Source organism: Tyto alba, unplaced genomic scaffold (genome assembly GCF_018691265.1).
Source record: "Tyto alba isolate M040663 unplaced genomic scaffold, T.alba_DEE_v4.0 Super-Scaffold_6, whole genome shotgun sequence".
NCBI classification, from domain to species: domain Eukaryota; kingdom Metazoa; phylum Chordata; class Aves; order Strigiformes; family Tytonidae; genus Tyto; species Tyto alba.
In genome coordinates, this window is record NW_024881327.1 from 53,677,292 (window position 1) to 53,821,470 (window position 144,179).

Genomic DNA, 144,179 nt, shown 5'->3' on the forward strand with positions numbered 1-144,179 from the left:
GGGAGAAAAAAAAAAAAAATCAACGCAAATGAAGGTCGTGCAGGTTCTCACAGTTTGCGGTTACTTAAATATTAAAGGCCAGTGGTGTGTTGCAATACATGCTTTTTGATGTGTTTTTATAGTAAGTCTGTCAAACGTTTTGCCTTTAAAATCCTCTTCAGGCCTAAGTGATTTAAAATATTCCCAGGTTGTCCTATTAATTGTGTGATCTAGAAACCAAAGGTTTGCTTGAAAGAGTATTGAGGTTCATTATTTTAAATCTCAGAAAGCCAATCATTAAGAATGAGGCTAAGCCGGGTTCTGGGGTATCTTGATGTTAACTGCTGCTGATTTATAATGACATGCTCAATGTCTTGGCTAGGGAAATGCCACAATTTCTCCCTTACAACACAGTAAAATCTTTTAATTAAAATTTTGACATATCAAACAGGTATTGAAGGATATATACGTGCACAGATTAAACATGCAAGGTGCATGCGTTAGGGGAAAGAGTGACATTCTGGTTGCAGAACAATTATTTCTTAAATTTATTCTTAATTTGAGGGGGGGAAATCTTGTAACATGACTTGTGCTACACCAGAAACTGTTGTTGGGAAAAGGATGTTCTCCCTTTAGGCATCTGCTGGTTTGGCGGCAGCTTGGACCTTTGGTTTTATCTGGTTTGGCCACTGTTCTGCTGAGAGTCAACTGGCTTTGGGACAACCCCAAAAGCAAAGTCTTTCCTTGGCCAGTTCAGAAAATGAAGACAATAACGTGGCTGTCAGCATTGCTTTTCCCCACTGCTCATATGATAGCACATCCCTGCCTTCACGGCTCTGCTCAGGGTTTTATTTCTTGAAGCTACTATTGACTTCAATAGGAGTCATGTTGCCAAATTGCACATTTTCTTTAGGAGACTAAACTTCCTTCAAAGAGCTAATAGCTTTTAGTTCGTAAGTCTCTTGGACATCTTCATCAGGACAGCTTGTTCTTTGATTTTATAGCCATTAAACAAAGCGCTTTATGATAGCTGAAGGGGACAATTGCAGGAACAACAACCCAGCAATCTGTTTCACACTTGCTTTAGTCTGCAATCTGCTGGTGTGCTCTAAATATTCGAAAACTCCTCGCGTTCTTTTACCCAAGTGTGAGTTACACACAAGTTTCCTTGCAAATGCTTCGTACAGCCCCATTTGTGTGAATTCATTGGGGTTTTTTTGCTTTGTGACTATCTACAATCTGCTCCAAAATGCCTTTTTTTTTTTTTTTTTTTTTTTTTTATCCTTTCAGAAAGTAAACAAAACTTTGACACTTGCCTTTCATGGCAGCAAAGTTTTATAATATTTTTATTAGACCGGGATGCCTAGAGGTTTATATATCCCCCCCCTCGCCAAGCTTAGTTGCATCGATCCCATCGTGCCTTCCTACCACCTTGCCTGAACCCCAAGCTTATAGAGACAGTCTTCCTAGTTTTCTACACAAAAAAAAAAAAAAAAAATAAATAAAGAATCGACCACAAAAAACAACAGAACTACAGGGTGGCTTGGCAAGGAAGAGACCATAGAAGGTTTATGAGTTTGAGAAAATGCTGTTGTAATTAGTTTTGTCCGAACAAGTTGCATGCTGGATGGCAGCATCTGCCTTTCACCCGTGTGCTGTGCCCTCTGCTGCTGTGCTGGATGTGGGCAGTATACCCTCCCGCGTTATCTGGGGAATGATGCAGTTTGTGCTGTTTTCTTTAGCACTTTGAGTGCTGTAAATGATCTGTTCGGGCTTGGAGTGTCAAATTGCCCAGAATTAATGGAGAAATGCGGGTGGTGATGGTGGGAAGTACAGAGGGCATTTGGTGGTGCCTCAATCTAGCTTAAAAACAGAGTATAACTAGTATTGCTGCAGCTAAGTAGTAATGCTAAATGTGTAAAGCTGCGTAACAACAAGTGGTTTGGAGCAGTTGCTGCACTTAAGGGTAAGATTGCTGGGTTTTTTTTTTACACGCTCTGCAAAGTGTATGCCTCTTTCCTTATTAAATAGTGGCACTGAGTCACATCAGACCCATTGCTTCAGGGAAACAGGGTTATGGCTTCTGCATCCACTTACGGGATGTGTAGCTTGCTGGTAGTGTTAGAGATTAGCCGCTGAAGCCAAAAAGAAGCGTGTCCACAGCTCAGTGAAAATTGAAATGCTGTTTGCAGCCCAGCCGTATAGGAAGTGTCTTTTTTTTTCTGTGTGTGTAGAAAAAGGGAGCTGCATCGTAACGCTTAAAAAGTGCTTAAGAGGACAATAAAAAGATGACTTGTGTCATGAAGGCTTGCAGAGATTTACCCGGGAAAAGGTTTTCTGTTTTAACAAAACATACTGCAACAAGGACATGCTTGCCATTTGATATGTTTGCTGCATTCAGAAAGGAAACAAACACTAAAAAAAGATGATTATTCAATAGGCGCCTGACAGCATTTTGCTGGTGCTGTTATAAAAAATATCAAATTCTTTCTTACAGGAGTTACGTACCGCTGCTAGTTTAATTTTGAAATGGTTCCTGCAAATCCTATGGAGTCAATCCTGTCTTGCCCCAGACAGGAGATGACAAACAACTGGGGTATCACAGTTTAAAAAGTAAATAACTGCTTTATGGAGACTTAAGCAGATGGATTTTCCCTCACAAGCGAGTCAGGCTGAGGCTGTGTGTGTGGCTTTACTTGGAATAACTTGTTAAATTGTAGTAATGTGAATATTTACAATTATCTGTCTGTACCCTTAAGCCCATTAGAACACCAGGAGATAATTTTTTTCCATATTCATTGCTATCCCTCCGTATTGGGTAAAACCTCTCAGATACATGTTTTTTTCATCTTTGTGTTGGAACAATATGATGATAATATTTTTCTGTTTATTAAATTAGCAACTACTCCGTGAGATGCAACAGATGGCAAGTCGCCCCTTCGCCTCCATCAACGTTGCCTTAGAAACAGATGAAGAGCCGCCAGATCTCATTGGGGGAAGCATAAAGGTGAGAGTTGGTGCTTTAGGATGGTCCTTACCACAATTAATCATGGATGCTTGTTTTAAACTGTAGTTAACACAGTAATCCCAAATCTTCTACTGGTTACATGCCTGCAAGAAACCGTAAGGCCGGGAGGATCAACAGATACTGTTTTCCTTTGCTTTTATCCCTTCAGGTATGCATTTACAACTTCTGGGCTGGTTTAGATAAAAGTTATACTGTGTGTAGAGTATGAGATTTTGTGTTTGCCTTGTTAGGTTTTATGCCTTGTAATAGAGAAGAATGCAACTTTACACAGTCGAACGTTTGGGTAGCAGCAGCTATAGGTGCTGCAAATAGAAACCATTTTTCTGTGATACCTCAAAGCAAAGAGGAATATAATCATGTCTGTGTACTGTAGGAATGTTAACATATTTCTGATTATAAATATGTGTTCGAATACATCTTGTGATGCGCAAACAGGAGTATGGAGAAATTATTGTCTTACACCAGGCTGGCATGTTCTTAGACACAACATGTTGTATTTTTAGGAGAAGCATATTTAAAAGGAGACTAATGAATTAAAAGATCTCTTTAATGTGATGCTTTGATTAGCAGACTTGTATACAAAAAAAAAAACCCAACAACTTAAGAACCTGAGAACACTGATTATTTTTTGTTTCCTGATGAAGGTAGCTGTTTTGTTTTATCTAGACTTCAGTTTTTTGGAAGTCTTCCTCATTAGTCCAGGCACAAAGTTTCCTACCTTCTACTGCTGTGACAAGAAAATAAGTTACGCTTTTCTATAACAAATATATTTTAATTACTGTAAAGCACATGAAAACAATCTGACCCCCAAACTTCTGTTTGGTGAGCAATAATATTTTAAGTCTTGACCTTAAGGCATCAGGAGATGCCACAATTCAGGTTGCCTGTATAGCTTTGGCTCTTCCTTATTTATGTGTAAATAAAGTCTTTATTGGCAAGTTTCAACACTTTTTCTACATGATTGGTGTCTTGCAGCATGTCCTGGGTGGACGCTGTGTAGAAGCAGCTTTTCAGTGTATTGTCTTAGTTTCATCATTTGTTCTGGTTATTTATTGTGTTCCATCCAAACCTTTAGCTTGAATGATTCCTGTGATTGCCCCACGTTTGAATGCTTCATGAATTAATCGCTACCTTTTGCTGAAGTCAGGGATTATTGCCCCTGTTTTGCAGAGATGAGCCTTGGAGCATAGTGAAAATGAAGTAAAATTTTCAAAGATAGTAATTTGGGGTAAGGAAGTCATAGGGCAGCAAAGCTGACCCATCTCTGGGCCCTTTCCTTGGAAGCTCCGAGCTCTTTCATTTGACTCCAGATCATTAATTTTTTCTGAATTTTTATAAATTCTCTACTTCTGTTACAAGGATGGTAGGCACTAGAAGTCATTAGCCACTAATAACTCACCAAGACTTTGAAATACATGCTTTTAAAATTGGATTGTCACTCAACAAATTAGAGTGAGCCTTTTTTGTATTGCTTCATCGAAGAAGCCGTGGGATGTGTATGGATGTTCCCATCGGGCTGGAGGTGGATTTGTGTGGCTGTAGCCTGGCTGCTGATGGTTTTGGGTTGCAGTCTGTCTGTCTGGGGGCACTTCCCTTCCCCTCTCTCCATTTTCTGGAAATAAGCTAACTAAAAGCACCTCTCCTGTAGGATCAGGCCAGAACAAAGCTGTCCCAAGCTTTTTGGTGTCTCTGACAAGTTTGTCTGTACTCAGAAACTACAGAGAAGATAGTAAACTTTGGATCTCATATGTTCTGGCTAGCCTGTTATTTCTGCTCTTGTTCAGCTGGCCGTGCTTTTTCCCTTTTCATTTGGGCTTCGTTGTTCGATATCTCCTCCTTCCCTTGCTGCTTTTTGTTTTATTTTCAGTTTCTTCTTTGATTGTTGAACTCTTCTCTTTTGAAGTGCTTCCACAGACAGACAGGATTTCATCTTGCTGTCACTCGCAGCTAAGCTTCCTTGCTTTCCCCTGTCTGCCGTCATCTTCCATATCTCACTTGTCTGACCTCCTTGAGTTACTCCAGAACGGATGGAGAAGCCGGTTTTAAGCATCGTAAGGAAGACCGTGGACAGATGTCCGTTTTTTAGACCCAGAAATCGTTACCAACTGCTAATTGCCCTCTGTGCTGATAACACATACAAATGTTTCTTAATCAACTTCGAGCATAAATGAGACGGTCTGGTTCCAGCAAATGGCACAAACTTTGTACAGTAACCTGAAGCCAAGTAGGGAACGTGGACGCGGACTGTTGTGCCAGCAGGTAACTTCATCTGCTGGAAGATCTGGGTGCAGCACAAGGATGCTCTTCCAAGAAGAGTCGCTGAATTTTGGGGAGGTTTATGTAGTTTTGTATCATCTTGGAGAATTTGCATAGGAGATAAAAGTAATGCGTAGAAGTCTGGAGTGTTACAGCAGAGTTGAAATCACAGGGATTGGAGAGGAGGCTCGGGAAGCTTCTGGGTTGTGAGCAACTTGGGGAATGACCCTTCTGAGATAGTCTGGCCTGTTGGGTGCTGCGAATTTAAATTAATTTAAATCGAAGTCAAAAAGCAGTCTCAATATCTGTGGGGTCAACTTCAGTTTTTCTCCTCATCCCTTTTGCACCTGCATGGGAAAAAAAGCTCTTAGCAGGAGACAGCTGCAGGAAGATGGGCTGGGACGAACTGTAGAACTGCATTTTTCTTTGTGTTTTGTTTGTTCGTTAATTATTAGCAAAGAAAAGAGTGAAATGTTGCTACGTTGTTGGACTGTAAGCCTTTCTCCTGTTACTCTGCCATTCGCTGTGTCAAAATTTGAGAGCCTTCGTTTTAATGCAAGAAATCCAGACTTGTGTTATCATAAACACATTGATGTTTTTCCTTCCCCGTGTGAATCAAAGCCTTTGGTTAATAACGAGTTTATTTGAGGGTTACAAAGGAGAAGTGGAAAATGGGACGTCTTGTCTGCAAGAGATTAATTTCCTTTTCCATTGTGCATAGCCAATTGGCAGCCAGTGTCAAGCTAGTTCCATCCTAAGCTAATGTTTTCCAGCTGGACAGTATTAGAACCGTGTTTTCAATTAGTATTTTTCCTGGGGTACTTAGAAGTAATAGAAAGTGATTTACCTGCAGGGAAACTATTCATATTACAGTCTGCAGCTAGGCAACACGTAACTAGCTGCTTTGGTTTATTTCCCACTCAACAAACACCCACTGGATCGCAAATCTACCACTAAATTTGCTCAGTTATTACAAAATCTATTGGCTTTTCTCTGCAGCTTTTTGTGCATTTGGAGGTGCTGCGTATCACAATTTTTTTTCTAGGAGTATTTAACATCCCTGGGTATCTGGGACTCATCCAAGTGTCTGAACTGGTATTACTGTAACTCAGGCTTTTTTAGGTCTTGTTATTGAATTCACCTAAGTCCAGTAGTCCTCTGCAGCCGTTTTTAGAAGAAGCTTTCCTGAAAGAATTTGGAAAGTTTTATCATTTTGACACGGATTTCCAGGTATCTTGAAGTTGGGAAAGGCATGAAGTTAATGCTTGTAGAGTCCTGGGGGGAAAACCTGTACACAACACAGCAAGCAAATGCTTAGCTTGAGTAAAACACCTACAGGATCAACAAGAAAAATCGTTGCGTTAGAAAAAAATTACCCTCAAGTTGAAAAAAAATTGTCTTGGAAGCTTTTAGAGGATTTCAAACACCACTCCTGTAAAACGGAGCGTTGGCCTAGTAGAGCTGGTCCGTGGAGCAGCCTTTGCTGTGCTGTGTTTGGGGTTCCAACGCGCGAAGCCAGTGCTAAGAGGTGATTATCTCTGCAGCCGTGATCGACAGGCTGTCCACGTCTATAGTTGCCTAAATGGAGCGAGAGAAGTATTTGGTGAGCAGAATCCTTGTAAAGTTTAATTAGCATGTTCTGTACCTTCATGCCGACGTGCATTTAATTCTGCTGCGTTAGGCTTCTGAGGGCAAAATAGCTTCACTGCAAATCCTTAATCAGACATCAGCTCACCAAGCTGGCTGATTCCTTAAAAATAGCAGAAAAAATGATGGAAAATAACATCTTACTCTAGTAATTAGTTTGCTTTGTTATGGAAGAAAGTGCTGTTGAGTGGTTTAAAGACTGCCAGAAGGTCCCATCTGTTCAAGAAGTACAGAGATGAAGTGGTGGGCTGATTCAGGAGTGGGCAAGGGATACCACAGATTTGTATTTTCAGACTATTTGTATTTTGCCTCTGAGTGTTGCCCTTGTGAAATTCCTTTTACATGGCAGTGAAGTTGCAATCACCGGTAACGAGCAGAGAAGTGCCAAGTTAGAAGCCCTGTGCCACGGGGGCGGTGGGTTTGGGCACCACTGCGGTGAGGAATGATGTGAAACGAAGCGTTGTCCAGCCCCAGCACTTCCAGAGGGCAACTTCATCTGGATTTTTACTCTAAGTTGTGCTGCTTCGTGCGGTGAGAGAAGTTCAGCGAACAGCTCAGGGCCAAGGAACTGATCGTTTGGGGGGCTGATACCCTGTGCTCGTCGTCACTCTTGCTTCATTTCCCCTTAGTTATTGATCGGTTATTAGTCCATCAGATTTGCCGATGGACCAGCTTCTGTGACCACTTTCTAACCCACTTCACTGAAAATGAGCCAGGTTAGCGTAAGCTCAGCGAGCACGAAGTCTCCCGTTTCCCCACGCCACCGAGGCTGGGGGTCCTCCTGCAAGCAGGCAGATTTGGAAGGATGGCAAGCTTGAGCAGTGATATATAAAAGTAGTCGTAAATTGAAACGACCAGGCTATCGAGATGCACTGGGAGGGGGACAGAGCAGGGGAGGGTTTTTCAGAGATGATATAAATGCGCCGAAACGGAGAGTCATTCATTATCCTCAAAAGGATAACGGTTGGAGGATGGGGGTGAAGTTGGGGGGGGGGTGAAACAAACCAAATGATCTTAATCTGATGTGGCATTTGCTGGAGGTGGTTCACACGCAGCCTTCGAGGCCAGAAAGGCTGGTTTTATTTCACCTGACCTGTCTAAGGCAGGCTGCTCTGGCTCGTTAGCTTGCCTTTTGAAATGCAATTTAATTTCTAATGTATTGTTTCTGGGGTTTCTAGCATTCGCCGGTTCTAGGAGCTCTTCCTTCCAGGAATGCTAAGGCATTCGAAGCCTCTCAGTGTGTAGCTGTCCCCTCGGTCCGCGGGCGGGCGGCAGGAGATCAGGGTGCCGAGGGACGTACAGCGGGAAGCGACATCCCGGCTTGTACTTTCTCTTTGGTGCTAATTCCCCTTATGCTGGCCCGCTTTCTGCTTCGTGGAGAGGTGTGTGATCCCCTTTTGAAGGAGCGCAGCGTTGGTGGAGTTGCCGGTGGTAGGAAGGGAGCGTTATCTTGGGCAGCCAAGGTGTGTAAAACGGATTAGCCGCACTGGAGTTGCACATAGTCTGGCTGTGATCCGTACTGCGAAAGCAACAACAAAAGCACCTGATAAAACCTTCACCTAATGAATTATTTCCAGTTAACTAGTGCCCGGGTATCTTGTTTCAATTTCTGTTGCAAAACCGGGGACTTGGGGCGAAACTTCTGCCACTTCTGCAACGTACTACGGCAAACAGATATTTGGAAGGGAGCTATCATGAGATCGACAGAGATGTCTGTTAAGCCTGCCTTGTATTTAGGGAATATTTGGCTGATAATTGAGATTTAACTAGTTTTAGATTTGAAGACTGTAAATTTTCCGTCAGGGTGGACCCTGATTTTAGTTGATAAGGAGGAATTTGCTGGAGGGAGAGCAAGGAGCACGAAGCTTCCCACAAGACGTTGTTTTTCTAAGCTCTTTTTTCCCTCTGGTGCAAACAAGTGTCTCTTCTGATTGAAGTACTAGTAACGCCAGCAGGTTCTCAAAAACATTATCTGGGACCTATTTGCATTCCTTTATGTCAAGTAGTTCTTTTGTGTGCCTTGTGTTTGCAGTCATCATCCAACTGTCCCGTTTCGTTAGATTTTTTCCTTATACTTTTTGATGTGCAAAAACCAGCCAAGCGGTCGAAAAGAACCAGAAAACCCCTGCCTCTTCGTCCATACAAAATCAAAATAAATGCCCGCTGTTGGCCACGTATATTGTGCCCAGATTTGATAGCCATGGCCTTGTGTATCCCATCCCCTCCCCAGGGCATCAGCAGGGAATTGAAAAAAGAAGGGCGAGCGTTGGCTTGCGCGAGTGGCGACGCTCAGAGCTGTGACACAGGAGGTTTTGTCGTTTCAGGGTGACTGCTTTTGAAATGCAGACTGGCCTGGCGAAATCCTTTCCTTCACCCAGGGCTTGTGTCTGTGTTTTGCTGAATTGAGTGTTCACTTCAAAATAGAAAGCACTTGTTAAATGCGGTGGGAGAGAACTCGCTGCCCGGTGGGGCTGGTTTGCGTGTATGCTCCCAGTTATTGCTAACTCAGGGTGCTCGGATCTGTATTTTCGATTTCAGACTGTTAGCATTCATCTACAGGCTTAAATACGATTTTTATTTAGTCCCTCACATGCAGGAACCCAGTGTTGGGGCCGAGTTGTGAGCAACTCATTCCCCAGACGCTGTGTCACTTCCAAGGTAGATATCACAGACAAGGTAAATGTACATTTTTAATCCAGAGTCATTTAGTGCAAATTATTGCTGGAAGTTCATTCATCTTTATCTTGGAGGACATACATATTACCCTGAGAATATGATTTTTAAAACTTAATACTCTATTTTTTGTACAAAATTGCTTGTAAGTTATTTTACAAATGTTCACTCAGCTTTTAATGGCACAATTTAAAAACTTGCAAATGGAATTTGACCCTTTTTCTACAGAGTGAAATCATCTGAAGAAGTGGAATCAAATAATAAAGTTGAACAGTTTCAATAATGTTCCTCTTCTCTTCCACCACCGTAAGATTTTTCCTTTATTTTAATTTCCTTACTGGAAATTGAAAACCATGGAAGAGTTATTTGATCAAACCACAGAAATATGTTCTCTTGTTAAGGAAAAAAAATTCTCTACAGTATTTTTTTTAATACATTTTGAAAAGCAATATGTTGGCAATGTATTACAGAACCTAAATAAAATTGATGCTATGTTTTTTAAATTACACAGAATATTTATTGTTCTAGCCATTAGTTTTATGTGACACATTATTAACCTTTCGAATTTATGGAATATAAGCAGTGTAAATAGAAATAATGAGATGAAATAAAAAAGAAACATTTGGGTTGAACATCACGCAATTCAACTTGATTGCGGAAAGCATTTGGCTGTGAAATTGTCTCCCAAGGGAACTGGTGGTGCACTCCACACCTGGGTCACCGAGAAACAACCCAGACAGAGTCCTGGAAAATGCCGTGTTTGTGTAGAAAATCCTGCTGGCGAAGGTGGACTAATTAGATGACCTAATAGGTCTCTTACTCCTTTTAACGTCTCTAATTGTTTAAGCTTTATGCATATTAAGTACGTATCAAAACTCATAAACAACTGGAATGCTTGGCATTTGAGTGCTGGGTTTCGCCAATAAAATCACCTGTGGACACATTTTGCTGCCTCCAGGAACAATGTCACCACTTAGTTAACTACCGTTAACTCTATATTTTCATCCCCCCCCCCCCAAAAAAAAAAAAAAAAAAGGGACATCACTGTTTCCAAGCTCTGCCCAACACCAAATGCACGATAACGCTTCGCGGTTAAAAACCTGCTGCTGCAGCTGGGCGGTCTTTGCTGGTTTGTTGGCTTTTGTTTGGCATTCTCACTACCCTCATTCCTAGTTTGGGGGGGGGGGGGGGGTGGGTGGAGGTTCTTTTTTTCCCCTTCTGCATCCATTCATCGTAGCTTTGCTGGTGGGGAGGAACGGTCGAAATGCATCGCAGGAGAAAGGTTCGGGCTGGAAGCTGTGCGAAATCCAGTCCCGGCGCGCTCACAATATTTCTTTGGGGACAAGAAGCAGCTTTAGTACCCGCTGGGTAAGAGCAGCAGCAGTTCGTAGCACAGGTACATCCCGGGCAGCACGGCATCCCCTGGGCTGACCTCCGTCCTGGTTGCCACCAGAAGGGAGATGATAGCCTTCTGGCTACGCGTTTCTTAGGGCTGCTCTGCCTGTTGGCTCTGTGTTTTGTCAAGGGCACGGCTCCTCTCGGCCGGGCTGTTGGGTGGCACTTGGGCTCGGGTGGGTTGACCCCACCACCAGAAAGGAGATCCTCTCATCCCGTTAACTGTGGCCTTCATCCACGCGCTCCGCCGCTCTCCCCTCCGTGCCCCGCTCCCCGTGCAGGACTCTGCTGTTCAGGCGCTGCTCAAAGCAGTTACCATGTGCCAAGCGTCTGAGGGATGCACCTTATTTGCATAGATTTGAATAATGTCTACTTTATTGTGCCATTAAGCCTTCAATAAAAAGGAATTGCTTCTATAATTCAACAATGGGTTTATCAAAACACTCTAAATGAAAGTCTCTGGCACGGGCTGGTTTTTAACCGTCTGAGGAAAGGTGTTAGGAAGTTTGGAGATCTACGTATTTTATGGTTTTCGTTAAGTGGGCCGTTAAAAGCCACCTGTCAGACTGAAGCACAAGCATTTAGAATGACCTGATCTCTGGTTCCCAAGTCCTCTTGCAGAAAAGCAGCTTGAATCTGCAACGGGAGCTGTTCAGAAGCCCCGCAGGGAGCAGACGCGCAGAGGTGGGGCAGGGAAGGAGACGCGAGCGCTGCTCAGTTCTCCCCACGAAAATTCAACCTGGTGAAGCCAGCCAGCTTCTCCCCAGCTGCTTTGCGCCGTGGTAGCACCTACATGGGTCACATCAAAGCACAAGCAGGCTCACGGCAAGGCCAGCTGTGGATGAGCTCTGAAACTGAGATGGCCATTAAGCTGCTGGTTGAGTTTACCCACGTGTTTTCCTCTCCGTCTGCAGAATAAGGTCCCCGGGCTCCACCGCTGGGTTGCTCTGTCTCTCGTGGAGGGCACAGGATGCCCTTCACTCCCGGCTTGACCTCTTGCTTGCATCAAATTCACCATTCCCAGCACTCGGCGGGTGAGTCATTTCATCAGGCTGAGCTTTGTCTCCTGGCCTGGCGAGCGCGCGCGCGCTCGGAGATGAGATGCGGTATGAGTCACAGTTCAGAAAGCAGGTGCCTGAACTGCTGCTGTCAAAAATAAATGTGCAGGACTTGATTCTTGATGCTGTTTTTTTGCTGTTATTAACTGCAGCTTGTCTCGGGGAAGCAGCTTGTTTCGATGGACAATAGACCCTTTTTCTCCCCTTTTGGATTGAAGATTGAGATTAGCTGTAGCAAGATGATCTTGTGCTTAATTCCTTCCAAATTAGCTTGCAACTGCCTGGCCGATTTTGGATGCATCATTATAGAAAGTACACTTCCTTGCTTTGCATGGTTAACAGAAACAAAGTTCCCCATGCAGTGAAATATTAAGAATTTTTTACTACTGCTCAGCTTCTCTGAGCAGGTTGACAAAAGAAGGAAGGAGGCTCAGGGGTACGTCCTCTGCCCTCAACCGTCCACGGTACATCAGATAGATTAAAAATTCACTGCAGCTTGGGGGTCAGACTCATCCCCCTGAAATAACACTGAATTTTAGGTCTCAGCGTGGCCGAGAGCTGCTGTCCCTCCCTGGGGGACAGCGCTGGCTGCCTGTTTGGGGCTTTTTTCAGCACCAGTGACACCTGCGTCGGAGCTGCTCATGGTTCAGGGTGCGGCCAGGAGAGCAGAGAGGAGGAAGACGTGTGACCTTGAGGAACGAAATGAAAATCCCATGGAAAGGGAAAGATCGTGCCCACAGGGACTCCTAACGAGAGCTTCTGCTGCGTGCTCAGAGTTCGTTAGTTGGAAAGGGCAGAGGAGGAGAAAGGGTCCTGCCTGGGGCTGAGAGATGAGCTAAATTGCCCTCAGAATCCCTTCAGCTCTGTGACTGAGAGCTATATAATGAATTTCTTCTGTTCCTTACCATTTTATGATGCGTAGGAGAATCAGGGTGGTTTTGATACCATTACAGAGGCCCTGTCAAAGCCTGAAATGCCTCTTGGGTCAGCCATGGTCCAGAGCAGCAGAACTTTTGGGAGAGCTGGAGAAGGGAATGTTTGTGTTTGGAGAAGAAATTCAGATGAGCCAGACGAAGGCCGAGGTGTGCAGTAGGGTAAAGCCCAGCGAGAGGGTTAAGGCACAGAAGAACGTCATGAGGATGAATAAATTCAGATGGAAAAGAATTGAGGTTAGAAGAAAGTTTCTGGTGTCAGAATGGTGAGATCCGGGAGCAAGGGAGCTTCTGGAAAGGTCCTGAAGAGGTGATGCCACAGGGTAAAGCGTAACTACTTTTAAAGCAGAGCATTGCACTTTTATGTGCAGCCACCTGCATTATTGAAGGGCTGGATTCCGTGACTGTGAGAAGTATTTTCCAGCCTCCTGTTTCTGCATATTGGCTGGAGGATGAGGAGCGTGCTGCTGAGCATCCCTCTGACGTTACAGAGCACATTGGAGTAGAGCTGCACCAAACAATTGGTGATGGGGAAGGAACGGGGTTGCAGAAGCATTTTGATTAGAATCACAGACTCGTTTGGGTTGGATGGGATCTTAAACATCATCCTGTGCCACTCCCTGCCCCGGGCAGGACCCCCTTTCCCCAGCCCAGGGGGCTCCCAGCCCCGTCCAACCTGGCCTTGAACCCTTCCAGGGAGGGGGCACCCACAGCTGCTCTGGGCACCCTGGGCCAGCGCCTCACCCCCCGCACAGGGAACAATTTCTGCCTTATATATAACCTAAACCTACTGTCTTTCAGCTTAAAACAGTCCCCCCTCGTCCTACCCCCACCCCCTGACCCAGAGTCCCTCCCCACCTCTCCTGCCCCCCCTTTAAGCCCTGGGAGGCCGCTCGAAGGGCTCCCCGGAGCCTTCTCTTCTCCAGGCTGAACCCCCCCAGCTCTCTCAGCCCGGCCTCCCAGGGGAGCTGCTCCAGCCCTCTGATCATTTCTGTGGCCGTTAAGCCGGGAGGAGTCAAAAGAAAACACTTGTGAGAGGTTTCAAAGAAGATAACCTCTTCTTGGCTTGTTCAGCTGCTCCTTCATCCTCCTCTCCCTCCCCCTGCTACTCCTCTGCTTGGTCGTTGCCGCTCGCCCTGCCCAGCGCCGAGGACGAGCGTGAGCGCTCTGGGACACCCAAGCCCCGTGCTCCAACCTCTGGGGTCCAGCAGGGTTGTTTTATTAGTGGTGGGATAAGGAAGGTGCTCGGTGCTCCAAGAGGAAATAAACTCTGTGCTCGGTGCCCGCTCCCACTCATGCACCAGAAGTCTGTGGGCTGCGTTTCTGCAGTTGCCTTCCCTGTGCTCTCTCCATTACCTCTGGTGATTGCGTCGCCTGTGGGGTATAGCACCGGGGTATGCTTGGTTGCTTTGTGGGGAAAAACATTCTTTTGAGCGCGATCCCTTTATTGGGGGTGGGAAGAAGATGAAGAAATCTGCAATCATAAACCCGGCAGACGGCAGCTTACGTCGTTAGAGCCTGTAGAGTATGTATTTATCTACCTTGCACAGACTAACAAATTGTTGTTGCAATCATTACAGTAAATATGAGATATGAAAACAGTTTTAAGTTTCATTTTGCTTGCTGTCATGTCTTTTTTTCTTTTTTATTGAGCAGCAGTAATTTAATAACATTGTTTGACTCCTGTTTGGTTTTTTTCAGTGTCTTGCATTGTACTGAGTTTGTGTTGAATGTTTAAGTACAGTGGTACAATTTTATGCCTAATGGAAAAAGCAATAATTATTTCATTAATACCAGAGTAGAATTTATCCATACTAAAGAAGAAATCAGAAAGCACTGTGAGCGTACCAGGTAAAATAGTGTTTCTCAGCTTTTTTTTGGCTTTTGTGGATCCAAAGAAGGCACTTGCTTGTACCTTTATGCGTAGGCATAGGCTTGCATCCTCATCTTACCGTTGTGCCATCCCACAATAACGTGCAATTGTGTGTAGGATTGAGGCTCAGCTCAGGTCAGAACAGATTTCAGTTTCTGGGCTGTGCTGTCGCATTTTGTCTTTCTGATGGCATATTGAAATTAGCTGTTGGTCAATCAAATAAAATCTTTACAGGAGTGCAGTGGAAGGGTGATGTTCAAAGACAGCGAGGGTCAGCAAGGGATCCGGTCCCCTGCTCCTCTAGGGTGGGGGAAAGCTGGCTGCCCGTTATATCTTCATAGTTATCAATTCACATTTTATCTGAAAATTTTATTTCATTGTCCATGTTTGTGATGTAAGTGTGAAATACTCGTATTCAAAGTAAACAGGCTTTAGTAAAGCATATTAAGAGTAGTCCATCTGAGGATCCGACAGGCCACTGAAACCAGATCCAGAGCCACGATCGCAAACCCGGTTCTCTGCTCTACCAAATCCTCTGCTTTTCAGTTCAAAAAAGGACAGTACAATCCAGTAGACATTCCAGAGCACTTTCAGCTCCCAGAGCAACCAGCTACCTGAGGCCATAGTCCAGCGTGGTCTCGAAGACCACTAGAAAGTGAACAGGGCCCCATGGGGAAGAACAGAATTGAAAGACAAAATTGGGGCAACACAGCCTAAAGCAAACAACGGTGAAATAGGGGCTTGGGGGTCAATGTTCTGTACCGTGTTAGTGCATGCAGAGAAGGTGTCGTGTGGAGTTAAACTCTGGAAGTAGAAGTTGAACCACCAAATCGCCGCGGTCAGACGTGCCGGTATTTGTGATACACTGCCGATGGGTTCAAAGGGAGAAAAAAAAAATCTCAGCCCTGTTGTTTAGCATAAGCTGCTCCTCTGTTACTGAATTTAGGGAGAAATACAAGCCTCGTGCGGTGCTGGACTTATTAATAGCTAGATTTTTATTAAGTAAATGTGGGGGTTTTTTTGCAATGACTAGGGTTTTGATTGTTACTAACGTTGGTTTTAGCTACGTGCTGGAAATTTGCCAAGCACAGAACCGTGGTTCGTGGCCTGAAGCTTGTACGTTCTGCAAAAGATGCTGCTGGGGGAAGAGGGAGGGTGGAACGCACCGTATAACATTTGTTTTCTCCTCCTCTTCCCTCGCTGCAGACTGTACCAAAGCCAATAGCGCTGGAGCCCTGCTTTGGGAACAAAGCAGCCGTTCTCTCTGTATTCGTGAGGTTGCCTCGAGGACTTGGGGGTATACCACCACCAGGACAGTCAGGTGAGGAGTATCGGGGTCTCCGTTGCCTTGGTGTTAACTCTGTGCTCCTTCCTCAGCCTTACAGGGTCACCTTACAGTTTCAGACTCGATCCCATCGTAACTGCTGCACTCGCAGTGCAGCTGAGGATGTGCTCGGGTTATTTTAAGCTAGCTAGCTTGGGCCCTGCTAGCTTCCGACCTGAGGTTTGATTGAATTTCTTGGGTCAGTTGACGGCTGAACCTTTGATATTTGGATCACGCTGTAATTCGTGGCTGGGGAAAGATGGGGATCTGGTACCAGACGGGTTTGCAGTAGTTGCTTGTGAAAGTAACTTGTCTCCCAGCGTTGACTAAAGGGGAATAGGCCCCTTCATTCCCAGCTCCATTTGTAGAGAGACATCAAGTCCTTTCAGAGCATCCATGCCCTGCTCTTACTGGCTCTGGGCGAAGAAGTTTTCTCCATCCAGCTTAAGATTTCCTACATTCTCAGCCCCTTTGCGCTTAAACCCGATGTCAGGGCACTGAGACATCGTCTCCTGGGCAGCTTGGGGTTTAACTGGGGTTTCCCCGATGACCGCTGAGCACGGTGAAGCAGAGGATTAACCAAAGAGCAATTAGCCAGGTTTGAGAGGGGCCGGGGTTTGGTGGTGAGCTGTGTTGAACTAAATCCCAGATGGCCAGCAGTGGTTTGTGTGTGGATTTGCCAGGAGGTGGTTGCAGGGATGATGGATGGCTGGGAAGTGCCGTGAAACGTCCATGCGCATGTGCTTTGAGGATTAATTCTAGCACGTCTGCTGGTGCAGAGAAAGACACCTCCCTTCAATAGTACAGGTTTCACGTCCCTTAATACCCACACTTCTGATTTCCAGCTTTTTCTACCGCAGTTACTTTCAATGAAACATGCAGTATTTAAAAGCTTATTTTAGAATAGCTGCTAAAGTTTAATCTCTTAAGCCAAAATGCTTTTCTAGTTTGCTTTTTTTTAAGAAGAACTCAAAAAAATTCTATCAGTTTTGTGGCTTGGAGGGTTTTTCTCAGCTGCGGAGGAAGGATCTGTTTCTGTGACTGTTTTGTTCCATGACTCTTTTGTTTTGTTGCTTCAGGTCTTGCAGTGGCCAGCGCGCTGGTGGACATTTCACAACAGATGCCAATTGCCTACAAAGAGAAATCGGGTGCAATACGAAATCGGAAACAGCAGCCCCCTGCACAGCCAGGAACCTGTATTTGATGCATGGACATCAGAAACTGTATAGGGTTTTAAACAAAACGGAAAAGTAATGCCTAGGAGGAGGAGGAGAAGGATTTCCGAGTTGTGACACAAAGAGACTAGAAGCACTCAGAAAAACACAACTTCCTTGAACCCAACTTTTTCTCTCATCTACGTGATAGTTGGCTTTATTTGACAACTGCTCCACTTAAGTTTTACTGACACGTGGCTTCAGATTGCTCCTTTGTTTTCTTCAAGTTTAAAGTAAAATAATTTTATTGCAGGTCCAGTAACATCCGATCGCCGCCATTCATGGTCAGTGTAAATAGAACAGTAGTCCAATATGAATGACACTCAGGTTTATACATGGAAAGTGCTTTGTAGTTCATGTATTTATCAAACTGTACAAAAAGAAAAAGATGCAGTGTTTACAGGTGTCAGCTCTCAACACATAAACACTACTATTAATCTTCAAAGCATCTTCATCCCTTGTTTTCATTTAATATTGTACGCTTATTCCCTCATTATTTAAGTGAAACTCGTCCAGATACAGCGTTTTTGTAAGTCATCGTGGTCCAGAACATCAGGAACGCAAAAGCTGGGATGGTTTAAAGGTTGATGGCCCGTGTTGCTCAGACCACATGCAAAACCTGGAGAAGTTGAACGTGGCTTTAGGAGGACTCCGTGTTTACATAGTCTTAACCTGCTCGGAGTACACCACACACAAGTGCCTAGACTTGAACAGATCTAGGGAGTGAGGAGACTGCTACACGCATTTCTTTTTAACATAATTATTTTCCTTTGAAATATATGTACACGCACATACATACAGTCACCCAGGGCAATCTGTGTTCTTTGTAATATATCACGTGCAGTCAGGAGAAAATGGCATTGTCCTGACCAACACGCTACTCGACCAGATGGAAATATCTGGAGGGAAAGCAGAATTTCTCGATCTCATAAGAAAACTCCTGGTTTCACCAGCGCTTTTAATAGAAGCAGTTTGTTCCCAGGTCAGATACATTAGATTTCTGCTGATTTTCTCTGCCTGTTGGGCCTCTTTCCCTCCTCCTTCCCTCCTGCCATTGTTCTGGAGGAGAGCTGAGCCGTGCCAGGGCTCAGAGGTGTCTCTCCTCAGCAGTAAGATTTGCTCCATCTCCTTGCAGGGTTGTAAAAAGCAACGGTCCGGGTGCCAGATCACTTGAGGATGAAGGAAAAATAAAGAATTTTAAATAAAAAGCAAGCAGAGCAGCTTCGTTTAGCCACGGGTTTGAGTTCTACGTGACCAGTTACTGATAGTTCCCATTGGGGTTGAACCCTCTTAGGTGTTGATGGAGGTGGTGTGTTGGTGAAAGGAAAGGAGGGGGCTTGGCTTCTGGTGGATGTATCAAACCATCTGAAGTACTCTTGACTAGCTGGGATGATATTTGGAGGCTCGAGGTTGGATTTAACCCATCAGTCTATGCGTGCTGGTGCCCAGTGTCCCCCTTGATTCGGGAATGTGGCGCAGTGCCGGGGCCACGCGAAGTTGTGATGTTGAAGCTGGTAGGAAGATGTTATGTGAAGGTGCCAAACGAGGCGTGTAATTGTTGCTTAATCATGATAAGTGCAGTTTTATTCAGGTCACTGCGTCGCTGGTTTCTGATGAGGACATCTAGTATTTATAAAACGGAGACGTAACAAATTGAGGGGAGTGAAAGCAAGTGCTCTTGAATCTTTTGGCCAGGTAGCACTCTGATTCCGAAACGAAACCCGAGTAACTGCATCTTTTTATGTGCACATTTTGGTGATTGATCACATTTAGCCACTCATTTTTGTTTGGTGGGGTTTTTTAACCATGTATTTTGAAGAAGCTCGTTGGAGCACGGCGGCATCGCAATAAAGACGTGAATTGCTGTGCGTGTCCAGACAGCAGTGATGGGGGACAGCCTGCTGGCTTAAAGACCATGGTGGATTATAATTCTGATTTAATGTGTCATTTAACGTATACAACAGGACTGCAGAAAAAATACTGCGGAAAAAAATGCATTTTAAATATATATATATGTGTGTGTGTGTGTGTGTGTGCATATATATATATATATATATATATATATATAAAATGCATCTGTTTCTAGACTAGAAGTTTAAATGCCCTCTGGGGAAAAGAAATTATGGGAGGAAAAGGGGTGAGCTTTGTCTTTTAGAATGAAGGAGTCTAGGCAATTTAAGTTTTAACTGATGCACAGATTACCTCAGACAGATTCATCTCCTGAAAATATTTTCTAACTTCCTGTGTGTATAGGGCTAACCTGAACTAGAGAAATAATACTGGACTAAAATCCCTCCCCTGATATTACTTTACATGCTTTCAGTCGTGATGCACATCCTCATCTTCCGAGATGGCTTCTTGCTTTTCCAACACTTTTTTTTTGGGGGGGGGGAGGAGAACCGCCAACCCAAATTGAGAAAGCTCTTGTGCTTAAGTCTCCGTACTCAGGACAGCACTTAAGCAGGTGCTCAAAGTTGATGCTTAGGTTTTTCTGAACAGAAACAGCTTTCAGAACAATAGGCCTGGCGGGGTGATATATTTTCACGTTAGCAAAAAGACATAAATGTGTTTGTTTTGCCCCCCTCCCCGCCGGAGAGCTGGGTTGTGTGGTCTCAAAAAGCTTAGGGTGGAGTACAGCCACAAAGTTAGGTGTCAGACCTTGGGGCGACGAGCGAAAAATGAGCAAACTTTGAGGTTTAGGAGAACCGAAAAATGTAAATAGAGCAACGAGACTTATTTATATAAATAAAAAGAAACAGCTCCTTTAGGATGTAGCTCTGCTCTGCATCTTAGCTCCATACTGATGAGGGAAAAAGAGAACTCTCATACATACCTCTGCTGCAAACAGTTTCATCCCAACTTAAAGGTAAAATAGAGACGAAGGAGGGAATGGATGGGGGGAAGAAGAATTGCCAGTGGTTTATCACCAGGCCAATATGAAAAGTGAAGGATTTGTGGGTTTATTTCTTTTGGAGGTAAGAGGGGGGGGGGGAAAGAGCAACCTTATTTCATGGGAGAATCTGTAAATAAATGAAAAATAACACACAGATTTTGCACTTGTACATAAACTATACAGTAGCGTGCAGAACATTGAAAGATTTAAAGTGTATATAAACCAGAAAAATATTGAATGTATTTTTGATGCATTTTAAATGATGTATGAGTTTTGTCTTAATAACTTCTTCATATGATGAGTATTAGAAAACTTTCCAGAGCTTTAAAGAAACATCAAATTATATTCGTGATATCTTGCAGTATAAAGCAGGGAGGCATAACTTGACTTTTATGTATTCAAATGCATTTCACTTAAATGTATCAGCAAAGTTAAATACGGCTCTTCCATTTGAAAGGGGAAAAAAAAACAGCACTTGAAGACGAGTAATAAATGTTCTTAAAGTAGTCATTACTTGGAGGATTAAGTCAGCAGTTTAAGCCTCTACCATCGAGATCGTGCTAGTGATTTCCATTCAAAATCACTATTTTCAAGCGTTTATAACTGGCTGAAATTCAGCACTCAAGGTCTCAACCCTCAGAACATTTTTATTCTTTGAGAGTAGCCTTTCAAAAAAAATCTCACAAAAAATCAGAAACGTTGTAGCCCTTTTATTCTAGAAAGCAACAGCGCCACTGGATCTCGAATTTTTTTTTTTTTTTTTTTTTTTTTTTGTAATTCACCATTTTCCATTCTTTTTAGCCCAGGATTTTCTCTGGACTGTTGTAGCATGAGTGACAGGAGACCCTGCCGCAGTCTGGGTCAGGGTGTTGGATCCAAGAAGATTTATGGGGCACAACTCTTGAGTTATTGCCACTCTCCCTGGGCTTAAAATGCGCTGTATTGAAACTGCCAAAATAAAGCAACACACAATGGGGTAATGCCTGTGATTAGCATAAAGTCATAGCGTATAATGTACCAAAATTTGATGGTATGGTACCATAAAAGCATGACAGCCCCTGTTGGCAGATACACGCTTCCTTAGGGGTAGTTTGTATACTAAATATTGCTCAGAAACATCATTTTCTCTGCAGTAAACATTTACCAAAATACATAGTCACTGGGTTTATAGGATGGTTTTAAAATGGCAGCTCAGCTTGCTTGGCCTTAAATAAGCTGAAACGAGTTTTTTGATGAAATACCCTCACTCAAGCGACTGAAATAAAACTTCAGGCTTTTCCTGTAACCCTCTCAAAGTCCAGTGCCACAAAGATGAGGCTGATCCTCCGTCCGTAACTGCCCCCCCCCCCCGATGTTAGCAGCTGCTTTTCCTTTTCCGCGAAACCCCCGAGTTGGGGACAGAGCATCAGCTGCATCTCGGAACCGATAAAAAAAAAAAAAAAAAAAAAGCAACAACAACAACAACAAAAAAAAAACCAAACACTTTTCCCTGCAAACCCGGATTTGCCGGCACTGAGCTTGCGAGAAAGCAAAGGCGGGACCTGGCGTGCCAGGAGCGACTTTTAAACTCATCCATCCACCTCACAGTAAGCTGCGGGCATCTCTTCTTTTCCCGTTTCCTTTTTAATCTTCGTTTGGGAATACCGAAGGGGAAGGGGAGGGGAGGGGGTTCGGGTTTGTTGGAGCCTCCCGAGCTGAGCGGGTCGGGCGAGAGGGTCGCGCAGGTGCCCAAAGGGCCGGGGCCGCGGGGGGTGGGGATGGGTTTCTTCTTCTCGGACGTGGTGTTGGCAATTTCAGTCAGATTCACACTCTTTCTGTTGATGGCTGCTTAAATTAGATTAGTTTCCCATGCTAGGAATACTACAGTGCTGTGTATACACTGATTTTTTTTTTTTTTTTTTTTTTTTTTTTCCTGCTTGTGCATCAGGGCGGGTTTGATTCAGTTTATTGATTTGTTCTAACACTACAGATGGACTGGTTTTGTGCGTCTTCCAGGTACTAGAGTTCTTTAGACATTTCTTCTACATTTATCATTGATTCCACAAACCTCACCAGAAGAAAGAAGAAAAAAAAAAAATAAATACAAATGTGGAGGAGTGTAACATATGTCAGTCCATTTTTTTTTTTTTAAGCGAAAAAATAGAGTTTTATACTACTCTGAAATTTGTGCACTATAAATGTTCTTTACACTAAGATCCTTGAATTAATTATATTCTGAACTTTTTTTTCTTTGTTCTGTAATTATTTACGATTCCTATCTGTGTTCAGACTTGAGCTTAGTTTGTTAATATGTATAATTTAGCATTTACTGCATTCATATGTAAATACGAGCAAGTATTGTAAACTATTTCATTGCTGGGGACTGTGGGTGTTATACATACACACATTTAGGACTGCAGTTTTTGGTATAATTTTTTGTATTGTAAAATAACAGCTAATTTAAAGCAGGAACGAGAAAACTATTGGGAGGTCTGTGCATTTTAAATACAAATGTGAAGTACCTGTATATAAATAAAAGTAAATAATGCAAATCTTTCCTCTGAAATAAAAAGTAGATGATCTGGTTAAAAATGTCCCCCCCCCCCATGCTTTTTCTTCTTCTTTTTCCCCCCCCTTTTCTGAAAATGGGGGGGGGAAGAAATAACTCAGGATGTTTTTAAAGACTCCTGGCTGGGGTGAGGGTGAGTTGCTGCCACGGCGGAGGATCTGGAGGTGTCCGTGTGTCCCCGAGCAGGCTCTGCCTGCCCTGTGCCACGGGCTGAATTTGGGAGGAAGGGAAAAGGGGTCGTGTCCTCCACGGCAGGAGGGGGCACAGCCTTGCCACCCCCCCGAACCCATCTCCCTCGCCGACATCCTCCTTAGGGAAGCTCTCGCCCCGGCTCTCGGGGGCGGTGGAAGGGAGGAGCGGCCTAAAGAGGTGTCAGAGCCTTCGTCGGAGAAAAGAAGGGGCTCGTCCTCCGCGCGGCTCACCCGGGTTGGGCCGGGCTGGAGAGGGGGTTTATCTGCTTCGACCTCCTCAGCGCTGGGGTCGCGAGTCCTTGCGCTCGTGGTGCAACTGGTCTTCGTCTGCGGCGGTGACTGTTACTCTCCCAAAGCTCAGGGCTTCTGCATTCGGGGTTCGAATAAGCCCAACAACCAGAAAACCGCAGCCTCTCCCCTTCCTGGCTTTCACTGCTAATTTTTCCGCTAATCGGCTTGAATCAGCCGAGCCAAAATCTGACATCCCTGCGGGCTGTATCATCCAAAGAGTTTCGCTAATAACTTTGCAACCTGATCAAACGTTGGTGCCAGCTGGTGTTTCGCACAAAAGCTAGGAGAGCAAAGCTGGAGGTGACCTCTCCTCTCCCACCCCCTTGGAAAGCCCCGTGCAGCACACCCGGCGTCCAGAAACGCATCCCTGCCGCGACGCAATCCGTTGTTCTCCATTTATTTTTATGTCCCTCTTCAGCTTTGAAATTAAGCACTGCTGAGACTGAAGCAGAGTTGGACCTGCCGTTTATGAGCCATGAAGGTTTCAGTCACCGCCGTCTCCTAAGACGGTTGTGCTGCTGCATCCCGTGGCATTAAACTGGGATGCCGAAGCCCAATTCTCAGAAATTGCTGCCAAGCTGAGCGGAGCGTGCCAGTCTGAAAGCACAGCGTGGTGTGTCCAGACTTGAAATGAAGCGGGCAGGGGGTAGTGGTTTTAAAGCTCATTTTGGACAGCAGGATAAACCAGAGAGGTACGCGGCCATATTTCATCTCTGCTCTGATATTTTCTTCTTCTGTTGCGGCGAAGAGAAGAGGTTTGCAGGGAACGAATGGAAGAGAGAGTGGAGGCTCCACGGGGCTCTGCGTACGTCCACGGCGCCCTTTGCTGTGTCACCTAATTAATGAGTGCAGCTGGGTGAGGAGCCAGAGAGGTATTTGCGATGCAGCTTTTCTTTCCCCAAGACTTACGTATCAATCACCTACAGAAAGAGGGGAAGCAATTTTAAGTCTTTTTACGAAGCAAGCTGAGTGATTAACTCAATCACCCTACAGAAAGCCTGAACTTTGGGTTGGGTTGGGGGTTGTTTCTCCTTACCCAAGTTAAAGGTGGGGTTTGGGGCAATTCTTGGATGGGTTACACGTCACTGGTTGGGAGTAAAATCATCTGTTGGTATTGTGGAAGCACAAGCACTTGCTTTTCCCCCCCCCCCCATTAATTGGAAGTGGGGGAGAGCGGTGTACAAATGAGCCAGAACTCTAAGGCTAGCACAGCTTGCCACGTGGGGAAAAAAAAAAAAAAAAAAAAACAATTTACAGAAGTTTTTACATTTTTCCTTGAGAGTTTTGCTTTCTGAACTAATTGAGCAGCAACAAAGCAGGGGATCGAGTGACAAAATGAGAATTTGGGGACATTTTCAGAGGCATAAGGTAAAGTAGGCAGCGGGATCTTTTTGTAAGATGACTGGCGGGACGTGCTGATGAGGTTATGGGCTGGTGGTGGTGCTTCAGGACCCGGGTGTCACCATCAGTTAGAGGTGGGCTGAGCTCCCAGCCTTCCCCGTTGCAGGGGTGGCCGTGAAGAGCAACACCTCCCCGAACTCTGTCTGCAACACCGGTAGTCCCAACACCCTCGGTCGCATGATTCTGCAACCCTATGGCCAAGAACGAGGACAGGCCCATGATGCCCTTGGAGGGCTGTTTCCTCCTCGGTAGCTCCAGAGACTCGGTGACAAGCTCTGCACTAGGAATGTCTTCGGGGAAGTAAGATCTGCCCCCGAACAAAAGAGCAAGATCCAACATCGAGATGCACGGTCAGACCCCTCCTTCCCCCTCTGCTTCTCGGTGTTCCTGGGTCCCCACTCAGACCTGCTCGTGCATCTCTCAGAAGCCACATCTGCAGGGAATTTAGACAAAAAAAAAAAAAAAAAAACAACACAAAACACTGCCAAAAATGCTTCTGGACACTCTGGCTTTAACAAGGTGTCATGGTTTGGGCCTGGTCAGCAGCCAACCACCATGCAGCGGCTCTCTCTCCCTTCCCCTCCAGCAATGAGAAGGGACAGAGAGCCAGGCTTGGGGTTCGAGATAGGACTGGGATGGGGAAAAAATCCCCCTTTTATGATCACAAGCAAAAGGCAGACTCGTTAGGGGAAGAAAAAAAAGAACATACATTTACTACAGACACTAACAACACATAACAGAGTAAGACAGTGAGAAGCATTGCCACATCTTAAGAACACCTTCCCCCCATCCCTCCCTTCTTCCCGGGCTCAGCTCTGCTCCCGATATCTCTACCTCCTCCCCCAGTGGTGCAGGGGCAGGGAATGGGGGGTGCAGGCAGTGCTGCCACTTCCCTTATCTTCAGTGGGGGGAGATTCTGGAACTTCTTCCCCCTGCTCCATCGTGGTCCCCCTCTCACAGGAGACAGTCCTCCACAAACCCTCTCCAATGTGAGTCCCTCCCACGGGCCGCAGCGTTCCCCACACTGCTCCGTCATGGGTCACTAACTTCCTCCGACTGGATTCCCTCCCATGGCTGCAGCCCTTCCCGAGCTGCTCCGGCGTGGGACTCCCCCGCATGCTGCAATCCTCCCAGCACTGAATTACAGCAGCGGGGCTGCCTTTTCCCATGAGACCCCGGCCTTCTTCAGGCACAGCACCTTGATTATGTCAAGCAGAAGCCACAGGCCATAAATCAGTGTCTGCTCCACCGCAGATCTCCATGGGTGGCAGGGGGGAGCTGCCCTGCCATCTCACCACAGGGTACAGGGGGGTCTCTGCTCCGGCACACCTCCCCCCTCCTTTCTTCCTCCGTTCCTCCACTGACCTTGGTGTTCACGCAGCTGCAGCAACTCCTCCTCATAAGTCCGACTGCCCGTCACGACGTCCCTTCTTAAATACGTTATCGCAGAGGCGCAGCCGATTGGCTCAATTTCCCAAACAGAAGTGGAGCTGACGTGGAGCTGGGGGAGCTTCGAGAAGCTTCTCACAGGGGGCCGCCCCGATAGCCCCCTCCCCTGCCACCAAAAAACTCCACCACTCACTCAACCCCAGGACACAAGGAAGATAACCTGCTCCTCGTTATTGCCCTGCCACCAGTGAGAAGCCCAGGTGCAGGTCTGCATGCACACAGCCTGCACCAGTGAGCTGGTTCAGATCTCACCCCATCAGCGGTGCTCGAGAGGGTGGGATTTAATGTCTGCTGGTCCTCACGCCGACCCCTAAATTCAGTTTGGAAGCAGAGCGGGGAGGTCTGGGTTGCGACGGCTGGTCATGAGGCATCGTCCTGATGGGGAATTAAAGCAGAGCACAAAGATAACTCTGGTGTCCACATTTCTCCAGCCGTCCCACCGGCAGAGCTCTGGCTGTTTTATCAGCTCTGCTTTCCAGTCCGCAGACACAATGTGCCTCCAACAGCGTGCCTGGCAGTGTTTCCATTGACACATTCCCCAGGATCCCTGCTCCTACCAGAAATCGTTTCCACTTCTCCTTAGAGAAAAAAAAAAAAAAAAAACCAAAAAAACAGCAGAAAACAAAAACCACTTTGAACATTTTTCATGTCAGAGCTAATTCTGCAGTGTTTCCCTTTGGCTAACATCCGCCGTTTCCACACTCGGCGCGGAAAGACAACATTTTAATAACCGAAGCGAGATGCATCCACCTCTATCAGCACATTAGCACCGTTTGCATGGAGATAACGGATGGTAAATGGTTGTTTCTGCTTTAAACGTCCCCTCGCAGCGGTTGTATATCAGCTGCAGGATTTTGCTTGTGCTGCGCTTGCAGTCGCGGAGCGTCGGGGGGTTTGTTGGTCCCCATCGGGTCCTGACCTCCAAACCTCCAGAGATGCCCCGGGATCTTCTCTGCCTTGGGGGGGCTACAGAGGTTGTAAGACCTTTTCTTTGGGAATTGGGGAAAAATCATTTCAGCTGCTCTTGCATCAGTGTTTGTCCATGTCTCTGGTTGGAGGAAGGAGTGGGGCTCAGTTTTGTTGTGGGCACAGCCAGTGCCCCCCAAAAAACAGATGCAGACCTGGAGATGTGATAGAAGTGAGGGTCAGGCAAAGCCCCTTCTAGGTATCAGTGGTGCTTCTGCTCCAAAATCTCCTTATTCTAAATTTAGGGTGATTTCCAGGCCTGCTTGAAGCCAGTTGCCAGGACCCAGAGCCAGGTTGTCCTAACCAGCCCCGTGCTTCACCTTGTATCCATCAAACCAGCACGTGGTCCCACCTCGAGTCCTTCAACGCCGGGTCCCCACTGGCACCCAGGGGCTGTCTGGGCTCTGGTGACTGTCCCCCTTCCAGCCCCACCAGCTTTTTGGGTGCTGACCTTGGGCCAGCGGCCGCCTGCCAACGAGCAGGGAAAATACATCAAACCTGCAACGTTTTCACAGCACGTTTGAGGTGCAACCGGCTGGAACTTCCCCAGGAAATTTTCTTTGTGTCGGCAAAATCCCAGCTGCTGAAACAGCCCGCGTACCGCAGGGAAGGAAACGGCTTTGATGAGGGTCCCAAGCCTGGCTCTAACCTTGGCCTTGCTCCCCTCTGCATCTTCAGCTGCTTCATGCATGCATGAAGACAAACATGGTTTCGGGGAGAAAAAAGTGCAATATTTCTGAGTTTGACCTTGAGCTCACTTTGTGTTTAGGAACAGGCTTAAATTTCACTCGCTATTTTTATATAAATTTTATATACATTTGTTTTCTAGATTTTTCTTCCACCCAAAATTGGCAAGAAAACATTCAATTTGCCTCTAATCAATTTTCCTGTGATTTCTTTTTTTCTCTTTTTTTTTTTTTTTTTTTTTTTTTTTTTAAGTTGCCAAAAATAACTCACAGATGTTTGTGGCATGAACAGAAGTCTCCCCGGCTGGCATGAACCGCCCCTCCCTCCTCCTCCTCCTCCTCCTCCTCCTCCTCCTCCTCCTCCTCCTCCTCCTCCTCCTCCTCCTCCTCCTCCTCCTCCTCCTCCTCCTCCTCCTCCTCCTCCCGTGCCCTGCGGGAGGGTGCAGCACCAGCTGCCCCCAGTCATTCCCACCCACCCGGGTTACCCGGTGGCATCTCAGCATTAGTGGCTCCACGTGCCACTAATTGCGGGTGTAATTATTCCCATCCCTGCTACATCTTGCGATGCCTCCCTCCTCCTGCTCTGGCAACAGCTTTGAGCTAAATCTTCCCCAAATGATTCCCAAAGCTTTGCATGTGTCACCCCTGCGTGCAGCACAAGCAACCCCAGGTCTCGCGTGGGCCCGTGTCCCCTTCCCGGGTGACGCTGATGTCTCTCCATCTCAGCAGAGTTGTTTTTTCATCTGCTGCCTCTCCTTGCTGGTAGGTAGCAGATCAGAGCTGGGTTTCCAGCCAAGCACGGGGAGTCTGAGCCCCGCCGCTCTGCCAACACCCCCGAATCATCCCCAAAACATTCCCCCCCCCCATTTCTTCCAGTTGCCCTTAGTGTGGGACCAGTGAGCTTGGCAGACACACCAGCCTGGATGTGAGGTCCCGGGCAGCCTGGTGTCACAGACAGGAGGAAGGGGGATCAGGAAAATGCATGTGTGCTTTATTCATGGATATGTTTGAATATTGACATGTACAGAAGAGATAAGTACAGGTTATACCCCAGTAGTAAAGGCAGACATCAACCCATCTCCCCTACGTATACGCGTGCACACACGCACACTTTAGCATCACCCTGCTACCTATGGGGTTATTGCTCCAGCACCAGCTTCCCACCTCAGTGTCTCCCTCCCTGCTCACCCTCTTGCTTTGACAATGATGTGGTATTTGTACATACACAATATTTCACGAGCTTTCAGGACTTCCAGACCACTGGGAACGGTGCTGAGTAGCCGTAAAAATAGAGTTTGGTGGCTACAGAACGTTTGGCTGGTTCTTTTTTTTTTTTTTTCTTTTTTTTTTTTTTTTTTTTTTTTCTTTTTTCCCATGACTCTTCTTTGTGCTTATGAAAGTCCCCATGTATGGAGTAATTCCTAAAAAAACTGTCTCCCTTTCTCCCTCAGCTCGGTCAGTCTTTTGCCTTTACAAGCAGCTGCCAGGACTTTGGTGGTTAGTCAAGAGACTTAAAAATGAAGATCCGTGGTTCACTTCACAGAGTTCAACAGAGATGAAATTTCATCCAAAAAAATTACTGGCTTTTCACAAGGGAAAAGAAATGTCCTGTGCATACATGTGTTTGTGAGTGAGGAGGAATGTAATTGGGTTTTCTTCCTTCAAAAGGACTGCTCAAAAGCCATCTTTTTTTTACAAAGTTTGATTTGTGAATGGGTTTGGAAGGAGTATTGAGGTTAAATATTGGCAAAAAATGTGAAATGGTCAGGAAAAAGTCATGCAGGTTTGGGGATTATTTTTTGTTTTGTTTTGTTTTAATTCTATGTAATATGACTGCCCATCCCAAGCTCTTGGCTCTTTTTGGCTGGGTGAGAAGCTCATTGCTCTGTGCCTTACTCACTTCATTTTGAAGCATCCCCAGACCACGGGAAACCCCCGGGAGTGCAGGACCTGGCCTGGGACAGTGTTTGAAGGCCGCTGTATCCAAACCCACAGCACAGGACAATTGAAGGTCTCGTTGGCCTGTGATGCTTTGAGACAACTAACACCCTAAGGAGTCTTTAAAGCAAGATATAAATCCATGGGAGATGATGATGTCTCTCGCTGAAATTCTTAAAAATCATTTAAGATAAATCTGCCAGAAAGTGTAAACAGACCATTGGTCCTGCTGTGGGACATGGTAATGGACTAGGTAACCTCTGGATGTCTCCTCCATCCCCTCTAGTCTATGAGTAGGATTCTCCACATCTATTTTTCACAGCATACCAGTCCCAAGGGAGAGTTGAAGTGGGGTTGCCAGTCGTCCCGACCACCTAGAAAAAGTCTATCTCCGTGGGTCATCAATCAGAGAAGGAAATGGCAAAGTGGCATTTTGACATCACCGGCAGTGGGTTACGAGAGCCACAGGAGTGGAGCCAACCAGGGACTGCAGGAGTGGGTACTCCTCGAAGCAGCTGACACGTGAACGCCCATCCCATGCAGAGGCTCAGCCCGTGGAAGGTGAAAGGCTGGTGAAGACAGGTTTGCCGGGGCTGGGTGTGTAGAAGAGCAGGAGGTGACTACAGGACTTGAAAGGAAAGCGGCAGAAGAAGGCAATTCACAGCATGACCTCATGATGGTGAGGTAGTTCCTTGCCTTTGAAGGGCTGAGCATCAGGGTTTACTCCCGTTCTCACCTGTGGCTCAGAGGACACAAGTTTTGCAGAGTTGCAGCTAGTGGTTGTGTCACTGGGTCCGCAGATGGCTCCGTGGTCTCTCAGGGGACGCCGGTGTCCTGGATAAAGGGGAGATGTTCACAGCAACTCAGTGCACAGTCATGGCACTTTGAAGGGAGGTAAGGGACTTTCCTGCCTGTAGTGCTATCCCCCTGTTTGCTTTTCCAATCTGCAGGAGCCTCTTGGCAGTGAGGATCTCACACGCACGTTTCAGTTCAGGATGTGACCTGGATCTCTGCACGCAAGACTTGGATTTTTGCATGTTCCTTTGCACAGCCCTGGCTTAGGACAACCAGGTGCTACAGCCCTGAGGACCTCGAGGAGCAGAACTTTGGATAGGGCGCAGCCAGGAGGATTTCTGTGCATGTCTTACACAGCCACAAGTGTTCAACTGAAAACAAGAGTGGTTTCATATTGGACCAAAACCCAAGAAAGTTGCTACAGTTTCTCAGCAAATTCTGAAGCCATAAAGAGTGGAAGGTTTTCTGCAGGGAATGGGAATAAAAAGCATTGGACTTCTTTGAGTCAGCTGTTGCTAAGTCTTTCTAGGAATCCAAATGCTAAGGAAGTAACGATGTTCCTTGGAGGAGCACAAACCAAGGAATAAATGGGCTGCTGCAAAGCCCAGGCCTAAATACTCAGGAGGAATCTGGAGCTATTCCTGTGCCTCCCGTCGCAGTCAACCTGGGTAGGCATTTATCCCAGGGAACCTTCTCACCCTTCCTTACCATCTTCTTTCTTGGCTTGATCTAGCGAGGGGTTCAGCCCCCCAAGAAGGCACTGGGAGTCCTCAACTCACGTCCTTGAGGCAAGACCCCCAAATGCTCAGGTGGCCCAAGGTCACTCATCTGCCTCCCTGTGCCCCAAGAGACCAGAGAGACATTTGTCCTCACCCTCCAGCTGGGCTCTGGTTGCACCTCGGTCACTTCATCAGCATTTGCTTAAATGATTTCTCAGCTGAGTAAATAGGACTTGGCAGAAGGCAATGCCCTTCACGTGCTAGCTTGGACATAAGCGATTGCCTCTGCCAGCTCTTCGAAGGGAAGAACCATAGCAATCCACTCCCTACCCATGACATGCTTCATAACTTGGCCTTTTCACAAATTGACTGGATATTTTTGTCCCCAGGGTGGTATCTAGCAAACCTTTTCTATCCTACCTCTTCCTAGGAAAATTAATGAAATCCCCTGACTGAAGACCCTCCGCTTCTCTGCGAGACCAGAGGATGCACAGGGAGAGAACGGGTTGCGTTGGGTTCACACTGAGTCCTGCCCATGGTCTCACACATTCATCCCTCATGAAGAAAGGTTAGCTTGGGGTGGGACAACATTGGCCTCTGGTTGTTTGGATGCGACAAAAAAATCCCTACCCCAAACACTTTACGGGACCAGTGAATAGAGATGCTAGGGTTGGGACACAAAGAAAACCAGCTGTAAACAAAATGCAACACACGTGTTTCTTCCTGAACACCATCTACACATGACACATGTTTCTCTAAAAAGGAGGGCCCGAGTGGTAAGTGACAGCTTGGAGATGCATACTCGTTGCACGCTGGCCACGGGTTCAAGCGGGTGGATAATCCCACCAGCCAGTTTGTAGTGTGGTTACTTGGTCCAGCCCGGAGGTGCTTCAAGATCCTCTCTGGTGAACAAAAACCACTACCTTCTCCCTGGTGCTCTGGTTTCTTCCATCCAAACCAGGTGGGCTGCCTTCAGGTTGAGCAACCCTGGAGACAATCTAAGCTCCACATCGCTTGACATGTCCTGTCAAGAGCCCTGTAATGTCAGTCAGGGCTTCGGGAAACCTCCTGACAGCTCATCCATCAAAAGTCTTTCCCCTCTTGGCTGGGGCAGGCAAAAGCATTTCCTTCGCATCTCCTATTTCTTGGCTCAACCCTCTCCATCACCTATTCTGAGGCAATTTTCCGTAGCTCCAAAGCCATCCGCAGAGAACTGGAGAGACAACCACCAAGACGTGGGGCAGAAAGGTGGCCAGGACCAATAATGAGCCAGTTGTTGATGATTCTGATTGTATAAAATCAAATAAATTGGCAGACGGATGAGGAGGAGAAAGGGATGCCCACACACTCACGTCTCCTTCCCATCCCCTCCCTCCTCCCCGCCTCCCCCCCCCCGCCCCCCGAAAAAGTTACTGGTCTGGTTGTTTTGTAAAGAAACCAACACAAAGAGAGTCTCTGCCTGGCGTGTGCTCGCCCTGCTTCACATCACGAAGAGGTTCAGCACAGCAAGAGCGGGAAGAAGCCACATCTGCAGCGGAGAGGGTGCCCAGCGGGAGGGAGCTGCTGGGCTGGAGGTCCCTGATGACAGACGAGTGGAGCCCCGCAGGAGCCTCTCCTCTCCGGCCACCTGCAAGAGAAAAGAGGCAGCACGGGGTGAGGGGTGGGGTTGTTCCCCACCTTGGTCCCTCTGAGGATTTAGGGCCCCGGGGACCGTGCAGCTTTCCTATGCGTGTGCATGTGCAGAGGGAGCCAGAGCTGGTCTCAACAGCCCCGCTCTAGTCAGGAGATCAGCTCAGCTCCGTTGGAGATGGTGGGGAAGGTGGTGGTGGCACCGCGGCGCACAGCAGGGTCACCTCGTGAGCACAGCACGGGGTGTGCAGCCCACAGGTTTGGACGTTGGTTGGAGGTGCCTTTGTGTGACGTGGGTGCCTGGATGCCTGCTCAGGTCAGTGGAGATCCATGCAGCTCATGGAGCCACTGCTGGCCAGGGGCTGGACCTGGTGGCATCTTCAGGTGGAGATGGCCCATGGGGCTGGTAGACATTTCACCAGGCAGCAGCTGGGAGCCAGGTGGCTTGCTCCAAAATACAGTTCGTGTGTTTATGTGACTTATAGGCTGACAGAGTTGGGGGGGTTCAGCCTGGAGAAGAGAAGGCTCCGGGGAGCCCTTCGAGCGGCCTCCCAGGGCTTAAAGGGGGGGCAGGAGAGGTGGGGAGGGACTCTGAGTCAGGGGGTGGGGGTAGGACAAGGGGTGATGGTTTTAAACTGAAAGAGGCGAGATTTAGATGAGATGTAAGGCAGAAATTCTTCCCTGTGTGGGCGGTGAGGCGCTGGCCCAGGGTGCCCAGAGCAGCTGTGGCTGCCCCCTCCCTGGAAGGGTTCAAGGCCAGGTTGGACGGGGCTGGGAGCACCCTGGTCTGGGGGAAGGGGGCCCTGCCTGTGGTGACTGGGTGGGCTTTGAGGTCCCTTCCAACCCAAATATTCTGTGATTCTATGATAAGACTTTCACCCACCCTGGGTGTCTCCTCCTTGCAGACAATCTGCATCCTTCTCCTTTTACAGTGCATCATCTGTGACTGAAAATTTGCTTTACTAGAGACTTCTAATTGCATTGGTTGATATCTGAGATAATTAAGAGCCAAGGCTCTGCACTGCTATGAAGATGCGAAGCAGATGGACTAATTGGTCCACCGTAGCTTTCCTCCTCGGGTCCAGGGGCACTAACCTCATTAAAAATTGAACAGGATCTGGCTCTGAAGTTGAGTCCAAAGTCAAGACCCAACTCCCCAGTTTCTCTCGAAGTGTCAGCATGGACCACACTCCAGTAGTCTCACACCTCAGCAGAGGGATATGCACACCCCAGCTGTCTGGGCTGGACTGCCAGTGATGAGGGAGGTTCACAGCTTCTCCATCCCTTTCAAGATAAAGTTCTCAGGGCAAGGTCTGGACCTCAGGCCACTACTTATGTTGCACTAAGGTCTGGGGAGCACCGGCTAGAAGCAAATCTTCCAAATCTCCTGGGTGCAAAGTTTATGGCCTGATCAAAATATGTCTGTGCATGGCCAGAAATGCCCTGAAAAGCAGTGAGGGAAGTTGAAGCCACATTTATACACCTCCCAACTTGCTGCTCTGTGAAAACAGAGTGGAGGGAGGTGAATCGGGTGTTTTTTTCAGCAAAAGAAACAGAGAAGAGGCTTAAAAAAAAAAAAAGCCTGCGTGTGGAAGTTCTCTGAAGGTATTAGCTAGCCCAGTGCAAAGCCCACGCTCAGTCCTTGGAGCCTAGTTAACTGACAGCTTCTGTTACTTGAACATTCAGCAAATCAGGGTCACTGTTAATTATTCCATAAGAAAATAATTCAGTCTGAAAATTGCTCTGGTGGGTAGCAAATCGAGGTCATCGCTTTTCATTTAAAATTAAAATATTTAATGCCTACTACTGACATCATCAGTAAATGAATCTGTTATTTGTTTTAAAATAATTCAAATTTTTTATTTTGATACTAAGAATTTGCTGATGACTAGAACCTTTCATCTGAAATTTTCTGATGTTTAACAAACCTGAGTCAGTAAAACCTCTACGTCATGACCTCCAGGATCCTCACCTAACAAGCGAGGAACCTGTGTCCCAGGCAGCTGCAGTGCTTGTCTGAAGCCATGAGGCTGCCCTGCAGGAGGGTGAGGTGCCAAACCAGTGGTCCTGGCTCCCCTTCTACACTCCTGCCCATGGATTTCTCAGTACTTCTAAAAAAAAAAACCCGTATCTCTCTGTAGCACCCACGAAATAAAAGAGAAGATGACCAACAGGCAGGAAGGCAGAGTCAGGGATAGGAGCACAGAGCCCTGTGCTTGGTGTTGGGGAATGTCAGGATATGAAGAGGGTGAATCAGAGACTCCAGGAGGTGGAGGGGAGGTTGGATGTCAACACATAGCTGAAATGACACAGATGAAAGAGGGAGCTGAGGTGAGGAGGGCTGGAGGGCATGGAGGAGGTATAGACACGGCCAAGCATCTCTTAGGGCCAGATCAGCCCTCTCCTACCTTGGTGGGCTGGAGGTGCTCAAAGATGTTCTCTCTGAGGGTCACTGCGGCTCTGTTGGCATTTCGCTCCTGCTTGTACATCTGTGTGGTGGGGGGGATGGATGGGGCCGCAGCTGCATTCATGTAGGTCCCATTGCCGAAGGCCAGAATGGCGTTTTCTTTGTGCGGGAAAGAGATGGAGAAAAATGTTGTTAGGGCAATATTTCCAAGGAAAAACACACGCTTCCGTTCTCCAGCCTCCTTCGACTTCATCACCCAAATGCATGCCCAAGGTCTACAGACCTCCTTTGTTGAAAGCTCAAGGAGCTGGACATCTATAGACTCTCAAGGACCGGGGCATCTTTGCACCCTCATTCACAGGAGCCCCCCCCCCAACTTGCGGGTGATGCTGCTGGAGCAGCAATGTGCCGGGTGATACTTACGGAGACAGATATTGTCGGTGAAGAGATGCAGAAAGCTCTCACACTCTTCCTGCCGGTTGCCGCTGGCATTGCACGTGCACCAAGGAGCTATGCTGGAAGTTGAGTTGTCGATGTAGTTGGGTGTGATGGGGCTGCCTGCCGGGAAGGATGGAGAAGTGTTACCGCAAGGCTGGTACTTCAAGAAGGGATGATTTCCCACCTTGCTGCTCTCTTGGGTTGCTCTGATTACAGCCTCAGCTGAGATCCGTGATGGCAGCACAAGAAAACCCTTAAAGTGCTGGTGTTAGTCACAGGTCTGTTTTACTCCCAGGAAGGAGAAGAGGGGCAGTTGCAACCCTTTTGTTCTCCCCCCCACCACCAAAGCCTTCAGACAATTCAGATATGTTACCAGTCCAAGGAATGGGCAGCTCCTGGGAACTCAGGTTCCCTAATAACATTCGAAAACTTTCTGTGAATGGGCATAGAGGTTTCCACACTGTCATCTAAACCCCCAAATTCAGTCTCTGGAATGGTCAGAGACAACAAGGGAAGGATTAAACTAGAATGAAATCTTGACCTTGTCAAGCTGTCAATCTATCCCATCCATCAGGATGGACCAAGCCCGATGGCGCTTCTCTTTGGACTCTGTATGTGCTTGTGGTACCTGCTGCCAGCTGCATTTCTGCAACATCTGAAAACCCAATTCGACATCCTCTGAAGTCACCGAGATGGCGGTGGATGGTGTTTTCCAGTGGCATCGCTGGTGATGGCACCAGGGAACCCCTGACAGAGCAGATGCCCTGGGAACACCCATCTATTTCCACATGAGAGAGAAGTTGGGATCTTGCAGCAAACCCGTGGAGCACCGGCTTTCCTCCTTTGGGTGCAGCTATCCTAAAATTACCCCATGCTCATGGCTTAGGCTCCTTCTCTAGCCCCTGCAGAAAACCCAACATCTCCCCAAGATCCCGGTCTCAGCTCTCCACCTTACTGTCCTCACACCTTTTCGCTGGCCAGCGCAAGAGGAGATGTTTCCCACCCCGAGGAGATATTTCTCACCCAGAGGGTGGGAGAGAGACGGGCTGAAGGATGCAGCCTCTCACCTATGATCCCCGTGTAGGCCAGCAGACAGGCAGCATAGCTGTCCCGCCGGCAGCCGCTCGCAGCCTGCGGGGACGGCTGGCAATTAAACTGGAACTCCGCGTAGCGTGACCTGGTGGAGCGAGGAGAGCACAAAATGGGAAGTATTAACACAGATATTCGGGACAAAAAGGGACGTAATAGCATACTGGTGGTGCTTACAGAAAGGAACGCGTTTGCAAAAGCCTTTGTTGCTGCAGGTGTTGCCAAAGCAGTTTGAATGAGTGTCATTTTATACTCTCCTGTCCTCTCCACCCCAACAAACGCCGAAGAGGGGTTTATTCCTTTGAGATGAGACATTAGTAGGTACTGAAGTTAATGTTTTACAGGTTTCCTCTGGGACTTCAAGACAGGTCCAGTCTTGGAAGAAATGTTTGTTTTCTGATGTGTGAAGCTGGTTTTCAAAGTAAGAGCTGTTGTAGACAGCTAGGGAATTCATTCTGTATTGCCATTATCTGACTCTTGGGTAATGACTTCCCCTAGAGACCTACGCCTTCATTTTGGGGCTGATTTGCTGGACGAGTGAATCATTCTGGTCCAGTTTTTCTCTCTTAAAATATTGTGCTTTAAATGTCAACAAGCTCGACTTCAGATTAAAGGAAATGCCCAAATACTCAGATATGAAATGCTCTAACCAGGGCTGCTGCCATGTCCTCTGATGCAGGGACCCATTCTTAGGAGATGGTTGGACTCTCTGTAGCCTGTGAAGCAAGAGGTGTATGACATAGAGCTCTGACCACAGACCTCTGTGCCTCAGTTCTCACATTGCCTAGGTCAACACACAAAAGCACATAGCACAAAGCAGCTTTGAGTCACACACTGAGTTTGTTGGGACTGTCTGGGCCATGCAGGGAAGTAGGTGCATCATTCAGACAGATTGCCAGATTGCTCTTTGCATGTGGCTTCCCTGCTAGCTTGGTTGGATAAACTCTGTAAATCATGCTGCCAACCAGATATTTGCCAACTAGCTCCGTAGAGATGAGTCAGTTGTTGGCACATAGGCATCTAGTGGTGTTTGGACATTGTAGGATATCTAAGACATCCACATGATGCTTGCAGGTAGGACCTAGGACCTACTGGAGATTCAGCTCCATCTAAACAGGCATCCTGTGGCCAGGTAAAAAGGCAACTCACGTGGCATTTGTGCTGCTTAGGAAACTCAAGCAAGCATTAGCCCTGCTGACATTTGAAGGCAGGGCCCTTTAGATGACAACCCGCGGTGTCTGATCTGTGAGCTGGGTACTTCAAATCTTTGCTCTGCTTGGGCAATCTCAGAAAAATTGAACATGTTGCTCTTCCGAGACAGCTTCTCTCTTCCAGACATTTTGTTGGCGCTCCTGGTCAGTGTCAGCACTCCAGCTTGTGCTTTTCTGCCCAATTTTCTCCTCTCCAGTCCTATTTTTTTCTCTTCTTTTTTCCCATGTTTGCCTCGTACCAACCCCATTCTCCTGTGCCATGGCCAGGCGAACTCTTCTTGCCCAAATTTTTGCTGCATTATTTAGGGGAGGGGAGGTACTGACTGCAGGTGTTCTGTTATTCCTGTTAGTAGAGCCCACTCCTCCAAGTTGGGAAATTCAAGGGGTTACAGCTGTAGAGAAACTGCAGGAGGACTAAGCAGTGCAGGCAGGGTTAGGCCTGGAGTATTTTACTCTATTTCTTTAAAATGCCATGATTTGTTACTGGCTGTCCTTGTGGTTTCTGCACTGCTAGCTTTGACCGGGTCACACATCAACCCTTTGCTCCCGCTTTGTCTCTAGAGGATGTATTATATTATATATTCAGAGACCAAGGAATCAGATAATTAACAGCTGTGCTGCTTTTAGGAAACGGTTTCCAGCCTCCTGGGAAGCAACGCTCTCCCCTTTGAACCTCTTCTTCCCTGCTGGGACCACTTGTCTTGCTAGGGAGAGGGCAGTACCTCTCTATTTTGGATTCCCTGGGCAGCTGAGGGAAATCTGAGCAAAAGCTGGTGTGGCTCAGGGCTTTTCATCTTTCAGAGCCAGCTTCAGATGTATAGCTCAGTTGTTCTCCTTCATCCCCATTTCTGGGGTGCAGAGGAGTAAAGGGTCTTAGTCCCAGTCCATCCGTCCAAGAGGATGCTGCTGCTCTCACCTCCCTTTGTGTAAAGACATAATCTTTTAATTGTAATTTAAAAATGGCATGCTGGTAGGGGATGGCTGCTGGAAGTTCAGCTCAAGAAGTCCCGAAGCCCACGATAATTAGAGACTGGGACAATACTGGGAGATGTGTCCCACAGTTGCTCTTGTGCTCTTCTCCAGGTGTCTGCTCATGGCCACAGCTGCACACAGGACGCTGGGCTGGGACTCCCACATTTGGTGCTGTAGGGCTGCTGTTATGGTTTTGAATCTCTTGTTGGCATGTGGGAACTGCTCCTGAGAGCTCTATGTGGATTAACCTCCTGGAGTATCAAAGACTTTCTGAGAAACAGAGGGGTGAAAATAGTACAGCTGAGGGAAAAAGCACTGAAGGGGTATGGCTGTGAGTGTGCACATTGGGATGTGTCTGTGCATGTGTACATGCTTGAGGTTTAAATGGAACCAAAGGAGCAAACCACCCTGGCCACGTACTACGTGATGGATCTGGAGTGAGAACTGCGACTCTGCGACTTCTATTTCAGTCACAACAACATCCAGGCTTGTGGCAGAAGGGTATATTTTTCATAGATGTGATTAATTTTTTCTAATTAAAAAAAAAAAAAAAAAAAAAAGGAAGCCATAGATTTCAGGTATCTACAAGTGCCTGTGACTGTTAGGATAGCTTGGGTGTTCCTGTGGGATGCTCTGACCTGGGGGAGATAGACAGTGAGGAGACAGATTAGTCAAAGTAGTTGCAAGCACCCAATCACATCCCTGCTTGGCTTGCACCTTCCTGGAACTATTTCCATAGCAGGTCTTTAGGACCGGAGCAAAAAACTTGTAGCAAAGGTCTAAAAAAACTCCAGTACAAGCATCTCAAACCTTCTCCTGTCTGTTAACACCTTCTGTATGGAGTGTGAGACAAGGACAGGGGCCATGGGAAGGAGCCACTCTGGCAATGGCCTATGTCGGTGGGTTGTGGTGGGATGGGTGCCTCCAGACGGGACCCCTCCACTGAGTGAGTTGACTCTGGTCGTGGGGTTGTCACTGGTGGATGAACCCTAGGCTTGTCCAAAGGACAACTCTCCATGTTGGCCACCCCGGTAGGCGAACGTTACCTGCAGACGTAGTTTTCCCGGCAGGAATCCAGAGGCGCCAGGCAGTTGGGCTTCTCCTTGGACTCGTAGGAGCAGGCAGGGACGATGGTCTGCCGCCGGCGTTCGGCACAGGCGGTGTCATCACAGGGGCAGAAGAGCAGCTCGTGGGTGTACTCGGGCGGCACGCGGTCGAAGAACTTGCGCAGAGCCTTGTGGCACTTGGAGCGGTTGCAGGTGTCGGCCCGGGCCAGGCGCCGGATGCAGAAGGAGACGTACTCCGTCCGCAGCCGCTGGCACATCTCGTCCACGTTGCAGGCTTTGGCGGCGTCCAGGCACCGGTTCACCTGGGTCACCTCGTTCTCAGACCCTGTGGGGTGGTGGGAGATGGTGATGGGGTTTTGCGCTGACCTCCCCGCCAGCAGCACTACCCTGTGCCAAGACCTTCATCCCCATCCTGCTCCCATCCGTGGCCACCTCAGTGAGACCTGCTCTGGGAAGGCATTGCCCAGGGTGAATTCCACATTTGCTCTGTGTCCCCTTTCCCTACTCACTTTTCCTAAGAGGTGCTACAGCCACACAACGAACCTCACACCCCAGAGTCAGTTCCACCAAGTTCCTACGTTTAATAAAATGAAGCTTTGCTCTACCTTGGGCATTTCACAACACTTTACCAATGTGACTTAACCAACTTGAGGCCTGGGAAGGCAGCAGTCATTAGAAAGTGCATCTACTTATGGCCGTGACTGGATCCACCAGTGTGATGACACCTCTTCTAACGGACTTTCTTTTCTCAAAACGTTGCTCAAGATCAAACACTGAGTCGGTGGCAAAGATGGGTCTCCTGATACATGGGTGGACTGCACTAACTTGTGCACCCCAGGCTCTCTACTCTGTGCAGTGAGTTTCCTCAGACCTCCAGAAGGTCAAGTCTGGCTTTGGCAGCAGCTGTGCAATGTTCAGCCCAGGACCCGTCCATCTATGTTAGAGCTGTCTGGGTCTCAAAGAACCACAGCTGTGCTCTGACTTCCCCCATCCAGACCAGTCCTGTCCGGTATTCCCACATCCGAAGCAGTGACAGTGTCTTCGTAGGATGGGGATCAGAGCTACGATCCAACCTGATGCCCCTGGGACCTTGATGCTGCCTACATGTGAGTGCATGTGGGTCTCTCCCCACACCTTTTGCAAGGTCACCCCTTAGCTGGCTTCAGTGAAATCACTCTGCATTTCCAGCCTCTCAAATAATAAGAAAAAGATAGTTCCAGATTAGCAGCCTGGGTGGGAGAGCAGGGTTGTGTTCTGGGTATGCAGGGAAGGTGGAGGAAAACTTGCAGCAGGGGGAACAATCAGGAAAATAAAGCAAAAGCTTTGATGGTTGGTGAGAAACACGCTGTCTTCAGTAGGCACATAGGGGTCTCACATGTTTATATGCCAATGACCTCCTCTGAAAATGTGGGGAATAGGTAAGAGGGAAAGGTATTTGTATAACACTGGTTTTGGGGCTCCTTCAAAGATGGATGGGGCAGTGTTTTATAGAAGGGAGAAATGCTGCAGAGTCCCTGATAGGAGCTGGACGAGACATGAGGCTCTGTCTGATCAGACAGATAAGATGAGGGTCCTCCAAGCATGAGAGGGAAAATGAATATGAAGCCGTTTTTCACCTCTCTGAATTAAGCTCATGACCTGAATCACACTTGAAGGACCTCCTCCCCAGCAGAGAAGGATTTTTTCCACAGAGGAATAATCCCCAGAATGATACATTTCCAATGCAGAGTCAAGCCCTATATTTGGCCAGGAGTTAAAACCAGCCAGTCACTGTTGACAAGTGTTAAAACATTGACAGTCTCCCTGAGCACTTCAAAACTGCCCTCCTTCATTTTCACTGACGTTATCAGATGGTCCTTCTCTGAGCATTTATTTTTCCTTTCCTGTTGTCCCCATTGCTTACAGTGAGCTGGAAGTCAAATTCCAAGTTTTGCAGTTATGTTATGATGGGTAAAGCTTTTGTTTGGTGTGTTCCCACCATATAGGTACTTCCCCTTAAAAATGCCCAGAGATTAATATTGTTAGAGTATGAATTTACACTGGGGAGCTGTGAGAAAACATGTAGGAAACAGTTACTTGGAGGGGTTTCATTACCCATTCAACTAATGAATCATATGGAACATGCTAGCTCTTTTCCTCTTCCCATGCAATGACAGAGCTTTGCTTTTTTAAAATCGACACTACAATTAGAGTGGAGGGATATAATTCCATCTGTGCAGTTTTAATAGTGGCCATATATCGTTTATGTAAAATTGGGTTAAAAATATCTGTTGCTCTGAGTTGACATATGGTCATGGGGTTGTCTCATGTTTCAACAAGTTCTTGGGAATTATTTCTTTTTGGTAGATTTGAAGGAGGGTCTTTTGGCAATGTTGATCGTATGATCCTGGGCACTGGACAGGCATGGGTTGGCAGGTCATAAGTTATGTTATAGAAGGTGTTGATCGGTATAAATAGTGAAAAAACGGTTAAACCAAGAAACTTCATGTCCCTAGATGGATTCTGAGTGCTTTGGTACACATCCCTGCTGCTCTGGGCCCATTCGCTTTGCTGCCAAACTGATTTTGGTCTGCTTTGAAAACCTGACCATGCATTAACCATGCATAAAAATCCCCATCCCTAGATTTTGCTGTGCTCTGAAAGAGCCCTGTAGGACTTCCAGTGAAAGGGCAAAAACTCTAGTAAAGAAGGCCATGACCCAGCAAACAGTTTTGTGCATGCTTCACTTTCCACGCTCAAATCAGTCAAGTGGAGTCAACAAGAAGATGTGAGATCACAGAGCAACCCCCTTTCCCCTTGCTGCTTAAACTGTTGAGGGTTGATGGTTTAATTTGCTCCTGGACATTTTCACCTAACAAGTGGCTCGCTATTGCGGGGACTGCAGACATACGTTGGCTGCAGGGACCTGCTGCTCCTTCCAGCTGTGGATGGATGGCACCCCAGAGTCTGGTGCACGTTTGGAAAGAGCTGCAATAAGATTGGAGGTTTGACACATCGGCCAGGGACACACGGGGAGCCCATAACCTGCTCCCAGATGGGTAGTTTGGTAACAAAAATCACCGGCGGTAAACCTTCCCCGTGGCCGTGGTGCTTAAGCAGAGTCAAACGCTGGTTGTGGTGGCAGCTGGGGTGTTGGTGATGGATGGCTTAATAGCTATTGCACTGACCTTTTAACTGCTGAGGCAGGGGTTCATGCCCTTGGGGGAGGAGGTTAAAAGGTGTTGGGCAGCTCTGCTCACATTATTAAACGGATTACATGATACAGAGCAGAACACGGGTCTGAGTCCTGAGGGTGCCCTCGGGGCATGGGGTTAAAGGCTGTGGCTGGGATCAGCCAGTAGGTTGGGTTATTGATGTTTCCGCCTGCAGAGTTTGACCTTGTGACTGACGTGGAAGCACATTCTCATACCTGACGGTACGCAAGCAGGCCCTGCTCGGCAGGGTGTCTGCATGGCACAGGTCATCCACCTGCTACGGAGAATCAGACCACCTGCAATGGCTCATCAGAAGAGACCTTCCTACCGTGTCCCTCAGTCCCAGCCCTTCACATTATGAACATGAAAAGCCAACGAATGAAATCTCAAGCGCTTCCTCCTATGACATGTTTTTCCACCAACAGTTTAGCACCGGAATCATAAGCATCTCCTTGGAAAAATGATTGCGAGATCTCAGCATTGCTTTCTGAAGACACCACAAAAGAACACAAAGGACTGCCTTGTCCATAGCGCTTAATCCCACAGCCAGTTCCCCCCTGTTTGAACCAGTCAGTGTAAGAGCATCTTCCCACTCACCTACCTGCAGTGATGGATGCCAGCCGGACGTAATCAAAGCCTCTGATGAATGGCTCGTAAGGGGAACTCTCCAGTACGTTCATGCCTGGGTTGAAAAGAGAAGTTAGTGAGAAGGCAGCTGAGGCTCCTGAGGGATGTTCAAGATGTACAAGGTTCAATAGACGTAATGCAGATTTGTTGGTAGGACTAAAGGCCATAAGTAAATGGTTACTCAGAGTCACAGGAACAGATGTGTGGGCATATCCTTAGAGAAGTGAATAGGATGTAACTGGCTTTTAAAAATATATCACAGATTTGGAGTAGGACAGCCTCTCAGGGAACTTTTGCGTTGCAATGCTCTTTGCTCAAGTCTTGGGCTCCTTTACAGGGATTGCCACTGAGGACACCAGACTGTATCACAGGCTCTTGCTCATGGGCAGAGTTCAAACCACCAGCTCCCGACATACATGGGGTTTTCATCACCATCCTTGCTCTTTTCTACATGTCCTTCCATGAGTCAATGGTCTTCACCTGTTTCTAGGACACAACCAGGGCTGAACACAGGGCTGTGTGAGTGGCAACACACTCACACCTTCATATTTATTAACAACTCTCCCCTTCTCCTTGCCAACAGCCCTTTCTTACTTGGCTTAGAGCTAATGACCCACAGCTCCCACAGAAACTTCCCCTCTTCATTTTTAAGTTGCTAGGAAGCTAATTTTATTCAATCGGTGCTTCCCTTTCATCCGCTCAATGGTCTGTAATGCCCCGTCATCCTGATGGATACCACAGAATATTATCGAAGCAAACAGCTCAGTATAATTATTTTTTTTTTATTAGACATTTAGATGGATATGGACAGCAGCAGCAGATGTACTGGCTGGGATAAAAGGACTATCAAACCTCATGCTCCGGGCATATGCTGATCACCAGCTGAGGTCAGGAAGAAATGGCTCCCAGGGTACACAGCCCTGTGCAATTACCACAGGTGCATTACAAGGCAGCTTTACACCTTCATTGAAATATCTTGCATCGTTACTGACTGGAGAGGGGCCCATTTGTATGTTCCAGCATAGCAGTTTTATGTCCTGATGATATAGCACCTTATCAGAGAATTGTTATCGGGTTGTCATCATGTTATTGTGTCTCCAAATGGGAAGGTGGCTAAACACAGGCGCGCTCAAGAGAAGCTGAGTAAATAGTATGCTTTGTAAATTCCCTGAGCACACACTTTCACAATTGATTTTATAAGAGGGCTTCTAGGAAGCTTTTTACAGCCTCCTGGGTATGTATGACTGAGAGACAAAGCTCTACACAGAGCATGTGGATTGGCTTCCTTTCGCAGTCAATTAAACATGTGTAAGGACTCTGAAACATGACTATTATGAAATATATTTCCTGGGGGAAATTAAGGTAAGGAAATCAAAGGTTTGGGAGGGTGAATCTGCATTGCAAGTGAACTCAGTGATTGAAAAAATGTGGGGCTCGGGACATGACAGCAGAGAAGTAGGGCAGAGTTTTGGCATTCTCTGATAACATCCCTCTCGCGGTCATCCCCAAGATGGAGATCCCAAGCTGATGGGAAGGAAGCTCATCCAACCTGGCCATCCAGCACCTATCTCCTGCTCCGCATCTGGAGACCCACGCCCGGACCCTGCCTGCTCCCAGCACCTCCTGCCATCCTCTCACTGCTCTTTCAGCAGTGGTCCCAGAGCTGGAAGACCTCCTGACACCGCTGTCCTGCACAGCCACGTTGCAGATGAACTGCATCCAAAGCTTCAGGCCGTGCAGTTCAGCCGGGAAGGAGTTGCAACACAGCTTGTTAAGGTGAGTGGAGAGGCTGGTTTGCCACCTCTTTGCCAGGCTTCACTTCAATGCAAACAAGTAATTATAGGAAAGATTGGATCCTGGAGGGTACTGAGGTCCATTATTTCCCCAGTCAGTTCATAGCATCATGCTCTGCACCCTGCAAGCTGTGGCACCTGAAAGCTTTCAGGGAACTCGATCAAGCAGTTCCCACTCTGGCAAGCCTGTGCATTATAGTCTCCATTCTCTTTGTTTTGCTTGACCTTTTGGCCTGTGTTATCACCCCTGCACTTCTCCTTTCAGCTTTCAGCCAGCAGTGTTTTATTAATCTATTTCACAGCCCATGCCTGGAAGGTTCTGTTTTATTCTCCGTTTTAATTTTCATGGTGCATAAAATACTCACCGGCCTGACAAGGAAGAGTTACAGCCACTGAGGTGCGCTTTTATGATGACTCTTAAAAAACGTCAAAATCCAAACTTACTAAATACTGGCTCTGGGAACACTTTAAATTCCAACTTGTTGTCACCAGCCCCAAATCTTCACTAACCCAAAGGCACTGGTGCATTTGAGAGCCTCCGAGAGAGTGATTTTTTTTTTTTTTTTTTTAAGTTCATGCTATATTTTCCCTCAGTGCTCATGCTTTGCATAGTGTTTCCATGAAATCCATGGCTTTCATGGTCTTGGCTAGCATACTTAGATGCAAAACATACCATGTATTTCCCCAGCAGAAGATCTCAAGGCATACTGGGAACATCATGAAAAAGAAGCCAGGTTAAAAAAATAAGGAAGGAGGTCTCTCAGGTTTTCAGGGTGGCTTTCCCTAAAATGCCATTGCCATGGGGATCAGTAGGTCCTAAGAGGGAATGGAATGCTACAGGAGTAACCTTTTTTGCAGCCACTCTCATTCTGGGAAGCTCTGCAGAAAACCCCGGCAGTAATTCCTTTTTAGGAAGATTATCAGGAAAGAGTACGCTGCTCGACTGACCTTCCATCAACGTGTGGTGGATGCTCCAGTAGACACTCAAGCAGTGCTTCTCCTTTTTCATGCCTCTCTTGCACTTGCAGCCATACAGCTGGCTGGAGAGCAGGGCCGTCACAGTGCTCCGGCACTGGTTTTTGGCATCGGGGCCCAGCTTGTTGGCTCCGTTGCCTGCGATGCATTGCCGGAGGGTCCTGAATTTGGCGCTGCAGACGGGGTCGTTGGTACAGGACTCGCCTGCTTGAAGGCAGTCCCTGCTTGAGCTGACAGCTTCCGCCATACCTTCTGCAAGAAAACCAAAGTGCTATGAGGGCGATGGAATGACCCCAGGTGGGAAATAAATTGCGTCTCCCATGAGCTGGACCAGGCTGGGACATCTATCTTCACTTAAAGAGATGGAAATCCCTCCCATCACCATCCACTCTACAAGCAACAACCCTCCTTCTGAAATAGTTAAGCGGCCAGATCCCTCCCCAGCAGGTCAACTGGAGGATTAAAATGCCCAGGTTTGCCACTGCTGCTCATGGATTGCCCACATGGTAGGGAGCACTGACTGCTCAAGTGTGCTGTAGCACTGCCCAGCAGCGTCGCAGAGGAACAGAATTGGGTGAAAGGAAGTTGGAGGGATGTTACGGAGACAAGACACAACTTGAGATTCAGCACCTCAACCCAACCCTCTCTCTCATATTGCTGGGCCACGAGCAGCAGTGAGATGCATGTGTTGTCTAGCTGAGGAGCCAGAAAGAGAGGTCACCCCTGTCCTGGAGACCAGGTTCTTCCTGATTTGAGAGAGTGACCCTGGACAGGGTCAGCCTGGAAGTAAGATTATATGTGGCAGAAACTCGATCAGTTCCTGGTGTTTTCTCTTTCCTGCTTGGAGTACAAAAATCTTTCCAAACCCTTTGCTCCCCCAGATCTCTATCTCATTTCTTCCCTCTGAAGTTAATAGCAGCCCAAAGCTATGGAGACCCCAGCCTCTCCTCCTTGCATAGGATTTAACTCTGTGTACGCCTCCTTGAAGCTATGAACAGCTTTATGTAGGGTGTTTTGACATGGAGTCAGCCCACATGTGTCCCAGGGGTTGGCCCTTGTTCACTGTCACCACCTCCCCAGGTCTCCTACTGTTTTGTCTTGTTTTTTTCCAAGCTTCTGTAAATTGTCCTCATAGTTACTTGTAAAAATACAAGGTGCTCTGTTCCTACTGCTGAAAGGATAGACAAAAGCACGGGAGGAAGACATTATTGCTCCATGAACACCGATAAATTAATTCAGCAGGACTCAGTGGTGCTGCTGTGCCTCCATAGCCTGGAGCAGACTATTTCCATGCTATTAAATGCATTTCCTCTCTGAAGCAGGTTGGCCACATCCAGACTGACTCCTGGGGATGTGCTCACCCCAAGGCTCATGGCTGCATCGCTGCACCCCAGCGATGGCAGTGCCAGAGGCTCAGCAGTGCTCAGCAGGACCTGGTGGCACCCAGGTGAAGGATAGGAGACAAGGGTCAGGACAAGGCAAATCACTCTCCTTCCAGTTGGTGTGATGCTCCGGAGCATGTTGACATAGGTCAGGCACAGCTGCACCATGGCTTGGGGGAATGATGAAGAGAGAAACCTGGTTTATGGAAGGAGAGAATCAGTCCCTGTGCCTATAACGTAATTTCAGATCCTGCTGTACTATAAAACCAGAAACTGCTGTCATGATCTTGAAGGAGGGCTTCTCAAATACTTCCCAAAGGAACTCCTTGTCCCTAAAATAACTTTTCTTCCCTTCAGATGGGAACCAAAGGGTAAGGACACCCTACCATTCATGGGGTAGATAAGGTGGGAGCACCTTCTGGTTTTTGAGCCCCTCCAGGGTCTGTTCCTGGTGAGACCCAACTCAGACAAAATTAGAAAATCCTCTCTCCTGAGAAAAATGTTTCCATCTCTGTTTCGTGAGATCTCCCCTCTCTCCAAGAGTCTATTAGTCTCTCCATAAAGTCTCTGATTCCTCCTTTCATTTGCGACCTCTCTTGCCCTGAATTTCTACACCAGCCTCTGCTGCCCTCCCAGTTCAGCACTTGAGCCCAGTATATCCATTTCTTTTCCCTCAGCAGTTGCAGGGTGCTCGCTAAGAAGGAGCTGCTTCTGTTGTTCTTGATTAGAGTAGAAGGTAGCAGCTGGAGTTCAGATATTTCAATTATGTTTATTACAAACTTTGGGTGAACCCACCAGGAGGTTTCCTCCTGAAACGTCCCAATGGTATCTCAAATGCAAAACCTTTCATCAAACTCCAGACAATTTCAAAGTGCCTCGTGGCCAACGTCAACCTTTCAGTTATTTCAAATTTCACAACACCTCAAATTTGAGTTCTCCTACCCCTGATTTATTCATAGAGCTGGTTTATTTAGCACTCAAGGCTTGTTTGGATCTGCCAAATGCGGAGAGAGAAATTATTTCCAACACATAGGAAACTCTGCCTTGGGCTGTCATATCTTGAAGAACTCAAAACACAAGGAACCGGTTTCCTTGAAATATCATTTGGTCTGCAATTTCACTGAGATCCATAAAATGAGCCGGAGCTGCTCATAGTCTCTGTTTTCAGACACCACTGAATTTTCCATGCACACATCTAAGCAGAATCCACAGGGGGGGAAAAAAAATAATAAAAAAAAGTGCCTGACTTATTTTGCCCTGGTTTTCTCCAAAGGATCGCCTCTGGATGAGGATAAAGTATGGCCAGTTTTATTCTAGAAGAGATGACTTTGTCAGTGTCATGTCATCTGCTAGAAAAATAGGTTAAAATAGAAATTATGACCCTCCTTCCCCCTCTCCGCTACATGAATTGCAGAAGATACTCCCCAGGATGGTTATAAACACAGCCAACCTGTAAAAGCTGTAAAACACTTTGGGATCCGGCTTTAAATAAATCAAGCAGATTGACCATTTGAGAAATTTTCCTGCAAAATTTTAAGTAAATATATCCTCAAGCTGAGACTTGCTTCATAGAACAAAGGCCAGGGGTGAATATTTACAGCCCAAGCCCAAAGCATAAAACACCCCCATTCAGACTTTATGACAAGGTGCTTCAAGTGAAGCGTCACGAATGACCCATTCCATAATCATGTCACTTAAAAACCAAATCATTCAGGGGTTTTTATTGTTAGCGATGTCTTTGCAACTGAGACAACATAACACCACGTTTTCCTCCACACACTACCCCTGAGAGAGTAATTTTATGCAACATTAAGAGAGCGTCTCTTAGGGAAAAAAAAAAAAAAAAAAAATCTGTGACTTATAAAATAGAGGGTGTTTCCTAGCAGGCAGGGACAAAAGCAAAATCAGGTCTTCTCTACCAAAGGTGGAGTGGCCTTTCTGGTTTTGCCTTACAAAACCAGCATCTTGTGGTCTCTCCACTATGGGATTTTCCTCCACCTCTGCCCCTGACTGATCAGGGAGCTCACGATGCTCACCCGGTTGTGCGTGGCTTGGGCTTTCCGTGCCTCTGCTTTTCTAATAGCAGACCTTCCAACTCCCTCTGCTCTCTTTAAAAGGCCATTTGTCTGGATTTTTATTCCTTGCTTGCTGCTAATTTCACGCTGTTTACGGTGGGCAGATGGAGTAATGAGTTTATTTTCACATCCTGTTTGTAGCTATGCTCCACATCTGTTTTTGCTCTTGCTTACCTCAGTGACACTTACATAAAGCTACTCCTAATGTGCAGGAGTAAGAGGAAAATCTGGCTCTTCCCATTGCTTTAACAGACCCTCGGTTCTTCTTATACAGGTGTCTCAATGTGCATTTTGTTGAACAAGGAGGTCTGACTCTCCTCCAAGGAGACCACTGGCTTCACTGAGGAAATGCAGCCGTGCCCAGGGTACAGAAGTGTGAAGGTGACCCCACGTGGTCTGGAAACGGTGAACAAAATTCCTGGGGAACACCAACATGGGGTCTTGCCACTCTGCCTTTCTGGTCCAACCAACGCTTGGGCTTCAGCTGTTTTAGGAAGAACCACCCTGTTTCTCAAGGTGCTGTTCCATGTTGGGCTTTGGGATATGCCCTCCTCCCCTCTAGTTTTCATATGTATTAGGGGTGAATCCTTTTACACCCCTGATTCACACACAGTCCTAGGGATTGATGAACACTGTTGTTATTTCCATGGCAAGCTGTTGACTCTAGAACATCTGGTGTTTGCTTTTACAATAGTTGCTGCTAAGAGGAAGATAACCACCCAAAATCTCCAACAAAGCAAGAGAAGTGGTTTATTGCCCCTTTAGATTAGTTGGACATCTTTTACATAATTCTAAATGAGTACTACTAGAGTGCAGAAGTCTCCTGCCTCTCACCCTCCTTGTGCTCAGGCTGGCTCTCCTTTGCTCATGCATCCTCCATGCTGTGGGATCCCTTTTGCTCTGCCAACTCATGTTCCTGCTGCTCTTCAGAGGTCTTCTGCTGACCAGACATATCACACGCAACGTGTCATGGTGTGTGAGAGGCTGTCCCTCTACAAGCCTGCAAAGGTGGATGGGTCTCTTCATGCCAGAGTCGGTGTTCCAGCCAGCACATACGCCATATAAAGAGCCGGGAGAGAACATTACAAAGTGTGCTTGCATCCTGTGTTAACAAGACAGACACCTGCAAAACCAGGTTCTAAATCTGAGGTGGGCACCAGACCATCTCTCTGTGTTCAGCTGGGAGAGATGGCCATCGCTGGGCAATCCAAAGAAGTTGGGTCAAATTAAATCTGCAGGACAGATATTGGTGATTGCTAATAGGCAACTACCTGATATCCAGAAACTTTCAACTTACCCAGAGCTGTCAGAAATAAGTTACTACACACAGTTGTCCTGGAGTGAAAAAAAAAAAGATGGAAACGGGAGTCTGGAAGAAATATTCCTATTATTTCCCAAATATTCATAAACTGATAATGATGCATGAATGGGGCCAGGTGGCTAATACAGGTGGTCACTGCTAAACCTTGTTTAGACTATATTTTCACATTATGGTTTTACAACCAAGTGTTCAGGATCACCTAAGGAACAAAGCCTTGTATACCGCTCAAACTTGATTTCCCTTTTACTGTTGAAATAACTGCAGAGCTGCCCCTTTAAACACCTCTGCCATTCCAACGGTCCTTCCCCAAAATTTGCTTGAGAACAGCCCTCCCATGAGATCCTACACACCTTGTTCAGAACTTATAGCTGTCACCTGGATTTTGTAGTGCCCAGCAATCCCCTTGGGGACCCTGTTCTACAGGCAAGGGAAAGTTTCCTTCCCTTCCGCCTGTCTTGCCCTGAGCTTAGTGCATGCTCAGTGCTCCAACACCATGAACTCTTTGAGGGCTGGCTCACTGTTTTGCTGGATTAGGTCAGAGCAGCTCATGCAAGGAGGATGACACCATTCATTGCTGTCAGCCCTCTGTGGTCTTAGATGGTTTTGCAAACATAACACACACATAATGAAATCCCACAGTGCAAACTGATCTCCTTTTGCTATCGATTCTTCCCAGTCAGCGCTGGGGTGGTGGAATTTGCTGAGAACACCTCAGGAATGTAATGTCTGAGAGTGTCAAAGCAATACTGGAAAGTTCAAGCCAACAACATGCTGCATGTGTCAAGCAGGCATTAAGTATGTGCTGCCTAACTCTTTGTACCTACAGCTCTGACCTTTTTCCCCTTACTTTCAGGTTATAAGCAATCTTTTGTCTGTATTTGCTCAGTGCCTTCTAGTAGGACTTTATAGGCACTGGGGAAATAATACAAATAAATGCAATAGCACTCACAAGTGTTTCCTTTTCCTCTAATATCTGATCCATGCAGAAGATAATTTACTCACTGTATGGAATAAAAACCAGAAGAAAACACATTCTTCTGATTTGTCTTCCTGCTTATCATGGACTAATACATGACACCTAGATACCTCAGAGAAGCCTGAAAACTTGAGATGTCCTGTAGGTCATGAGCACTGCTGTGGCAGGAATTTTGTTAAGCAAGACATCCCACCTGTCCTTTGGCATGGTGGATCTGTGCCATCAGATGGTACACAAAGGTTTTTAGTGGGCTATCCTCTGCCCTGTGAGGACTTACAGTGCAAAGTGGTAGTAAAATATGATGGACACAAGTGTTAAGTGAAAGCCAAAGAGGGCTCAGTGGGTCGGGTTTTAGACATGTGCTGAGACGAACTCAATAATCTCCAGTTCATCTTTGACAGCCCTTCTCATCATCAGATCTCTTGGCCATTTGCCAAGGAGTCAAGAGTCACTCTTTGATGAAGCCTGAAAAGATGAAACAATTTATTTGTCCCCCACCAAGTCAATGACTAGAACCTGGCTGAAAAAAAAAAAAATAATAAAAAAAAATCATTAACTGGGGCATTATTTGTTGGGTTGTGTTTGCAAACTTCAAGTTGGAAGAAAATCCAGAGCCCTCTGGGTGTCTGTGGTCTGGTGAAGTTACATCATGACTCCATTACTCTTAAGGAGAAAAGATTTCTTCATGAAAATTCTCATGATAACTTGGGGTGAAGTCTCCCTAGATATCGTTCCTCTCCTATACTAACTCATCCTTTTGGAGAAGGCTTCAGGCTTTGTGTTCTAAAGGTGCCACTGGAATGCCCCATCCTGCTGGACTGACTCAGCCAGACTAACCACTAAATCAGCTATAATCAATATTCTTATGAAAGGAAGATACAAATCAAACCATCACGTGCAGTGTATGACCTGGTTGCAAATAGTTGTGTACTTATTCCGAATAAGATGAATCCATCTGACAAGAAAGAAGGCTTAAGACTTTTGAGCATCCATGAAGCCTCAAACTGGGTTCACACTAATCTGAAATATGTGCTCTGAAACACATACCATACAACAAGATACAAGTTTTGGCAGTGAACGTGATCCATGTCACATTCATTGCTTGACAAAATTTGGGGACACCGTGATATTGATATATCAGGGGGCTTCGGTTCCTGCTTTCTGGTGTAATAGAGGTGCTTCCTCCATCCCAAAGATAACCAGTCATACCACCAACAGGAGACGGTGGTTAGTGGGGCTTGTGATCACTAGGATCTTAACACAGTTGCCTAAAAATAAGCATCCCATCTTTAGGGATAACTAAGGATCTCTGGATATCAGCTCCTGGTCTGTGAAGATAAGAGCACATCTAGCAGAGAGCTGTAAGGACAACCGCATTAAAGACTGTGAGGTCTCGAGAGCTAGAGGTGATCTCTAAGTACTGAAAGTCGATACATGTAAGATAACACAAGTTCCACCTAAGTTTGAATTTAAAACATCCTGGCCACATGGTAGAGACATAAAGATTCTCTGTTGAGGCATAGTAAAGTAAATTTAGACCCAAGACAACTCTTTTTTTAGGTCTAGCTCTGGCTGGGTCTGCTCAATCGTACCACCTTGTCTTCTTTCACCTTTCTGACCTCTCATATTCCTTGTCCAGAGATCTCCCTATGTGCTGGACAGGACTCAGACATACCCCTGTTCACCCAAATGATGGTGAACAAGGGCTTTGATTACATGACTTCCTGTGGCTTCAAGTCTGGTAGTTGTGCTTCATTTACTGTAGAAAGCATGTCTGAAAGAAGGCGATTAAATATCGAGGAGTCTTCATATTCACAATGTTCTTTTCTCTTCCTATTAGGTTGATCCCAAGAAGATACTGTGAGCATCCTGTCCCTAACAGAGGAATCCATTATGCATTTTCTTGGAGAGACATGGCACAGTAAGGCAGTGTTAACCAGCCATGGCTGCAAAGTGGGAAGCATACAGGTTGCCTGTATCTCTTGGAAAAACCTCAATTTGATCTCTCCAGAAAACAGGGAAGAGAGAACATGTGCATACACGTGCATGTGTGTGTGCAGAGGGAGGGTTGTGGAAAACGCAGTGAGTATTGTTCATGCCTAGCATTTACTCAGTCAAAAATACAGCTGATGGGAACATATATGGTCTTTACAGCCGAGGCACTAAGTGTATGTGTATTTACTGCTGGCATTTTAAAGCAATTCTTACCAGCATATCAAAATACTTTGAATGAAAGCCGCCACTGAAAGAGGAGTCATTATCACTTCAATTGGCGCTGCATTCGGATGAACTGAGAGCAATCTAAAAAGGATTGTAATCATCAGTAATGCTCCACACACGGGTGACTTCCATTTGCCCTGTCCGGTGCTGTGACATTTTCTCTTCCTCTTCGATGTCCTTGAGAAGAGTATGTGGCACGTCAGAGCTCTCCACTGCAACAGTGAAAGCAGCAGTCCTGATGAGGTCTTTTTCTAAGCAAGATGTGGCTATAGCAGCCCCAAGGATAGAAGTCCATCCCCCCCTGGAGGGTGGAAGGATGTCTTTAAACACGTGCCACCTTGAGCTGTGACAAAAAGGGCCAAGCTTAGATGAGAAGCTGGAGACTTCCAAAAAATCATAGAATTACAGAATGGTTTGGGTTGGAAGAAACTTTTAAAGGTCATCTCGTTCAACCACCCTGCCATGAGCAGACATCTTCAACTAGATCAGGTTGCTCCGAGCCCTGTCCAACCTGACCTTGAATATTTCCAGGCACGGGGCATCTACAGCCTCTCTGGGAAACCAATTGCAGTTGTAATGTTGATGACTTGCTTTGTGCCACCGTCAAGAAGCCAGTGACCTTGACACACAGAAAGAAAATAAAGTCCCTGTCCCAGACACAAGTCTAAGGTAAGGAAAAAGCGGAGCATTCTGCAAGTAGATGCAGGAAGCATGGGGCAAAGGTGGCACGATCTTATGTAGAGGCGTGCCAAGACAAATGGAGGTCTATATATGGGGGAATTGGGAGAACTAAAGAATAACTTAATCAAAGCAGGTATTCGTGACATCAGCAACGTGCTAGATATTTTCAGCAGTCTCCCCTACTTGGATTACATGCTCAAGTTCATTATCAGTAACTGCCACGGGGCTGATTTTCCAGTCTTCAGAGGAGAGATAGTGCTACATGCTTCAAGTATTAGTACAGGCGTTTCTCTGGTGCTTCTAACGTCTACATTTACTCTACTCAAGGCAGAGCAGTGCTAAGTGTATACTCCTTACCCACAGTCACTGAGCTTTAAGATCCTCAAACTGCTCAGGATATGGTGTTTGGGGTTCCTCAACAGTCCACAGCTGTAGCAAGATTTATATTTAAATTAAATATTTCACAGGCCTATATGGAGACTGGAGATTGGAGAACATACTGTTAACATGTTCTCTTGGTCTCTATTTTCTAAACTAAGCATAAGTCCTTTACATCTCCCCCGTTTGCAAACAGAAATTCTTCTCACATTGCTGCTTATTCTCAACTGCCACTAAAGCACCATTCTGGGGTCAGCCACAGAGCCTGTAGTAATTGAGCTCCTCTGATATTATTTGATTTTGTACATGTATTTCTATCTATCGATCTATCTATCTATCTATGCCTCAAGATCAGCTCAACTTCCCAGCCCAGACTTGAATAAGCAAGACAGTCTAATTCTCAGCTTTCTGAGAAGAATTTCAGATAGCAACAATCAGTGCCTTAAAGGCAGTCTTCTTAAGTCCAGCAGAGTGAGATTCAGATCTTTTTCAGAGCCTGTAATGGTTTTATACACACACACACACACGCACATATATATATATATGTAATTTTTTAACTCCCTTAACTCTGCTTTGCTTCAAATCATTTGACTGAAGAATTCTGGCATTCATCGACTCTTCAAAATCTTGAAAAGTTCTGTCAATTAAGTATGGACTGATGTAAAACTTGACCATTTCTGGAAGCCCATATCTGTCAAATATAGGTTTATTCTTTCTCCTACAAAATAGCTTAATAGAAGAGTCTCTAAAAATGTAGTCTTAGAGTACCCTGGATAATCCAACAGGTCCACCATATCTGACTCATCATCATTGTTTTTTCTTTCTAAGGTAGAAGTTATTGACACATTTCATACATATCCACTTATCAATTTTCTTCATCTCTGTGTTAGTTCGTGACCACTGTAATACATTTTTCAAGATCTCACAAATTCTATAGAATACCTCAGGGCTGCAGTCTCTTTGGCACTATTATTTTTTGCATCTGTACACTATACTATCAATTACAGAAAGTTCTGATCTGGATTGATATGCAATTCCCAAGCCTCCTTTCAGTGTCACTGTTCATAGCTTTCTGCAATGTCTTGTCTTTTGCTGAGGCCTCCAGAAGTTTATTCCCTACTGTGTTTGAGATGAAAGAAATCTCTTCCAACAGATTTGCATGCGTTATGCTGGTCTCCACATAGTCTTCAAGAACAGTCTCCTCAAACATTCTCAGGACCATGTCTTCTCTCAGCTCTTGTTTTCCTGGTTTGCACACTACGCAAACTTCACGGATGCGGCTGGAAAATGAAAGCTGAACACCCTCCTGCTTTCTGGCAGGTGAATGAGCTTTTTGCTTTGGGAACAAAGAATTTGGGGGTCCATCTGTTGCTGGGATACATCTTCCCTACCTGAATATTTTTCTTCGTCTTCAACGAAAGGCATCCCTCTGCACATTAAGATTCTGTTTCCAGAGTATTTCTGAAAACCAACGCCACCAGTCTGCAAAGCGCACAAAACTTCTGTCACACCATTCTGAGACATTTACAGAGGGATTTACTAGCCAGGTGGTTCATTTCTGGGTGATGCAGCTTGGAAAAACTAAGGTGCTTCCTTTCTTCTCTCTTCAGCTTTCAAAATGTCCTGTCCGGGTTGGCAGTCCGGTTTAATTTTGAGACCTTCTGCACAACATTCCAGAAAGAAGAATTGTCATCTCATTTTATTCCAGGAACCAAACTCTGCAAATCTTTTTCATCTGTCAAAGCAGCATTTCTGTAATCATCTGGCTTTGGCTAGAGTCTGTGTATATGTCGATTCACTTACACTTTCTCCCAAATATCTCATCTTTCTGATTTTAAATTAGGTATTTCATGTTATACCCCATTTCCTGACCCATTTCTGCAGCCCTTTGTTGTCTTCTCCTTTTGCTGTCCCCTCCCAGTCTTTCAGGATATCATCTCTGTGTATTGCAATGCCCTCATTTCCTTCAAATTATTCTTGCACTTTCCTGTCAAAAGTCTCGGGAGCAAGTTAAAACCCAGAGGGAAATTTGTACAAGCAATATCTCCCATCAGGGGCATTGAAAATGCACACTTTCAAAGTCTTCTCAGTCAGGGCAATTTACAAGGACCCAAGAGGGGCAGCAAACAGCATAAAAGAAAACACATCTCCTGCCATTGTCTTGAAAACATCTCCCTTGGCGGGCAAAGGAAAATATTTTCTCTGAATATTCTTATTGATTTCTTTGGGATCTAATCTCAGTCTGAGGGACTTGTCCTTCTTTCCTGCTGTTCCCGGGGGCAGGCACATTGCAGTGCCTTCTATTTTTAAAACTATATTCAGTGTTAGTAGATAGTCCAAATCCTTTCCTTAATTTCTGTCTCATGAACAGAGGAGCATTGTTGGAGGCTGAAGAACCGAGTGCTTAGGATCTGACAGCACAGATTTCTATGCCTTGTTCACCAATGTCATTAAAGACATCTTAATAAGATTTTATTTTTCCTTTTTTCTTTTTCTTTTTTTTTTTTTAACCATATTCCTTTCTTAATGACCTTACTTTTAAGTCAGAACCTCACCTCTCTTGACTGTGATCCACCTGCACTGATGACGAATTTTATTTTTCAGTGTACTAAAGTTTTAGCTTAACTTAACCCCAGCACTCCTCTTTCCTGATATATATCTCATCACAGTCTATCACTTTCCTGCTCCTGATTCAATCCGGTGTTTCAGAGTCTTTAAGGATGTAAACTTGAAAAAGGATTTACACAGGGGAAAAAAAAAAAAAAAAAAAACAAAACATTAAAAAACTTTCCATCTCTCTTGGTCTCTGATTACCACCAATTCTTGTGGAGGAGTTGTTAACCAAGAAGCAGCTGATGGAGAGAGGCTGAAGGTGCAGAGAGGGATGTTTGCACCGGTGATCCAGTGTTGGACAGGTACATACTCCTAAATTGGAAACAGAAACTTATCTGGCACGCATGACATGGACTTCTCCTTCTCTGAGAAAATGAAGTGCAAGACCCCGAACTTCTGCTGTTGCCCAAGCCAGGACATATAGTGAGTGATGAGATGGGCAGCATTTCCAAGGAGATAAACCACTTTGAGGACCTTTTTGGACAAGACCTTCAGAATGATATCCAGGCTGCTTCTTGTCATGTTCCACCACACTTTCCACAGAATAAGAAATTTTCTCTTCAAATATTGTTTTAAAATCACACACACACACACACACCCGCCCATGCCACACAACTGATTTTACATAAATAAACTCTCCCAGGGATTGCTTGTGCCTATCAGACAGTCTGTGTATATCAACAACTACAAGAAATGGTATCTCCCCAATCCTCATCAAGAATGAGATCCCAAAAGAGAAGACAAAGAAAAAGAAATGCCCTTTTTGAAGAAGCAAAAGAAGGAACCAGATGAATTATAGACCAATCTTGGATAAGACTGGCCAGGAGAATAAAGGGCGACATGATATGATTTTACTTTTGTAAGCTATTTGGCACAGGTCCGTATGGTGCATCCATAAGAATGGCCTCTGAGCAGTCATGGTAAAGTGGGTGCTCATGAATACTGTGCTCCAAGAAAAGTAGCAAAGGCACATTTTCAGACTAAGAAGGAAGGTCTTCAAGGGTGTGTCTGGTGTCTGGTACTGTTCAATATTCTCATAATGACTCGGATGATGGAACAGAGAATAGATTTATGTAATTCATGGCTGACAGAAGATGAGGAGGGGGGTCAAAAGTAATGTGCAGGACAAGACTAGAATTCAAAATTATCTTGATCTATTAAAGGCAGTGTCTGAAATCAGGAGGATGACACTTAACCAGAAACAAAAGCGTCACTGGATGACGTAAGTGCAAAAGGACCAGAGAGAAAAGCACACCTAGAAAATAGGTGGCTTGCCAGCAGTATGGGAGACATGATCATGGGATGAGAGGTGGTCACAGCCTGAACAAGAACAAACAACATGATGCAAACCAGAAAACATGGGGGCTGAAACATGAGTGGTACATATTTATCACAGGAAGCAATTATCCTGAACTTCTCAGCTCCAGTGAGGCTTTAGTTGGAGTTTGGGTCCACCTTTTTGATGGGACAACATGTGCTAAGGACGATGACAAGAACCTAGAGGAATCTCGTTAAAATCATAAGTGGTTTTGCATAAGAGGAAAGGCTGAAAGAACAAGGCTGGTGTAGTTTAGGATAAAGGCTGTGAAGAAACAAAATCAGAGCACTCGAATATGTAAACAAGACAACTCAGAAGTGGACAGTGATAGATAACCTTCCACTGTTGTGGGATGTACGATGAGAAGTAATTTTCAGTAAATGTGCAACAAGGGAGATTTAGTTAGATATTAAGAAAAATGTTATATGGAAAGTTAAAAAGTGGAACAGATTACAGAGGGTCTGTTTAATCCCCAGCAGTGGAATCATTTACAGAAGCATCTGTCAGAAATGGCTCTTGCATCCTCTCTTCTCTGCTGGAGCAGCTTGCCTTGTACGTGCAGTCCCTTCCCGGTCTCTGTTCCTACGACACTGTCGATTTCCAAAGATCTTGTGGCTGGTGTGGACTTGTAAAGTGAAAACAACCCCCTCAAAATCAAAGAAACCATGCTGGGGGTCAGACACAAATGAAGGGTGAATAAACTCTGTGTGAAGTCTGGCTCTTCCAGACAAGGCATCCCCCTCTTAGTTAAGATGGTGTTAATCAACAGTGACTTCACTGAAGTATTTAACATGAAGGTGTGTAAAACCATAGCTGAGAAGAAGGAAGCCTGGTATGACTGTTGTGAAAAAGAGAAGCAGCGTTTCCTCCTCTGAGGATTATTATACAGGCTGGTGGTTTGGGACTGTCTTGGGAAGTAAAGGAAACGGGTTTGAAAGCCCTCCCATCAGAGAAGATCTGCAATCACCACAGTAACTCAAGGAAGACAAGTTTTTTGAGACTGAATGCAGGGTTAGGCATGCGCTGAGCACGGAAATGGGGAAATTTAGCCATTTGGATTATCTTGGAAATTAAATATAGAGAAAGTAGCTGCCTACTGACTCAACACAGGGATCTGCTGGGGATGGTAGAGATCTTGGTGTTAGAGTCATAGGATCATAGAAGACCAGGTTGGAAGGGACCTCAGGGATCATCTGGTCCAACCCTGGAAAAAGCACACTCTAGACAAGAAGGCCCAGCACCCTGTCCAGCTGATTCTTAAAAGTGTCCAGTGTTGCAGAATCCACTACTTCCCTGAGGAGATTATTCCAGTGGCTGATTGTTCTCATTGTGAAAAATTTTCCTTTTGTGTCCAAGAGGCCTGTGTTGAGCAGGTTGACCAAGCCCCAGAGAATATCCGGGTCCCAGGAGAGACGGTAGGATATTTTCCCACTTGTATTTAACCCATCAGTGCCTCTGCCTTATTCAGCAAATAGATCTGGCCAACACTCCCTAAGTAACTCTTCCCAGCATCACCAGGCTCTGTCGCAGCTACTGAAGCTCTGTAGATATCCACTGGTTACCACCAAATGCTGACAATCTGCCACCAAAGCAGCAGAAAGGTGGATGGATTTTTAAAACACATTTCAGCACATGCTGGAGGTCTGTGCCCTCCTTTGCCATCCTTGCCGGAGAGCTGAGGGAACTGCTGCTCAAGGGCAAGCTGAGCCCATTTGTTCACTCTGCACCCTCCTTTGTCTCAACACCATCTCTGCAGGCTTGATCTTAAGGCAGAGCACGTAGCATCCCCCTTGTCCACTCCTGCCAATAGCAAAATAAGTGCAATGCCTTCAAAGACAGAGAGCTCAGTACACGAAGTTCAGCAAGCTCTCTGAGGGAGCTGTGATGCCCACTGCATCAAACAGTCCTAAGAGCATGTCAACATTGTTGGTTCAGCAGGGGCCAGGACTCATTTTCAGGCTACCGTTCTCACTGTAGAGAAGCAAGGAGAAAATGATACTTTCTTTGTTTGATCTCTGGCACTTTCTGGATCAGGAAAGTCCATGGGTGTTCAGTTTGAACTGCTGCCAGGCTAACATTTGTTAGCAAAAAATGGACAGGATTTGGATTGTACCTTCAGTGGTTTCAACACACTCTTATCTATCCTATACATAATTACATATAGTTAAGCACTGAAAAACCTTCCAGCTCTGCCTGCAAAACACAAGAGCCTCTGAGATGGGCCAAGATGACTGTGCAGACCTTGAGCATCCATTGGTAAGGACAGAATCTCGCCCATTTTTAAAGGGTCATCTATCAATGAACTCTCTTCTTAATGTACCTCTTTAAAACACTTAAATGGCAGTGCATTCTGCACGGCACTGTTATGATAGAGAACCGAGCCATATGTCAAGCAGGAACTGTGACCCCTTTTTGTGTGATTAAGTTCATTTTTGTTCCATCCTCTTTTTTTTTTTTTTTTTTACATGATTAACTGGTGAATAAAAAGGCTCTTTTTTATTTTTCTTTGCAAAGGCTGAAGCAGTTTTAATCATATATAATTCAACACTTGCTATGCGATTTGCATTCCCTGCTTTAAGATGAATTTGGCACTAAACAAGCTCTCAATTATACTCCCCCGCCTCTGTTTTCTCTGGAAGTCACAAAATTCATTCAAACAAAAGCTAAACCCCCCTGAAGTTTTATGAAGATGAATGATGATTAAAATCAAAGAACAGAGATCCTTCTCCTGACTTTACAAAACCACAGGGTTCCAATATATGTTCTCCAGTGGCACTTTTCCAGGCAACCTTGGGTTCAAAGACAAAATTGTGTACATGTCTGTACCAGCCCCGGTCATTGCGTCTATCTATCATCCCTTCTTCCCGTGCCTACCCTGCTTTTTTGCTTCTGACACTAGATATTAAACATGAAGGCTGGCGTTTGCAAGCCCAAAGTGTAAGTGAGGCTGAAAAATGCAGAAACTGAGATTAGAGAAGGAAGCCAAGTTGGAAAAACTGGAGAAGTTTCTTGTTGTAGAGGAGAGGAAAAGAAAAGGCAGTGAGAAATGAGCAAAAATGCAAGAGAGCTGGAATTTAGGTATGCAGCTATATATATGTATTTACATATATATAAGTATGTATTGAAATGTAAATATGTATTTAAATATAACTAGGTATACAGGTAGATAATATATATTACAGCATCACTGCAGTGAGGTAGTCAACACAGAGCTGATTAAGAGTTAGGCAATTCATAGAGAAAACTAAATTAAGTGCTTGCAGTTGCTCTCTGGAAACACTTCATGCCTTCAGCAGTTCCAGGAGAGACTAGGGAACCTCACTTAGCTGTGATCACCCCCCAAACCAACAAGGCTGATGAGGAGGGACACACAGCAAACACAGGGTGGGATGTCGTGAAAAGGAAAAAGCAGGCTGTGTTGGAAGAGTAAAAAGGCAAAACCATGAGAACTTGCAGGGAAATAAACAAAACTCCACGTTAAAAGGACGCTGAGGTTATAAATGTAAGGATTCACAAGTTGAGACATACCATGAGTAATCCAGACGGAGCTGAATTCCACCTTTCTCAACCCAAACCACCACGATGGTATAATCTATACCAATACAGTCACATAACAACTCCAGCCTATGCATTAACACAACTTCACACATGGGAATGTTTCTTATTATGTATATCTACATTGCCTGGAACATCAGGTGCTGACTGCAAGTTAGACCCAGAGGTGATATTTTAATCATCAAACTCAGGTTAAAAATCTACCTTTGGAAGCAATGCAAGCCTCATATTTGTACCTCATGTAATATTTAGAGTGCTGCACAGAGCAGTACGAACCAGCATTGCAAGATCTAAGCAGCTTTGGCAAGTCTTTTCAAATACATCTCATAAAAGGGAGAGCGAAAGAAATATTTCATCCAGCTAACTGTTAGCAATAAAAGGCATAAAACCAACACAGAGGTCTCAGAACAGGGAAACACAGTGAAAACAATAGGAGAGGAAGAGAAAAGAAAAACTGACCATGTCTTGGGGTTATTCCAAAGCCAAGATGACAGGTTGGTTTCCCTTAGAGATGCTGAGTTGAGGCACTGGGCAGGAGGCAGGCAGAAAATGAACGATGAGGGCAGTGTGTTAAAACAATAAAATAGAAAATATAGAATAAAAATCAAATATTTAATTATTTGTCCTAGAAGGGCTTTGTAGAGGAAAGAAGATGGGAATTGCCTTGTGCTCATTTAGTTGCTCCCATCTGAGCTAGGTATCTAACGTTTCTGTTATCACTAGAGGAGCTAATTGCCCACCTGTGGGTGATCAGTGCCATTCAGGGTGCTCTAGGGTATCTGAGACACAAACAGGACTGCAAATGTGACACAGCCCCATGGGAAGCCTTTGCATCTCCAGAGCACAAACTGGAAACCAAGCAGAGCATTAGACAGGGCGACCAGCTCAGCTGTAGGTAGACACCTATGTGAAATTAGAAGGATACAACCCTTCGGAGTTTACTCCTGGCCACACAGGAACAGGATGTTTGCTGAAGGTGCACTGAAACAAAGGGAGATGATAGTGAAAATGTAAGTCCCAGGTGTCAAATGTGGCCACAGCAGGGATCATTAACTTCATTGTCAGGGGAAGTAGCAAGTTAATTGAAGAGAAGACCTCTGGCTTGTGTCAGGGATTAAATAAAGCATCTGGAGCCAGCCAGCTAGAGTCAGAGCTTGCTTAGAGTGGGATGGGTTTTCACAGTGCAGCACAGCAGCAAAGTGCCAGCGGTGTCATCTGCTATAAACACTGGGTCCCCTGAAAGCAACACTTCTGAAACACCGAAGGAGGAAAGAGCATCCTAAAGTCATGATGTCTTCACCTGAATGAGACCTGCATTTATGGCAATTACGTGTTCCTTCCATCCTAGAGATCCCAGGGGATGGGAGGAAATTAAATAATAATAAGTTATTAAGCAAGACTTGAACCTTCATGCTGAACTTTCTCCTTACGCCCTCCCTATTTCTGTCCTGGAAATCTGTTTCCAGTTTCAGCTCAAATAAACAAAAAAGAATTTTGCTGTAAGAAATGATCTTGTAGTTCAAGACAACTTGATCCATACAAAGGTCTAGTAGCTTGCTCGAAGGCTTCTCTTACCCTTGAAAAGCAAGAGTCCACCCAGGAACAGGGAACAGGAGCAGAATCCTAAAATTTAATTACTGGCTTCAGTACATATGCAATTATTTATAACTTTCAATGATTATTCATAGGTTTCACATGGGGGGGGGGCAGGGTAGTAGGGGGGAGGTCACCAGATTGCAAACAAGCCTGGAATTCAGAGCTGCTTGCTGAGGAGAGCCTGGGAGAAGATGATTATAATGAATAAAAAAAAAAAAAAAAGGAAGAGTATAAGAGAAATTGATTATGAAAGTTTACTGGGAAGATGTGGACTATTAAAAACTCTATTGCAAATCAGTGAATTTCAGACACTTAAATCAAGAGGACCTTTAAAGGGAAATCACATTTTCTATCATCTAATCAACATAGATACCAGTGTGGCTGATCTCTCTTTCCTGCTCTCTGTTGACTTCAGTTTCCCAGTTTAGGGTTTAACGTTTAACCTGATATTAAGTGTCATGATGTTTGAATAGAGCAGAAGCAGCCAAAAAAGCCAGAAGCAATAAAGCTCAGCTTTCCTCCTAACTATATAAAGTCCAGCTAATCATAGCTCTCCTTGAATGGCATTTGTTATTTCAATAACCCTTTTTTCCCCCCACACGGTACATCGAGGCTGCTCTCAGCCTTGTGCTGCCCTGCTGAAGACAATACAAAATTCTGCCAGCAACTGACTGTGAGGACCCCCTTCCTCCATCACATGATGAAAAGTAATTCAGAGCTGTTTGGGACCTGGCCAGGGACAATACTACCAGTCAAATCTGGTTCCTCTGCTGCCTTTCACCTTATAGAGTCATACTTCTGTTCTCAAGTGCTGTTGCAGTCAGAGGCCAGCGTTCCTGGCTCTGTGTGGGGATAAACAATAAGGCAAAGGGCTGTAGTGGCTGCTTTTCATCTTGAAAGTGTTTTTTCAGCTGTGGATGAACTCAAGGTTCTCAGTGCCTGAGGAAGAATTAAGCTCTTACAGTATTTCTCCATGGCACCCTGCTCAATAGCAGAAAGGTCCCAATGCAGAAGAAGGTTGGGAATCACCAAAGGAGGTAGCAACTGCAGTGCCCTTGGGAAAAGAAGATTGCTACACCCATTTGAAAACACAGAAACCATGAGGGAGGGATGACAGCCAGGAAGGAACGGGCATGAACCTACATCCAGACCCACCCATGAAGAGCGGGTACAATCTCAGAGGAGGATCCAGCTGGAAAGGCAGAAGATGGGCACTTTGAGGATGTCAGTGTGAGTGCAAGCTCCCTGGCTTGTGTGGTCTCATGCTGAGTTGTTAGCAGCTGTTATGGAGTAAACAGGGTCAAGGAGAGGCAGCAAATTAGGCATTGGGATTGTAGGAATGAAGGGTCTGTGTTGGATGAACAGAGGGTGGATGTGGTCGTTGATCAGAACAGTTAATATACATAGTCTAGAAGTGGGTCAGTGTAAGGTTATTTGGAGCAAAAAACATCTATGGGTGGGAGAGGGCAAAGGTCTGAAGCACTTGGCTGCTCCTCTATCAGGACCTGCATTACAGCCAGGATGCACAAGAAGCACTGTTCTGCTATGGTCAGCAAGTAGTTGATTAAATCCTTCAGTGCTGCCTGCATGAGCAAGTCAGGATCCATTCAGAAAGCAAAAGGAATATATGATTCACAGGTTCAGAGACCATGAGGTCAGAGCTGACCTCCTCCCTTACACAGGCCAAAGGATTGCATCCACTTAGAGTGATAATGGCCCCTATAATTTGTCTTTGGCTCAAGCATATTTTCCAGAGAAGAGCCCCCACAGATTAGAAGATCTCAAGAGAGAAGGAAATTTGTTATCATCCTGTGTAGTTTGTTCCAATGGTTAAGCACCCTTCTTGCCAAAATGTGCTTCTTTTGGCTCCTTGGGTGGTATCCAGCACAACTTCTTCCCCCGCCTCTTGCTATGGCTTTCCCTGTTAGGTTTAGTATTTTTTTCCCCTCCTCTTGAAAACAGAATCACTGCACCACTCATCTCCCTTCTGCAACAAATTCATTCCTTAAAATCTCTGTCCCTGGAAGGTCGTTGCAGAATTATAAATTATTTCTGCATTTCTTTAATCCACTGATCCAATGATTCAAAATCTGCCTTCCCAGGCATGGGGAGGGGGCCCGTCCCCACTTTTTTGGCATCCTCTCCCCAGCTGTGCTGATCTGCTCTAGCATAGAGTTTTCATTTCTGTGTCCATGAAGGGTCTGGGTCCTGCATACAACATCTTCTCATCTTCTCAGCAAATCATCAGGATTGCCTGTCCTCCATGTCTCCTAACTCCTGTCTCTGACAAAATACCATCATTTTGTGACAAGGATCATGGTTTTCCTCCCATCCTGGAAACCTGGACCCTGCATTCAGATAAAGAAAGGGCTCATTTCATCTGCCTTGCTTATGCACCAATGATGAGGATTTGTGTCTTCAGTTACCCAATACCTCCATACTACAGATTGCTATCTTGTTCAAGAACAGTATCAATAATTTTAATCCTGCAATTTAAGACCGTATCAGAATGGATATGCACCAGGGGAAATGAATTTAATTGCACAGACAGCCTTGGATCAGTCATCACCTGTCTTGTCTTTTGACTGCTTGGCTTTTCTGCCTTAAACTTCTCTAATAAGGTCAGCCCATTCTCAGTCTCCTCCCCCACAAGATATCAGCAGGTGTAATGTACCTGTGCTGACCTCCCACTCTCCCCAGTATCTCCAAAATAAACACTTTACAGCTTTGCAAATTACCTTAGAGAGAGGCACAGGCATCTCATCTCCAGTCATGGCTGAACTCCCTCCCCAAATCCTCTATATCTAAAGAGCACACATGGGATCAGTAGTGAACACCACGTTGTGTCCTTTATGCCCCATGAGAGGGCACGTAGCCTTTTTTTGGAGAGGTGACATGTATGCCTGGTGGGATGGCGTGGTCCACACGCAACACATGAGCCTCAGATGAAGGCTCCTGGTCTAGTTCCCAGCAATGACACTGGAAGTCCTTCAACCTTTCTGTGCCTCGGTTTCTCTGGCTGAGAGGCGGGTTTGGAGATGGTTTCTGCACACTGTGCTTTGAGATCCCAGGTTTACTGCCAGGTAAGCGAGAGCTATAGGGTGTTCATTTCTAGTGGTTTTGATGTGAACTTGGAGCACCCCAGGTCTAGGTCCAGGCACAGTACAGAGGTGTCCAGGCATGGCTGGTTTACCTGACCAAAGTGATTTACTCCTATGGCCTGACTGTGCCTAGAAGCAAATCCCAAAGTACAGTGCCATTTATGGCGCTCGGTGCTCACTGGGGTACAGAGACCCTCCAGTGTTGAAGAAGGAGCCAATGCAGAAGTGTTTGATTAAATAAGGATAAAGCTCCTAAGTCCTTGAGAGGGTTTTATCATTTCAGCCTTGGCTTTGTCTATTTTCTGGAGCTGGGTCCACTTTCTTTCAAGGTGCCTGTGTGTCACCAGTGACCATTTCATACTTTGAAAGTGCTCATTTCATACTTTACCCAATTCCAGTTTTCTCTCAGCTCCTGTGGGGCACTTTTCAGGGATAGACTTAATGGGATCAAATTTGAGGTGGTTTGAACTTCTCTCTGGCCTATGAAGCTCACCTGCATTCACTATTGTGCCCGCAAGCCTCCTGTATCTCCTACAAGTCTAGCCTGATGTTCAGGGGCCAGATATTGAACTGTATGATCCTCTTGCTAGTGATGCTGGTTGCAAACTTAGTTGTCTACTGGCTCTAAGATATGAACCAGGGACCATTCCTCTCCATCCACCCCCTCTTCAGACAGTCCCTCTTGAGATTGCTTTTGCAAGCTCGAATTTTGTACTACACTCGTGTTGTGTGTTCCCAGCTCACTGCAATGCCATTCTCTACGGAGAAATCCCCGAATTCATTAAATTAGAAGCTGGCACAACCAAGTGAAGGCACGGATGACTCAGACAACTGTACTGAAGCTATACTGATTTACACCAGCCTGGAGGAAAGCCACAATAATTTTCCTCTCCTTTTACTGAGTAGCCACGGTGACAAGAGACTGAATAGATGACAAAATAAAACAGATCATGAATCTAGAACATGCAGCTGGAATGTCCCCAGCGGACTCACAATGTGAAACATCCAAAAAAAGGCCTGTGAAATATGAATTAATGTAAGGACAAGGTTTTAATCACAGTTACACAACTTTAAAGCCTCAGTAATTCCACGGAGCTCACTCTGGTGACTCTGGGTTTTTGCTAATATCACAGATGCCTCTAGTGCACAAGGAACAGACCTTGGCCTTATTTTTGGTGGTGTCAATTCTGCAGTGAAGTCAGAGTGTATAAAAGTATGAGATTAAAGGTAAGCTTTGTGAGCTGGATGATTTGCTGGTGACTGGTCACCTCTGCTTCCTCTTCTGGACACACAAACATTTATACCAGGAGAGATCTGGCCCTGCCAGTGGTCAGCAAGGTTGTTGCCAAGTCTCTGATCTGAATATTCAGTGATGTCCTCCGAAGAGGGAAAGAAGGATATGAAAATGAAAATCAGTTTTTCATTTGCCACTTGCTTATGTAGGACTGTATCAAATGGAGTACCGGGGACTGACCTCCTGCTGAACACTGGGGTATCTGGCTGCTCTGAAAGCAGAGTGAAGCCCTCCAAGCCATGCTCAGCAGCATAAAATCATGTGACGAATGTGGTTTTCACATCCCTTGCCTTGTGGCACAATTTCCAGAACCAGCACACGTGCTGGTTACATGAGACTCGCACGTTGCAGGCCAGCCTCTTCCCTGGTGTCACCACAATAAGACCACCAGGTTTCAGGTGGGATCATGCTTTTTGGCTTGGGAGCAGAGGAAGCAGCAGCTTGAGCTTGATCTGCCCTGCTCCTCTCTGGGTGACAATGTAGGGACATCTCGTGTCCACGGTGCCTCTTGCTGGAGTCCAAACAATACACAGATGTGCACACACACCAGGAGTGACTTTGCACCATGGTTGCTCATACCCATGACCAGTCCCAGAAGCCACCACTCCAGATAACCCCAGTGAAGACAGACTCATATACTTCTACACTGCTAACTAACTCATACTTCATTAAGAGAGGAGAGAAAGAGTCAGAGAAATGAGCAGTCCTGGCCTTCATTCTCCCCGGGTCCTTCCAGGCTGTACATCTACATTTCCCTCCTCTGGAGACCAAAGTGTAGGTCAAAGTAGAGCCTGATGTGTGCTGAACCCTTGACGGGGTGTTGGGCCAGGACCAAGGTACTCTGATGGGCACAGGAATTAAAGATTTCTCCTGATCTTGTAGCCTGGGAGACACGCTTCTAAAATTGTAAAACACTGCTGGAAATGAGGTTCCCACATTGCATAAGTGCTTTGGAATACAGAGCTCATTATGTGAAAAACACAGCGGTGCTCAGGTCCAGAAGAATGATAGATCAAGCGGGAAATCAATGTCACTTTTAGTAAATTCAGGAAAAGACTGTATTGACATTGTATGTGCATGGCTGGGTAAAGGCACTGTCTCATGGCTACCCATTGAGAGGATAAGAGACCCCCTGTTAGCAGAAGAAAGCTTGTTGCTCGTGCCATAGAGCGAGCGGTGAGTTTGTGGAATTAGTCCCAAGTTTAGCTGCGGAATCACTCTACAAAGCAGAATTGGTTAGAAACCTCATTCAAACCAAAAAGGAAGGGTTTTCCGCAAATTATCTAACCAAACCTTCCCTCCCTCAGATGAAACAACCTCTTCCTCACATTTTACTTTGGGCAGTGCCTATTTTGAGGGGAAAAAGTTGTCCCAAATGGTAATTCTTAAAAGAAAATCTGTTATTATTAATAACAAGTTAATGCGCATATTGACATCAGCTCTGATCACCAAATTCGTTCCTAAGCATGGATTGGGATAGTCTAGGGTCAAAAAAAAAGGACATATTTTAATGGAAAGTAGAAGTACTCTGTAGATAACAGGACTCATTCAGCTGGTGATTTAAGGGAAACTGGAGATAGTGGGAGGCCAAGAGAAACAGCCAGCTGAAATATTCCTGGGGAGCGAGGGCTGCCCATCACCTAAAAGGTGTCCCCTTCCGTCAGCCCAGCCCCGAGCTCGAGGGATGCAGAAGGAGCAGCGGGACATGTATGGCCCTCAGCCTCCACATCAGCCTTGCTATGGCACACGGGAAACTCAGTGGCTGTTGCTTTTTGTCCAGGTGATTTAAACTGGTTCCTTCCCCAGTTTTGAGGGGCATGCTCAATAACGATCTCCCCAAGCACTGTCTCCCAAGCTCCTGTGGGATCAAGCATTTCTTTTTAGCCACCCAAATCTCTGGCCTAGCACAAGGCAAATGAAGATGCATAGACAAAAAGATGATGATAGATATTTTTGTTTTTAAATCGAAAACCCAAATAGCCCCAAACTAAGACAAATGTAGTCTCTGAACAGTGGCCATGGTGAGTCCTGCAATCTGGCTCACTTCTGCTCTGAGTTTTGCAGCTGGAGTTCATGTCCCAGCATGCACTACAGATGCAGCTCAGGATCCAAATCACCTCCTTTTCGGCCAAAAACATTTTCGCTTTTGCCAAAAATTCAGCGGGCTGCCGGGACTGTCTCTTTTGCCTCTGGTTTTGTCAACATTTCCCACAGAGGGGAAACAAACTCCAAAGGTTTTGAAACCTGCTCTGCTCAGATAGAATAGCAGCCTGCTCTGTGGGTTTTGTTTTAAGGCTGAGGCTGTCCTGGGGCCGGTGTCTGGACTGCTTAACAGCAAGTTCTTGCCTCGTTTTTGAGTTGAGTCATAAGCTGCCCGGGTGGCCTTTGGATGCAGCCTACAAAAGATTCTTTTATCAGACCGACCACACAGCGCCACAGCCAAAATGCTCTTTGGTCATGCATATGCAATAACGCAAATGCATTATACAGCATCTACAATACAATGTATGTAATACCCATATGCAATACAGCGCGTGCGATACAGCATATGAAATATGGCATATCCAATACAGCCCTTGGTGTGTTCAGTGGCTGCAGTGTTTGGTCACAGGCTCTACTCAGATGTCATTTGTTTATTGAATCCCCGGTATGTTGGAAGGATATTTCTTTCAATCCTTTCTTATGCAGGCCAACTTGGTTTCATGGGCACTGAGATCCAGGTGGGGGGACCTTTTGGTTTTACAGGGTTGAAAAATTTACTGGAGTCTAGATAGTTTTGACACCTTGCACCTGTGCTTCTCTGAGACATGAGTCAAAAACAAGGGGTTTGACTTGCAATCACACTCATCCCTGGCAGATGAGCATCTAACTTGCATTTTACACACCTCCATGATGTCTACGGCTCCAGTGTTTCTCTTTCAAACAGCTCAGAAAGTGTTTCCTAACTTCTGATCTTGCCTCATGTTAAGCCCATGTCTTCTTGCCCTTTATGAAAGGATGAAAGGGATGGATGCAAAGTCCAAGACAGGGACTGGGAGAATGAAGAACCACCCACTGCAGGAGAAGATCATGTTCAAAGCTGCCTAAGGAACCTGAAAGGTGCACAAGTCCATGGGGCTTGATGAGATGCATCTGCAGGTCCTGAGGGAACCGGAGGGTGAAGTGGTTAAGCCACTGTCAATCATATTTGAGAAGTCGTGGTCTGGTGAAGTTTCTGCTGACTGGAAAAAGGGAAACATAATCCCCACTTTAAAAAGAGAAAAAAGCAAGATCCAGGGAACTACAGGCCAGTCAGTTTCACCTCTGTGCCTGGCAAGAGCATGAAGCAGATCCTCCTGGAAACTATGCTAGGGCAAATGGAAAATAAGAGGGTGATTGGTGGTAGCCAACGAGGTTTCACTAAGGGCAAATAGTGCCTGACAAAATTGGTGGCTTCCTATGATGGGGTTACTGCATTGGTGGATAAGGGAAGCACATCTGATGTCATCTACTTGGACTTGTGCAAAGGTTTTGACACTGTCCTGCATGACAGCCTTGTCTCTAAATTGAAGGAACATGGATTTGATGGATGGACCACTCGGTGGATAAGGAATTGGCTGGATGGTCTCAAGGAGTTGCAGTCAATGGCTGATGTCCAAGTGGAGAGCGGTGACAAGTGGCATTTCTCAGGGGTCGGTGTTGGGGCTGGTGCTGTTTAATATCTTTCTTGGTGACATGGACAGTCGGTGGAGTGCACCCTCAGCGAGCTGGCTGATCACACCAAGCTGTGTGGTGGGTGACGCGCGGGAGGGCAGGGATGCCATCCAGAGGGACCTGGACAGGCTGGAGAGGTGGGACTGTGCAAACCTCAAGAAGTTCAACAAGGCCAAGTGCAAGGTCCTGCCCATGGGTCAGGGCAATCCCCAGCACAAACCCAGGCTGGGTGAGGAGCGGCTGGAGAGCAGCCCCAAGGAGAGGGACTTGGGGGGGTTGGTGGGGTGAAAACTGCCCGTGAGCCAGCACCGTGCGCTGGCAGCCCAGAACCCACCCGTGCCCTGGGCTGCAGCCAGAGCAGGGGGGGCAGCAGGGCCAGGGAGGGGATTGTCCCCCTCTGCTCCGCTCTGGGGAGACCCCTCTGCAGTGCCGGGGCCAGCTCGGGGGCCCCCAACAGCAGAAGGACACGGAGCTGCTCGAGCGGGGCCAGAGGAGGCCACGAAGATGCTGGGGGGGCTGGAGCAGCTCCCCTGGGGGGCCGGGCTGAGAGAGTTGGGGGGGTCAGCCTGGAGAAGAGAAGGCTCCGGGGAGCCCTTCGAGCGGCCTCCCAGGGCTTAAAGGGGGGGCAGGAGAGGGGGGGAGGGACTCTGGGTCAGGGGGTGGGGGTAGGACAAGGGGGGACAGTTTTAAGCTGAAAGAGAGTAGGTTTAGGTTATATATAAGGCAGAAATTGTTCCCTGTGCGGGGGGTGAGGTGCTGGCCCAGGGTGCCCAGAGCAGCTGTGGCTGCCCCCTCCCTGGAAGGGTTCAAGGCCAGGTTGGACGGGGCTGGGAGCACCCTGGGCTGGGGGAAGGGGGCCCTGCCCGGGGCAGGGGGGGGCACTGGGGGGGTTTTGAGGTCCCTTAAGATGATTCTGTGATTATCTCTGCTGCTGCTGAAGGCTATATCCCCCTGCACCTCTTCTCCAGTCTAAATGAAGTCCACCAATATTTCCTCTTGGACTTTGACAAGGGCTGGGGCCCAGTGATAGCCAGGGATGTCTGAGCATATTGAAAACGTGCATTTCTTCTTGCAGTCCCAGATATTTGCAATTATTATCCTGTTCAGCTAGTGCCACTGAGACCCATTTCCAATCACAAATCAGCACTGGAAGAAGGAAATCCATGAGCTATAACTTTGTTTTTTTGGTGGGTCTACCTAATACAATATAAACAAAACTGATGCAAGGCCAAGCTTAGCATGGTATCAGAATAGCTACAGCTTCTCACTTTTCACCATCATTTTAGCTAGCCCAGGGCAGATCTAGGGAAGGGCCCATATATGGACAAATCATCCTGCAATCACTGGCAGAGAGGTGTTTGCCTTCAAAGGAAAATCCCGCTTTTCACAACAAATGCCTGATTCTCCTCTGCTCCCCAGCTAACCTCCAAAAAAAACAGGTACAGAGAGAGCACCTTAACACAGAGAATTTGGTAGAGCAGAGCTTGCTGAAAGCAACTTGGTGCTCCCTTCCCCCCTTGGTCATGTACACTCAGTAAATGTGCTTTTAATCTCATTAATGTTGTTTGAAAGAAGCAGTGGTGGATGAATCATCTGATGCAAATGGAATAGTTTAGGGAATACGTACATTTTCATTAGCCTAACTTCTCCTCCAGCCCTATGTATTAGCACAGAATTAACCCATTAAATCTATTGATTTCTATTAATATTGTGCATTACATCAATGCTCAGATCCCCACAGACTCCTTTCTATATGAACTGGCTTGTTTAATCAACATTGAGCAACTAATCGAGGCAACAGTTTGGGTCATGAAGTGAAGAAGAAAATTGTTTCTAATTGAGAGTAGGGGAGGAGTTTGGGGAGGCAGGATATAACTATTACCGCTGGAACAGGGCCAGGATGCCAGTGATCACACTTAGCTGATCTTGCCAAAGGTGCCATGGGAGTTGTAAGCACAACCGATGGAGGCAAGAGCAGATCATTTCACCTATCCTCCTGTCCCAGTATCCATCCAGCACCGCACTGGTGGGAAACTTGTCCCCTAAAATCCACTGGGATTGTCCCAAACATCTCCTGTCTATCTGTCGCAGGAACTCATTAACCTCTCCATCACAGCAGTATCTGAATTCCTTATTGTACTCCCCGTATCGATCTTCACAACACCCTCTTTGCCCTGTGAAGGTCTTCTGTGCCATTTCTGGCCACACTCTTCCCATCACGGTGGCATTGATGGACATTGTCTGGGATGGAGTCACCAAAGGTAGTGGTGTCTGCTACACAGTGGTAAGAGGAGGCGGTGAAAGTGCCATGTCCCCATGTAGGACAAGGAAAATTTCCCGTATTCCTGCAAGGCCAAACATCTCCCCATCTCTTTAGTGCAGTTACATGGAGGGATGGCATCGCTCAGAGAAGAGCTGTAATCAAGGGACGGGGAGGATCTCCAGAGATGGTCAAAGTCAAAACAGGGTCACAAAGATGGTCTTTCATGTTTCTAGCTCAAAGCCGCTGGGTTTTCTTTACCACTCAGGTAGCAGGGTGGCTCTGCCACTTGTAGCCTTTTGCTTGGAGGATAAGATAAACGAAGTCTTTGATGTAAAAACCCAAATGAAAGCAAACACGATAAAGTTGCTCTTTAAACTTAGCTTATTCACCAACACTTAGTTCCAGCAGTCTCCTCCCTGGGCAGTAAGCGCAGCAAGCTCACCCTCCCGTTGACTATGCACGCTAAGACCATATCCATGACATTTTTTTACAGCACTCTTGCAGCAATATTTCCTCTCAAATTGCCTTTGCAAAAGACTCTCTATATTCCCCTCATCATAAGCCCTGCCTCATTTTCAGCAACAAGCTGAGTCCTATCTCTTGCATCCTGGCCTAATTATTAAGCAACCCTGTTGAAGTATTCAGTCATTTGCTGATATTTTACTCACAATTAGAAGTATGAATGTGCTCTATTAGGCTTCTAATATCCTTTATGCTCTGCCTGACATTTGGGGAGCTATTTTATTACAGCTGACACTCTGGGAAATGGTGCTGCCATAGTTAGCATCAGTAATGGTGTTATTGACCCCAATTTTATGAATGCAGGAGGATGTCTGAATGTTAGACACTCAAGTATCCAGAGGGTTCCCACTGTCTCACACCAATGTCTGCTCTGGGAGCTCACGTTCCTACCTTCCTGTGAAAGTGTGGAGGTTTTTTTCTCACTCCCCTAAAGCTCAGAGACACTTTTCTGATCAAGCATTTGGCAACTAGTTAACACACACACACAAAAAAAAAAAAGCAAGCCCATCAAGGTAGTGAGGATTAAGGTTGAGTTTCTCATTGTAAAGCCTGCTGGCATGTTGATAAGCATCAGACACAACTGGGAATCCTCAGGGTTGTTCCCACTTCTGAAACAGACTGGTGGCACAGTGCTGGACAAGTTACTTCACTTCTCTGTCGTTTCACTCTGGGTCTGATGGCGGTGGCATCACGATTTCTGTAGCACAGGAAGGTGTGAAGTCCCCCTCCATGTCACCACCTCTCGCTAAAGCATAGGGAGAGATGGTCCCTGCCATGAAGGTCTTCAAGACCAAGGCAGAAATCATAATAAAAAGGATAATTTGAAAGCTGAGATTAGGACATGGGTATTTGGAGCCACAGTACACAGTTGCTCATATCTAATTTTTGCCATAGAGATTTGTCTGGCTCTACTGTTGCTTTTCTGGCAACTCATTAAATGGATCTCAGTCAACCATAGGTGATCATGGGACTTTTCTAGTCCCCATCATGCATCAATCCTAGAACAATACCAATGAGAATAAAGCTGGGGAAAGGGAAGCAGGAGTGAGCTACTGTACCAACATCTCCTTTGGTTTTGAGCACCAGCAAACAAGTCCTCCATACCCAACCTGCCTTGACTAACGCTTGGGTCCTTCTCTCTGATCAACAACAGGCTTCTGGAGTAGCTCTTGGAAGAAGTTCTGGATGGGGCTACATGGGCGTAACCCAAACCACCACATTTCTGAGACTGCCTGTGGGGTGAGCTGCAAAAGGAGGGCCTGAACTTACCCCTGCTGGGTCTTTAAGCAGTGACTGCAAGAGTGAGCTCAGTGGCAAATCCAGCTGTAATTTGCAAAAAAACATGTCTGTTTGATGCTTTTCCCCTCTCTTCTTTTGCAGTCATGATGCACATACTCTTACAATTTCATATAACAAGGAAATACTTCCCTTTTCTCTCCCCTCTTTTCCCAGCACCACATGAGCATCTCGGGACAAAAAAAAATGGGCATTTTGGAACACAGGGAAACACCCTGTTCTCATCAAGCTAAGGCTATTGCTGAAATTTTGCTTCATTTCAGTGCTAAAAAGTGGAATTTCTTGCATCGGAGGTTGCTATTGTACTCTAAAGCCTTTTTAAAATAATAAAAAGGAGGAGCCATTCATCCCTTACTGTGGGGTTTTAATTCAAAGAGACAAGGCAGGCATGGACCTGACAGCGTGAGGTGGCTTCCCCAGGGAGCACAAAAAGTCAGTGGCAGAGAAGGGACAGCCCAAACTCCCCTGAGCCCCAGACCAATCCTGTGGCTCCAAGTTTTCACACACTCCTGACCTAAGAAATTCAGCTGAGCCCTGGGCTTGGATCCAGGCTGCCTCCTGCTTTGTGGCTGTGGCTCAGCCTTCAGATAAATACCTGTTGGGAGGAGTAAGGAAGACAAAGACAGCATCTTCCCAGCGGTGCCCAGTGATAGGACTGGGGGCAGTGGGGAGAAACCGAAACACAGGAATTTCCACTAAAGAGAAGAAAAACACTTTTTACTGTGAGGGTGACTGAAGACTGAAACAGGTTGCCCACAGAGCTTGTCTAGTCTCCATCCTCGTAGATATTCAAAACCCAGCTGGACACAGTCCTGGGCAACTGGGTCTAGATGACCCTGCTTGAAAATGGGAGTTGGACTAGATGATCTTCAGAGATCCTTTCCAACATCAGTGATTCTATGCAGTATCATAGCATTATCTGTAACGATAGCGGAGAATCTCCCAGAATGGGATGGAAAATGCAGGCTCTGAGCAGAGGTTGAAAGGATGGAGACCATGAAGGAGCTACACAGCTTCTCTTGTAACTCCAGGATATTTGGCATCCTGAAAGTCTCTGCCTGCAGCCACTCCTGACATAACTGCTCTGCCTCTCAAAGGTGCCAAACATTGTCCTTGTTCCTCCAAAATCATGGCATCGAAGTGGGGAAGTCAACACCTCTCCAAATGAGGCTGCTTGTTTGGTGTCCAGGGATTCAATCTGGGCTGCTCTGTCTGGGAAAGTTAGGCTTGCACTGCATTGTGTATTTCCAACCTTCCTCCAAAACTGGTTAACCAACCAAACATCCTTGAACATTTCATCAGTGACAGAAGGTCCTTCTAGCCACCACCAGCCGCAGGGGCCAGGAGAGGGAAATCCCAGTGTCACAAGCAAGAAGGGACTTCTTTAACCACTTTGGGGTTGGAGCGTGGAGCTCAGTGTCACAGAGCAGATCTGTAAGGCAGTAACATGTCACTGGCAGCTGTCTCAGCTCCCAGTGTAACCAGTGGAGAGACTGGGCAGGACCCACATGCCTATACAGAGGTGCTCCATGCCCCTTAGGTCCCTTGGGATGCCATAACGGATGCAGGGGCTATATTGTTAGGAGCAGCCATGTCTTCCCAATAAGGAAAGGAAACTTTCAGACCAAATCACCATCCAAAAAAAACACATAAGTAGTTCTTTTTTTTCCAGCTGGGTCTGCCTCTGGCTGACCACAGAGATCCAGCCCCATTCAGCCCTGTGCTGATACCAAGTGAAGTTTAAATGTCTCTCCTGCTCGCCATAGCCTCCCCCCAACACACACACCCCCTTCTGTAACAACAAAGCTCCAGCATCTGCCTCTGAAAATTACATCTTATCTCCTCAAACCACTCCAGCTCCGCACACCTAGGATCCCATCTCTTCCTCTCATCTGACTTTAATAACACACCATTCCCCCCTCAGAAAGAGGACAGAGCCCAGATTAAAAGGAGCTGTTTAGCTGGCAGCAATATTACCTTCCTTTGCCCTTTGATTTCTGATTTTTTTTGTTGTTGTCGCTCTTGCATTTTTTATTGAGCACCCGGGCTGAGTGGCTGAATAAAATCAAACTTCCCAGCTGAGACTGCAGATGCTCAGCTGTGCATACCTAAGGGAAAAACATGTGCAATTTCCATTTTGGCCAATTATTATGCGGGGAAATCTTTTATCCTGGTGGGAAGGTGGACAGGAGGAAGAAAAGCCTTTGGAGGTGCTTATTATCTTTTAAAGGAACGCTGGCCATTTAAAATTGATGAGCCAGAACTTCAGCAGACATGATTCAGCAGAGATCCTTCATAAATACTAGGAGGAGGAGCTAAGAATTTAGCTGGGAATCTTGGGGGCTGGGTGTGGATACGCCTATGTTTACTTATATATCACTGCAATTCTCTTTAGTGGGTGTATTTGGGATTTGTACTTTTTTGATTGTCTTGTTTTTGTTTTTTTCTTTTCCCCTGGACATTGGAAATCAGCTAGTTTGCTTGGGATCACATTTCTATGAGTTAAATTAATCCCATGACAGCAAGCACTCCTTCCTTCCACCCTTGCCAAGTGTGCATAGGTCCTGCACTGCTGCTCTTTGCACAAGCACAGACTCCAGACTCACAAAACTAAGTTTTATTTTTCTTGTTTCTGCTCAGTTAGACTTTCCAGACCACCTCCCTTTCCTATTTCCCCTCTCACCATTCCTTATTCTGTTATCTCACAACTGAGTCTCAGCCTCCATGGTCTCACCCTAAAATGGGTTACTTCCCTGCATATTCAGTGATTCAAGGAAAACTTGTCAAACACAAACCACTACCTGAGGCAGCTTTACAAAGCTGGGGTCTTGCAAAGTTGCTATGGTTTCCCCTGTCTGAGTCAGCAAATGCAAATAATGTTTAGGTCCAAATGAAATAAGTTATTTGGGGGTAGGAGCTGGTGCTCTTGATCTCCCGCAATACCTAGGATCATTTTGAACACTGTAGAAGAAACCAGGAGTAACCTGTCATGGGGCACTTGTTCCCTGTTGGAATTCAAAGGCTTCAGAGACAAGCTGACAAAGCTCTTCTGGGAACAAAATAGTAGTCTTCCCCCATCTGAGACCAAAATTAAACCCGTCCTAACAAAATATTTCTAAAGCAGTTTATAAAAGACCCTTTAAATCCATCCCAGTCTCAACCATTCAAGCACTATCGCATCTATACCTGCACACACATGGTAAGAAAGTCTGTCCTGGTGCTGCTGGGAAGTCCTGTGACATCTCTCCACCCTGAGCATGTCCGCAGAGCTGGCCTCCTCCACCTTTTCACCTCTATCCTTGCACAGACCTAAGACAGCCCAGCAAGGACCAGTTTGTCCCCGTCTGCAGGGTCCGAGCAGCCAGACTGGGATGGGAGGGGGACTGGCATGGGGCTGGTGGACTTAGAGGGGAGTCATTAACTTTACCCTGGAGGAGTGGATGAAAAGCTCATCCTTAACTTTGATCAAAGTGACTAAGGCTTATCTTGACTCCGGGTATATAACTGAGCTTTTTAAAACCTGCCCTTCCACCCCTCCTGCTCTGAGTTATTGACTCAGGGCTCCGTGCTGCGAGTGGCTGCCTTGGACATCAGGTAGCGGGGCTTTTTCTTCCTCCTCACTTAGCAAAGATATCACATCCCTTCCAACCCTAGGAGAGAGGCTTAGATCTTCCTTCCTCCCTCACCCGCCTGATTAACATCAGAAAGCACCCTGGGCATGAATATCCCCAAGGAAAACCATGTCTTCTAATATGCTGACACCCTCCCCCTTGCTTGCATTTTCCTTCTCCCTTCCTCCACCCTCTTCTCAAAACATTTTCTCCTGTGTCTCTCCATCTGTTGTCCATCCGTTTCCCCTCCCTGCTGGGATGGGAAGATGTTACAGGGTTGCAGCACAAGACCAGGCTCTTGCTCAAACCGAGCCTATCCTGCCAGCATCCCCGAGCCCCTCTTCCCCCAGCATCTCCTCCGGGGAGCGTGAGTGCATTGCTGCTTGCAATTAATTTCTTATAAATTCAGAGCGGTGGCCGTAGAGGAAATATGAGTCCCGGGAGGCTGATGCTTTTTTGCTCAGTAGGAATTGAGACCATAATTTTGTCCATCCTTGGAGCTTGGACTGGAAGTGCACAGAAAGCAGACAGCAAAGCAGGAGTCCTGGTCCTGGATCAGATGCCTGTCCCAGTGGGATGAAGCTGCAGCATCCCCCAGGGATATTAAACACGAGGGACTGGATGAAACCGCTGAGTTAGGAAGTTTCTAAGCTGCTGATAATATTAAGCTGGAAGCACAGGGAAGGATCAGTGCTGGAAGGACCTTTACTCTGTAGTCCTTAAGTCACACATTGACCCCACCAAGTGGTGTTTAACCTCCTCTGACCCAGCTTTACATAGCAGCAGCCGTGCAAAGGTGCATCTCACCCAGCAGCCTGTGTGCAGCAGGGACGAAGAGAAGATACCTGGGGAAGACTACGAAAACGGCACCATCGCATGATACCATCCTCTGATAACCATCCAGCCTTCAGCTATTTTCCACCCGCTGGACATCTAAGTGGTTTCTACACAAGGCAGTGACTCTCAGCAGATTTCTCTTTGGGGAACCTGTCTAGTTTCCCCACAGGCCCATGTAAACATCCACAATATCCTGCCATGAGCAGTTCCACAAATTGTCTACCTGAAACCTTCAGGATGCCATCTTGTACCACTCCAGAAGACCCAGCAGGACTTAAAACGTTTAGAAAGTGATCCTCCATGGAGTAACAAAGAGGAGAAGCATCAATGAAAGACACAGGAGGGGGGATACCATCCCTACAACTTTACTTCTGACAGCTTTTTATACTGAAATTCACACCAGGGAGCTTCCACCCTGGGTCCTGTTATTACAGCAGGTTTTCAGCCACCATGTCCCTCCTCTGTCTGTCCTATATCACCCAGCACCCAAAGGGATGTTTTACCTTTTCCCTGAGCAGGGGCTGAATCACAGAATCATAGAATGGTTTGGATTGGAAGGGACCGTAAAGATCATTTAGTATAAATAATAAATAATTACTTTCAAATAAATAAAGGTTTTTCAGGTGCAGGGTCACTCTTGCAAAAGCAACATTGCAAGAGCCTCTGCCTCTCTCTCCATAGGTACTGCAAAGGTATCTGCAATCTGAGATATCTTCTGAGAGTGTGCTTCACCTCTAGCTAAAAGCAAGAAATTCAGAAGACAGTGAAGACCATGGGACAAATGTCCACAACCAGGACAAATATCATTGCATGACATGGAAAAACACAAATATAAAGCAGGGCTACGACCAGTGAGTGTGATCAGCCTCATCCACTGCCACTTTCAGATACACAACACATTGCTCATATTAATCTCAAAACCATCTGACCCCAGGGCTGTCCCTATGAGGTTGTTCAGGAGGATAAAAGTTTCCCTGACTTTTATAGTAATATAAATACAATACAGATGAGCTTTTGATACAACCTGCAAAACAAATGCTGTGCAATGGAGAGTGTAAAAGCCTCCTTAAAAGATTTTAAATAAAGAAGAAAAAATGGAAAAGCTGAAAAAAGAAATGTTTTGTGATGTCAAAAGACTTGTCCTGTGCAAACAAGAGGAAAAGGAAGGAAAAAAAAAAAAAAAAAAAAGGTTGGATGATTTAGCTACTTGGCATCGGTTACTGGATCTTGTCTGTAAAATTTTGGAAAAAAAATAACTTAGAGGGGAAAAAATAAAGAGATATTTGGAGTGGCCATATAACAACAACCCTGGGCCACAGGACAACTGCAACCATGAGTAAAATTTTCAGTATCACTCTCTCTGTCCTAAGATCAAACCTCTGAGGGGAAAAAGAGTGAAAATGAGAGTACAAATATGAGGGAATACATTGCAAACATGTAAAACACATAACGGTTTTTAGCTGCTCGCTTTTGGATTTGTGGAGAGACTGACCTAGGAACAGTCTCTGCTTCCCATTGGGATGTGGAGACCTGGGGAAAAACGGACAAGAAAACAGTCTGGAGAGCAAGACCTCAAACCCAAAGAGCCCCAAGGAAAACTGCCAGCGGTCACATTCGTGCACTGGCACAAGAGACCTCAAACCCAAACCCTTAAACACGGAACCGTGAGAGTCCTTCGCCCATCCCACCCTCTGCCTTCACCGAGGTTAGAAATCCCCGTGAGTGCTGACTACCACCACCCTGGTCCCCACTGCAGAGGGACTAGGACTAAAAAGGGTTTCCCTTTTGACAAAGCATAGGGATGTTTCTCTTCCTTTCAATATCATTAAGTTTCTAGTCTCAGGATGGCTGAGAAAATCTCCATTAAATAGACTCTGACAGGGCGCCCGGGTATAGCCTTGAAAATAGTGGCTTCTCCCCAGCATCTACTTGCTATTAAAAGCGTGTGAAGAGTTCATTTTATTAAACCAAGAAGGTGATGATTTCCCAGATGCTAAGAAATGGGTGGAAGATGAGGAGTCTCTCAGCTGTCCCCCCAAAACCACAGGTGCCTGCACAGCCCGTGCCCATTTTTGCCCATTAACTGCTGTGTACTTGCTTGACTTGGGTTTTCAGTTTAGTTTAGTTACTGAGCTTAAAATCCCTGCTTTCAACTCATTTCTTCCTCTGCCCAAGCCGAACCTCCCAGAGTGAATAGCTGCTCCTGCTACAGCCCTGGAATAGCTATAATCATTATTATAACTCAGTTTGCAAACACAGCACTTGGGTTTTGCATGGATTGCCTCTGCTAACCAAAGTTCCTATCTTTGCTTACAGAGCAGATAAAAACCTCCTTTAGCAGTAGCTTACAAGGAAATGTGCATGGCAGCATTTCTCAGACAAAGTATTTTGGGGTTATACAAGGAATATTGCAAACTATTCCAAACCCAAAGAATAATATATTAGCACATTAAGGTCTAAATGCAAGCAAAGAAAACCCACAAAGCCAGAGGCCACCTGCCTCCAAACCTGCATTAAGAGATACAGTTCTTACAAATATTTGTGGGCGTTTATATCAGGTGAATCAGAAGAGTGCAAAGTTTCCTCTGCTATTTGGGGCTTTGGTGGGAAGGAGCCATGCGTTTTAAAGGAAAACTTATGACTTTGTCAAATTTTATGCCGATAATTTACACGGTCATTTTAATTGATTTGGAATAATTCATCTTTACTGTGATAGAAAGACCAGAAGCACTTCTGGGTATTAATAAACTTAAAAATATTTCTAAAAGAAAAAAAAAAAAAAACCAAAACTTTTCCCTAGAAGGGTCTTATATGGATGGTGTGAGCACTGACATACCAAAGTGGGTTTTGTGGGTTTTCTCCAATCAGCACAAGGGTTTAGTAGTAAGTGGGCTGGGGACAGTTAAAGGCTTTCTGTAACACACCTGATCTGTGCCGAGTAACGTTCCTCCTCTCTTCCCACCTTGGTAACACCCTTGCTGAATGTTTCTGCAAACTCTGCGGCTGAGCTCTTACCTCTGTACGAGGGACACGATGGTTTGGGGTGGTTCAGGAGGGAGCTTCTGCTTTGGGTGGGTATGGGGAGACGCATGTGCTGGGGGTCCAGGGTGGGAGTTGAGAGCTGGTAGTGGGGCACGGAGTGGGGCAGGGAAGGGGGACGGAAAGCAGATCGTCTGGGGGGTGATGTGAGGCATACAGCTGGATATTTCTGGACATTAGACACATACTGGGTTGAGAAAAAACAAAGACTGTGATTAGAGAGCTCAGGCTGCGGTGAGCACTGAGGGTCTGAAAAATTGTCAACCAAACCACAATAGCAGTGGAGAGGAGCAGGAAAACCCTCCTCTGCTTCCCCCCACGGCACTGTCAACACCTCCACGCCCAGGCACATCAGCAACAGTTTGGCCAAGCCCTTCCAACACCCATTTCTCCTCCAGGTCAAATCCAAACATAAGGCTTGAGAGACAAACAGCACCAATCCCTGGGTAAACAAATCCTGGTGATGAACGAGCAGAGCTCGTGCGTTGCTGCGTTCACCCATCACAAGCCTCGTGGCAGCCACCAGGATCTGGTCACAGGTCCCCTCCCCGAGCCTGGCTGCGGGGGCTTGGCAGGGGGGCTGTTTTCCACAGAGCCTGGTGCAACCAAATGGATGTTACGGAATCACAGAATCCTAGACTGGTTTGGGTTGGAAAGGGCCTTTTAAAGGTCATCTAGTCCAACCCCCTCCCATGAGTGGGGACATCTTCAACTAGATCGAGTTGCTTAGAGCTGCGTCCAGCCTGACTTTGAAAGTTTCTAGAGAGGGGACGTGTACAATCTCTCTGGGCAACCTGATCCAGGGTTTCAGCACCCTCATCATAAAAAATTTCTTCTTTATCTTCAGTTTGAATCTACCCTCTTTTCATTTAAAAACATTACCCCTTGTCTTATTGCTAGAGGCCCTGCTAAAAAGTCTGTCTTAACCTTCCTTACAAGCCCTCTTTAAGTACTGAAAGTTGTGAATATAAAATGTTGCGAATATTGAATGTTGCAGTGGTTCAAGTTGAAGGAGTTTAAGCTTAGGAGACTGCTCGTTCTTCCTTTGTGACTTCTGCTTGTTTTTCCTTATACAGATGATTTTATAGCTCCCAGCCTTCCTTTTAAAAGGCTGGCAATCTGTTATCCCATTCACATTTCTCTGCTCCCAACCAGTGCACTAAGAAAATTTAATTTGTAAACATGCTCTCTGAACCTATCCAAAGATGTCTTTGCTTTCAGACACCCTGATATCTTCTCTGTGCAACATCTTTGATTTGAAAAGGGTCACCAGAAATGGCCCTCTGTCCCTCCAGAGACCAGGAGAGTTCACAGCCTCCAGGATGCAGGTATGGTTCTGCGAAGGATGATAATAAGCCAATGCAGCCAAAGTTACTTCAGCTATAAAATATCACTGCATCATCAAATGTAAAGCTTCGTTTGAGCTTTCTACAGCTTTCATGACCGTACAAGTAACAAAACATCGACTGTGGTGTTTTAATTAGCAGCTCAGACTTCCTTCATTTCTTTTCCCAGTTCAGTCCATAATTTTTGGGCTACATATTGTTCATTAAAATAAGTAAGTCTCAAAGACTCGGGAGCCTGCAACTCCCTTTTTGTGCAGATGAAGATCAAGGCTCAGGCAATTTAGACATACTGCTGCTAAAACATACTTAAAACTGCCTTCCCCTGCCCATCAGCCGTCATGGTCTTCTCCATCCACATCTGAAGTTTTGATCTTCTCTCAACATCTCTGAGCCAGTCTGTGTGCTGTGCCTTATGCTCAAATCCTTAACACACTTTTTTGACTGGTCTTGAAACGCAGAAGGACATGGGGTGACTAGTCACAATTTTCCCTTCATAAAAATTGCCTCTTCATTTGCATTTTCTTACAGTATATTGAAAGAATCTCTCAGCTGAGCTTCCCAGCCTCAAAGGAGAAGTAGAAACCACCTCTCCATGCTTCACTTATTTAGGAAATATATTGAGTAGTCCTATGTTTTGAGTGCTTTGAAGGAGGTCTCCTCGATGGCATGTGGCTGAGAGGAGATGCAATGGGAGAAGCAAAGTCAACCTTGAAAGGGATCAGCACAAAGGGAGGGTTGTTTGCATCCTAAAAGGCATGGAAGGCCAGAGTTTTCTACATTTTGCTTTCTAGCATCAATCCCTATGCATGACAGATGGCTGCTCGGGGAAAATAAATTAAATTCTCCTATAAACACCCGATTGCAGGAGCTGAGGCTTTCAAGGAGAAATGCTGAGTCTCAAGGCCAGGTTCAAGAAGGGGGAACACTGTGAGACACCGAGGAAGCCCAACAAATGGTGCAGCAGGCATGGGTGAGGCTTGCGGTGGCCTCTGACCATGAGATACATGGCGGAGAGATGATAATATTTTTGGGGAAAAGGTGGGTAAAATTCCCAGGAAATGGAATTGCATGTACTGAGGCTCAAAGACACCGTCTGATGAATTTATGAAAATAAACAGACAAATCAAGACCTTTTCGTAACAGAAGATTTTTCTGTTGTTAGTTGATCTATTTATTGCTTTTAAGTTTGATGAGCTTTAATAGTGACTCTGTAGTACTTTTCTTGTTTACATCCTGTTCAATCAAGAAGAAGTAAAATGAGGAAGTTAGAGATTTCTTTTTTCCATACAGGGAGGGGATGAGGCATTGCCCCACTTGTCTTTTCCACTCAAACCTACTAAAACCCAGGCCAGGATTCAGTTTTTACTTGTATCACCATGATATAGCACTGAGCTACTCTGGGTGCAAGCTGCAGTGACTCTGACAGGTATCTGTCCTGTTATTTAGTGACTGTAAGGAAGAAGAACAATTGCTATTATCTTCTGGATATTTTTTTAATCCTACCCTGAACCCGTTTTCCATCATGAAATGGAGTTACAGGAATTCAGACTCTGCAGTGAACATGGGACGGGGATGTCAGTACTTGACAAGAATCGTGAGGCTCTGAGTGATGTGCTGGGTAGTTAATGAAGCCACCTAGAAAGGCTGACGTATTTGCATTTACGTTAAAAGAAAATAATAATAATAATTTGAGGCTGTTGAAAAGTGCTGCTCTGACAGCCCTGGAGAATGCCTCTCATTTACACACAGACACAAAGCAGCCTCTCCTCCTTCTGTGCCAACACTGTTTTGAGAGAGATCAGCCAGGTTTTGGGCACGGTTGCTCCCTGATGAGGTTGAACCCCAACACACCCTCCAGCCCGTGGCTCTGTCACCTGCAGCCCCATTGCCCAGGCTCAGGGGCAGCCGGGGCTGCTGCAAGCTGCATGCCCAGACATCACTACACCACCCACTCATGGCCATGGGTCACACATGGGACAGCTGTGGGGTGGGAGCTGAGGCAAGGGGACCTTCCTGGACTTGGGATATCCCAGGACTTTCCTGCTAAGCCAAGGAGATAAGCCCAGCCCCAGCACATGAACTGAATTAAGCAGCATCTCGCAGCAGGCAGGGAAAACAGGGGATCTTGCTGCCTCCATCTTCAGAGCACTGCCCCAGCCCTTCCTCCCTAGGCAACACAAACTGCCCCGAAGGAATATACCCTGTCCTGTCTGCATTTTTGTATTTCCCAAAGCATCAAAAAAATCAGGTGAGGAATTTCGCAGCAGCTGTGGCTGGTGATACAAACCTCTCTCTCCCTCTCTCCCTCCCTCCCCCCCCCTCCCCCACTTCCTTCATTCCTTCCTTCCTTTCTTCCTTCCTTCCTTCCTTTTTTCCTTCCTTCCTTCCTTCCTCCCTCCCTCCCTCCCTCCCTCCCTTCCTTCCTTCCTTCCTTCCTTCCTTCCTTCCTTCCTTCCTTAGCCTCTCACAGGCTCTTGGGTCAAATCTCAATCTGCCTGGAGGCCTTTCAGCACTCCCCAGACTCAGTGACCTCCATCACAGAGGCTTTTTGACATCACTTTCTCGCTTGTCCCACAGAAATAACTCACTGTTATTCCACCAACATCAAGTTTGAGGTGACAGAAGAGCCCCTGGGACCCCGACTGCAGTAACCTGCTGCTGCCCAGCCTCAGCTGACTGCATGGTTTCTGGCCAGGCTGTGCTGAGATCTTCTCAGAAACCTCGATTGCAGCAGGACTTTGGGCTAAGAGGAGGGTTAAACTTCCACTGCACGCTAAAAATGCTCCCACTCTACATCAGGCTTTGCCAGGACATGCTTTGCTGGTGAGAAAGGCAGCACGGAGGAAAGCAACAGTGAGAAACAACAAGGAGAAAAGCAAAGAGAACTCAGGACTGAATAATTTCTGGCCAACGATTGTCTGTAATAAGGTTTGACTGTATTAATTAATTGAGATGTGCCTTGGAGAGCTGGAGCTGCTGCTGCTGGAAGTTGGCCAGGAAAAAAAAAAAAAATCCCATTTTCTCTGCAAACCAGCTGATTAGACCAAATCTCTGAGGTTCACTGTAGCAGGCTTTGGGGAGACAGGCAGCCTTTCAGGGCCTGTGACACAGCCACAGGTAGAAATTTGTTGTCATGAACTCCAAGGAAGGTGGCCAGGGTGGAGGAGGATAAAGCTTTGCAGTGGGACCGAGCTGAGTTGTTCCTTCATATAAGCTTATGATTCTTTTTCCTACATGAAGTCAAAATGCATGTATTTCCTGTCTGTGTAGGAAGAAAAAAATAAATAAGAATATGTGTCATTCAGCAGAGGTCATTGGTGGGACTAAGGCTGCTCTTGAGCCCTTACACACCCGTTGCCCATGCTGTCAGTCACAGTAACAACTCCCACATGGACCCCTCTGGGAGTCAGAGGCATCAGTGGACTGGATGGACCAGGATGACAAAAAGGTGACCTCGTGGTCACAAATAAGATCTTCCAAGACACCATGTAGATACTATGGACTTGTGCACCAGCTGGGTGCCAGGTGGCAACATGGGCAACGTGGGCACCAGGTCGCCAGGGTAGAAAATGCTTCGGTCTGTCCTTGAGCCTGTCCTGCACTTTGCACTGTGGCTGTGTCTTTGAAGGCCCATGGTTGGGGGTGCATGGCCGAGCTCATATCCCAGGGGACACTCAGCGTGTGAAGAAATAGTCACCGTGTGTCAGGGGGTTCAGGGAACATGTGTCTATAGTCTGCACTACAGAGTTTTCCTAGGTCTTGGGAAATGTGCTGGAAAAGATGGTCTGTGCATCTTTCCAACCTTAAATGCCAGTTATGAGCTGGCAGGGAGAGGACAAAATGGTTCATTCACCCTTTGTTTTTCTGTGACGCAGAGCGGCTTTTCTCCTTGCTTTGAACACAGCGTGGAGGAATCAACAGGTAGTCTTTCTGCTCTCAGTCCCTCTGGAAATCTGGACTCATGTACGTCTCCAAAAACAACCCTCACACTGTTGCCACAAGAAGTGATAGAAGTTGAGAAACATCCTGCAGCCCTGTTGACCTGACAACAATAGCACAATCTGAGGTTTAAACACAGCAATATTGACCCAAATGACAAAAAAAAAAAAACAAAAAAAAAAACACTAGACTAGAGACATGTCTCTATTAGACTGTGTTTTCTCATGTAATCTTTTTCCCTTGGGAGTTTCACATGAGAGCAGAAAGAATCCCTTAGATAGCTCTTCACTTTTCCTATTTTTTTTCTAAAAAATAAAACTCCTATGGCTTGAATATTACATGCTGGGTTTAGGCTAGATAGAGTGAAAATGTTGCTAACAACCCTTGTAACTCCTACTGTAATTCTATAGCCAGGACTTAAGAAGATGCTGGACAGAGATGGGTACTGGATGGCACGCTGTTCAGATGGAAAGAAGTAAGAGATGTTGGGCCAGTGTTGGCATTCCTTCATTTTCCCTTTGGATATGTTTTCAACATACTCGGAAAGAAACTGTCCCAGTTTTCCACATATTCTTTTTTCTGCCGTAAGAGGGAAATAATTGAGACTGAAACTACTTCCACTAATTGTCTCACTATTTTAATCCTGAAGTGCTGCCAAGTTGCTGCTTGGGAGTTGTTCAAACAGCTTTAGTTGCCCTTCTGTCCTGAAAGCCAGGCTCCCCAGTAGGACTTTTGCACACCAGGAGGTCATTGTGCACCTCAGGAGACCTGGTCTGGTCACACAGCCCAGCCCAGCTTTAGCCTCAAGTCAGTCAAATTGATGTTCCCAACTGTTGCTATGTTATCTGCCCTTTGAAAATTTTGAGATCGGTAAGGGCTGTAACATTTTTTTTTAAACCTCAAAATAATAACAAAGCAGAAGGCAGATACTTTCCCCAAAAAGACAAATGATTCCAAGCGGCTTCAGATGATCGAAAGACGTATATCTGCAGAGGAAGAAGTGATATTAAATGTTTTCAGGGACCTTTGTTAAACTCAAAAGACAGCTCACAAGCCCTTTGTTTGCTTCAACCATTGGTGGTTCCTATGGTGTTGCCTGGAGCCATATGACTGCTGACTACACCGATGTCTCAAGCTGATAAAGTCACAAACCTTAGAAAGACCAAGCTGCAGAGAAATCATGGTTATGGGCTCAATTCAAGTGAACTCACCCAAGATCTAGATGTACACTAGATAGAGGGCTCCAGACCCATAGACTTTCATGACCTACCTCGGTCTAAGGTACCTAACTCTCCCAGAAACCTATGGGAAGCTCAATGCCCTAATATGATGAAGACACCTCAGTTTTTTGGAAGATATTGTCCAAGTCCTGATGGGTAAGTCAACCCCAGCATCTGTTAATAACCTCATGTAACAGCAAAGTGATTGGTTTACCTCTGACAGCTTTGTGATTAGAAATGGAGCATTTTTGGTTAATCACCCAGAATGGCATCTCCATTGTTCCTCCTGGCCTCCATGTTTCAGTCTTGGGTATCAATGATCCCCCTATCCTTTGATATGTCAGTACTTGCTTTTCCAGCAACCCCTTTCACAAGCATTTTTGGATTTTATTGGGTAGCTGGATGCATGGGGATATGTAGAGGTAAAACCAACAGAAGTTCAGCCAGAAGAAAGGAAAAGAAAGTTCCTGTCCTTGCCAATGCTATGAAGAAGCAGGAGGTTAAACATGGATTTATCCAAGCAAAGCTCTGTGCCCCATATATTTTCTATTCAGATTTGTTGGCTGCTGACCCAGTCGTAACTTGGCCTCAGAACATCCACCTTGCCCTGAGGAATAGCTGAGAAATGGATAATTCCTGGTGGAAAGTGTTTCTTTGGAAACAGGGGTCAGACCCTTGTTTCTGATGGCATCTTGGGATTTACCTGTGCTACTGCATAAAATGAGACTGGACAGAATTCTTGGCCCTGGATTCAAAAAGTACATACTGGTTTGCCTGTGCCCACATGCTTTCCCCCATCAGCAGAGACGACTTTACACATGTGTCCTGGGTCTATGACACATCCTAAGTGTGCCAAGGCACTGTTTGTTCAGGAGGAGCCAAAACTGTCAGTGAGCTGATAGATAACCAGATTGGACAACAGTAGGGCAGGTCTTAAGGATGCTTCGAATCACAGACAGGTTTGGACTTTTAAAGATCATCTAGTCCAATCCCCGGCCATGGGCAGGGAGATCTTCAACTCGATGAGGTTGCTCAAAGCCCCATCCAACCTGACCTTGAATGTTTCCAGGGATGGGGCATCTACCACCTCTCTGGGCAACCTGCTCTAACCTGTCCCTGGCTCTATTGGCTATTTCACATCGACAGGTGTGGCTTTTGCCTGGTTTCATGAGTACATGTGCTTAACTTCAGACGTGCGAGCGATGTGGTTATGGGAGTGGTGTGGGAACGTGCTTGAATGTAACTATGGCCATGCATTTGTGTGTATGTCCTCACTGTGTGTCTGACATCCCCACGGGGAATCGGGTTTATACTAAAAATGTTCTTGCATTAATGCATAAATTAAAGTATGACTGCAATAATAGTCAAAAGGGAGCCCAAAAGAGAACAGAGAAGATTGATTATGTGCATATTTTAAGTGCTTTGTGTCTGTGAATGTTTATTTGAAAAATAAGAGTGAAAGAGAATCACTGACACTACAAATAAAAATAATATAGGGAAATACATCTTTTTTATTATTAAATTATAGATTAAAATAGGAAACATGGGAGAATATAGAAACATATATCTCTTTGTGGAGGCTTTCTATAACAATCAGCATAAAATAACGTAGCAGTACCTGACAGCTTAAATAAAGATAGGAGCCTCAGCTCCTATCTACGCATTTATCTCCTCTGATCCAGACAGGGTAAAGAGGCATAAAAGGCTCAGATAATAGCATCCTTTCTGCACACCAGCTCCCAAACGATAGGCAGATTTTATACTCGGTTACTCCACATAATGTCAACATTGTTAGAAAACAAAAGCACCATGAAGGAACATTTTTTTCCCTCCCTCTTTTTCACCTTTTTTTTTTTTTCTTTTTTTCCCTTCTGATCTTTTACCTTGTGATTTCTGCACAAAAATAGCATGGGACAGATCCAAAGCTCTGCACCTCTGAACCAGCCCCTGAATTTGTGGGACAACAGGACATGGGACAACGGGAACGAACAATGAGGTTCAGATGGGTGCGCGCAAATCATAGGCGCAGAAGCAGAGAAAGCACCAGCCAATTCACTTAATCCCTGTCCCTTCCATGCTGCAAGCTGTCACAATATCTATTGCAGCCGACAGCTATCGACCATTGCATGCCATGCCATTAACCTTTGCCACCCAACACGTCAGATGACGGAGATCGACAAAGCTGTGTGCCACATCTGAGTCAAGCAGCACACGCGAGGTGCAGGCAGAGCCGCAGAGCACACTGAAGCTGATGAAAAGTCTTACTACGACTGGGTGTTCCCTCTTGTCTATGCTTTGTCCGACAAGGTGGGCTTCATCTAGGGACGCTCTACCCTGGCCCCATGCATCCTCTGAAGGTCAATTTCCCCCAATTCCCTCATCACCAACATTTACCTGCTGCCCCCTGAGCAATTCTCCCGCATCCTTGGCGTGTTCAAGGTGACACCACAGCAAGAAAATGCAACTTGGGGGAGTTCCTGCAAATTTCCATGCTAATATCCATCCCTCTGGAAAATGTAGCCCTCCTTGGAAGGTGCAGATGGCACAGGACCAAGGTCCTGGGCATTGCCTGAGAAACAGCACGTCACATTAACATCCAAAGCTACGCTGCTTTGTGATGGTTAACATTCACAGGACCATCCTTCCCCTTTGGCAGTGCTCAGCTGCTTTTATCTCCAAGGAGCAGTCCTGAACCCACGTAAAGTTCTCACTTTGCCTTTTCTCCCTGGATTTGCAGGCTGCATGGACTGCCTTTATGGTCCCAGGAAGCTGTTTCTTTGACTCCACGTAGGTCTGCATCAGGCATTTTACTGCTTAGCTGGGAAAAAAAATAGTAGCACCTATGAAAGAAGCCTGGACTTCTACATTTCCTTTCACATGTCCCTTTTCTGCTATGAGCTTCACTAATTTTTCCCCCAGTGGGCAACACTAGGAGCTCATTCACTTTTCCGCAGCCAATTTCACATCAACCTGTGGGATCTGAACATCTTCTGAGACTTCTATCAAGCCTATGTCACCTGGACAGGGGGCTTAAATATTATTTGGGGTGGACAGACTCACACACACATACACAAGATTCATTTTCTCAGGAAACCACAGGCTGAAGAACAGCATAATTAGCTTGTTTACCTTTAGTTGAATCAACTCGTTAATTCTGACTAGCCTGAAGGGTTTTCTCCAGGGACACCTATATTTGGCTACTTGATTTGTTATGAGAAGAAAGAGTTCTTGGCACTTGCTTGAGGAGACAGGGAAAAATCTTGGCAGCAGCTACCCACATTTTTTGGAAAACATTTACTTTTGCATCCCAGCATAATGGAAGGTGACAATAAGAATGATTGTCCAAGCCTGACTTGGAGCCAGTCCCTCAGGGAGGTTTCATCAAAGTTCCTGCCTGCTTCACCTCTATTTCCAGGGAGGATGGGGCCAGGTCTGAGGACAGGAGGCTTTGTGTCCTGGAAGCAGGGAGGGCCTACAAGGTGAAGAAGGTGAGGCCAAGCCTAAGGTGCCAAGAGCAAGGCTGTTTTACTGGAGAGGAGGAGGAACCACCTCAGCACTTATTAGCAACAGGCATAACCCGGGGCCAGACAAAACTCTTGCCTGACTCAGACTCATCACCCATCGCAGCCACCTCCCAGTTCTACCACCAACCGACCATTAAGACCCTTGGTTGAGCAGCACCATCTTTCCACAGTACCTTCAACACGAGTGTGGGATATATGGGGTGCAGGGAAAACGGGGGGATGAAGGAACTTTGGCCAACCCTCAACTCCAAGCCAACCAGGAAGCAGAGTGACCCTGTGCCTAGTGACACTGTTGCTGTCATGGAGGTTACACAGGCCCCTAGATTAGCTCGCAATTGCACCTAGGACCTGCAGATCCTACACATCAATGCACCCTTTAATCCTCATGCCCATGACCCACAACTCTCCTGAAAAAAAATTTCATCAAGCCTAGCCCAACCTGAGGGCCAGCAATTTCTTTTTCCAGTAAAAATGAGAGAGAAAAATAGCCTAAACATTTTGCTCCTAATACTCAACTTAAAACTTTTTCTTTCTTTGCTTCATGCTGTTGCTCTCTCTCCTCCCCTCCCTGTCTCACAGAAGTGTGACTAATCCTCTTCTTTCCCTTGCACCGTTACCTTGAAGGTATTTATAGAGTGTGATCATGTTCTCCTGTGTCTTTCTTCCTTTTTCAACTTTGGATAAATCAAGCTTCCTCAGACCTCTCTTATGTGTCTTATCTTTCACGAGGTCATGCTAACTGCAATGGCAAGCCAAGAAAGGCTTTGCCTGTTGGAGAAGACACTTCAGAGCTGGTAGAGCTGCTGCACAGGCTCTGCAAGAAACTTCTGATGGACTCGCTCTGCGTATGCACATCCCTGGCCCCTTGCCGGGTCTACGTGCTTCTGGGTTTGCACGCACCTGTGTGCATTAGAAACAGAGGGGATTTATCTGTTCCTGAACAAATTAGCCAGCGCTATCATTTATTTTATATTATCTCATGTCATTGTTAGTGTTCTGCCTTCTGAGCTGGAAGCAGCAGAAAGGAAGATGGATGTCGGGGGTTGAAAGAGATTAACCTGAAACATGTTTATCCAACATAATCTGCAGGCTCTCTGAGAAATGGACAGTGCCTGGGAGGGGAAGGGTGGTCTCCCATGCTGTTACTAGGATAGTTAATTAAGGAAATTCAAGGTGATTGCTCAAATGACCCAGAGCTGCCTCATTCATGCTATTAAACTCTCTTCCCCTTCAAAACAGAGCAACCACTTGCAAACCAACCCAGAATGTGCTCGCTCCTGACTAATGCCCAGAAGATGGCTAGATGGCCATGGCCAAAACCACTTCAGGGATTTTAATAGGTGTGGAAATCAAATTCCCATGGCCCCAAAGGCTCCTGGGCACTGTGTGTTTTATGAGTGCCCTCCGTGATCCTCAGCAGAGTCGCCAACTCCAGGTACTTCCAATCATCACTGTGACTGGAGCCATCAGGTCAGCGCAACAGTTGGAAATTTCCCATTGGACTTCTTTTTTTCTCTTTTAACCATGGGAAAATTTGTTCCCTGGAAAAAAATGGGGTTTTCAAGTAGGAAAACAAAGTGCTAAATAACGTTTTAATATTACTTCCTTCGTCTTTCTTTTTTTTTTTTCTTTTCAGTTTGGTACATTGAAATGATGGCTCCTTGACTGCTCCCTCCATCACCAGCTGCCCTCTTGGGGGAGAAGGAACCTTTGGGGCTTAGGTGGGGTTCATCTCATTAAACCTAAAGCAAAATCAAGGGAAGGTCTAAAATTGTCACACTGATTCTCTTCCCAGTCCTCGGAGATAACATTGGTCTGTAGAGAGGGTGGGTGTCCCTCTGGCCCTGCCAATCTCTCTACACTGATTTAAAGGAAAAGTTCAGAAGACCAGGTGAAAACCAAGTGGGTGAAACCCATCTCCTGCAGCCTGCTGGGACCATCCCTGTCTGGTGGGGGTCAAGTGAGAAACAGGGTCCGTTTCTCTTCCTGTCCAGGGTCCCACTGAGAAGACCATTTTATGTTTTCTTAATAAAAGCAAGTAAAACAGAACAGAAACATCTAGGGCTTTATTTTAGTCCTCATTTTTCTTCCCCTGGAATTATCTTCAATAAGCATTTTATTTTCCACTCGCTATCTTTTATTGCAATTTTTACTATTCCTGATTTGTCACTGTTGTTCAGAAGCCAAATTGTACAAAAAGCCCAGTATTTTTCTGGGGGAATGAGTTTCTATTTTCCAGCCTGCTCTTCTATCTGAGGCTTTTATTTTTTGCACCCCATGGCTACTCCTGCCTCTGTGGCACATCGCTGAATTCAACCCCTTCTCTTTAGCAGCGCACATCTCTAATCCCGTCGCAAAGCAGGATCACTGATCCCTGTGTAGGGGATATGGGAAGATTTTCAGAGCAGATTAGTCAGCTACTGCACTTGAATTCAGTTCCTGCTTGAGTACCAAAATAAGAGCTCAGTAGACTGTGTGCACAGCAGGTGCTGCTAAAAATCACATTGTTCCCGATATGCTGATGAGAAATTTTGATCCCAACTTGTAGTTACCTGCTTCACACAGGCACAAATATCCCAGGTCACACATTACACTGTCACCTGGTTCTGCCTCACAGTAACTTTCCTACTTTAAAAATATCCTTTATTTTACACCGTGATGCAGTGAGTTTGCACCATTTTCCAAAACCTGAGAGACACCCAGAAACAGATGCCAGATTCCTTACGCGGTGGGAGAACATCCAACCTGCAGATTAGGCACTTTTGGGGGGAGTTCACCAGATTTCTTTTTGTTACTTGGGGTTATTTTGTTCATTTGTTTCTAAGTTTGTTTTTTGCTTTAGCATTTCAGATTATAATTAAAACTTACTGGTAATGTGATAGCATATAATGAACTCAACTAGAGCTCTGGACCCCCTCGAGTCAGGTACTTAATTACAAACAGGCTTTCCAGCACACAGTAAGGATTGGCCTGGCTGGGTCTGTAGGGAAAAAGAATGAAGCAATACTAGGAGAGGAAGATAAATTTCCTTGCATTAGTCCCAGGAGGGTGGTAACTCCAAAGCTGCTTTACCCAGTGCTTGTGCCTCCACACTCCATGCTGGCGGATGGGTCCCCGAGCTGTCACTTCACATGCACTTTGCCTGCAGAGACTCACATCACCTTTTGCAGATGGGGAAAACCAACCCTTAGGGCTTGCCCAGCTCCAGAAAGGCTCTCGGATCTTTACAGTCCTACACTTTCATCCTCCCAGCTCCTGGATTTCTTATTAAGCTTCATCTGCGTCTTCTGTCCAACCTCTCAGGAGCCCTTTCACCTCCGCTTCTCGCCTCCAGCCTGGAATCAGCTCGGGGCTTTCTCCACCCTTCCCTTCCCACACCTCCTGGCCCTGATGGAGAAGTCCCACGTCACAAGTTTAATGCAGTTCCTGATCTTTTTTCCCAAAACAACAGGAGAGCCCCCTAAGGCTGGATCCTAGAGGAGCTTCCTCATCTGGGTCTCAGGACATTTCCTTTAGTTTATCCCGGCAAACTTCTTAAATCATCACAAAAAGGAGACGAACTTTCCAATCAAATAGGGAAAACCAAGAAATTCTCTGGGAATGGGGCACCTCACCACCTTTCAGGAGATCCTTGGGGCAGCACAGCTTATGGCTTTAAAGTTTGCTAAAGCCTACAAAGCCTGACAGGCCCCCAGATGATCCCATCATCTTCCCAAAGGGAAACCTTTTCTTCCTTCCTTTAAGTAATCAGATGTTGTCCTGGTTGAAGGCAAAGCTTTTATTTCTAACACCCAGCTCGAGTTCCTCTTCATTCCAGCTCCTTGCGAGGCGGAGAACAACTCCTTCACATCACCTTGAAGGTATTTATAGGCTGCGAGCACCATGACCCCCCTGAGCACTTTTTCCCACACTAGAAGGAAAGCTTAACTGAGATGACTCTGCCCGTGCCCTCTCTCCAAACGATGATGTGGCTGTGACAGGCAGACCAAGGCGTGCAGTTTCTCTCAAGCAGCCTCGCTGGGTTATGTTCTTTTACAAGAGGAAGAAACAAAACAAACAGGTTGTAAGGGGGGGGGGGGGGGGGGGGGGGGGGTGGGAAAAAGCCCTACTGTGAAATTGCTATAACTCATGTGTCAAATCAACTAACCCTTGCAAGGAGGAGTGTAATTTCTCACCGTGAAGAGGAAACACTTAGGCAAGCTCAGCCTTGTCTGGGGCTTTACACAAACAGGTCAAATGGCTTTGATTCATTCCAAGCCCTGTCTAATAATTCAGCGTGCTGGTTTGCTCTCCTCTCCATTAGTAGATGGCAAACACATAGTCCTAACCTGCAGCCTTTATTACAGCAGATTCAGTGTGCATGGATTTATGTTGCCTCAAGCCTTGTGACATCTTTTTAAGGTGCCTTCTGCTGTACATACAGAACATCAAAGGAAAACACAGACAGCAACAAAGAAAAAAATGCGCGGTGCTACAAGAGACATCTGCTACCTATTTCCAGATTGCAGGTAACAGAGTCAGCTGTATAATATCTGAGAGATATTGCTGTGAAGGCTGTCATGGGGAGATGCATTTTTCTTCACATGCATGGAAGTTAAAATCTCCGAAGAAATAGCAAGCCTGTTATTAAGACTTGTTTATCCAAAGACACAGAGACAGGTAGCTATGAGGAGCTATGAGATTCCTCCTGGCTTTTCTCCCTGGAGCAAGTCTGAAGAAGGGGCCAAGCCGGCTGCAAGCCAAATCACTGTATCTATAGCCAACACTTTGGGAGACAGTCTGCACGTCCTGGACACCAGTTATGGGAGATGCAGATGAACAATGGACAGAAAGAAATTCAAGCTGTAATCATGGTGGAGCTGATACTTATGGAGGGTCCAGTATGGGCAGAAGGATGAAAACAAAATAGAGCAAAACATTTAGCAAAGGCTGCCACGGTAAAAGAAGATGAACTGAGAAATTCAAAACCCTTTACGATTGATTTGACTGTTTCTGTAAAATTCTCACGGACAGGACCACATGAACTCTGTACGAGTGGTGGCCCAGACACCAGTTTTGCTCCAAAAAATTTACAGCCATCATCCAAGTGAAGGCTCCCTTCCCATGAAGCTGTAGCTGCCCTGTGTTTCCTTTGCTCTGATTAATCAAGGATGACGGGATTTCCCACGTGGCTGCCGCAAAAGCATCAGCCAGCCTCATTTGATACAAAGCTTGAAGCAAAAGCTGATTATTTTGCAGAGATTGTGTTCAGTTCACCATCTCTGAAGGCACCCTGGAGCTCTCCCAAGACCTGTCCTAAGCGTTTGCTGGGTCCGGTTCAGCTCTGAGCCTCCAGAGACCACAAATTGCCCAGACAGGGACTCCCAAAGATGCTCCCGTTGCTGCCCATCACAAGCACCCCTACTCCCCGTGGCTTTTGCAGCCCTGAGCTGGTAAACTCCCTCAAGGCAAAAGAGATCTGAAACACGTGTGCAATGCCTCCTGCAAGGCCGTCTTGCAGTTACAGACCTGCAGCTCGGACAGAAGCATTAAAGTTAAGTCTTGAGGCGAATTACATGCTTGGCCTTTTTCTTCATTGTACAAGTAACAGGAAGAAAGGAGGAAAGCAAACCCCATCAGCTTCTCAGGTCTTAACTCGCAGCCCTTTAGCATCTGGACCTGTTTAAAATCCCATCCCACAGTGGCCTGCCGTCCCCTTGGGGGCAAGGAATAGATGGCTTAGCCTGGCGATGTATGAAAGATGAGCAATTTGATCCTGCTTTTGGAAGAAGCACCAGAAAACCTGCCCCATTCCTTTCTCCTCAATAAAGTGGACCCATGAACTTGAAACCAGCTGTCTGCACTTGTGTGTCAAAACGACCCCCCCTGCCCATATGTCAGCAGTAGCGTGGGGAGCGCCGCTAATAACTCTGTCAAAGCACTCAGTGAGGGCAGGTATTGCAGACAGGATTTTCCAGTTGAATTCGATAAATCAAAACCACAGCGCAACTATTTTTACTGCATCTTTCATGCAAACTGCTTTCCAGATGGCTTTGGACAGAAAGAGGAACACGTGCACTGGGGAGCTGCCTGTAGAGGAAGAAGAGGGATTCACGTGAAGGAAGGTGAAAAGAGATGACTTAAGAGTGACCAGATATGGCCAAGGCAGTTTTGAGCTGGGGAATACATATCTAATCCAATGGGACACGAGGAAACACTTTTTTTCCCCGTGAGGACAGTCAAGCAGTGGACCAGGGGCCCAGAGAGGTTTATTCAGTCTCTATTTCTGGGGGTCATTTGTTCCTTCAAGCCACCTGCTGCAGGCAGCTAAATCCCAGTGCCCCCAGCAGCTCCAGTGAGGTGGACCAGAGAGTGCAGGAGTTGACCAGGCTCTGAGGACACACCAGAGGTTTGGCCATGCCACTCCCAGTGGCATAGAAAGATGTGTCAGGGCTGAGGGACTGAAGGACCCCCAAGGCAACTCTGCAGCTGCAGATGGATGCTTGGAAATATTCATGAAGATAACAACCTTTCTTAACACATATCAAGCTCACTACAGCTCAGCAACAGCCAGATGTGGCATCACTTGTTATTAGACCCAAATCCTGGAGGAGTCACGGGTGATTTAAACATGATGTCACCTTAGAAGATACCTATGCTTCCTGCACGCTCATTTTTCTCCCCTGTGGCAGTCCCAGGTTCTCCTTATCCAGGACAAATGGTGGCTTCACCTTTTGGAAACCCTTCCTGCTCTCCATAAAACAGTCCTGGCTCCTGGTCCTCCATCACCTTGACCACCACAACCCCCTCCTGGACACACTCCCCTACCCAGTCACACTAAACTTGGGTTTCCTCCTTTTCCATCTCCAGGACCTGATGCCCATCTATAGCTCCGCTCCCCATCCACCTCTTCAAACTCATCCTGTCAACCATGATTTTGCACTCTGCTTTCATCAAGAGTCTGGCCCCAACATGCCCATATTTGAATCTTTAAAGCTGTGATGGCCAAAAGAGAGGAAGGCAATCCACACGAGGTAGTGGAAATGTCTTCCCAGCCCTACTCCCCCACCCACTGTCACACAGCTCGCACCATCAGTCCATCCAGGCTTGAAGTTCACTGCCAGGAGGTGTTACCAGAGGGGAGTTTTGACAGATGTATTTGAAACAAGGGAGCTGTACTGAACTGAAGATTGACAGGAACAAGCTTTTCATAGTTTTGTTCCATTTTATTTTTTCAGTGAAATGTGTCCTTCTAAAAAAAAAATTGTTTTAGCAGAACTACCTTTGAATTTGTCCTCTTTCTCTTTTGGGTTTAGACGAAAGAGGTCATTTTTTTTTTTTTTTTTTTTTTTAGGGAAGCAAAAGGAATATAATATCCACCGGAGGGAAAAAGAAATCACGGATATCTTGGTAGTTGAGTATTTTTATCGAAAGGTGGCAAACCTTAGCGACATTAAAAGTCATGTTTAAAAATGACCAAGTGGAAAGTTATAAAAATGAACAAGTCTTGTGTGAAAATGATTAAGGGAATTTCAGGCACAATAGAAGTCATCTGTGAAAATTGCCAGGAGAGCAGAGAAGACATTTCTGTCTCTAAAAGGAAAATAAAACACTATTCACAGTAATTCATACTAATCATTAGACTTAAGTAGTACTAATTTTTACCCAGCAATAATTACTATTTAAGGCTCCAGGGCTCTGGAAAAAAATACTTTCTGGGTGTGGCGAGATCCTTGCAGAGGAATTTGCACAACGTTTGCGGACAGCCTGTTGAGGGAGAAGTTTTATTTCTCCTCCGCACCAATACAGAGAGACATAAATATCACATTCTTATTGATGCAAATAACGGATTGCTCCTGTCAAAACCGACAAAGGCACTAATTTAAGGAGCATTTCCCTCTCGTACACACAGATGCATTTTTTTCAAGAGATTTTTGCTCTCCCCCTGGGATCTGAGTTCCCAAACCAGGTGAAAATCCGCCAGACGATCTCTTGTGTTTGATTGCATCTGTGAAGAGCCTGTGGGAAACATATGCCAGAAATTATGCTAACGACCAAGTGCAGTAAAACTTGCCAGGTAAACGCAGCAGTTGCCGGCAGAAGACAGCCCAGATGCCATTTCGGGACCCTGCCCTCCATTGCAGTGGTCCAGTAATGACTCTTGGTCCCATGGGGACTTCACAGCAAACTACTGCTTTCAACTCCAGCCCAGATTTTTGTTCTAACCCTTTAATTAATTTTTTTTGTTAGTGAAGGGACTGATGTGTCCTCTGAAAGCTGCACAAGGGATGGGCAGTGCTCTGGAGGCTGCTGACAGGTGTAAACCCAGTGTCCTTGTAAAATTAATTCTATTATTTATATTTAATCATATCAGTGCTTTCTAGAGCACTGATTTTCCATAAAGTCTTCCTGAATGCTTCACCACTGTCCTGTGGGTGGGATTTCTAGCCGATACCACACATGAAAGCAAATATCAGTGGACACTACAGTAATGATGAACTTCCCCAAAGCCATGTCCATGTCCCCATTTGTGTGCTCCTGTTCTGTCCTTGCCTTCATGTGTCTGCTGGTGAGACAGGTCAGGGAGCTGATCTGGCTGAAAAGCGGTTGAGAAAAAGAAAAAATACGTTCAACTATATAAGTTGCCAGGTCTGGGTCACCATTTGTGCCTGTGCCACCGGGGAGCTGAGTATGAAGTGACAGCAGGAGCTCTCCATCCAAGCTAGATGATGGCGACGCTGCCTGGTCCCACATCAGAGAGCCCTAATTTCTCCAAGCCCTGCCTCCTCCACCTAGGATCACCCCAAAAATGTTGGGGGTACGCACAGACACACACAAAAAGCAAGGCTCTCACACTGCAGCCCACACGGTGTGGGGCCAGCCTGGGTGAAGCTGGAATTGCCATCCTTGCAGTTGTAGAGGCTGCCGTGTCCAGCCCGGCACCCCTGATCCCTGTGGGGAATCTCCTCAGGCATATCTGAACAAGCAGCCCTCGTCCATCCGTGACACAATCATCTAGAAAATATCTAGAGAAAAGGCTGAGGGCATCAAGTGGCATCTGCCGTCACGGTGCTGAGCCTGCGGGGTCAAATACCAGTTCAGAGGTGAAAAGGTCCTTCTGGAAACCCCAAGATCAGAAGACCAAAAGGTGAATACTAGCTGATGGCTTTGCTCTGGCTCGGACTGGGGGTGATGTGTGTGTCCTTAACACCTGCCCCCTACTCCCAGTTGCATTGCTGACAATGGAGAGCTGGCCATTTGCTCTTTTCTTTAAGTCCACTTTCTCTAGAGAAAAATCAATCAGTCCACCAGCCAGTCAATCAGGCAGTCAATCAGTGAGGCAGTCAATCAGAACCACTTGGAAAATGGATCCCGCAAAGACCTGGACTCCCACCCAGGGGCCCTGTGAGCCTCGCAGGAAAAAAATCCCCAGCTCTGAGGGTGGTTGAGAGCTTCCCCAGCCCAGGGCACAGCTCCAGCCCCTGCGAGGCAGCAGCCACCCCAACCTGGGGCATGTCCAGGTCCTGGTGCTCCCCCAAACCTCTGGAGGAAAGCATTCCCTGGCTGGAGATGGTCCCTTTGGGGGGGTGGGGGGGCGTCGAAATCCCTCCCCCCTCCGCCTCTGGGACTTGTAAGTGTTGCTGCTGCTGACATCTAGTGACAGAGAGAGCCGGCAAGAGGAGTTACCTGGAGCTCTGACAAAGCCTTCCCCACCGAGGGAAAAACCTACTCGGGGTCTTCCCCAGGAGGTGGGCTCACAGCAGGGATGCTCGGGGTGCGGAGGAGGCCGGGCCGGGATGTCCCAGCCCCTTCCATACATCCCAAGCCCTTTTCCTCCCCCAGCGGCCACCCAAAAAGGACCTCTTCATCCTAACCCCTGCCTCCCTCCCCCCCCCAGCCTTTTCTGGTCTATTTAAGCATAGACTCATTCTTGGCTTTGCTATCTCAAAGAAGCACAGGGAGGGGGGGAAATAAAAATACTCTAAGGGCAGCTGGGGGGGGGGGGGGCTGCAACCAGGCAAAACCAGGCGGGGAGGGGCTGCCAGCCCCCAGGTACGGCTCTTCCCGGGGGTGCGGGGGGCCCCGGGAATTGCACAGAGGAAAACGGTTTGTTTCCAGCTGGGGAGAAGCAGGATGAGAGCGGGATGCTCAAAGTGCGGGTGATGCAGCCCACATCCCCACCGGTACGGTGGCATCCCACGGGCGACAGCATCTCCCCGCCACGGCAGTGGACGAGGGCTGCCTTTAGAGCTGATAGAGGGATGGGGGGGAGAGCTTAGCCCCCCGCTCCCGGTGAAAAAAACCAAACAAACAAACGAACAAAAACCTCAACAAAAAAAAAATAAAACCAAAAACCCCAACAAACCAAACAAGAAAAAGCCCTGAGGACAGCCCAGATCGGCGCTCAGGACACGGTGCACGGCGCTGCACAGCACAGCCCTGGAGCTGGGGCTGCCAGCCCCCCCCCCCACCGCCCCCCACCGCCCCAAAACCCCGACATTTTCCAGCTTCCCCGTCACCGTGGGGCTGCCCGGCGCCGTGGAAAATCTGCCTTCCCCCCCCCCCTTTCCCCGAGAACACATCCCTCCCGGCTCCTCTTCCCCGCCAAGAAGTGTCTTAATTCCCGGGGTAAATTTAGCCATTTCCGCGGCTGGCAGGACTATCCGGAGTGACAGGAGGGAAGAGCCGAGAGTGAAGGAGAAAGCTGGGTGATGCTGGGCTTGCCACTGGGGTGCTGGGGAAGTGGGGGCACCTCCCGTACCGGGGGGTGGCCGAAAAAAAAAAAAACAAAAAAATCCCGTCCCCGCAAGGATGCTCCCCAGCAAAAAGTTGTCCCCCCTCCCCGTGCTCGCCGCTCTACTCACCCAGGAGGATCAGCGTGCAGAAGTAGAGGATGCCCCTCATCCTACCGCTCGCCCCGGCTCGGCTCACACCCACTCGGCTCGGTTCGGCTGGGCTCGGCCCGCGCAGGCGGTGCGGAAGGATGCGCGGAGGCTGGGCAGGGCGGGAGGCGGCCCCGCCGCCCCGGCCCGGCCCTCCCGGGCCGAGCGTTCACACGGCGGCCGGCTCAGCTCCGCTCTGACTCCGGATCGTGCCCGCAGCCGGGCTCCCGCCGGCCGCTCTTCGCCGCATCCCTCCGGGGCAGCTGCGGAGAGGGCACTTCCTTATTTATTTATTTATATATATATATATATATATATATATTTTTTTTTTTTTCCTCCCTTTCCCTTCTTTCAGCAGCAAACTTCTCTCCGCCGGGCGGAGGTTCCGCGCCGTGCCCAAGCGGCGGGGCAGCCCTCGCCTCCTTCCCCGCGCTGCCTCCGCCGCCACGACTCCGCGGGGAGGGGCTTGGCTGCCCGGCCCCGCTCCGCCCCCCCCCCCCCCCCCCCCAAGCTCCGCATCCCTGTCCCCGGGGAGCATGGGGGGTGGGGGGGGGTGGAGGGTGGTGTTGGTGTCTCCCCAAACCCGGAGCACCTCGTGGTCCTGTGTCTTGGGCGAGCCCCAAGCGCCCCGGGGTATGGCCCCTTGCACCCCTTCCAGCCCCGAGCTGTCTTCTTTTCCCCTCGCAGCCCTCCTAGAAGGTCCCCGCATTCCCCCCCCCCCCCGCCCCAACCCCTCATCTCTTCGCAGCCTCAGCCTCGCTGAGGTTGAGAGCACCAGCCCCATCCTCTTGGGACTTGTGTCCTGGTCTTGCCTGTTTGCTGAAAGAGACGCAGCCCTGAAGTCTTGGGCCACATCCTACCACCCCCCCCCTCCCAGCCATGATACCTCCCATTCACCTCCTGCAACACGATCACCTCCCAAATCTCCTCCAAACGACACCTCTGTGAATTCAGGTTCTTGTGCTTCCACTGAGGTCTCCACACCTCCTTCGCCATGGTGCACTGAGCCCATCCAGTCCCTAAAGAGGTCCCTGGGTGCTTCTCCCACCCCCCAGCCTCCCCCACGTTTACTCCCCCTGTCCCAGCAGCTCACCCTCTTTTAGGAAGCCAAGCAGCAGAGCCTGGCTCCTTCATCTTTACGATGATGAGCGAGCATCATTTTCCACTGCCTCCTTTTCATGCATGGGGTAGCTGAGACACAAAATATGAAGCGATGTCTTCAGGTTCACCCAGGAATTGAGTGACCCGTGGAGTAAGCAGCCTCATTCCCAAGTCAGTACCCTGTAAACACAGACACCTCTGCCCCTCCTCCTAATGCAGGCTTGCCCTTTTGGAGGTCTTATTTTCTCTTCTCTTTCCCTCTCCTCTCCTTTTCTCTTTTCTTCTCTCTTCCCTTCCCTTCTCTCTTATCCTCTCTTCCCTCCTCTCCTCTCTTTTTCCTTTCCTTTCCTTTCCTTTCCTTTCCTTTCCTTTCCTTTCCTTTCCTTTCCTTTCCTTTCCTTTCCTTTCCTTTCCTTTCCTTTCCTTTCCTTTCCTTTCCTTTCCTTTCCTTTCCTTTCCTTTCCTTTCCTTTCCTTTCCTTTCCTTTCCTTTCCTTTCCTTTCCTTTCCTTTCCTTTCCTTTCCTTTCCTTTCCTTTCCTTTCCTTTCCTTTCCTTTCCTTTCCTTCTCCTCTCTTTCCTCTTTTTCATCTCTTCCCTTCCTTGCCTTTCCCTTCTTTTTTTTTTTTTTTGTTTTTTTAATTTCTATCCCTTCTTTTTCTTTCTTCTCTTTTTCCTCCCCTTTTCCTCTTCTCTCTCATCCTCCTTAACTCAGAGGCTCTTCTGATGATTCAGAGAAGCACTGGGGCACTTTTTCCACACTGAAAGCCCAGACAGAGATTTTGAACATTTTCAGCAAGAACTTTCTTGACTGCTGGGTCAGGTATTTTAGCTAAACAGTTATTTAAATGCTCTGGGAAAGTTTTTTCACTGGAGCTGTTCAGGGTTCTTAATTCGCATTTTCTTGTGGCATCACCTCATTAATCCTCCAGCAAGTTCTCCTGGAAAACCAAAGGAATTGCACATTTTTATTTTTCATGAACAAATCAGAGAAGGGAAATAATTCATACAGCCATTTGCAGGTCGTTTATATAAAGTATAAAGAAGTTGAGAAAATATGGTTGGTTTTTTTGTTGTTTTGTTTTTTTTTTTTTTTTTTTCCCCCTTGGTAAATCAAAAGGAAAGTGTGATCCCTGGTCTTCCTCTCCTTTTGAAAGTTTCTACCATGCTCCAGTCCAGAGCTGTTCATTTAGCAAGTTTTCTAGTCCTCTGTCAGAATTGAAAACTTGTAAATAAATGAATGTTTTTAATAACTGTATTCCACATCCAAAACGAGCAATTCCTGAGGTGCTCAGTGGGGAAAAAGAAAGTGTTAATAAAACCTCTTTCAGAGTAAAATAGCATTACTCTTGAGCTGTTGTTTATTTTTTTTTTTTACTTCTTAAAGAATAGTATGATTGTGTTTAAACAAATTTCAATATGAAATTGCTATGAGATGCAATTGAAACATCTAACTTGGAAACTGGGGAAATGATTGGATTTTTCTGCTTATTATTATTTTTAATTATTTTGTGGATTTTTTTTTTAGCATTCTATTTTTGACGTAGCGATTTGTCCAGGAAAAATAATATCACTGGCACACATGTGACTTTCCGTGGGTCTTTTTAACAAATGAAAAAAATATTTTCCTTGGAAAATATCTGTCTTCCCCTCAGGAATGAGATATTCTGATGCTCTTGGACCGAAAGAGCCCCATCACCCCGTGCATTAAAGAAGGGATGGGTTCGGCTCTGTGTCAAGGATGTTGAGAACAGGGATGTGGGGACTCGTTTTCCCTGGCACTCTGTCTTGTCCCTTTGTTGGGGTCTGAGCTGCAAAAAAACACCCTTCTTTTTGGTCAAATTGGGGAATCTGCATCAACCTCCTCCATCTGCACAGGTGGAGCTGGAGGAGGCTTCGCTGGCCCCTCTCGGGCTACGGACAAGCTACAGCCGCCCTCTCCAGACAAGGGGAAGCTGTCAGGGAATCAGTGCTATGAAAGCAACATTTCTTCCTAAGTTTGAAGAAAAAAAAAAAAAATAGTAAGGGGTTTTAGGGATGGGGAAAGTCCAGGCACAGACAACCCCCACTGCCCATCCCAACAGGGAGAGGCATTTCCTGCCTTTTCTGTAATTATTTTCATGGGGGGGGGGGGGGAACCCATACACTGGGAAAAGCCACCCAGAAGAGACAGGCTGCAAATACTGTGAAGAGAGAGGGATCGTTGTTCCTTGCTGCCTTATTTATCAGATCTGGGCTTTCTCCTAATTGCTGGGTAGAAGCTGAGATGAATAAAGTTAAGTAAAAACCACTCCTTCCCTGCACATACCCATATCCCTCCTAAAATTACCTGCTACCTTTCCTTACAAATGAATCTAGGTATTGATCAGTCAAGTGTAAAAATATCCCATTGTTGCTCATGTTAGACCTATCCCAAAAAGCTGCTCCCCAGAGCTCCAGATAACAGATTTAGTAAAGGCAACGAAAGAAAGAATTGTTTGGGTAGGTCCGTGGAGAAATCACTGGGCAGGGAAGGCACATAAAATATGCTGATTAAAAGAAATGCACTTGTGAGAGTGAAACCGGTTACAATGGAAACTGGAACACAACTTTGGTCTGTCTTCCTTAAGTAAGATTGCTGTGGAGAACCCTATCATTCACATTCCCATGACAATAGATGTTCCTCTAATCCAAAAATAGCCATAGGAACAAGGCAAGAGAACTGTAGCTGTCTCTTTTTATAAATGGTGAAGTGATGACTGAGAGATTAAGGGATTTGTGCAACTCAGAAAAGTTGGAAAACAACCAGAATCATTCCAGAACAACCAACCAACCATCCATCCAAGGACAGCACCCATGCACAAACATCTCTTGCTTCAAAATGCCTCTCAGGGAAATGGTGGCACACAGGGAAAAAGACAAACCACTGCTGGCCAGGAGACATGGGGAGGTTTAGACCAAGAAAGAAGCTGTCTAGAAAAGTGGGGTGGGATATGTGAGAATCTGTGACACCTGCTGCTGGGGTGGCAGAAGAAGCCAAGCAGATGTGGAAAAGACGCACCAGGCAGTAGAAACCCCAAGCACTGACTATCTTGGTCTCCAAAACTGAGAAAGACCGGAGTATTCCCTGCCCCAAACATTTCTAGGCCTTATTGTTTGGAATCATTTGAAAAAAAATCTCAAAACTTGGACTAAGATAGGCCAAAAAAAAAAAGGCAACACGCTTTCAGGTCAGGTCTGCAATCTTCCTTGATGTGGCTTCAAAAAATCCTGCTGCTGATGAAACGACTGATAGGATTTTGTTATAATTGCTCAAAACTTCTGGAAACCCATTCAGCCTCACATCAGTTATGTATAAACCAAATGTCTGCAGAAATGCAGAAACCCAGTCCTTCTTCACTTCAGCAATAATTGGAGTTTCCAGACCGGATCCTGTTTTGCCTCCCGGGGTCAAAACTTTATGGTCCCTAAGGAAAAATCTGCATGCGAAGAGAACAAATATTTACCAAAGCGACCTGCAGAACAAAACAGGAATACACTACCTGCTGTGCTGAGGGTGCTCAGAAACCGGAGGAAAAAGGATGAACTGTTTTCCCAGGAAGAATATCCAGTGGAGGCAAATCCAGTTGCACAACCCTATGGAAGGAGGAAGAAACGATGGGCACCAAAGAGAGGTGAAGGTAGGCCGAACCTTGTTTATATGAGCAAAAACGAGGAGGTGACCCAAAGGAGGTGGATCAGAGACAAGGAGGGCTTTGCTGGAGGTGTCAGAGCTCAGGGAGTGAGGAGGACAAATTCTGAGGCCGAGGGATGGCTGACACCTTGCCTGCAGGCACAGGAGGGTGTTTCCCAGTCAGCCGGCATGGGAAGCTCTGCAGTAAGGTGGTTACAGGACAGGTTCTCAGGCGACACCCCCTCCCTGTGCACATACACCTGTAGGACCTTCACTTGATGACCCTTCGGGGGGACAACATGGAGCAGGAGCAGCAGTTCTCAATGAAAGCTGATAGCACACCTGCCCCTAAGATTTTGATGCTGCTAGACCTTTTCTGAACAACTTCCTTCAAAAACCATTTCTGCTCCCAGAGTCAGGTGAGAGGTTCTTCTCACTCACCTAATCTATAGCACACGATCCAAGATGTGGATCAGCTTCTGTAGATGGAGTGACTTCAGCCTGACTGCGTTACGTCTTCAGCAGGTGCAGGCAGAGAGGACAGAGATGGATTAGGGCAAGGTGGATGGAGATCACCCATCTTCTGCCTCCTCCCACACCGGAGTGAGGGCCAGGAAATTAAATGAGAAAGAAGCAGATGCAAACCTGATTGGGAAAAGTGGATCTCTGGTGTGTTGTTGCTTTGACACAGGGTTTTATGACTGTTAAAAGTTAACATAGTTCCAAAAGAAACCAACCAGACAATCTCACAGAAGAGCACTCCAGCAAGGGTTGTTAATACAGAGACCTCACCTGTGGCTCAGGAACTCCCAGAGCTGCAAGATTGGAGGTTAGGGGAGTATTTTGAAAAGGTTTTGCCCCATGCTGTCCCCATTCTTATCCTCTTCCTTAGATATCCATTACTGGACACTGTCAGAAAGAGATTAACCTTTTCCTGATCTGGAAAAGCTGCTGTACTGTTCATCCTTGTCTGCCGTGCTTGGGCACCAGCTTGCATTATCTACATCACCTCTTTAGTCGGGTGTTGTAGCTGCTGGTTTTAAGAAGGAGAGGGCAGGAGGAGGGGCTTGGCTCTCTCTTATCAGCTGTTTGTGAGAGTATAGGACCTGTGAATTAGAAATTTGGCTGGGTTTTACCACTTTAGGAAGTGTTCTCCTTGTTCCTCTCTATTCCAGAAATTCAGCAACCAGAGTCACAAAACAACATGTCAGTAAGCAGTAATACCACACAAACCTATTAAATTGGGGTGGTAGGGGAGCTGCTTGCTACCATTTAGGAGCAAATAAAAAATTGGCTGCTGTGAAAGCTTTCTAGAAAGATCTTCGTTCTTCCAAGGACTCCAGGATATCTCAGCACCTGCAGGGTGCTTAAAGGCATTGCCAGGCAGGTTTGACTTTCCAGAAAAACGGAAGGACTTTGGGAACCCTTGTACATTTTGCAAACTCTGCTCCTTTGGTGAGATCCTGGGAAGCCTGAGCTCCCAGACAGGTCAATTGGGGGACCACACTACCTTGCAGAGTTACACCATCAGAAAACACAGCAAATCACACTCCTCGCCTGGCTGGAGCGCAGTCAACCCTTGGGTGGGATACAGCAGGATTAATCTGCCACAATTGGCAATTATTTTGAAGTAAACAAAGGGAAAAGGGAATCAGGGTGATGTAATGACACCAATCCCCCTGTACTCTTTATACGTCCGTTCATGGGATACACTGAAAACACAGAAGATGGGCAGACATTATACAGTGAATCGAGGGAAGAGATTATGGCTGATACCCAGTTATATGTTTTCCCATAAGGTAGGTAAGATCCCTTGGAAAAAAAATAAGTATTTCACCTTTGCTTTCAGTTAAGATGAAATATTGAAGAGGGTAGCAAAAGCAAAGTGCACTGAGAAAGAAAACGCACTGAGAAATGTGAAGCTCTATCCCAGAAAGCCGCTTATCTGAAGGACGGGCTACTCTCCATCTCCAGATCTCCAAGGACCGGCACGCACAACCTTGGATCTGGAGGCAAGGACACGAAAGAAAACGATCAAGTCAAGGTGCAGCCTCTGGACTGGGGACCAGCAAAAACAGGTCTTACATATGAAAGAGAGAGGTAATGCAAGAGACATCAGAGATGCTTGTTGCTGCTCAAAACTTTGCTGGGGTTTATAACAATATGGAGGGAAGGGGGCACTAAAAACACAGGGAATGGCTAAGAGATTGTAGCATGTGAACCTGGTATTTTCTTGGATGAAATAAATTTTTGCAGGGAAAAAAAAAAAAAAAAAAAGGGTCATGTGAAAAATCTCCCTTCTTTGGATTTTAAATAAAAAATTGATGCAGTGCCATGGGGGAACCTTGTTACTCCAGCAAGAGAAGACAAGAGTTTGATGAGAGAACTGTGTCAAAAGTAAGGAAGTGGCTAACGGGGAAATGATATCGAAGAGTGCTGGATGGGGGAGCCCATCTATTAGCAGAGTTTCTCCTGGGTCTGTCTGGCAGTTGATTTGTTTAAGGTTTGCAATAACAATTTTGGCCCCCAAAATGGAAATGAAGTGCTAATGAAGTCTGTTGATAGAACAAAGCTGAGAAACCTCCGTGAAACGTAGGAGGAGCTGAAACGAGATGCAATAGTACAAAATGTAAAGTTATGAACCTGAAAGTAGGGATTTCCTTAAACAAGGAACTTGTTCACCCGTTTCTCTGTTGGAAATCATCCCAGCTTGAGCTCTGGCAATATAAACTGGTAATGGACATGCTCATATAGACTGAGGGGCAACATTTCTGCATGCCTGACTAAAACCAGACATTTAGCCCAGGTGAAAATAAGGACAGTGCTACACCAAGGTGCAGAAGGTGACTTTAACTAACACACGAGCATTTCAAAAGTCAAACACCCTGCTGCGGGGGGCTTTTTACTCATCATACCATCACCTCCCTTGCAAAGTGTGGGGGAAGAAGGACTATTTTGGGAAAAATCCCCGGATTAGACAGACCCAACCAGGTGCTGTCCCTGCCAGGATGTGACACAGTGTCTGGTCCAGCTTCCGACTCCTGAAATGGAACCACTTCTCCTAAATCCACTTAAGATGTGCAAACAGCCCTGTCAATAGCAGCTCGCCAAGCTGTGTGCTGAACTGTGGTTTTCTCTGGGCTGCAGTAGCCTTGGTAACTCTCCGGGAAAAAAAATAACCTAATTTTCTCTTTCATCCATAAGCCGAACCCTTTAATTTGCTTTCAAGTGAATTAAACATAAGCCTCCATTTTTCTAATTCCTTTGTCCTAATTTAAAAGTACTGACATTTATCAAAGGAGTTTTCTAGATTTCCCGTTTTCAGCTCATTGTTTTAATATTTTTTAAATAAACTGGAGATTGACATTTTTATTGCTGAAATGCTTTCCTTCCCTCCTCCTTTTCTTAATAACATGGTGATATTGTGTTCATTTCTAAACTTTTTCTAATAACAAGGAGAGCAGCCTGTGTCCTACTGCATAATCAAGGTGACCATGTTTTATAACTGAGCTCTGCTATTACTGACTTTGTGTAATGCAAGAGGATCTTTGAAGGCAACCAACCTCATGCAGGTGGCCTCAATGCCACCTTAGTCCCTTTAATGTTCAACACATCAAATGACCCACAGTTCAACCCATGAAGTTTTTAGAGGTACCAGATACTAGGGAATAACCACAATGCTATAAAAACAGTTATATATCAGCACCAATTTGTTTGCATTTCCAGAAGCAGCTGAATAACTTTCTCCCTGCAGAGTGGGTTTAGTGCCCTTGACCCAGCTGCCCAGCTCTTCTGAAATAGAAATTTTTCTTGTTGAGTGTTTGCACAATATCACGCACATTGAGGCCATCCTCTTGGAGTTTGCATGAGCATAAATGCATCATAAAATACATCCTGGGGCAAAGAATCTTTTCCTTGTGGTTAGGGACCTTCTTGGAAAGTCTGTGCATTTGCTTTCCGAACTTGTTTTTAGTAAATCATAGAGTTTGTGGAATGGCCTCAAAGATGATGGACAGCCCTTGGGGACTAAATCTCTCTGTTTATCCACTGGCATGGAGGGTTGACACTGGAAATATTTCCCACATCGCTTTGTTAGCATGTCCCAGAGCTTTATCAGATGGACAAGAGGATGAAATTCACCCATGAGAGCTCTTCTCCAAACAGTGTTATTCTTCATTCCAGCACCAGGCTGTTTTTCAGTGATTCATTATGAATCTCCATTTTCCCTCAGAATTTTGGGTTGTATTTTCTTTTGCTTTCTGACACTGATAGCCATTCCACCATGCATTGAGTTATCTAAGTGCATCTGGTCTTCCATCAGTGTCAAACTTGGGACTTGGCATTTGGGGAGAAATGATGGGAAGTTCTTAACACTAGACTTAATTCAACATCTCTCATGATCTGGTCCAGTCAAGGTCAAATCCTGGAGCTCACACTCCAATTACATTCCCATCTGCTCGGAGAGTGGATGGGAACACTCCTGTCTGTGCTGAGAACTGAAGAGATCACCATTATAATAAAGGCTATATAATAATGGATTTATACTTTCAACACATAGGGCAGGTAGGGATGTACTAAGGTCAGGAAGAGGACTAGCTGTCAGCAGGAGATAGGTTGTATACAGGGAAGAATGAATTTGAAAGTAAGTTGAAACTAAGATTTTCTTATCCTTTTGCAGGGATTTGGGAGCATCTGTCATGAAAGCTTCTCCCTGGGACCCAATATTCTGGTTGGCCCACTATGGGGCCTTATCCTCTCGCAGACACCCCAGTTACCCCACGGTGTCGGGTCTAGCACACAGTACCTTCTAGTTTGGATGGATAAATGGAGTTGGGTCAGTATGTGTAGGGTTGGGTTACTGTCAGAGGGTGGGTTAAGACTTGGAGTAAAGAAGGCTGCCCAGAACAACGATCTCACACTGCGAAACAAAGTGGAGAAATAGGCTTGAGGGCAAACGTAAGCATTGGGAGTCCCATAATTTCCACATTTCCACTGACAGTGGCTTGGGTTCAACCCTTCACTGCAGAGGAATGGAACCTTTGATCGCTGTAGCTCCTTTACTACTGAATCCATCTAAGTTGCCTGTTGCCAGGACTTGAATTCTAAAAGGAAAAAAAATATGTATGTTGTTTTTCAGTGGGCTTCTGCCCCTCATCCCCTAATGGACATTTTCTGTGGAAAAGCTTTGCAAGTAAAAATGTTTTCTTTCTGGAGTGGGAAAATACCCTTTTAAAAGTAATATTTCAGTCTCTTCTGGTAGCAATTAGAAATATAGGATACTGGTGCCTTTGAAAATTGAGCCTCTTATTTAACTGTCTAAATACAGATTTAATTTTCCTGCTTTTGGCACCTTAGCTTGAAAATTTTCTTCTTACAGACAGAAACAGAACATTACAGAAATTGAGTCTGTGCCATTTTTTTTCTGTGTTGTGAGAGACAAAAAAGAAGAAAAAATCAAGAAGGTTGTTTATTAGTATCTGCACCTCTTTTATTCTAACCACTTTGAGTCAAAATCCCTCATGGATATCAGCTCTGGACCATCCTGGATATACCAAAAATACTTTTTTTTTGTCCTCAGAGTCAGTTAGACAACCCATGGTAAGTGGGCAGCTGCTAGTTGGGCTGTTCCTCTCTGAGGTGTCAGTTGGGCTGTGCTGAGAAGGTAGCTTTCAAGTGGGAGAGAGAGGAGCAGAAAACATACACTAAATTTACGGGGAAGACATAAACCCTTAGTGGAATCCTGTTACTACACTGGATGCTGAACAAAGTAGTCGTTGGGAGGTTTGTGTTTCCCTAAGCCCTGTTTCCCAGCCCACTTCAGGGCTGGGGATGTCACCTATTCAGCATAGCTCCATCACCCTTCGCGGTGACGGTGCTAGCAGCTGATGCACTTTTTATGGCCTTGACACATCGATTCTCGTAGCTCCAGCCGCAGCAGTCCACACATGACAGCACAGCAACCAATTCAAACCCAAGTCCCCCAAACTGTCCAGCATCATCTCATCAGAGGCGTGCAGCAGATATAGAGCAATAGATATGTTTTCTCTACACCATATCTTGTAAAGCTCTTTCTGAAACCTCCTACGTTTACCAGTAAAATTCACTCGTGCCTCAGGAGAAACCATGGGAGAAGATTCAGAAGAGAGGATGGGAGATGCAGTTCTGGATGTACCCCAGCATTTGGACCCAGGGCAGGACAGTTTGAATCTGCAGCCCATTTTTCCCTACCCTTTCCCAGCTCAGATCAGCGGTTCTTTGGTGTAGGCTCTACTTAATTTTTCAATGATGCGTCTAACAAGGCTTTGATCTCAGTGGCAGTCTCTAGACGCTCCAGGAATTTGATTAAGAAAGCAAGTGCAAAGTGGAAGTGTGGGGTCATTTACATCTGCATCCCCTCGGCCTCTTGCCTTTCCTCCATCTCTAGTGTCGGGTGCCTTCCCCCGGGGGCTGCATGGGGGGCACGGGGGTCCAGCTTTGAGGAGCAGAGGAGGGGTCCCCAGGGGGCTATCACTGCCACCGCGGCCCCAGGGTCTCTGTGTGGAGGATTGTCTTTCCAGCCAAGCTGTTTGCTTGAGGGATGAGTGAAACAGAGGGGGCTGTGGAGGATGGGAATCGGCGTGTTACAGAAATCGGAGAAGGATGCCTTCGTCAGCTTCGATGATAATGGGGAAAACAGAGCGGCCGGGGCTGCTTCTGTTAAACACATTTCTGAGGAGTGATGGGCTGCCGTATCAGTGTGTTGTATTTGGTTTTGCTCCCAACAGCCGATTTAATGAAGAAAAATCCAGCAGGGAAAAAGGGAATGCACACACAGAGGGAAATGGTGCTGGAGGGGCTGTGAGCGTAGTGGGGAAGGAGGACGAGGTGGTCTTCAGAAATGCTTCCACATTTCTGGTTAATTGAACAGGTCCAGGCAGGTAGACTTGCCAAAGTCATTGATGAGCTGAGTTGTGGGGACCTCTGAGGTTCCTTGCATGCCACCACCCCTCCAGCGAGGTGGCCCTTGGAACTCAGAACCCCTTTTCATTCCTTTTTATAGAAAGATTTGGCCTCAGGTTGGCCCTTGGCACCCTGAAAAAAATGCTGACCTTGCTCTCCATGACCACTCAGGGGAGCAAGTAAAAACAGCTCACACACATCAGAGACACCCGGCCAGGGACAGTGAGAAGCAATAACATGTTGATGTTTCATGTAATTTTCTCATCTTTCTTTTTCCCACTGTTTTCTCCTGGAGGAGAGGAGTAGAGAGAGGAACAAAGGCGAAGTGAGAGACAGAGCAAAACTGCAAGAGAAAAAGAAAAGAAAGAAAGGAAAGGCATTTCCAAATCTGCCCTTTCCAATTTTTCCATACATTTATGATATCTATTCTCCCTCGCTCCCTGGTCCCACTGGCTGGTACATCTTCCCAGTCGTGATTTCATGCCTTGAGGAGCATCCGTCCATGCGTCAGCTCTGCCCTGTGTGTGCTGCCTGACAAAATCTGCCCGTTTGTCCCCAGAGCCAAACCTCCAGCTTCCCATACCCAGTGAATTTGCTGTAATTGCCATAATCTGCTGCCTATTAAATCTGATAGCTCTGTTATCACAGTTAATAACAGCTAATTAGTGAGGCTGTCACAGGGAGTGGTTCTGTAAGGGAAGGTATTTGTCCTTAACTTCACATAAAGGCTCTATATTAAATCAAAGGAAGGCACATGGCTTCAAGGGCATCCGTACTCAGTAACTTTTTGTCCCTAGCAGTGAAATGAAAATGCTTCACTGACTTCTCCCTGAAGAGCTGGCTTTACACATTTGCCAAAGCAAAAAATTCCCTGGAAAGGAGTTACCAAATCTCCTAAACTGCAGGAAACAAAACAAAGCAAAACAAAACGAAACAAACAAACAAACAAAAAAAAAAAAAAAAAACCCAAACCAAAAAAAAACCAAAAAACAACAAACCAAACAAACACCAAAAAAAATCAGGCAGACTGCAAGAATGTTAGCAGGGCAGGAAAATGGGAGCTGGCATAGAGAAAGCAGCAGGGTGCAGGCAGCTCTGGGGAGAGATGGGGCTGGCAGGGAAGGATGTGATTAGAAAGTGGAATAAAAGAGGAAAATACTGTTTTTTCCTGACATTGTTGGAACTACCAGACCCACTCCACACCTCAAAAGATTTGTTGAAAGCCGACAAAGTTTGTCACTGAAGAGTGAAGGATGTTTCCAGTTTTGATGATGAAACATAAACACTTTTCCCACAGTCATTTTTTTCCTGGTGAAAACCTGCTCAGTAAAAAGAAAAAAGCCCCCACATTTCTCATTCTTAATTCTATGATTTCCTCCATGACACAAAACCTCCACAAACCAGATCCTGAACAGCTACTTTGTCAGGAGAGGGAGGCATTAGAAAGGAGACGGTCGCTCACCCTAAACCCTGACACACTTGACTGTGCAATGGGATTGCCTGAGACCTCGCTCGGGCTTCTGGTTTCAAGAAACACTCCCGAAGCTGCTGCATCAAGAACGGGGATTGAGAAGATGGAGATATTCAGAGGAAAAGGTAGCAAATAAATACACCCCTGACACTTTTTTTTTTTTTTTTTTTTCATATGAAAAGACATATTTAGGGTCTGATTCACATCACAGCTAGATGGGAAGTGAGCATCCCCCCCATAAGCCATTGTTGAACTAGAAGGTTACCAAAATAAACCCCCTTCCAAGCTCAGCTCCATACAGAATCAGGCCCCTTTGCTCCTGAGCAGAAACAAACCTCCATCATCCATCATAGGTGCTTATTGAGTGAAACTTCTACTTATGAATCTCAACGAAAATCTTAATCACTTTGGCAGTGAGTCCCTTTGCTTTCCAATATTTGCTAAAAAAAAAAAAAAAAAAAAAAAAAGAAAATCTAAATCTTTACGGTCTCTCTTTAATTAGAGCAGCAGCGATTTTGTGAGATGATGGATGGTCTGGTGGTGACTTTGCTAAGGTGGCCTCATGCTGCTGCCAGGTTCAGGAGGTGAATCTGCTGGTTTAGTTTGTTTCACTGCTGCTGCCACTTCTGGGGTTTTGGCATCTGGTTTCATTTGTAACACAAAAAAGGGCTGGTCCTAAAAGCTTCCTTAATGGATGTTTGGGACATTGTAAAGGGAAATGGTTGTTTAAAAGATGCCACAAGGGAGAAGCTTTTGGTTCTGTCCTTTAATCTTCCTTCTTTTCCTTTCCTCTTAAAACTGCTGCTGGCAGATCACCTGCAGCCAATATTCTCCCTCCCAAGTTGGAGGGGGAGATGTATAACATCCAGGAAGGTACATTTTCTAATGCTCAAAGCACTGGCCTAACCATTCAGATATATATAGGTTCACCCCTTTGCTTTGCCACCCAGAGCTTAACACCCTTGGAACCACCACTTCTGCTACCACAGCCTGCCTCAGTTTCCCCAACTATAAAAAATCAGTGCTTAGGGGAGGTGCCAGAGGCTAAAGAATTATTTGAGGGTAAGAAGCCATTGCATGGAGCATGCTTTTGCAGGAAGACAAGCACATACTCTGTACAACTGTCCTGTTGGTTTTGAACCCTTTTTCTTCCCAGGATTCATCGGAGATCTTCCCTTCACATGTCATCGCTGTCAGCACATCCTGATGTTTGCGAAAGGGCCAGGTGCTGGCAGTCTCTGCAGATGGTGAGCCAACTGGCAGCAAAGTGCCTCATTGCCAGGACTCTTCCTTCCTCACATACCTCCGTCTTGTCCTGACTCATCTCGGGGGTGTGCCTGGTGGTGTGTCTTCCCTGGTGAGCAGGGAAGACAAGGCTGGAACTCAAAATATGTGACAGGCTGACTGCTGGAGACAGTCACTGAGATTTCCCTTGGAGTCAGAGGAGACAAACAAGTGTTTTTAGAGTGCAATTCTTCTTGTCCCAAGGTACATCTCTATATTTGCTCACACGAGCCCTGTCTCCTCAGCTTCACTGACTCCGAAAAGCAACATCTCTGAATAGATACCTGCACTGTAAACATCTGTAGGTTGATAAGATGAATCTCATCTTTTGGGTCTGTAACAGCAGCTAATATCTATAACAAATAAATGCCACTTCTAGAAGACTGTGAGTCTGCCTAGCAAGACAGTAGCAGCACGTATGTTTGATGTTTGGGGCTGCTTGTCCCTGTCTTGCCAGGCAAGTCCCACTGTAAAAGTTGTTTCTGAGGTGTGATGCCTGTGGTGGTGTCAGCCTCAAAATACCAGGTCACTGCAAAAGTGAGCAAGGTGATTGTGTGACCTGCTCACACAGGACTAGGAAAAAAAAAAAAATAGTAGCTTCATCAGGAAAGGGAATTTGCAAAGCCATGGCTCCACCGGTGCTGATTTACAGCATGCATTTGCATATATACAGACACTTCCTTTCCAAAAAACAGCAGACCTGATTGCTGTCTCAGTTGCCACAGTGTAAATCAAGATCAGTTTGGATTGAGATGGTTTGCTGCCCTGAGCACACGGGCAGATGTTCCTCCTGCAGACTTAGCAGCCGCAGCCAGAAAGCTGTGCCCCACACGGCAGCGGGGAAGGAGAGATTTCGCTGGGAAAAGAAACTTCTCCATCCTAATACAGCTAGATATATGCTTTCAGTTGCAGACTACAAAGTGAGTGATTTTAGGTGCTGGGTTTTGATATCATAATGTGCCCTATTTTCCATCCTTCAGGCATGAATAATGGAGTGTTGTGTCTGTGAATGCACCAGTCTTTCAGGATGCTGGCAAAGGAAGTGCAAATCTCCAGAGCTCGCCTGTGACCACTCTCCTTTCATCTACCCCTGGGGCCAGGCAATTGCTAGAAATGCACTCAGTGGCCAGCAAAGAGCTGGCCTTATTTCTGATAGAGGAGCTGGCCATGGAACAGTGTGCAGGCACGGAGAAGGAACCGGCCAGTTTTGCCCCGCAGAAAGCAGCCCACCTGTGGAACTGCAGCTGGGTTCACATCCTGCAGAAATGTTGCATATAAATCCATGAACAGGCTTGGCTGTCAGTGCAGACAGCTATAGGAGGTGAGTATTTGCTCCCCAGAAAGCATCAGGTGGATTGAGTAGGGATGAGGCCACTGGGATGTGCCCAGGGCTCTTCTGGAGCACTGTACAGGTTTGATGTGATTATGATCCCATCCCTTCCCTGTGTTCAAGAGCACCTGGGCAAGCAAATCTCCAGGCAAGTAGTTCTTTTGTGCAAGGAGACAATCTACTGGACTCGTCTGACCCAGGCACCCAGGCACTGGCCATTGTTTGGTGACACACTTCACCTCTTGTGCCTGACCACGGAGAAACATGTCACAGGATCTAAGCTCACCATTACTTTTGGGTTAGAAAAGAGCTGGGATGCATGAGCTGGAGTGACCACTTCCTTGTGTATTCCTATTAAAAGCTGAAAGGGTAGTTACATGCTTAGCCAGAGGATCACCAGTCTGTCAGAAAAGTTCTGACTCCGGGTATCATAGAATCATAGAATGACTCAGGTTGGAAAAGATGCTTAAGATCATAGAGTCCAACCGTAAACCCAACACTGCCAAGTTCATCACTAAACCATGTCCCTAAGCACCATGTCTACACATCTTTTAAATGCCTCCAGGGACTCCAAGAATACAATATTTCTCCTGGGTTTCTTCACCAATGCCCCTGCCCAAGGAGCTCTTTTTTTTCCCCCCTGGTGATAATCACTTCCATGTAATGTACAAGAACAAATTCATCCTTCCATCTCCACTCCTTGAGACGGGTATCTGGTTGAGCAGGTTCTCAAGTTGGAACCCAAGATCCTTAAATTCCTGGAGGACATCAGCCCCAAATGCGTCCTTTATAGGGGACACGTGTAACTTGTGAGTCCTAAAACGTGTTATGCTGACACGTGAATGTGTCACAGAGAGCTCCAAGTGATGGAGGGCTGAGGCTTGTCTCTCCTCCTGTTTGCACATTGCCCATGGCCACCTCTCTCCAGCACCGGGGTGAGAACCATTGCAACCACATCTCAACTGTGTGCTTGGGAGAGATTCATCTACTATTTGACAAAGTCTTGGGATGGCCCAAAACAGCAGGGAACCAACCTCCATTCTCGTCATCTTCTGCACCTGAGGGCTTGCTAGGGTTGGTTCCCTGCGTGACCCCAATCTGGCCTCCAGTCATTGCAGAGTTTGACTGTCCCAGTGGCTGTGGCAGGGAGATGTTAAAGCAAACCAACAAGACTGTCACAGAGCAGACAACCTTCTCGTGTGCTTGTCTATGCTACTCTTGTCACACATCTTGTCCTCTCTTTTGCTAACCAGCAATGAAAAATAATTTTAAAAACCCTACTCAGCTGCACAATTTGGATTTGTCCTGATTGGATGTTCTGGTGCTTCTGATGTTTTTTGAAGGCTTTGCTGGATAAGAGGGAGGTGTTTCCAGCAGAATTCAGATCCAGGCTTCGAATTGAGTTACATTTCAAAGTGCTCAGATCTTGTCTTGGATTAGGAGGAATTTGGATCTGCCCTTGGCAGCTGTCTCCACAATTTGGAGAATTCAGAGACAGATACTGGCACTGCTTTCAAAGCTTATTTTCATGACTCTTCAGGGCCTTGATGTTAGTATCATCCATTGATTCCTTATCTCAAATGATGTAAGTACAGCCCAGAGGCAGGTTTGAAATGAAACTTTTGAGACCACTTCCAAGTTTTCTAAGATATTCCAAGATTTTGACCTTACCAATCTTTAAGGTGAATGTGACTGGAAAATGTTTTGTTCTTTCCTGAAAACAGAGATAAAATCAAAACAAAAAAGCTTCTGTTCTTTCAAGGATAAAAAAATCAACCTTTCACTGAACCCAATGTTTTGTGAGGTTTTGGCAAAAAGCTTCCCTGAGTTCAGTGTTCGATGAGAAATGCGAACACTTTGAAAAGGAAGCAGGCACTTTCCACACACACAAAAATAAATAAAATAAAATTGTTTCATTCCCCTCAAATCATTCTTAAAAATGGTGTAATTGTAAACATTTTAACAGCTACCCTCTGGATGCAATGCCACTTTTTAATGCATTGAATCACATTCTAGGAGAAATCCTGCAAAACTCTGCTTTTCTTCAATTATTACTGTCCAGACTTCTTCATCCTGAATCAAGTGATTGATGGATGTCATATCTACTTCCATTCACACTTAGGTAGCTCACAGCATCACACACCGTGATTGTTCCCTTTGGCATTTCATACTTTCTGCAAATCCAGTGCCCAGATAATTGTTCCTCTGCTGGCTTCCCCTCTGACTGCTGGGCCAAAAACTTCTGCCATGCAACCCCTCCTGGAGGATGACTCATTGTATTACTACTTCAGAGAGTGTTTCCCAGTTTATTAGAAGGGAATCTTCCATTTCATTAACCAGGAAGTTTTGAGCGTTTGGGTTTTTTTAAGCATCATAGCATCCTAGCTCTTACCCTGCGCTCTCCAATTAGTGTTTCCAATAGCCACTCCAATAGTGAGGGAAAGAATTATTTTCAAGGCCTGTATTCCCCCACATCTTCTCTCACAGATTTTAAAATTACATGCTATTATGGCTTTCCTTCAGGGAAGCATTTGAGGATATTCTTTGCTTCCAGCCACAATTATAATATATCCCCTTGTAGTTCAGCTCCCCCCTGGGCTGGAGGATAGGAGCACAGAAGCACATCTTCCTACTCCAGAATTTCATCAGCCATTATAATTTTCTACCTACTCCAAGAAACCAAACAGAAGCAGAGAAGGATGTCAGCAGGAGCTCTGCAGAGGTGTTTTTTCTCCCTTGTACTCGTACAGATCCTTTTGAGGTTCAAAGGGAAAGCCACTCGGTTCTCCCCCTGGTCCTCACATGGCACCACTTATCAGAGAGCCTGATTCTCCGGCACCGTACTCTGGACTGGTTGTGGTTTTATTCAAAAATCTCTGGTTCCCATGACAAGGGTCCTCCTTCTGCTTAATTCTGTCACTGGTTTTCCAGTCTTGCCAAGATTTGTGCTCAGATGGAAAAGCCAGGAGATACCCCTACATTCACTTAACCCAGTGTCCTATATAACCCAGCTATTTAATCCAGCATTTCCCAGACACAAACCATAATGCTTGGCCAAACTCAACCATGTGGTCTATAGGCTTTGGTTTTCCTTCTGAAATAGGAAATCCCTTGGTCAACGATGAGGATGACTCCCTTCTATGAGACGGTTTATGATCCCACATGTTCCAGGGCAGCACTTCCTAAGGCCCCTCCTGGAGCTGTGTGTCAAAGTGTATTTTTCAAGCTTTGCTCCACGAACAAAGTGTCTAACTCCCCATGGGGTCATGTCTCATGGTCAACTGATTTTGCTGTCTAAGATAGTTACACTAAGATTTATTTTACCGTGGCTTTTTTTTTTCACTGTACTGGGGATTATATGACTATCTTCTTGTCTTGTACTCTCTTTCATCTAGAAAATGGCAAACCCACCTGAATCTTCCTAGGAAGCCAGAGCTTGCAACTTTCAGAGTGCTACTGGCACACATGATTTTGCCAGTCCTTTTCCACCCCAGAGGCCAGTGTTGAGCTCAGGGTTATCATATCTGCAGGGCGAGTCCACAGCTGTGCCAAGAAACAGCTAAGACATGTTCAGGAGTTCATGTGATTCAAGAGGAGAGTCCAGAGAAGCTCTGGGTACATCTCATCTCAAATCCCTCCTTTCTGTTTCTTTGAGGAGGTGCAGGTATAATCACAGAATCACAGAATGCATCGATTCTACTCTCCATGTCATTGATGAAGATATTAAACAGAATTGGTCATGATAACAATGGGGGCCTGTGGATCTCCAAGCCAGGCCGTCTGGCAAATACGTCTCCCACTCATGTCTGCGTGGGGTTCTGTGTGATCTTTCCCCACCATCGCCCTTATCCAATTTCCAGAGCTTGTGAGGAGATTCTCACAGTCCCATCATCCATACCGACCTCCTTGCCTTGCTCCATGGGGGATGGAGTGGAGGCAGACTTCATCCCCTCTAAAAACCTGGCTTCACCCCTACCACGGGCTCCCTGCTCTTGGAAAGGGAGGACTCCTTTACTTCGTGATGGTGTTGAAAGAGGAGGATTTGCCACAGTAAACAAGTTTCTTGTCCTGAAACTTTAGCAGCACCAGTTGACCCCAAATGACTCTCCCCTTCTATTTATCTGGATTTTATGCTGTCTGACCCTCCATCTCCCTCCTGTCAATCCTGGGGAGCAATAAATCAGGAGTCAGTGTTGTCTGTATAATGAGAACCCCAGGCCTTGTTTCTCAGCTGGCATAAATGAATGTATATCCACCAGCTCTACTGGAGTCAATATGCACTCGGGGTGAGCACCAACCCCCTTCCCTCCGGTCCATTTTGGTCCTCTCTGTAATGCTGTAAAATAAAATGTACATGTAAAAAGATGTCTTTCTTTTTTTTTCTTTTCTCTTTTTCCCTGACAAGAGCAATTTCCCCAAAGCGTTCTCTAGAAGCAGCATAAAGTATGGCTTGATTAGTTTGCAAGTACTATTTTTTTTTTTTTTTTTTTTTTTTTTTTTTTGTAGTGCAGCTGCCCAGAAATCAGGCTGAGAGCAAGGGTGGTAAACTTTGTGTCTCACAGCCTCCTGCCTAACTGGTCTTTTGCCTCCAAAGATCCTCTTTTCCTGTGCTTTCCCTATGGGGCTGGAGAAGAAATTGTTTCCTTCATGACATTTATTGGGTTTGGGTTTTGGTTTTGTTTTCTTCTTTTTTTTTTCCTTTTCTGTAATTTTTTTTTTCTTATATATATATAATAATGGTGTATGTAGAGAGGGAGAGGTTTTGAGCATAGATTCAATGCTGAGTTGACAGGACACAGAACAGAGTCCTCTCTCAGGAGAATACAAATGTGTTGGGAAAGGAAATCTCCGATTGTCTGAATTTTAGTGCTAACAGCCCCAACAAATGTCTGAAGCTTCAAGGGAGATTTACAAAGGAGATTTGCATTGGAGTGGCTGGAAATCTTCTCTTCCCACCTTCCCACTGCCACTGCTGAGAGCCACCAGCTCCCCATTTCTGCAATGGGAGATGTGTTTACACCACCATCTTTCAATGGCAGTATGCCAGATCCTGCTTTGGACCTGGTCCACCTCTAGAAATTCCAGAAACCTCCTGGATTGCTTATGTCTTGCTGTGTCTTCCCTCCAAAAGATATCGGGGTGGTTGAAGTCCCCCGTGAGGACCAGGGCTTGTGAACATGAGGATGCTCCTATTTGTCTAGAGAGGGCCTCATCTGCTCAGTCTTCCCAGTGGGGTAGCCCATAGCAGACCCCCACTATAATGTCACCTGTCCCTGCCCTACCTTTAATCCTGACCCATAAACTCTCGGTTGGCTTCTCACCCATTCTCAGGCTCCTCAATCAACCACAGCCCTCCACAAATAAATCCCTGTGCTTGAGAACAAAACTCACTTTCTCTCTTTGCTTACAAATATGAAGACCAGTACCTTTGTCCATGGGCACTGCCCAGTCTCTTTTTCATGTCTGACTGATTTTTTTTCTACTTTTGGAATATATTTAAGGTCTCTTGCCTGCTGTGAATTCTCTGGTGCCTAATGAGCAGCCCATGTTTCACTCATCCCTTCTGAGATTATGGGTCTCTCTCCCCCACTTTTCTGCTTTTTTTCCCAAACTACCTTAGCTCTGAGAATTCTCCTTCTGCTTTGAAATTGGTTGAAACTGATAGAAAGATTCGGGAGTTATTGGGAGGAGGATAGGGAGGAGGAGGGGAGGAAAGACCTAGAAACAGACAGAAATAACCTAAATTCTTGAAGAAAAGGGCTGTGGGTATATCTGGCTGCTGCAGTGGACAATGAGGAGGCACTGCAAATCACAGGAAATCTGTAAGGAAGATGACCCACATTGACAATGGACTAGAATTCAGGAATTTGGACTGCTTTTTTGGTTGCAACTTTTGGATGTTGTCTGCTCACCAGATTCTGGGCCAGACCCTGCAGATCATACCGTTGGTCTCAGTAGGAAGCACAGACAAGTCAGCATTCTCTTGTGAGAATATTTAAATAGAGACTGCAAGTCCTGCGAGGCACTGGGCACTGTGTTAGCACAAGACATCCCGAGGGACCAAATGCTGTTCCTCTTCTGTGCTCACTGCCCCATTCCCAGGAGAATGGGATCAGATGGAGTGCTATGGGCAGAGATGCTCTCCTCAGGGAGCTAATGTGAACTAAGCTCTTTCCTCCCCTGATGCTTCTTCTGCTGCAGGAAGAGACCAAGCTGGCAGTGGCACAGTGTCAGGCTCATTAAAGTGACCCCAAGGCTCCCTGCTCATGGCCTTACCCTTTCCAAGTCCAGCACCTTGCCCCGGTGCTGGCTCCAGCCCTGCCCATCTTCTAAGGACTGATGTGCTTCCAACAAAAACCCCAGCGAAGTTGAGAACTGCCAGCATGCAGGAAGCTGGCAAGAAATTCAGAAAACTTTCCTTCTTTTTTTTTTTTTTTTTTTTTTTTTTTTCTCAAATCTTTATATTTTCAATTACTGTCTATAAGCACAGACTATTTATAACCAAGAGAAGGTACTCCACCCACGCTACCAAGAGATACAGCATGGTTCAGAGCAAGGTTCAGAGCTTGAGAATCGTTCTTTTTTGGGTCCCTGGTTTTACTGGAAAATCAATAAAAAACAACTGATGTAAGTCAAGCCCAACTACTTCCCCTCTCATTTTCAGAGATATGAAAAAAACTTAAAAACGATCATTTAGGGTCAACCCAAAATATTTCCCTTGACCACCTAATTAAATTTTTTGCTTCATTTCTAAGTTATTAAACAGGTCCACTCTGAGAGAAATTCCACTTTGAAATGACAAATAGAAGCTGAAAGTTTTTGCTTTGAAATTGCGCTGGTGTTTCTGATGTGAAACATAAGACATGTTGAAAAGAAACATTTTGACATTTCCCTTCCATCATCCCCATACTTTTATTTTCAGCTGAAGCCATCAGCTACACTCAACCCATATTCACAAATAACACACTGCCCCCATCCCTCCACTTTTAATTCAATTAATTCTTTGTGAAAAATGACTCACTGGACTCTACAAAACTTTTGGTCCAAGACAGTGAACAACTTTTAATTTCTGTTTTTTATTTTCCTTTGAAGTTTGCTGATCATCCAGCAACGGTGAAAATAGCCATGATTTGGTAATTACAGCCCAAAATGAGAGAGAGAACAGAAAAGATCACTTCCTTTCTGTGTGGGGAAGGGTGGAAAAGAGGAGAGAAATGACATAAAAAACTTTCCTGAGCAAAAGCCTGAGGCAGTGACCCCAGAAGGACTGCAAAGCTCATCCCATCTTCCGAGGTACGTCTGACCCATCAGGACCAGGCACACGGCAGTGCCCAGGTGTGGGAGCAGACCAGCAGCCAGAAGCATGTGGAGAACCACTGTTGATCACCGAAAGAAGAATAGGACAGTGAATTCTACCAAGGGCTGTCTCTGGGGTGGGTTTTAAAGCAGAGCCTCTTTGTTTCTTTGTGAAAATCCTCTTTTTAATGTCCCTCTTCAGACTGAAGTTTAAATTGGATAATCATCTGGGTTAAAGCAAATCTTCCTCTTGTTGCAAACCAGACATTATTCTGCTGGTTTTCCTGCTCCTTACAGACATCCCTCTATAATTTCCTCAAAGAGAGAGGGCAGTGCACTCATTAGATACAACCACAAGGAGATCGAGGTGTTGCTTAGTGTTACACGGCATCTACCCCATGAGCACGCACGTGTGCCATGCTCCAGCACAGTCCTCTCTAAGGAATTTGAGGGTGAGGTATATTGGTAGGAGGAAGAATTTTTCCCAGAAGCAGAGGGTCTTGCCAATAACACTGATATTTCCAAGGGTATGTGGAAATGTATCTTTGTTAGTTCTGACCCTGCAACCACCCCAGCTTTGCTCAGCTTCCACTTTAAATTATCTGTGATCAATTAAAAGCTCTGCTCACTGCTTATTCAAAGAGCATATAGATCTTCAGAGTCTGATTTTCCCTTTTGGACTGCCTTTGGAAGTCTGAAAACAAAGCCAGTGCCAATTCTAAATATTTCATGTCTCCATGTTCCCAAGCTCAAATGAGTCTGACGGCTTTGGTAAGCTGTAAGGAAACAACCAGAACAGACCAGAAATCTTGAAAAAGAATTCACCTCCTATCACCTCTGAAGAGAAAATATTCCTTTTGGTTTTCTTCCTTTTTTAGATGAATGTGGACTTGCAGGGAGACAAACTGGAGGGCTCCAGTGCTGTTTGTTGGTAGGTTGCTGTTGAAATCCATCTGTAAAGACCCAAAGGAGCTTTTCATTCATCTGAGATTATTTCAAGACTGGAGAGGAGGTATTCCATCAAGCTCCTATAAAGCAGCTGCAAACTGGCTTTAAGAGGTGGAGGATAATATTCTGTTACCTGGAGGTGCATCTTCCTAACTTGTAGCTTCTCGTTAAAGACGTTGGGCAGAGAAGATTGATCCTGTACGGCTGTTTTCTCTCCTGTCCCTGTTTTCGGGGTAAATTCAGGACCATGCTTTCCCAGGCTGTCAATGTGGCACTTTGGAACGTGTCCCACATTCACTTAAAATAAATAAATCTCTGTTGGACCGACTTTCTCATGCTCACTGGAGACAGTGAAGACAAATGGTGTGGGACACTGCCTGTGCTTACCAGGGAGGAAATGACACTCCTGCCCCGTGCTAAGGCCAGATTCATAGTAGAGTGCCTGCAACCTTCCCTGAATTAACACTGTTGGGTGCTTCAGGACTGTGTTTAAAACAACCACAAGTCACTGCCCAGGCAATCCTATCCTCACACAAGAACCGGTGTTGACCAAGGACCGAAACTTCATCTCACCATTGGGTGTTGGAAGAGCAACCATGAATTTCTTACATCTGCCCTCCTCTGATCCATGGTTTCAGAAATACTGACGGCCACGTGGGCTATCAGATCAGGCAGAGGGTCACTCCTTTCCCTTTGTAGATATGGTTTGTCTCCTGTAGCTGAGAACAAAAGACTGCTTCTCTTCCTAGACCCTTACTTTGTTGGCACCTCTGTCTATGAAAGCTGCTGGACTCAGGCTGTAATAAGAACAGCAGCTCTAGAGTCTTGTCTTTAGTGTAACTCTATGGTTCAGGATCCTACCTGATAGCCTACCTAATCCAGTCAAGGAAAATGGCTTGATTTACATCAGGTGATAATCCACTCTGGTGTCTAAAAGCAGAGGGAAGAGGCAAAGTTCCATAAAAGCAGAGGTGGATGCCTGGAAAACTCATTAAAAGCTCTCAAAATACAATGGATAATGAATCCTCAGTGGGACATAATGTCTGTGTAACCCAGTGGGCAGCTGACACCACCTTTATCTTCCAAATGTTACCTCTGGTCCCTTAAAACACATTATCAGAGCAGATCTGTTTTGCTGGAGGACTGGAAACATAAACACTCCAATTAAAATCTTTATCAGTCAGACAGTGCCTGAGAATTAAAGTCCTGTGCTGAGCCTGTCCATCTCCCACTGATGCCCCCTAAGATACACTGCTGAAAAAGCTTTGCAAAGTAGACTGGGGAAAACACCATCCTTTTGCTGCTTGCCAGCTAATTGTGGGTTGCCGTGGCTTTTTTTTTGTTGTTATTGTGTTTTAGTTTTTCTCTATCCCCCAGCATTGAAAATTCATTAGTCACAGGGGCGTGAGGTTAAACAGCACTGCGTGCAAATCACATTTTATTTTAGGTTGCATAAGCTTCACAGAATTTCTGCCTAATGCTTTTGCATTCTCTCGTGCCCTCTCCTCCTCCTTTCTATTATTCTTGTCAGTCTAACAACTAACAAGACTGATCTTGCTCACTGCTTTCTGATCCCTGCTCCCCCCTCCCAGCTCTCAGTTTACTGTAGTTTTCATTGTAATACAGCTGAATAGGAAAGATTCAAAGGCACAAAGGACCATGAGGGATTTGCTTCCCGTCAGTCTCCGTTGAAGCACAGGTGTCTTTGTGCCCTTGAAATCTCACCAACACTGAGAAACTGCTGGCTCTTACACTGATCTTCAAACTAATCCTCACATTGCTCTTGTACTAACTCCTCCCAGCTTCCTTTTGGTACTCAGGGTCATTGGTCAAGGAGTATGGAAGTTAAAAGAGGTAGCAGGTTCCCACCAGCTGGGAAGCTGACCCGTGATGCCTGTTTAATAGCAGAACATGTGGTCTTGGCTCTATATTTTTATTCTTGTTCCTTATTCCACAAGCATCATAATGATGCTGGAGTGTCTTTCCTTCCTATTTACGCTGTAATTATGGTCATTTGGATTCACATCGTTTGAAGTCTTTAAACTTTAAATCTCGAAGACTTTAAATCAGTGTACACATCTCCATCTGAATTAGCTGCCCACCCTCCATTTCTAATCAAGGGAGCCAAATGGGTACTTCTACGAATGACTCATCGCCTCCTCAGTAAATTTCTAAAATAGACCAGATGGTTTGTATCCCAGTTCGCCCCACTGGCTACAAAGGGAGCCCAGGACACTTGTTCCAGTGGAGACTTCTACATTGTAGACCTGTCTACTTGGCAGAGGAACCCCACTGTAGACAACTGGCTCAAGAGTGAGCATATAGACTGAGGGTCTTTAATATTAGGGGGGACATTCAAGCAGAACCAGAGTTTCTGGGATGGATATTATGTCAGATGAGGCCTTCTGGTCTGGATTTGTGTGCTTTAAGAGTGAACAGTGATAAAGGTCCTTTCTGGGTGTAAGACCCTGTCAGCTATATTCTTGCCTAATGCCACTGGGAAATTTGTTGTTCTCTAAAGAGAAAGGCACAAAGACGACTCGATAAGAAACCATGAGGTGTTTAATGAGGATGTAGGAGGAGTTGTACATGGAAGGAAAAGTCAGGGTGAAGAGAAGGGTTTCTATGGCTTATCTGCTGATGGTTTCCTGGTTTTGGCTGTTCACCTGCAGTTGCCAAAGGATCTCAGGAAGTTACTGGGGGGTACTTGTACCTGGGTGTATTCTTGGACCTTGGGCTATATTTACTGCTCATTTTGGGTTCAGAAGTTGGTGACATTTAATACATGCTCCAAAAAAAATAAGGAATTGTATCCATGTTCATCCCAACAGTGATGAAGTGTTGACACTGGTGGGAGGTGCTGGCTAATGGGACACAGGTAAGAGACTACCCCACACAAAACATGTGGATGGTGAACATGTAATACACTTGTCTTCCCAGATAGTCTGTCCTCTGGGACAAAGTGTCAGGCCCTCTCAGGGAACACTTTAACCATGATGCAATTTTTTTAATCCTTATTTTGACCTTGGACAAATAGGATCGACAGAGCTCTCATATTTCGCTGGTGTCCAACCAGCTTGCTCAAGACACAGTTCAGAAAAATATTGTCTCTTCTCTACGGTGATGGATGCTAACCAACATCCCCATCCCAGGGCTTAAAAGGGACTCAGAGAGATTTGATCATTTGTTTTTCAGCAGGAATAACTATTTAGCATAAATTGACCTGGGTGCCTACAAGCCATGGAAATTCCCCTTTGGAAAATGTTCTTGAGGAAGCAAAATGGGGAGGGAGATGGATGGGAGAACAGTTAGAGGCCAACCATGCACTCTATCAACCTTAAAGGAATGAGCTGTCACATGGATATATAGGGAGAGGGACACAGGTTAGTAAATTAAAGCCCTGACAGCTCTTGACTCTAATCCAATGTGCTAATTGGAAAGACTTCAACTGTTGCTGTCCCCAGAGACCTATATCTCAATCACAGGCCCACCCTCTCCAGGTCAGCCCAACAAGCTGTTAGCGTCTACTGCCTGGTCTTTTCCTGGAAGAGGTTCAGGAGTATGAGAAGAGGAGAAAAGATGTTTTCTTTGCTCCTACATGGCTTTTCTGAGCTCTGCTGTGCCTGAGTAGGAGCACAGGGAGGAAGGTCTGATTCTCAGTTGGTGGCAAGTTAGTGTCCCACTGCTGCTGTGGAGTTGTTATCACCATCCAAGAAGCTATGCCACTTGTGCAGATCGGAGACCTTCTGGCGGTGGTTGATGGCAGAGCTACTTACTCCACTTTAAACAGAGACAGGATTGGTCCTCATTAAACCAATGTAATAAACACTGAAATTTCAGAGTCTTAATTACAGCTGCAACTGATTCCATTATTACTGATTAAGTACCAATTATGCAGCTTCACAATAGCCTGTGGCATTGTCTATATCCAGCACCTCATGACCCAAAATGACTTGGATAACGTTGCATTAACCATTAAAGAGATATCTGAGATACTGCTCTTTCTTGATTGAGTATCAGGAAGTAACTTACATGCAGGGAAAACCCAACTTTCTAATGGTAGCTATTTTGACTTTACTAGTTGGATCCATCTCATCTTGGTTCATAAAATCGTCTTGTTTCCCTTACAGGATATTGAAATCTTTGACACCCATTCGGTGCATTTCTGGGCAGGCATTTTCCCAGCTGGTTTGTGTGTAGCTATCCATCAGAGCTGGAACCGGAGACTTTATTACTAAACCATATACCCTTGCACCCTCTTTAATAGAGAGAAACTACATCTTGCTCTCTTCTGTGGAAGCTATACGAAAATTAGCAATGTGCATTTTTTATATTGTATCATAACATAAATACACAGAGGTTGACGTGGGGACAGGTGCTCTAAAGTTATTGGAAAGGCTGTCCTTCCCTAGAAACAAATGCAATCACCTCATTCAAAACTGGCCAAGAAATGTAGACAAGTCCTCTACCACTTCCAAGAGAGCCCCAAGAGCTACAATTACCTCAAGAAATTAAGATCATAGGTCTTCCTCATCACCCAGTAGTAGCGATTGAAGAAAATATTCCTCTGAACGTCTGCTTCAGTTGAGACACCTCATCAGTAGCCCCGAGCAATGTAAATTTTTTCTTACCAAGTTATTGTAATTCCATCTTATTGAAACACTTTTCCTGTCGTCTCTTAGAAAAATAACATTTTTCATAAATTCTTGTTCATCTAAATAAGAGAAAGGAGTGACATTTTTGTTGCCATACAACGGACTATAGAGGCACATGGACAATGCCACCACAGTGGGATGGAGGAGAGGAACGTTTCCTGCAGGAGTATTTTTCAAACCATCTATTCAAATGTATTGTTGTCAAACAGTCAAGCTACTCAGAAGGGCGTTTGATTAGCCGGTGACAGGACAGCTTGGATCTGCTATTTAGGGAGAGTGGAGTAAGCGCTGCTCCAGAGGAAGTCAGTGGGAGAGCATCTCTGGGAGGGTTCATAGAGAAGATACATTTGGAGTATAACATCAGGACAGAAGATATCTAAAAAGGCAGATAAACGCCACTGCACCATGTTCTGACCTCACACCAATTTCACACTGGTGGATTCAGACATTTTGAAGAGGTCTGGTAGTAAAGGGAATGTGAGTTAAGGAAAGAAAGAGGGAGATGAACCCAGTATTCGGGATGTCTCAAGAACAAAACTTCAGAATAGCTGCGACCCTGGAAATGACCTCCAGGTGACAAACCTGATAAAATATGTATTAATCAGACTAACAAAATAGAAATAATCAAGGAACCCTCACCCCTCAAGAACTTTCAAAAAGCCTATATGATACCTCCATGACACCTGTGAAGCTAGTCCTGATTTGTACCCTGGAGTAGAAAGATCAGGTCCAGATTCTACAAAGCTGTGCTGTGTAGCTGTGCCCATCTCACATGTCCCAACAGAAGGAATGTGCATCCTCTGCAGACTGACCTTACCCTGGATCATCCACCCATCCTGTCGCAGTTCCCAACACAGCTTCCCAAGGACAGAAACAGCTCAGGAAGGAAGATTTGGCTGCCTCTTGGTCCCTGAGCTCCTGCCATGGGGCCATGAAGCCTCTGGGTTCAAGATGTGGACAAGCTGTTGTTACCACTTGGCCCCAGATGAAGAACCTGGCTCAGGTCTTGAAAGCTGGGCAGCCCTTCTAGCTCAGCGCTGCTCCAGAGGTGATTAGCTCTGCAGTGCTGAGAGCTCAGGCATAAGGCACGTTCCCCCTCCTGAAACAGCCACTCTGCTTCTGTGCCTGGGACCTCACCCAAGCTGACCCTTCACTGAGTATTCACACTTGGCTTTTAATTACTGTTACAATTAACATTGGTTTCTTGGCTTCATTTTCATGCAGCTTTGCAGGGAACAGAAGCACTGAAACCACTTCTGTAAGCTCACTTTGGAGGAAGGGATGTGCCCTTAAAGCTCAAGTTGATGGAAAAACAAGGGGAAAAAATGAGCTGAGCTGAGAACCAACAAAAGTGAACCTGTTAGAAATGCTGAGAGTCTTGTTCAGCACTCAGAGAGGTGGACCAAAAATTATTTGAAATAAACGTATGGTTTTTTGAATGCAGCTCCTCACATTGCATCTGGGCACAGGAACCTGAATAAAATGCATGGGACCCATGATGGAAAGCACAGCCCATTGCTTTCACATGTCTATTCAGTTCTGTGATGATAGACCCTCAGGATTTGTTCCCTCACCTGGAGGGAGCAGCTCATACCTCATTACATGTAAAGGTCTGACATCTGTGAAGGACTCAGGTCTCAGATGACTAAAGCTGCTGCCACCACACTCTGTGATCATATACAAGACACATAAGGAGAACTAGCAACCACATCAACTCTCACTTCGCTAACATCTCTGCTCCAGTGATACAAACTCCAGTTCTTTCACTGATCAGCAAGTAAAATACAGAATAATCCTCTCCATTCTCATCTTGATTTGAAGTTTACTGCTTTTGTTTCAGACCTACAAAAGGCCTTGGGAACCCAAAAGCTCCCCCGTTCCTCCCACACATTCATATCTCATGCATGAATAAAGGATGCTGCCCTTTTCATACCATCCTACTTCATGACTCAGCTTTGGAAATCAACCTGAGTTTACACTGGGCAGTCAAGCAGTGATAATTCATTTGTGTGATCTTCCCAAGGCCTCCATGGGGGCATAGACTCTGCAGCATGACCTCAAACCATAGCATACTGAAAACAAGGATGGTTCTTGGCTATTTTTCTCCATTTCCATGCTGAATGTCTTCCCAGGCTTTCTGGGCTCTGTCCAGATCTTCTCTGCCATTGACTTGGGCTGCTCCGAAGTGGTCCTTGCCCAGACACAATGCCACTGCTGGGGCAAGAGAGGCTCCTGCAGGAAAACACAACCTTCTTCAAGGCCTGTCTCCCAAGCACAGCTCTGCAGAAGCAGTGCCAACTGTCCTGAGAAGGTCCAAAGCTCTGGTATTCCTCACTGTTGTCAGCTCAGATATTTGAAAAGCATGATTCACATCACAACAATCATGCAAAGAGCCTCAAAGTGCACAGTACTGTAGGTGAAGCATCTTTCCACTAACAGAGTTATTTTATCAGATTCTACTAGCACCTTCTTTTCCAGGGCTTAAGACTGATATTCTACCCAGTACAGCACACACTCTTGGTCATGGGAGACCTGACTATCCCCCAACTCTTCATAATGATGGGTCTAGCTTTGGGACCTTATTGCCATTTCCTGGATGTGTCCTGCAGCATGCAAAGGGTTACTGCACAACTAAGGAGTTTGTCATGTGGCAAGGACATACAAGGAAAACATTAATCGTGAGGAAAAATGTGAGGAATGTCACCCTCTGTAAAATCAAGCTCTTGTTATCAGTTTGAAAGACTACCATTCTGGCGCAGACTGGGGTTTGTTTCCCTCCTAGACCTCCATCACGTCAACACCACTGACATGAGGCATGATTTACCTTTCACTCTGCAGACTTGGGACTTACACAGTCACTAGTCACCCTCTAACTACAATGACAGAGCCCTCACTGCCTTGTCAGGCCTTGTCAGGCCCCCCGGGATCTTGCTGGGCTGCAAGAACTTGGACTCTCAAAAAACAGGGTCACAGGCACCCCAGGGAAAGCACGTACCACCATGCTTGGGAGGACTGGCTTTTGCAGGGACTGAAGAGCCTGGGTGCAGGTAGGGAGTTAGATCGTCACCTCCATGCTTGGGACAGGTGGAAGAGCAGAGGTGACACAACAATGACAATCAGCTTGGTCAGGTTGTGGGGCAGTTGTTGTGGGAAGGAAGAGAGTCTCCAAGAGCCAGAAGGAAGGTTGCACCAGTAATGCTGTTCCTGAGTCAATTCCAAAACTTTCCTTTCCCAGAAACACTAGCTGTTTCCCCTTGCTTTGAGTCACTTTATTTTATGGACTGGTTAGATAGGAACATCCCCACGATACAAGTAGCTTCTCATAGTCCTCTCAGGGAAAGAAGAATATCCCTGAGAAATTTCCAGGCATGTAGAGGACCTTCAAATGATCACACCCATACCTTCTTCCCACATGTCCAAACACACCCTCACATCATTTCCTCCTGAGTGTTTCATCTTGCACCTCACTCTCAGTTTGGCTTCTATCCTGGCAACTACTGCAAGTGTCACCAGAGAAGGTTAAGGATGGACATCTGAAACTGAAGCTCTCCCTCTGGCCATGTTTCTCAGTCCTTGCCAACAGATGACAGGTAAAAAGCAATCCCCTGCCTGGAAGGTCTAGTCCTCCGTAGTTTTGGCTAAGCACTGAGCAGATGTAGTGCTGTGACTCCTTCCCTCCATTCACCATCAGATGGCAGAAGGAGCTTCTTACTCTCTGAGCTTTAAACCAAAGCTCTGGTGTCCCTTTACACCTAGAGAGGACTTGGAGAAGTGTTTCATTTTCTAGCAGAAATGTTTTTATCCTGGTGGTGGGTTTCCCCCAGTTACCTGATTTCTATAAAACATGGGTTATATACCTGAGGATAAAGGTGTTATAGAAGCCAAATTTTGTCCCCTGACTTCTTTGAAGCAAAGCTAGTCCCAGCTTATAAATGAAGAAGCTGAGACACAGATGGGTAAATGTTTTCTATGCAATTCAAGCCCTCACACTCACCCCTGGGGTAATCCTCTAGGTTATAAGAATGGCAGCCTTGGAGGGACTCACTAGTATACTTTCCCCTGGCTCTGAAGTGCAAACACAGTTGGTAGCTGACCAACAACAGAGGTCATTAGTGATACACCCTCCCCTGTCCACACTCCCTTTGGTGCAGGGGATAGCAGCACCTCTCTGCCTCCAGGTACTATCCACAGCACGAACCAGGATCCAGCCTTGGGTGCCTAGTCAGCATGGCACTGCTCCTCCCTGCTCAGGGGTGCCAGGACATGACAGGAAAGCAGCAAGAGGCAGGATCAAAAGGAAGAAAAAGAGGTTCTTCTTCACATGCATCGTTAGCGGTGGTGATCCTTGCCTCAGTATGTGGTGTGCACTGAAAACTTGTAGCAGTTGGAAAGTCAATTGAATGAATTCTTGGTGGGAAATCCAGTGAGGTCAATTAATTACACCAAGCCATGAGTTACCGTGGGTTGTGGAGTATTCTGTGACAGTCTTGTATGTTCTCCTGTTCATATTCTTATAACGGCTTCTGCTGTGGCTGCTCTTAGAAGCACGATAATGGGCTAAGTTCTTCCATTCCTGTGATTCAAGGTTTCAGGGTCTTTTTTTTTTCTCTGTGGACTTAGGTGAAGCTGACATTTTTTTGTAACAGCAGAGACTTTTACAGCCAGACACATGAGGGCAGAAATGCAGCATTAAGTTATTCTATAGACCTGCACTCATAACCCCAGACTGATCATTTGAGGATTTCTGCATTTTTTCACAGGTGGCAGATAACAGCTGACTATTCCCTAGGACAGATTCTTTGAAATAACACCTTCACACCCAATAAACATGTGAAGCTAGCAGCGAGGAAATCATCTTCCAGGACTGTAATGAGCTAAGACACCAACGCAGTCTCCATCCTTGGAGGTTTTCAAGACCAGACTGGACAAAGTCCTGACTAACCTGGTCTTATCTTGTAGCTGACCTTCTGTTGGGCAGGAGGTTGGACTGGAAAAGTCCTGAGGTCCCTTCCAGTCCAAATGAACCTGTGACCCTTTGGGCTATGAATACAAAAACGTGACTTGAACCAAAACATCCCCGTTGCCTCTTGCAACCTCATGGACATGGCTGAGCCAACAGCCTAACCTTCTCAGTGGTGTGGATCTCTGAAAGACAAGGTGACTGTCTGCACCAGTGTTACCAGCATCAAAGGGAAGTCAAACCCATCTGCAGGGCCTTAGTGCTTTCCCATGTGTCTCCTTTTGCTTCTCTGACCCAAGCCACAGCTATAACTAGAAGCTGGAGGAGCCTTTGCCTGCTTTGCTCGCTCTGTTGGAGATATGTTGAGCCAAAACATGAAGTCTTTGCAGGTCCATTGGCCTCTGGGCTGATGGAGCTGAGGATGAATTTTGAAGAAGTTATGTGTGGTGGGAGAAGCTGATTGGGTTTGCTTTCCCTTTTCATGAGCAGAATCAGTAAGGCTAGAAGTATGCAAAGAAGTGAGAATGAGGACCCCAGAGCTATAGACTTTGTGGGTGAATATAATTATAGATTTTTTTGGAAAGAGAACTTTGTACCTTTACTCCCTTGTGAGAGAAATTTTCACAAAATACAAGTACAAAGTCAAAGAAGCAAAGGCTTCTCTCCTCTGATTTATCAAAGTGGAAATGGGCTCAGAGCATTGTAAATTTGGTCAGATTTTCCATGTTTCTTGTGTGGTATTGCAAACATTTTGATATTTATTCTGTGTGGGTTGTTCATGATATTGGACCAATTTAGTGAAATTACAATGCGAAAAAAATTGACTGTGTGCATTTTCAAATTGTAATGCTTTAAAACTGCACAGATCTTACATGTTCAGTGACCCCAAATGGGCAAAAGCAGCTTTTACATCTCATTGGGAATCACAATGATTTAGAACTAAGAAAAATTCATGAGAAAATTGATTTTAACAGAATTTCAGTGGACAATAATCCAAACAAGCCTTCTCATTTTGCACTGGCACTCATTTCTGGGTCTGCCAGTTCCTCACAGAAGTGTTAGTTCTCAGTATTGTTAGTCCCAGGTTTGCTTTATGTGCTTCTCTTTTTGCCTGGACAGTAGCTCACAGGGTATCTGGCACTCTTTTGTTGCCTGAACTAAATCTTCCCACCTTGGAGATAATTTTTTCTCTTGGTTGATCTAAATGTTTTTTAATATATTGCTTTTCTTGGCTCAGTTCAAGAGAAGAACAAATGTCAAAACCAGGGAAATTTTTCAGAAGGTGAAACTTCCCATTTTTAAACCCTCATTAATTAACTTTCCCTGCTGGCTTCTTCCCCAGAGCTGATCTAGTCACCCCCTTGCTTTGCTGGGAAGAGCTGATGAGGTCACAGACCAAACTGAACATAAACTCCCACCTTACACCTCTTGCATATGAAAGAAATGATATATTGCAAATCCAGTTTGGTTCTTTAATCCCAGGGTAGCATGAATCCAAGATCAGGACACAGCTCGTTCCTCGAAACTAGACTAAAACAATTATTACTGAAGTGTTTCAGGAGTGATTCTTGTTGCTAAGCTCCAGAATCATGCTAATTTCTTTGCTTAAGTTTGCAGGATTGTTTTCTTTTTAAAATTTTTTTTTAACCTAAGCTGACATCCTTTCCTGTCTCAGAAGCAATTTCTGTATCGCAGTTAAAGCAGCAGCTGCAAGCTGAAAGCTGCACACGCAAAGGGACATTTCAGCAAATCAATCCTCTTTGCTTTTTAAAACAGGGCAATCGCTTAACAAGGAAGCTGGCAGGATGCATGTTGAATGCCAGCCTGTTTTGGAAGGCAACAGGGTTCAGGGCTGGCCTCTGCTGCTCAGGATCTGTGTGACCCCACACACGTTACTTTGGGCCACATCCCCAGCTCTCTGCTGGCTGTTGAAAAAGTCTCAGTCCAGCCACCCTTCATCACAGGGGTTCCATCATGCTCTCAAGGATCCCCGCTTGAGTCCCAGCAGCTCATGTCTTCTCTTCAATTCTGTGCCAGGAAATCCCAGCGGTGCACCCCCACCCCTGGACAGTGAACTTGATGGCTGCTGATTTTGGTCGTATCTCAAACAGATCAAACCCAATCTGCAAGCAGATGCTCTTGGCAGCTTTGCTCCCAACTAGATGGATCCTAGAGCATGGCCATCTGAGTCAAGTGAGCAAGGATGTCACTTCATGCTCTCCGTCTGAAGAGGGGAGAAGTACCAGCTCAGAGACAAAAGGCATCTTGGCCTTGTAAACCTCAGGCATCCCTCAGACTGTGCACAGCTTCCATCCACGTGCATAAGACTTCCCCTTTCCCTCAGACTAGACCAGGCTTGTTTCCACTGCCTGATGGAAACCATTCCTGGCCTTCACGAGGCCCTGAACCATGCCTGGAGTGGGAGGCTGAGATACCTGCAATGGGGCTCTCTGGGTAGAACTGTGGGACAAGAACGGGATGCACCATGCAACAAGGCTGTTGGTCCTTGTCTTCAGAAATGTATTCCCCTGAGGAGGTGGGTGTCTCCATCTATTTCAAGAGCCCTTATTAGAGGGCCTGGGTCCAACAGGGCTTAAAAATTGCTCTACCACTGTCATGTTATGAATGGTTTACCTGGGAGAGAGGTTGACCTTAAAAAGAGGAAGATCTTTCACCTTCTGTGCTGGGTCACAGGCATACCCATTAGAACTACACAATGTATCTCACACACCAAATCTAAAACCACCTTCCTACTTGGGGTGGGAGTCCCCTGGGCCTCCTTCCTGCCTGAAATTACACTTCTTAAACTGCTAGTAGGCACCTTGCTCCAATGATTTGGTGGCCTCTAGATATCCAGGGTAGGTTCACAGATACGTAAGCAAGAAGGGATCCTTCATGGATGGCCAGCCTAGTCTCCTAGACATCCCAAGGCAAAAAAAAACATCGGTGACTCCTACATGGACAGTCTCTTTGAGATGTACCCCTCTCATCTGAAGCAGCCCATGGGCCATCTGGCCTGGAGCTGATTTACTGTCGTCTGTCTTGGAGGAGAAGGATGGGTCAACCCTACACCGAGGCAAGAATGAAACATCTGCCAGACCATTATGGATCCCATGAAGCCCCCGTCCTAGTTGTGAATCCCACCACGTTGGGATGAAGATAGGGCATTTCTAAACCTTCAAAGAGGATCTGTTTGGACCTCTTTGTTTTAAGCTGTCGATATCCTTGGGCTCAACCACCACCTCAGTAAGGAAAATGGCACAGAAGGCACAGATTGAATAACCTTGTTTGTTTGTGTGTTACAGTGCTGATCACATCACCAGCCTGAAGACCAGGATTGTTCCAAGAGTGCTGTGGGAATTAAGTACCCTGGAGAAATTCATATAAGCCTGGCTGCGTTTCAATAAAATCTGGGCTCCTATGTTCCTTTGGCTCCCTTTGAAGATTTCAGCCTTTAACAAATTAATAACAGGGAGACAAACACAGCATTTTAAAGCACATTATGTCCGATCCTTAGCAGAGGTCACAGGATGTCTGTCACTTTGCAGCAGCTGAGGATCTGACCCAGAGACAATTTGCTTTGTTTGGGGAAAAATTCCTTCCCGAGCATCTCAAACAGGTGAGCATTGGGCTTTAAATCCACTCAATTACCTTCAGCACAAATGTCCTTCAACCACACAGGAACATTAGAAAAAAATACAGGAAAAGTTCCCTAAGTCCAAAATGAATTTAAATAAGCCAAGAGTCGAGCAGAAGACTCATTAGTCTTGCTACTGTGTGTTGCCTCTTATTCCTATCATGGTTTTGCGCTTTCCAACAGCTGCTTCTGCCAGGGGAGATGCCTCCCTTCCTGACTGGGCTGGAGGATGGAGATTTGGACCCCCAGCCCTGCTTGTTCTGACCAGCATGCTGTGCCGTAATTGCTATTTTCCATCTCAGAGGAACAGACAGATTTGTTTAAATAAAGGCAGCCCCGAAAGCACCTGTCCCCAGATGAAAATGATTCTGTCTCCAAAACCAGTATGAAAGGTGCAATTTGTGCCCATGACTGAGTTTTATTAAAAGCTCCCCCAGACTCCTTCATATCATTATCAGAGTAGGCACTGTCGCACTTCTCCTCCAGACACATTAGTATTGGTTCAGGGATGGGAAGAGAAGGAGTTTTGGGGCATGTAGACTGGTATTTGGGTAAGTTACATGTACTACAGAGTTAAAAGTGTGCTCACAAGCTGTTGTTTTAGAATAGCTCTTACTCAGATTAGTCACTTCACAGCTTGCCTTGCTGGCAAGTTTTTATTCCAGATTCAGGGATTAAATCCTCACCAGCCATCTCTCTCTGTTGATTCATCCCAGGAGGACTTGTCCCCACATCCTTGCTGTGCACCTACACTGGAGATGCCATTGAGTGGTACCCAATGACTCTGGTACTGACTCTGACCATGGAAGTGCAGAAGATTCTTGCAAAGCCCAGGAGTGTCCCCTCCCATGTGATAGCTCCTCAAGGGATATGGGAATGTCCTCCTCCATCTTATGGCCTCTCCATCATACTGAATGATGTGGTATGGACACTCTAGTAGAGGAGTCTTCTTCCTCGCGTTGCTCTTCAGTGACTTTCTACCAACCATCCTTGCTCATCCTTGACTACTTTGGGTTTAATGAAAGTGGTTCTCAGCTGGAATGACACAACAAATGCCCACCCGAAGCACGAAGCAACCAAACCGATGTGAGCCATGGTGCACAACAGCACAACATGGCCCCTCATGACTCCTTCAGCACTGCACGCAGGAGCTGCTGCCTGGGAGCACAGTACAGAGCTGGAAAACCAAGGCAAAAAAAAATCTCCATTATTCCCTTTGAGGCAGTATCCATTGCTTCCAACCTGACCACGTCCCCCCTCCAGGATGATCCCTACAGTCCTCAAATGCCATGTGAACCTGTGTTTGATCTATACTTCACTCCTCATTCTCTCCCTCTACTCCTGCCTTGCTTTATTGTTCTTATCCTGGTGGTGTTTTCTCTCTTCTCCCCTTCGATTTCCTCCTCATCTTCCCATTTCACATCTCATTTTGTCTCATAATGTTTTTGTCAAAAAATGGTGGCCACTCAGATAGCTATAAAATAAAGACCTTGAAAAATACCTAAACTCTGTCTTAGGGAGAGCAAAGAAACTTCTGAATATTTTAATTTACCCTTGACCCTAAAAAAAAAAAAAAAAAAAGCCCAAA

At 45.9% G+C, this 144,179-nt stretch overlaps 1 protein-coding gene across 1 annotated transcript; it reads right to left on the reverse strand.

The window, feature by feature from the left end:
- Positions 1-28,774: 28,774 nt before the first annotated feature.
- On the reverse strand, positions 28,775-105,769 carry GFRA4 (GDNF family receptor alpha 4). The gene is made up of 8 exons (XM_033007060.2): positions 105,303-105,769; positions 46,632-46,910; positions 43,865-43,945; positions 40,049-40,394; positions 36,798-36,907; positions 35,716-35,850; positions 35,294-35,451; positions 28,775-32,883 (listed from the first exon to the last, which is right to left on the reverse strand). Exons 1-8 carry the CDS (start codon positions 105,340-105,342, stop codon positions 32,737-32,739), a joined length of 1,296 nt encoding a protein of 431 aa, XP_032862951.1. The 5' UTR covers positions 105,343-105,769; the 3' UTR covers positions 28,775-32,736.
- Positions 105,770-144,179: the final 38,410 nt, after the last annotated feature.

Coding starts and splice junctions, on each gene's coding strand:
- GFRA4 (XM_033007060.2), bottom strand. CDS start 105,342: ATGAGGGGCATCCTCTACTTCTGCACGCTGATCCTCCTGG. Junction 36,908..40,048: donor CGGGAAAACTACGTCTGCAG/GTAACGTTCGCC, acceptor TCGCTCCACCAG/GTCACGCTACGCGGAGTTCC. Junction 32,884..35,293: donor AGCACCTCCAGCCCACCAAG/GTAGGAGAGGGC, acceptor TTTCTCTTGCAG/GTGGCCGGAGAGGAGAGGCT.